A 144179-nucleotide genomic window follows, 5' to 3' on the forward strand; every position below is an offset into this window, starting at 1 on the left:
AGCAGAGCGCTCACGTATTTAGTAAATGAAATGCTAGGAGGCCTAATTAGTAAAATAGGAAAAATAGTTGGAGATTGATTGGAAATTCGTGTACAAAAAATCTAACGGGATGTTTTTTTTTTTACTGAGTACGACTATAGGAGGCATAAATTTATATTTAAGACACACTTTATAAGAGTTAAAATGACTTAAAAATATTTTTAGATTATTAGGACTTTGTTTGAAATATTTTACAATATTTTAGGCAATATGAAGATCCTATTTAAATTGCCCAAATGGTGTCATAATGGTTGAACTAGTATAAAGAAATTATCCAAAGGCTTTGGAATTACCACTTTTTATTTAATTGTTCGCTCAGCCATTTGAACAGACCTTTAGGGCGTTTGAACATTTTTGTCTGAAAGCAAGAAATTGCATGGTATTTGGATAGTCTTTTGGGCGTACCAATGCCCGATTCGGATTTGAACAAATCAGTCCGACTTACATTGGATTTTTAGTCTTTTTTCTATACATATATAAACCAAAGAATCCTAAGTTGAGGAAAAATACTGATTGAAGATATTTGAAGCTCCAGATGAGTTTTGACAAATCGTAACGATTAGAAAATATTAAAAATATGAGATTTATCGAAGATTTCTAATCGACTGTTGTTGCTTTCTTCCTTAGAGCAAGTTGCCATCTTGAGGGTCATAAAAATAGGTTTTCTAATCTCGAAGGTTAATAAAATTGGTGGATCAATCACTTAAAGCAATTCAGTATAGGTTCTAGCAAATAAGAGAACTTTAGATATAACTGTCAAATTTAGTAGAGGTCTGTAAATAGTTCTTATATTTGGATTTATTGATATAAAAGTTATTTGTGTTTGCCTTGATCTCTATGTCTAATTATTTGTCTACACTTTTGTTGCAGTCATAGGCTAGCCTAACTTTTTTAATTGGTATTAGTAGGTTTCTTTTACTTTAGAAAGAGATCATTTGAGAGATAAATTATTTATAGAAGATCAATCCATTACTATACCTCCGGTAGATAAATTTCAGGTATTCGTCATGGAAATCAGGGTTTGTGCTTTCCTAGAGTCAGATGATTATATTGATACTTAGTTATTAGGGTATTTATGAGAATAATTAATGAAATTGCTAAAAGTTCTAAAAAGTGGCTCAGGCACTAAGTCTAAGAGGAAAAAAATCCAACGGGGAATGATTCAACGCTATCAATGCCATGATTATGGTCATATAGTTAAAAAAAAAGTGTAAATGGTCATATATACGTAATCTCTCGTAATAATTTTTCAAAACTTAATGAAATTTTTTTTATTGCTTTTAGATTCCTTATTATATTCTAGTAGTTCTTGTGAGCTGTCAAATGCAATTGAAGAAAATCTAAATGATTTAGATGATGACGAATAGATGAATATTTATACTGTCTATGATAATTATTAAAAAAATCTTATAAAATAAAAACGGCTAATGTGAAGCTTCCGGAAAACTCAAAGCGGTGGTAGATAAAAAGACCAAAATGAAGAAGTAACATAAAGACATAATAAAGGACTTGAAGGAGTAGAAAGACAATCTTCAAGAAAAATCTAAATAATTCAATTTCTAGCTCTCAAAATTTAACTTTTGATAATTTTTTGTCATTAGATAAAAATAAAATTTTAGAAGTTAATGAAATTTTTTTTGAGAGAGTTTAGTTGAGAAAGTTAACTATCTTGATTCTGAATTGACAAAAGCTTTAAGAGGGCACTTGATAAATTAAATGTAGGTTTCTCTTCTAATGCAATAACTATTTCTGTTACTATAGTGATCGAGGACTTGAAATCAAGTATCATTCAAATGAACCTAGATGAGCGCGTCATGACAAGTCAAAAAAATTAATTTTATACATTATGTTCAGAAGGAACAGGTGCATGGATTAGAAAAAAAAAATCTTTTGTCACCCAGTTGGAGTGGTACTATTAAGTAATACCTAAGTTAGATATTTTAGTTAGGGGAGCTTTATGATTAATTTTGTTTTTACTAGTTGTATGCTTCTATGTAATTGTCCGGACTAAATGTCCATGCTCTTCCTTATATTTGCCTTCAAGATTTATTTTTTTTTCAGATTCAACTCCTTTCAACTTGGTCAAGAGTTTTGCATTTATCATTTTCAACTTATATGACTTTTGATACAACTCATAGTATGCTTGTTGTAATCCTGAATCATCTTCAGAATCTATCATATCTGAATCATGTTCATCTGTACTCAAAGAATTATTACAAAATTCATTAGATAATAAAATAGTGAAAGCAATATAATTTTTTTTTAAATTCAGCATTGTCATCATCAGTATTATTCCAAGTGGGAAGCAAAGTCTTACCCTTCTTCTTAAGGCGATTAGTGCATTTATGAGTAATATGCCCATAACCTTGGCACTCATAACATTGAATTACTCTCCTTTAATAATTGCTTCTAGGTCTTCTCCTTTCACATTTAAAATTTTTAAAAAAATCCTTAATTATTTTCATAAAAAGCCTATCAATTCAACGTCAATATTTTTATCCTCATTGGACTTTAGAAAAGTATACATCCTATTTTTCCAATATGAATTTGTAGATCTATCTAACAAAGGAGTTTTATCAACACCTTCTTTCAAAAAATCCATCTCCTAAAGGATCTCTATCTAAGCTAAAAGTGTTTGCTCTGATACTACTTGAAAAAACTAAAACTTACGTGAATACTTAGTTATGCTCTTATACCAATTGAAAAACGTAAGAAACGCCCTAGGAGATGAGATATATTACATACTATTGGTAATAAAATGTGAAAAATAAAGCGTGAATATAAAAGTTTTTACATGAAAAATTTAAAAATCGGGTGAAAAATCAGGGATTCAAACTCGGATCAAAACCAATCACTAAGACCTATAGTAGTTAACAAGAAGCTTACAGATCACTCGCTGATTCCTACGACTCAATCTATATTAACCTTACTCGCTAGACCCTCTGACATGCTGCTTTTGGTGATAGGTTTTCAAACCTTAATTGTAATAACCCAAGTAGGGTAAAAAAATAATTGTTGGGCACGATGCGACCGGCCACGCTGTGGCCAGTCTCGTGCCCAGCATGCACATCATGCTGTGGCAGCGGTGGGGGTGGCACGCACCTCCACCGAGCCATGCTACTACACGCCGCGGTGACGCGTGGAGGTGGGACCCAACCCACCGGCCACTCCGCCGCCGCCGCATGACCATCTCTCTCTCTCTCTAATATTCTTTTTGTCTCTCTCTTCCTCACATTCTCCCGACCTCTTTCTCTCTCTAGCTCTCTCTCTCTCTCTCTCCATCTAGCGCACCAGTAGGCATCGACTGCCGAAAAAAGCCATCGTTGGCCCTTTTGTCTACCGGTGAGCCTCTCTCTCTCTCTTTATCTCTCTCTCTCTCTCTCTTACTCTTTCTCTTTGTCAGTTTCCTCTCGGGATGCCGGAGGTTTGAGCCGCCGGCGAGAGGCCGGCCGCTGAGTGGCCACCAGCGGCCGTATCCCTCCCCTGCGGCCCAACCCCCTTTCCTTTCCTTCTCCTTCCTTTTCTTTTTCTTCTTCTTTCTTCTTCTTCTTCTTCTTCTCCTCCTCCTCCTCCTCCTCCTCCTCCTCCTCCTCCTCCTTTCCTTCTTTCCTCCTCTCGAATTGCACTCTACAAGAGGTGTTGGGCTTGTAGCGCAAGGTGCTGAGCTCGGCCTAACACCTGCTATGTCAAGGTGCTAGGCTAAGGCCAGCACTGCGTATAAAAAAAAAAAAAAAAAATATATATATATATATATATGCATATTATTGATTACTAATTATATTTGTTTATGTTATTAATTATTCAATTAGTTTAGTTAATTTAATGTATTTAATTTATGTGAATTAAATATAATTATATCATAGTTAGTAAATAAATCTAATTATCCTAGGTAGGTAATAATAATTATTAGGGTTATGTATGTATATTCTTGCGTAATTTTTGCAGTAACTTAATTCTTATTTTCTTAATTATTAAAGAGAATAATAGAGAGATAATTATGTTTTAAATACACTATTCAATAATATAATTATGGTTAATAAATAACAAAACAAATATAGAAATGAAGAGTATATGATTACAACAAAAAATTATCTTTTAGCCAAGTTAATTTTAAGGAATAAAAAGACTAACATTATTTATTATAAATAATTTCAGATCCCGACCCCCTTGTTCAAAACCCTGTGGACTTAGCTATCGAAGCTTGATCGTTGTCGTAGCAACGTAAATGAGTGGTTGTTTGGTATTTGTAGTGAAGGTGAGTAGTCTTATCCCCTAGACGCCTTTCTCAAATTAGATTATATTATATATTATGTATATACATGTTTTGGCCACTAGCATAATTATATGACTTTATCTAGAGATGATTACAGTCGAACATATTTTTATCATGCATATAATTAGGCTGATCTTGGATATGAGTATGATGACGATAAATAGAGATGATGAGAGATGATTATACTGTTGTAAGGTTATGTCCAGTTGATCTATAGCATGAGTATGCATGTAATTGGTTAGCATGAGTATGCATGTGTGGACTACATAGTTGGAGACTATATTGTATCATTTTTCTCTTGATTTCTATTACACCTAAATTCTTATTATGCAGTGACTTATTATCGTACTGGATATATGCATATGATCTGTCATTTAAAAGAAAAGCATAAAATGTGATTGATAGGATAGTTGATAGAAAGTGTGAGGATACTCGAGTGGGCGCGAGGGTTAGGGCGTGCTTGGAGATGATTGATCGCTTGACATAGTTGATCATGTTGGCCTTATGTCCGAGGTTGTTAGTCTATGTGCGCAGCAGACATTCAGACACATGTCATTCGCTAGGGCATATGTGGTGAGCTATCCTTATGAGGTTTCTATCAAGCTAGGAAGGGTGCTCGGTCTGGATAGATGTTGATACCCTAGCGGGTGGCAGAATATGGTTATATCTGAGATACTCTTGTGGGTGGTGGAATATGCTCTCAGCCTTTGGACATGATGATATTATACCGAGATGTCAGTGATGATTGTGATGTTGAGACCGGGTACCGAGTGTTGACTATGAACAGTGGTCTAATATGATGATATTATACCGAGATGTCGGTGATGATTATGATGTTGAGAAATGTATATGATTTTTATTATCATTTGATTATGATTACTTGATTATCGGGTAGTCAATATATATTATATATGGTTGCATTTGATATCATAGCATCATCATAGTCGACATGCATCATGTATCATATTTGAGAGAGAGTTATGATGATACTATGGCATTGAGATTTGTTTACTTATTGTTGATGATTATATACTTTTATTAGTTATGACATGTTATTTACAATTCAATTATATATTATTGAGATTACATTTATACTCTCATTCATAACATGATGCCCTTTCTGATTCATATTATCCAGCACATGATTTACTCTTTGTTTGGCTTCACTAATTCGGGGTAAGGTCTATTCACTGAGCTTTTAGCTCATGACTTTTTTTGTTTTCTCCTTTCCAAAAATCGAGGTGAACGAGTGGAGCAGGATACACTCCTAGAGATCTTGATAGTGGGTGAAGAGTTGTGTGTGGTTAGTGTTATGCGCTAGATGAGTTATCTTATTTGATGTATTAGTGGACATCCTCCAAAGTGTGTCTTTATCCTTGTCTAATATTCTAGTAGGTGATTTTGTACTTGTATAATTATGTATATACCACCGTTGTGTATATATGGTGGTAAAAAGCTCTTGATGATGTGTTGTGGCCTGTGTGGGGCCAAATTGAGATATCCGTGTACTGTTGTTGACAGTTAGACTTATGTTATTCTTAGTTTAGATGTTGTGGATAAACTTATGATGTTGATACAGGTTTATTTAATTGTTAGTAGCTAATCAAATAGTTAGGTGCCACGCACGTGTCATGTGGGCTCGTGCCATGCACGTGTTTAGGGTTGTGGATGTTACATTTTAGAGTGGTATCAAAGCCTAGGTTTGTTAAGTATCCGACATATCATCAAGAGCTTTTGTACATTATCACCTTGAGTCTAGGGAAATATTACGATCTTAGGGTTATGCAAGTAATCAGTTGATGAATTTGACTATTTTCACAGAAAAATGCCATCTCGTCGTAGAGGTTCATAGTCTAGGGTGACCTCCACACCTGAAGCCCCTACTGAGATCTTAGAAGTTCCTCCATCTGTAGAGGAGCGTGATCCTATCTTGTGCCTCCTGGACAGCCAAGAAAGACTTATTGAGGAGATCCTACGAAGCAGAGGAGTTGGCATATCAGTAGAGAATTTTGATCCACCTCCTATAGCGAGCATCACCTTAAATAAGTTTATGTAGTTGAACCCCGATTTTTACAGTGGAGGTGTTGATCCATTGGAGGCCAGTGGATGGTTATCGGACATAGTTGGATACTCTATGATGTAATAATCAGCAGAAGATAGCCTTTGCTGCCTTTATGCTCAGAGGTGAGGCAGAACAATGGTGGAAAGCCACACAAAGATTGATAAAATCAAGGATAGGGGACGCAGTCATCACTTGGGAGTTATTTCTTGATGCCTTTGATCAAAAACATTTTCTAGCCTAGAGGAAAGAAAAGATGGAAGAAGAATTTCTGCATTTACGTCAGGGTCCTATGACGGTGGCAAAATACGAGGTCAAATTCAATGCTTTAACCTGTTTTGTACCTCATCAAGTTCCAAATGAAGCAGCCAGAACTTGACGCTTCAAGCATGGACTGAATTATCCTATACGTCAGAGTTTGGAGACAGCAGGCCTCATCCCTTATGCTGATACAATTGAGAGGGCTATGGCACTTGAGGGAGTGATTTAGGAGAAGAGAGCTATGGAAGCTTGGCAATCTGGGACATAGTCTGGGCAAGGCAAAAGTTCTAGGGTTCCTTCTGCAAGCCAAAGCTTACCGCATTCGCAGTTACAGCGTCGCCTTCCCTACCATCTTTATCGGGGAAGTTCTAGTGCTAGTTCATCTACTAACCGATCTGATTCATGGGGATCTAGAGGACTTAGCAAAGCAGTGTCTCAGGTTAGTGTGACTAGACTGCCTTCCATTGGTAGAGGGGGTGGGTCTATTGGAGGTCAGACTACTTGGAGAAGTCACTACTTTGGGTGTGGGAAGTTTGGTCATCATCTTCGAGATTGCCCTAACCCACGTTTGTGCTTTGAGTGTGGATGGCCTGTCATATCCGTCGTGACTGTCCGCAAACCGCCACCGCCCTGATTTTTGCTGCTGCAGCATCTTCTAGAATTGCACCTCTTGGGGCTTCTGCTATGGCTGGCCGAGGCAGAGGAGTTGTTGGAGCAGGTTCCTCTCAACTTGGGCGAAAGTCTAGAGGTGGCCGGATCTTCGCGATGACGGAGCAAACGCTTTGGCATCCAATGATGTGGCCACAGGTACTCTGAATTTATTCTCATATAGCAAGAGTTTTATTTGATCCGGGCGCCACACATTCCTTTATTTCAAGTTCTTTTGCTTGCCACGCCGATATACTAATGGAACCTTTAGAGGATATTCTGTTGATTGCCACACTAGTTGTAACACCCCCGCCCGGCATGGGCACGTGCACGCCCACACGGCACGCGTGACGCACACGACAAGGCGGGTGGGGCCCATCACGCACAAATACTCTCGTGTGCACATATAATCATGACATCATCAAATAAAACTTGCTAACCTATCCATGATCACATAATCCATCACTAAATAAATCATACTATTAATCAAATAAACCTGTTATCATATGAATATCCAAGTCTATAATAATATACATTAGACCACTACATAATCTAGCAGAACCCACACAGGTCATAACAAACCATCAAGATACAACTAAAACAACTAATATAAGGGTACGCCATGATTCGACATGTATTATACAAATCATCGTCTAATACAAAAGAGTACAAATATCAAATACTAGTACAACTCAATTTCTATATAAACTATCATCTATACTGTCTCGCATCTATATCTCACCTCATCTTTGCTCTAAAATATCTCATCAGGATATCTCAAGTCGGTATCACGTACCATAATATCTATGGGGGTAAAAAAAATAAATATAGAGAGTCATGAGCAAAAGGCTCAATGAATAGACCTTACCCCGAATTAGTGATGCCAAATAGAGTAAATCATGTACTGGATAATATGAATCAGAAAGTAGCATGATGCCATGTATGAGCATGTATATATGTATCCTCAATGACATATATATGAATGAAATCAATTCTCATGAATGAGTATATTATATCCTCAACCAAAAAATATATCACATGATGAAATTACCATATAACATCACCAAATATAACAACATATCATGTATAACAATTATGATCCAATAATACTAGTCATATCAATGATGATGCATGATGCATGCCAACTACTAGATAATCGTATATGTCAGAGCCAGATATAATCTACATATCTCTCACTATCACAACCATCCGTCTTAACTCTGAATATCATCCACCATGCTGGACTACGGTACGCGGCCCTAAACTCGATACACATTATGTCACAAGCTCAGAGCATACCCTGTCATACGCTAAGAGTATCTCTGTAGATAAATCATACCCTGCCATACGCTAATAATATCTCTGTAGATAAATCATACCCTATCGTACGCTAAGGGTATCTTAGAAGAAAGTAATCATATCCTGCCATACGCTAAGGGTATATCAATGATAGTTGTACCCTATCATACGCTAAGAATACAACCATCAGCCATCACCATACTCTGCCATATGCTAAGAGTATGTCCAGTACCAGTCCGGACCAGATACCGTTCCAGCCATCACATCATACCACATCATATACACATGTATTTTTATGATTTCCTATACATGATAAATCATATGCATATATCCAGTACTATAACAGATCATGCAACTCAGGAATTTAGGTGGTAAAGAAGCCAAGAGAAAAATGATGCAATGCTGACTCTAACCATGTATCTAACATATGTATACTTTTGTTAGTCTATCACATGCATACTCATGATAGACATCATCCCGACATAAAACCATAACAGTATAATCATCTCTATATATCACTAATGGACTCATATCTCATATCAGCCTAATCAAATGTATGATAAAAATATGTTTGACTGAAATTATCTCTATATAAAGCCATATAATCATGCTGGAGGCCAAAATATGCGTGTACATAAGATATAATATATCATATTTTGAGAAAGGCGTCTAGGGGATAAGACTAATCACAGTCTCATCAGAAGACACAAACTATGTATCTCTCATGTCCGTCAGTCAAACATCAACTCACCGTTAGAGTCCACAAGGTCTCACATAAGGGGTTCGGGGTCTAAAAATATTTAAGTAGCATGAAGTTAGCCGTTCATCTAATTAAAATCCGTTCATGTAATATATGATGATTTAGAAGGTTTTAGAATTTTTACTTATCTTTATAACTAGCTAGATTTTTAATTATAGATGAAAACCTAACTATAATTATATCTTGATTAATTAGAGATTACTTTATAAAATAAAAAATAAATACATAAGCCTAGTGTTTTATTTGTTACAAAAATAACAATATATAATAAATTAATATAATTAATTAAAATATATCTCATAAGAATATTAGAATATAAATCTAATAATTATAATTTACAAATCTATCTATTAATTTAATAGACATATAAATAAATAACTAAATATAAGTATTACCTATATTTATACCTAATTAATTATTAATTATAAAAATTATCATTAATAAAATTATATTAAAGAATATATTAATATTATTAAAATAGTTTATGTCTAAATAATCTATTTGCATTAATTAAGAAGAAAAATACCTAAATAAATTATATAAATAAAATAATTAATTAATTAATTCGTCGGAGCCGAGCCCAGCACTGTGCAGAAAGAAGGAGAAGAAGCCGAGGAAGAAGGAGAAAAAGAAAGAAAGAACGAAAGAAGAAGAAGAAGAAGAAGAAGAAGAAGAAGAAGAAGAAGAAGAAGAAGAGGAAGAGAAGAGAAGAAAGAGAGGAGGGGAGGGAAGTGCGGACCTGGGTCGGCAGCTGCTGGCCAGCCAGCAGCTAGCCTCTCACCAGTGGCTCGGCTCCGACGAGCCCGAGCTCGGGTGTGAGCGAGAGAGAGAGAGAGAGAGAGAGAGAGAGAGAGAGAGAGAGAGAGAAAGGGGCCTACCGTCGCTTGCGGAGGTGGCGTCGGTAGTTTCCAAGGACGGCGGCGGTGACGATAACAGTGGGAGAGAGAGAGACGGTGGGGATGTTGGCACTGCGACGCCGGCGGCTGGGAGTGCGTGGCACCCCTAGCCCGCGCACATCGTGCCATGCAAAATTCTTTTTTATTTTAGGATTGGGTTATTTCACCGGTAGGAGAGACAATTGTTATTTGATTCTGTTTATAAATCTTGCATAGTTAGTTTTGGGGAAAGGGAGTTCAAAGTAGATCTTTTGCCACTAGAGTTGATAGATTTTGATGTTATCTTGGGGATGGATTGGTTAGCTAGATATCATGTCAATATAGATTGCTATAGAAAGGAAATTGTGATGAATTTAACTGATAGGGCAGAATATAGAATTAAGGGGAATAAATCCAATAACCCTATGGAGATAATCTCTGCATTTGAAGGTTGTAGGTTATTAAAGAAATAATGTGCATGTGTCTTAGCTAACCTATCATGAAATATTGATAAACAGATCAAATTAGAAGATGTCCACGTTGTTAGAGAGTTTCTAGATATTTTCCCAAGATGATTTTCCCGGATTACCCCAGATAGGGAAGTAAACTTTTTAATTGATTTAGCACCTGATACTTCACCTATTTCTAAAGCTCCCTACAGAATGACACCAATAGAATTAAAAGAACTTAAGGTACAGTTGGAAGAACTACTACAGAAAGGGTTTATAAGACCTAGTGTCTCTCCTTGGGGAGCGCTTGTTCTTTTTGTTAAAAAGAAGGATGGGATACTCAAGCTGTGTATAGACTATAGACAACTGAACCAAGTGACAATAAAAAATAAATATCCTCTACCTTGCATTGATGATTTGTTTGACCAATTAAGGAGAGCTAGAGTATTTTCAAAAATAGACTTGAGGATTGGTTACCATCAGTTAAAAGTCCGCGAGGATGATATTTCTAAAACTGCTTTTCGTACTAGATATGGACATTATGAGTTTTTGGTTATGCCATTTGGATTGACCAATGCTCCAGCTGTTTTTATGGATTTGATGAATAGAGTTTTCCACCCTTATTTGGATCAATTTGTAATAGTTTTCATTGATAATATACTAATATATTCAGCTAGTGAGGAAGAACATATCACTTGAGGTTAATTCTCTAGATCATGAGAGAGAAGAAGTTATTTGCCAAATTTTCAAAATGTGAGTTCTGGCTAGAGCAGGTGGTCTTTCTTGGACATGTAGTATCACAAGAAGGGATCAGTGTGGATCAGTCCAAAATAGATGCTGTATTAAAATGGAGTCAACCAACTAATGTCACGGAAGTGCGTAGTTTTCTTGGTCTAGCTGGGTATTATAGGAGGTTTGTAGAAGGATATGCAAAGATGGCTATGCCTCTTACCAGGTTGACTCGGAAGAATCAAATGTTTGAGTGGAATGAAGAGTGTGAAAATAGTTTTTAAGAATTAAAGAAAAGATTGACTTGTGCACCAATTCTGATTATTCCTTGCAGTGGAATAGGATTTCAAGTGTATTGCGATGCCTCACGCAAATGATTACGTTGTGTTTTAATGCAAAATGGTAATGTAGTGGCATATGCATCTAGGCAGTTAAAAGATTATGATCTAAATTATCCTAGTCATGATTTGGAATTGGCTGCTGTAGTGTTTGCTCTAAAAATTTGGCGACACTATCTATATTGGGAAAAATGTGAAATTTTTACGGATAATAAAAGTCTTAAATATTTATTTACTTAGAAAGAACCTAATTTGCGCAAAAGGAGATGGTTGGAATTAGTGAAGGATTATGATTCTACCATAAATTATCATCCAAGTAAAGTAAATGTTGTTGTAGATGCCTTTAGTAGAAAGTCAGCTGAGAGTCTAGCATTTTTAATTACCCAACAAACTATGAAACTTAAGGATTTGCAAAGTCTAGAAGTTCCAATTGTGACCAAGGGTAGTGGAGTTGGCTTACTAGCACAATTTACTATCAAACCTACATTGATAGATAGAATTAGCGCATCTCAAAAGACTGATATATGCAAATTGTGAAACAAGTACATAATTTCAGTAAACCAGATTTCTCTATAGACTCTTCTAGGATACTGTGTTTTATAATCAAATTGTATGTTCCTAACTGTGAAGAACTTAGAAATGAAATTTTAAATGAAGTTCATACATCTGCTTATGCTATGCACCCCGGGGGAACAAAAATGTATCATGAGTTGAAGAAGAAATTCTAGTGGGAAAGATTGAAAAGAAATATTGGGGAATTTGTGGCTAATTGTTTGACTTGTCAGCAAGTCAAGATTGAGCACCAAAGGCCTGCAGGCGCATTACAACCTTTGCAGATTCCTGAATGGAAATGAGAATATATTAATATGGATTTTGTGATAGGATTACCAAAGACACAAAGAGGAAAGAATGCAATTTGGGTGATTATTGATAGACTAACCAAATCAGCACACCTTTTACCAATTAGTACTACTGATTCAATGGAAAAGTTAGCTATCTTGTTTAGAGATAAAATTTTTGCTCACCATGGAATTCCTATTAGTATCACTTCAGATAGAGATCCTTGTTTTGTGTCTAGATTTTGGAAGCAGTTTCATCAGTCTTTTAGAACAAAATTGCAGTTTAGTACAACTTATCATCCTCAGATAGATGGTCAATCTGAGCATACTATTCAATCATTAGAGGATATGCTGCGAGCACGTGTAATTAATTTTGAATTAGGTTGGGACAAATATTTACCATTAATAGAGTTTACTTATAATAACAGCTATCATGCTAGCATTGGTATGCCTCCCTATGAAGCATTATATGGCAGAAAATGCAAATCATCAATTGATTGGAAAGAAGTTGGAGAAAAGAAGGTTGAAAACTCAATACTAGTGCAAGCTACAGTTGAGAAGATAAAGATAATTAGAGAACATATGAAGGTGGCACAAAGTAGACAGAAAAGTTATGCTGATAATAGGAGGCATGATTTGGAGTTTCAGGTTGGGGACAAAGTATTCTTAAGAGTTTCACCGTGGAAGGGTGTGTTTCGCTTTGGAAAGAAACGGAAGTTAAGTCCTAGGTATATAGGACTTTATGAGATTCTTGGACGGGTGGGGTCTGTAGCTTATAGAGTAGCTTTACCACCTGACTTAACTCAAATTCATAATGTGTTTCATGTGTCAGTTCTAAGGAATATACATCAGATCCTTCGCATGTGATTCATTATGAACCAGTTCAACTGCAGCAAAATTTATCATATGAAGGGCAGCCTATGAAAGTCCTTGCTAGAAGAGATAAAAGTACTACGAACAAAAGTTATACCTTTAGTAAAAATCTTGTGGAGGAACCATGCAGTAGAAGAGACTTCTTGGGAATGTGAAGATGAGATACGATCGAAATATCTAGCATTGTTTAGAGGTATGTAAATTTTGAGGTTGAAATTTTTATATGGGGGAAGGAAAATGTAATAACCCAAGTAGGGTAAAAGAAAAACTACTTGGCACGACGCAACTGGCCATGCTTTGGCCAGCCTCGTGCCCAGCATGCACAGTATGCTGTGGCAGCGGTGGGGGTGCCACGTACCTCCATCGAGCCATGCAACTACATACCACGGTGATGCGTGGAGGTGGGACCCGGCCCACCGGCCACTCCGCCGCCGTCGCGTGACTAGCTCTCTCTCTCTCTCTAATATTCTTTTTCTCTCTTTCTTTCTCACATTCTCCCGACCTCTTTCTCTCTCTAGCTCTCTCTCTCTCCATCTAGTGCACTGGCAAGTGAGCCTCTCTCTCTCTCTCCTTCTCTCTCTCCTTCTCTCTCTCTCTCTCTCTCTCTCTCTCTCTCTCTCTCTCTCTCTCTCTCTTGCTCTTTCTCCTTGTCAGTTTCCTCTCGGGACGTCGGAGGTTTGAGTTGCCGGCGAGAGGCCAGCCGCTGAGTGGTCACCAGCGGCCGTACCCCTCCCCTACGGCCCAATCCCCTTTCCTTTCCTTCTCCTTTCTTTTCTTTTTCTTCTTCTTCTTCTTCTTCTTCTTCTTCTTCTCCTCCTCCTCCTTTCCTTCTTTCCTCTTCTCGAATTGCACTCTACAAGAGGTGCCGGGCTGAGCCCAACACTATATATATATATATATATATATATATATATACTTTATGTGAATTAAATATAATTATATCATAGTTAGTAAATAAATCTAATTATATCATGTTTAGCAAAATACCTACAATATAAAATACTAATTTAATCCTAGGTAGGTAATAGTAATTATGAGAGTTATGTACGTATATTCTTGCGTAATTTTTGTAGTAACTTAATTCTTATTTTCTTAATTATTTCAGAGAATAATAGGCAGATAATTATGTTTTAAATACACTATTCAATAATATAATTATGGTTAATAAATAACAAAACAAATATAGAAATGAAGAGTATATGATTACAACAAGAAATTATCTTTTAGCCGGGTTAATTTTAAGGAATAGAAAGACTGACATTATTTGTTATAAATAATTTCAGATCCCGACCCCCTCATTCAAGACCCCGTGGACTTAGCTATCGAGGCTTAATCGTTGTCATAGCAACGTGAACGAGTGGTTGTTTGGTATTTGTAGTGATGGTGAGTAGTCTTATCCCCTAGACGCCTTTCTCAAATTAGGTTATATTATATATTATGTGCATGCATATTTTGGCCTCCAGCATGATTATATGACTTCATCTAGAGATGATTACAGTCAAACATATTTTTATCATGCATATAATTAGGCTGATCTTGGATATGAGTATGATGACGTTAAATAGAGATGATGAGAGACGATTATACTATTGTAAGGTTATGTCCAGTTGATCTATAGCATGAGTATGCATGTAATAGGTTAGCATGAGTATGCATGTGTGGACTACATAGTTGGAGACTAAATTGTATCATTTTTCTCTTGATTCCTATTCCACCTAAATTGCTGTTATGTAGTGACTTATTATCATACTGGATATATGCATATGATCTGTCATTTAGAAGAAAAATATGAAATATGATTGATATGATAGTTGATAGAAAGCGTGAGCATACCCGAGTGAGCGCGAGAGTTAGGGCGTGCTTAGAGATGATTGATCGCTTGACATAATCGTGATCCTATTGGCCTTACGTCCGAGGTCATTAGTCTGTGTGCGCAGTAGACATTCGGACACATGCCATTTGCTAGGGCATATGTGGTGAGCTATCCTCACGAGGTTTCTATTAGCTAGGAAGGGTGCCCGGTCTGGATGGATGTTGATACCCTAGCGGGTGGCGGGGTATGATTATATCTGAGATACTCTTACGGGTGGCGGAGTATGCTCTAAGCCTTTGGACATGATGATATTATACCAAGATGTCGGTGATGATTGTGATGTTGAGATCGAGTACCGGGTGTTGACTGTGCATAGTGGTCTAGTAAGATGATATTATTCCGAGATGTCGGCGATAATTGTGATGTTGAGAAATGTATATGATTTTCATTATCATTTTATTACTTGATTATCGAGTAGTCAATATACATCATATATGGTTGCATTTGATATCATAGCATCGTCATAGTCGGCATGCATCATGTGTCATATTTAAGAGAGTTATGATGATACTATGGCATGGAGATTTGTTTACTTATTGTCGAAGATTATATGCTTTTATTAGTTATGAGATATTATCTACAATTCAATTATATATTATTGAGGTTATATTCATACTCTCATTCATAACATGATGTTCTTTCTGATTCATATTATCCAGTACATGATTTACTCTTTGTTTGGCTTCACTGATTCGGGATAAGGTCTATTCACTAAGCCTTTAGCTCATGACTCTCTTTGTTTTCTCCTTTTCAAAAACCTAAGTGAACGAGTGGAGTAGGATACTCCCCTAGAGATCTTGCCAGTGGGTGAAGAGTAGTGTTTGGTTAGTGTTATGTGCTAGATGAGTTATCTTATTTGATATATTAGTGGATATCCTCCAAATTGTGTCTTTATGCTTGTCTTATATTTTAGCATGTGACTTTGTACTTGTATAATTATGTATATACCACCGTTGTGTATATATGGTGGTGAAAAGCTCTTGATGATGTGTTGTAGCCTATGTGGGGCCCAAGTAGGGTTATCCGTGTATTGTTGACAGTTAGACTTATGTTATTCTTAGTTTAGATGTTATGGATAAATTTATGATGTTGATACATGTTTATTTGATTGTAAGTAACTAACCAAATAGTCAGGTGCCACGCACATGCCATGTGGGCTTGTTGTATGCACGTGTTTAGGGTTGTGGGTATTACATTAATGATCCTCAAGGTTGATCATTCCGTATTAGTGAACCTCGAGACGTAGTTCTTCTAGATCAAATGTAGATGGAGATGAGAACGATTCAGCACATTTCATCTAAAGTAGAAAAGTGTTCTCCAAAGCCCTTTCTGGGATTAAATTAAACCCATTTATATTATTACAGATAAGATAAATGTATCTTAGAGATAAAATAAATATCCCTTATAAATAAAATAAATATACTTTAGAGATAAGATAAATAATCTCTTCAAAGATTCGCTAGGGATTCTCTTAGAGATAAGATAAATATCTCTTATAGATAAAATAAATCTATGTGAAATTTGGTCTCACATAACTCTAGAAATTGCAAATTATGTCGATGCATTCGAACGCTGCCTGAGGTGTGTTCAAACATGATGAGTTGAAGTGTGAATGTACTACGAACGACTAAATATGAACCTCTGTATGTGTGAACGCTTGCAAGGTGCATTCGAATGGCTAAAATAAGCTATTTGTGGGGTGCGCGAGCGATCCTAGAGTACGTTAGAACGCTCTATTCGGCAAACTAAACAGTTGAATGCAAAGTGCCTGTTCTTGTGCTAATTGGTAAAATTTTATATTCTTCAACCATCATGACACCATTTAAGCACATTAATAAGAATTCTAAAATTATTTCGAATACTTTGACGTTAAAATTAATCTTCCACTTCGATATTCTTCATCAAATATTTCATAATTTATACATATGCTCATACATAAAATCTAGACATATTACATGAATATAAATTATGTTTTCAAATACAATTTGTTAATTACATAAGTACCAATAAACCTAACATAATATAAAAATATTAGTCATATATCAAAATTTAAAATATAACCCGAAAGTATTAAACAACACTTGCTAGGCTTCCTCCCATAAAAGAATCATAATTTTCTAACGTCCGTGGTGGATGGCTATAAGGTAGGGTGGCTTGTGGAGGTGATGGTGGCTATTCGTTGAAGGTAGAATTAGATTTCTAAGTTAGATCTACTCCTAGAAAAATAAACGACTATGATTAATTTACTTTTATTGGATGCTTAGATGATTAAACAAAGCAGCCCAGCCCCTCCATATATAAAGGTCGGATACATTAAGTCATACTCGGACTACCCCTAAAAGATTATAGGACCAAAACTAGGATTTATCTTACTGATTTATATGACTTAATTAGACTTGTCTTAGTGGTTTACATAACTTAATTGGACTTGTCTTAAGGGCTTATATGATATAATTAAACTTACCTTAAGGTCTTATATAATAGATAAATATGAATTAATTAAAAAATAACTAAACTCGATCCATCAAGCCCAATGTTCTCATGATGCGATCCAATCTGAAGTGGTTCGTTTCACAAACTAAATAAATTTGTATGCAATAAATATAAAGGTCTTGAAGTATAAATAATATATTTAGCTTTGAAAATATTATTAATTGTTTTCATTTTTGGCATGTATCACAAAGCTTATGTTTTAAATTTGAATTTTAGAATACTAATAACTAGCTCTCATTTTGAAAGTTTCAAATCAAATTGATACTAGCATGCGCAAGTATTTTATGTTATAAGAAATCATTATTATTTATAGCTGAGAAACAATTAGCATTAAAAGAAGAAATATTTTAAGATCAACAATCTAAACATTTACGTGTCTATATGTATTAAATTAACTAGCAGTGATGTGAACCGGGTGAGGTTGAATCACATCATACAGACGTTGGGCTCGATAGATTGAGTTTATTTATCTTATCTACTTATATAGTTTAGTGAGAGTCCAAGTGAGTTAGAAATTAGTTGGTTAGCTAAAATTAATTCTGCATTGTTTCAAGAGAATAATTAGAAAATATTTATTTGATGTCAAAATATTAAGAAACTAATTGGATACATCCGACAATGTCATAATCTAGAACTTTCATATTTATAGTTTCTTTAATTTCAAACTCTTTCTCCAGCAGAATAAAGAATTAATTTGAGAATATTGTGCCCTCGAGTCCAGGCATTTGAATGCCCCAGCTTAAAAGTCAGAGACGGGTTAGGGCGTTTGAATGCCCTAGGAGGCCGTTCTGAATGCCTAACGATGAGGTTTACTCCTATTAGGCTTCTTGATGTGTTTATTTTTTATTAGGTCTCTTTAATGCTTTAGAGATATTATTGTATATTTGGATTAATCCTATCTCTCCAAACTCTCTCTATCTCCCTCCAACTCTCTCAAACCTTATAACTCTCTTTCTCCCTCAATTCTCTCAACCCTTCTTACATCCATTTTATTAAGTTGCCCTCCTCAATCATCAAGGCCAACCCACTTCTCCGCCTTCATCTTTTCACCCTCAATAACACCCACAAGTATTCAACAAACTCTATTAACTTGCTTCCGCAATCTACCTAAACTACCGCGTAACTTTTACTCATGATTATCATCTATCAAACCATTTCTTTTACCCAAACCACTACCATCAATGTGTTCCTCTCATTCTCCTCATAAATTTAGCTTACTTACACGGCCAATTTCGCTATCGAAATCAGATTCTACGTCTTGCCCTAGTTGATCAACCATAAAGGCCAAATTTGACGTTGAAATGATTCAGACCTTAAAACACTTTATACCAATTTGGTATTAGAGGCATAGATATTTGGCATGCTTTCGCACAAACCCAGAGGAGGGCAGAAGAGATCGTGATGGAGGAGACTCGTGGTTGCAACTAAGGGTGAGCGGTCACACCTCCACCCACGTACGATCAAAGCCAAAGGGAAGCTTCATCCACATCTCTGAGGGCATTTAATGATGTCAACACTGAACTTCTCAACCTCATGAGTCATGGCCCCAATTCTTATGAATTTATGTGAGATTGATGTGTTCCTTTGGATGTGATTGACCATTGTGATGGTGAGTTACAATATTATGAAATCAATTTACTTAGTCACTTGTGCAAGTAGTTTGCATATTATCTTTAGATGGTGTGCTCATCCTTAAGTATCATCCGGTCTGTTTTTTATCATTATAGCTAGCGAGTTTTAATCCTAGTGTGTGCACTTATTCAAGAGTATAAATTAAGTTATCTAAACAATTAATGAGACTCTCTCTATTTGACCATTAATTTACTGTCTCTCACATTTTACTTATGTCACTAGATCAATAAAAAGGCTATCACATGTTGTGTGAGAAAATCATAATGTTATTTAATACATGTATGAAAGTTATTATTGCACCTAAATATTTATTTCAATAAAATGAAAATAAATAAATAAAAAATTGAAATGATACTCGTTATAATTGTGAGTACAAGTGAATTAAGTTGGTTTAACTTCTGTGTGGAGTTTCCTAGTCCACTACTTAATATATATTTTCTTACACTTGTGCATTTATTCACTTTTGATTTCATAATTATGTGGGACTTGTCATATTGAGTATTCTTACATCCATAAAATTATTTTAAAAAAAACACATATGAATGCAACTCTTATACTAAATAAAATGAAATTGTTCTGATGTAACAGAGATTTTTAAGGATTTATGTGATTTGATGCGTATATTTTGAAGATTGTGCATTAAATTTTATGACTTGAGATTTTCTACTTATCTTTTACTTAGTTTTTGGTTCTTTGTCAATTTCTGAGAAGAAAAAGGGGGAAAATAGTTGGGATTTAGACTGTTATGTACTCGACTTGATTATTGCATTTGGCATTCACTTAACTTGCTTGATTTTAATATGCAATTTGTTATCATATGACTAGTTATGCTTATGTAAAAAATTGCAAGTGATGATTATATGAATAGTACTTGATATTATCATTTTGATGTCCTCTGAGCCAAATTAGGTCAATTCAAGCAATAAAGGCCTTAGCGATTGTATCAAAATTGGCCTTGACAGGAAGAGGGCAAATTATCTCTTAGTCATGTTTATCTCTAAGTCATGCTTATCTCTTAGTTATGTTTATCCCTATGTTATTCCATTAGGGCTAGTACTGTAATTTAGGAGTAGAAGTAAATTAATTCTTTTACACCATCACCGTCCATCTACTCTCCCCTCTTTCTCTCTCTCTCCACTGTACTCCATCTTCTTCCTCTACCATCACCATCGACATCATCTCCCCTTCAACTAAGATTCACCACCTTCTACCATCTCCACCAATCATCAGTCACCCTTCACCAAAGCATAGACCCTTGTTTCGAATCGACCCTAATCGATTCGTAATAATTTGAATCAGAGGCATCGTTATCCTTAGACCAGATGACAACCACATGAGGGATTGTTGCACAATAGGCTAAGGAGACTTCCACGACTATGGATCTAGCGATAGTTATTGGTGCACGATAGAGATAGACAAACCATAAGAATTGCTGACTATACATTTGTCGACTATTCAATGGAGAATGTGGACATGCAATCCATGACGATTGACCATTTAGTTGGGCTCAAGTCCAAACCATAAGGCTCAAGTTCCCCACGGTGCTTTATCTCTTCTGCAAGCGTCGAAGCCGACCCCAGAAAGGTGGCTAGCATGATGCATTGGCCATGACTGAGGATGCACAAGGAGCTTTGCGGCTTTCTCAATCTCACTGGCTACTATCGTTGTTTCATCCAAGGCTACAAGAAGATCATTGCTCCGTTAACTACCCTACTCTGTAAGAGCAAATTTAGGTAGAACAATGAGGCAGAATGGGCGTTCGAGGAACTCAAGTGAGCCATGACCGAAGCACCCATGTTTGCCTTACTAGACTTCACGAAGACCTTTGTCGCCGAGTGTGATGCACTTGGGTTAGGGATCGATGCAATCCTCATGCAAGAGGGTCAGCCCATAGCCTATATGAACAAGGTCCTTTCAAGTCGATCATGCCAACTATCAAAGTTACAAAGTGGCATCCATAGATTAGAAGGTGGTTCATCATATGGTTACCAAGTGGAATCCATAGAAGATCTGCAACTCGGCTTAGTGAAGGTGTTTTTCCAAGTTGCTAGGGTACGACTATGACTTGATCTACAAAAAGGGGTCAAAGAACAGTGCCACTAATGCACTCTCCTACTAACTTGATGCAACCGGGTTAGCCACCTTGTCGATTCCAACCCTTTCTTTGTTGGACAATGTTATGAACCAGATCTAGAAAGATTTGTAAGTAATAAAATTATGATATTTTTTAGGTTGTAACCTCTTGAGTTAGGGTTCTAATGACTTTAGTTTCACATGAATTGAAGGTCGAGATGAAAACTAGAGGAAGGTCAGAACTAGATAGATTGGTACTTATCTGATGTTGCGGCGGTCGTCGGAGGGTGCTGGATAGCCAAAGGTGGTGGTGAATGGCCGTAAGGTAGGGTGGCTTATGGAGGTGATGGTGGCTAGAGTTTGAAGGTAGAATTCAAGTTCTAGGTTAGATATACTTTTAGAAAAATAAATGACTACGATTAGTTTTACTTATACCCCTAGATTATCTTACTCTTCTTTATAAGATAAATTTAAGGCTGAAATAATTACTTAATTTTCGGATGCTTGGATGATTAAACAAAGAAGCCCAACCCTTCTATATATAGAAGTTGAGTATAATGAGTCCTACTCAGACTAGCCCTAAAGGCTTATACAACTAGAATTAAGACTTGCATTAGTGACTTACATAACTTAATTGGACTTGCTTTAGTGGCTTATATAACTTAATTGAACTTACTTTAGTGGCTTATTTGATTTAACTAGACTTGCCTTATAGGCTTACATGACATAATTAAACTTATCTTAAAAGTTTAAATAAGAGATAAACATGAATCAATTAAAAGATAAATAAACTCAATCTATCGAGTTCAATGTCCTCATGATGCGATCCAACTTAACCCGGTTTGCATCAATTTACCACGCTTCCGACTACCTTGTCCTCAAGGTGATCATGGTGGTTTACATACCTTCCATCGCTCTCTATCTCCAAGTGGATCTCGTCTACCACGTGGAGGGCCTCAAGGTGGGTTCTGCTATAAGGCGCCCTTTTGAGCCATGGTTTGCCCTAGCTATGGTTGGCTCAAACTAAATTCTACTCACGAGTGGTTTAAGCCTACGTCTTAGCACATGCAGTTTAGACCATAGCTCGAGTGCGGAAGGTCCAAGGAAGTGATCAATCATGATGGTTTGGGTTAGTGGACCTAGATAGCCACTAGTGGGAAGCTAGTGTTTTTGGCCCTAGCTTCCACCGCGGGTGGGGAAGACGGTGTCACAACTGTTGCTGGGGATTGTTCTAGTTTTGCTATGGTGGAGGGCTTAGTCTGCAGGGATGGAGGGTGCTCCACTATGGCTAGAGAAGGGGTGGTTGTCGCTGTTTGGAAGGTCTCCACGATTTCACCATTGTTACTGCTTGAAGGTGGAGATGGCTGCTGTTTCACGATAGCCAATAGCGGTGGCGGCCTAGAGGGTTTCTGACGAGCCATAGCTTGGATCGCCTTTTTGACCCTCTTGAAGCTCTCCGTGGCTTTCTTTGATGATTCTATCAATGCCTTTGCCCACATGTGTGGTTCATCGTCAACGATTGTCAATGGTGATGGTGCCACTAGGGAAACACAGACATAAAGGGAAATGAGTTTCAGGTCCTCCATAATTGCTCCTTCCTCGTACATCTTCTTCGATCTCATGCTAACCATTGGAGAAGGAACACTAGCTCTAATACCACTATTATGAACTAGATCTAGGAAGATTTAGACGTAATAAAATTATAATATTTTTATGATTTGTAGCCTCGTGAGTAAGGGTTCTAATGGTTGATTTCACGTGAATCAGAGGTCGGGATGAATAGTTAAAATTTAAATAGTATAGATAGAATAAAACTAGACATATTGGTAATTATTTAATGTTACAACAGTCGTCGGACAGTGCCCGAGTCCAAGAGTGGTGGTATGTAATGCTCCCGCCCGGCATAGGCACGTGCACACCCACGCGCCCACACGACGCACGCGACAGGTCGGGCAGGGTCCGTCACGCACAGAGACTCCTGTGCACATATAATCATGACATCATCAAATAAAATCTGCTAACCTATCCATGATCACATAATCCATCACTACATAAATCATACTAATAACCAAATAAACCTATTAACATAAGAATATTCGGATCCACAATAATATACACTAGACCACTAAATAATCCAGTAGGATCCACACAGGCCACAACAAACTATCAAAATATAACTAAAACAACTAATACAAGAGTACACTATGATTCGACCTATATTATATAAATCATCATCTAATACAAAAGAGTACAAATATCAAATACCGGTATAACTCAATTTCTATATAAAATGTCATCTATACCATTTCGCATCTATAGCTCACCTCATTATCGCTCTAAAATATTTTCTCAAGATATCTCAAGTCACTATCACATTCCACATATTTGAGGGGGTTAGAAAAGAAATAAAGAAAGAGTAATGAGCAAAAGGCTCAGTGAATAGACCTTACTCCGAATCAGTGATGCCAAACTAAAAGTAAATCATGTACTGGATAATATGAATCGAACAGAGAATCATGTCATGAATGAATATATGAATGTGTCCTCAATAATACATAAATAAAAAGTAGATAACATGTCTGATAAATTATATAATCCTCGACAATGAATAAACAAATATCCATGTCATACTATTATCATAACTCTCTCTCAAATATGACACACGATGCATGTCGACCATGACGATGCTATGATATCAAATGCAACCATATATGATGTATATTGACTACGCGATAATTAGGTAATCAGATAATAATAAAATCATATGCATTTCTCAACATCTCAGTCATCAATATCCGCTCTATATGTCATCATCATACTGTACCGGATGTTGATTTAAGTATGATATTGTCTATATTGTACCCGTACCGGGTGTTGACTGTATCTGAAGCACGTATCCCTCATATCCGTTAATCAAACGTCAACTCATCGATAGGGTCCATGGGTTTCAAATTCGGGATCTAAAAATATTTAAGTAGTATGAAAGTAGTCGTTTATCTAATTAGAATTAATTCAAGTATAATATAAAGGTTTAGAATCATTTCTTTTTATTTTTGATTACATAATTAGATCTACATTATAGATAGGATTCAAAAGCTATAACTATCTTATTATCATAAAATGCTAGTTATAACGTAAGGAGAAAGGTTTGTTTCTTTTTATTTAAAATATTCTAAATATGTAATTATAAAATAAAAGCTAAATAATTATAAGTAAGATATACCTATAGACAAGATCTATTTTATGATAAATTTTATAATTCTTACTCTATCTTAATTAATCAGAAGTTATATAGTAATTACTTAATTATGCAAAATAAATAATTAATTAATAAGACTAGTATCTTATTCTACACGCGATAATATATAATAAATTGTTAGGATTACTTAAAATGCATATATTATGAATATCGATACATAAATCTAATAATTATAATTTACAATAGTATTTATTAATCTAATATAAATATAAATACATAATTAAATAAATATAAGTATTACCTATATTTATGCATAATAGTTTATAACCTAGTTATTCATTAATTATACTAATTATAATTAATAATCATCATCTTGAAGAATATACATTATTATTAAAATAATTAATGTCTAAATAAGTTATCTACATTAATTAAGAAAGCAATACCTAACTAAATAAATAAACAAAATTAAAATAAAACAAATAAATAAATAATGCCACTATTGCTCTGCTACAGTGCTGGCCCAGCACTGTGCAGAAAGAGGAGGAGGAGAGCTGAGAGAGAAGAAAGGAGAAAGAAGAAATAAGAAGGAAGAAGAAAGAAGAAGAAGAGAAGAGGAAGAGAAGAAAGCGGGCCGGGCGGGGAGGGCACGGCCACTTGTGGCCATCCAGTGGCCGGCCTCTCGCCGACGGCTCAGCTCCGGCAAGCCCGAGCCCAAGGTCAAGAGAAAGAGAGCTAGATAGAGAGAGAGAGGGGGGGGGAAGAGAGAAACTTACCCCAGTGGTGGCAGGCCGGCGGTGGCACGAGGAAAAAGAGAGGGAAAGTTTGAGGGAGAGAGAGACCGAAAGAGAGAGTGGGGAGAAGAAAAAGATAGCGAGGGAGAGGCGGTGGGGAGGGAGGCTCCGGCGGCAGCGGCGGTAAGCCAGCCTCGACGAGAGGGAGAGAGATCAAGAGAGAAACCAAGAGAAAGAGAGATATATAGAGAGAAAGAGAGGCAGTGGTGGGCAATGACACTAGGGCCCGCCGTGGCCAGCTGGCCACATCCTCTTGCGAGTAATGATTAGACACTTTCATGACTCACCTCTTGCGAGCAATGATGGCATTTTTCAAACCCATAAGCAACTAGGTCTCAACTACTGGTGGACCGACATGAAGAAAGACGTGCGCAATTACATCAGCATGTGTGAAGTCTATGAATGAGCCAAGGCAAACTAGACTCTACTAGCGGGGCTTCTCTAACCACTTCCCATTCCCGAGTGGATCTAGGAAGACATCTCAATGACTTCATCGTGGGCCTACCGACCGTCCTAGGGGGATCAATCATTATGGTGGTGGTCGACCGCCTCTCCAAGTACATGCATTCATCTATGCTTGGCCACGCAACACTACATGGAAGGTCACAGAGGTCTTCAGTCTTGACATGGCTAGACTTCATAGGATTCTACGGTTTATCATGTCTTACTGAGATCTGTTGTTCATGAGTTAGTTATGGCAAGAGTTCCTTCTACTCCAAGGCACGATGTTTCGAATGACCTGTCGATATATCACCCATAGACAGACAGACAAATAGAGGTCTTAAACTAGTGTTTGGAGTAGTACATTCAGTGCTACATCAGAGAATAGCTAAGGCGGCGGTTTTAGTTCTTCCCATGAGCGGAGTGGTCCTACAACACTACCACTACTCGGTCACAGCCATCACGCTATTTGAAGCTGTTTATGGTAGGCTGTCACCTACCTTGATATCCTATGCACCGTCCTAATGGACATTGAGGAACCTTAGTGGATAGGGATTCCCATATTCGATGGCTAAGGGCCAAACTAGTGGCTTCATAGAATCGAAACGAAGCAAGTCTACAACCAACGACACCAAGATTGGACATTTTTGATAGGAGATTAGGTCTACATCAAACTTTAACCCTACAATTAGACCTCTATTCGGCCCATCATGATAAAAAAAGATGGCACATCAATACTGATACGATCTCCCCTAGATTAGGTTTGATCTATCTTATTATCAAATCTGTACAGGACCTTGCACTAAATTTTCAAAGGAGATACCTGAAGATATCATCGTCGGATCAATGTGAAACTTTGATAGGTCATTGATACGATCTCCCCTAGATTAAGGTTTGATCTATCCCATTTTCAGATCTAGATAGGATTTTGTACGAAACTTTAGAAGAGTATTCCTGAAAATACAACCATCAAATCAATGTATGTAGCGCTGGAAAAGAGCTTTCCAACGGATCAAATTTCAGGTGAATCGGACGGCGGGATATAGAGATATCTTTGGATAAGTTGGCGAACATTAGGGAGTCCGTTCTTTGGATCCGTGGATGGGGGCACAGAACCTTAGGTGGATTATGGAGATGGTAGGCCGGCGGTAATGGGGTGGCATCGATAATGAAGGTAGTGGTGGAAGGACTATGGATATAGAAAGGGTTAGAGCAAAGGTAGAGAGATTTGAAGAATGGGGAGGAGAGGGCAAAAACTAGTGTGAGTGGCCGGTCGAGGGAGACTAGAGGCGGCGGAGCCATGGGATGAGGGAATGAGAGAGAAGGAGAAGAAGATTAGGGGAAAAAACTCAATTCTTTGATAATCCCCTATCTGGTTGCCATCTACACCTTAAGAGGCTAACCAAATAATTCAAAATTGATAATTATTAACCCTAGAAATAGTGGATTTCTGCCGACCGCATTCAAATAGGGTCGAACGTGTTTGAATGCACAAACGTGTTCTCTGTATTTGTGAATGCTTGCAGGCGTTCACAAGTGTGTTCGAACACGCCTACCCGCATTCGAACGCAACCTATAGAAATTTTATTTTTCTCTAAATAAAACACTAAAATAATAAGAAAAGACACCCATAAGGTGTATCCATGCTCGAGACGACATCAGTGAAGTCCGAATCGTATCAATCCACCATGCTTCAACCACCTTGTCCTTAAGGTGTGAAATTGAGGAAGCGATCCATAATATTTGACTCGAGCTCCTCATGATTCTGATACGATCTCTCCTTAGGCTAAGGATTGATCTATCCCATTTTCATATTTGGACAAGATCTGACATGGAACTTTGGAAAAAGATTCCAAAAGTTATAACTATTGGATCAATGTGAAATTTTGATATGTCATACCTCTGGAGAAGAGCTTTTCAACTAATCTAATTGCAGAGAAATCGGATGGCGAAATCTCAAGATATCATCAAATAAGTAGATGAACATCGCAGAGTCCGTCTATGGATCCCTGGATGGTGGCACGAGATCCTAGATGATGATGGATGGTGGTAGGCTGTAGGCCGGCGGTGATAGGGTGGCACAGGTATGTAAGGTTGTGGTGGATGGATTATGGATGATGGAAATGGTTAGGGCAAGTGTAGATAGATTTAAAGAAAAGGGAGGAGTAGGCCTCTCCTAAGAGACTAGGGTGAGTAGCCGGTCGAGGGAGGGTAGAAGCGACGAAGCCGGGGAATGAGGGAATGAGAGAGAAGAAGAAGAAGAAGAAGAAGAAGAAGAAGATTAGGGCAAAACTCAATTCATTCAATAATGATTCCTTAGGATGACATTAGTGAAGTCCAAATCGATCAGACCAATCCTCTACACTGGCTCTCCGCAGATCTAAAAATAAAGGAAAGGTTGGTGCTGAAAAGCAAGCGAGCTTGCTTGCGTCCGGTTGACGTGAAAGGGCATCGACGGCTCGATTCTCGATCCCTTTTTTATAGACTAGTTGTAGTCATACCCAAGGAGTTTCATGACCCACCATTGTTGTGCCGGGGTGTGCACGCGTTGCTCTATGAAGTAGGGTAAGCTACGCTGGTTTGTGCGGATAGTAAACCATCGGCCAATCTAATACGGTCGCCATTTGGTGACGGTGTGCATAATTGCTAGCATTTCGCACTCGTAAGTGGATAATTGTTGCGACTGGTTTGATAATGCCTTACTCATATATGCCATGTGCCTGCCCTCCTTCATCAAAACAGCTCCAATACCTGCACCCGGGGTGTCGCATTCCACCACAAAGGGTTTGCTGAAATCCGGCAAAGCCAAAACCGGTGCGGTAGACATGGCTGTCTTCAATGCTTCAAAAGCCACCATCGCCTTGCTCATCTATTGTAACTCTCATTTTCTGAGTAAAGAGATCAGCAGGGCAGCAATCTTGCTGTAATTGGCAACGAATCGCCAATAGTACCCCGTCAACCCAAGGATCCCCTCAATTCCTGCGGAGTAGTGGGAATCAACCAGTCCACCATGTGTTTGATCCTGCTTCGATCGGCTTCCACCCCTCTTGATAAGATTATGTGATCCAAGTACTCCACTCGTGGCTCACCCCAAAGGCGCTTGCTCACCTTGACTTTCAACTGGTTCAGTCGCAAGACATTCAACACCTCACACACATGCCGTAAGTGTTCGCTCCAACTCCTGCTGTATACCAAGAATATCGTCAAAAAGACGAGCACATACCGATGCAAGAGCAGACGAAAAAAGTCATTCATCAGCCCTTAGAAGGTCGCCGGTGCGTTGGTGAGCCCAAACGGCATGACTCAGAACTCATAGTGGCCATCGTGAGTTTGAAACGCCGTTTTGTATACATCTTTTGGGTCGACGCGGATTTGATGGTACCCCGCTCTTAAGTCAAGCTTGCTGAAATAAGTTGACCCTGTGAGTTTGTCCAGTAGCTCCTCAATCACCGGTATTGGGTACCAGTCTTTGACGGTGATTGCATTCAAGACTTGATAGTCGATGCAGAATCACCAACTCCAGTTTTTCTTTCAAACCAGCGGGCACCGGTGATCAGTAGGCGCTCCTACTCGGCTAGATGTTCCCTTGCTCTAGCATCTCAACCACCAATTTGCTGATCTCCTCCTTCTAGACATATGGGTACCGATACGGCCGAACATTGGCTAGTTCAGCCCTTGGGATAATCTTGATTCGGTGGTCATGGTGGCAGGTCGACGACAGTGCTTGGGGCTCCTCGAAGAGGTCGCTGAATTCCTGCAGCAGCTCCTTCATGTCAGCGGGTATTCATTTCATTTGATGGTGGATGTTCTAGTTCAGCAATAGCCATTTGCAAGAGTAGAGCTCGGTCCCCTGCACATGGAAGTCCAAGCAGCGGTTGCAATGCTAGCCTTTATCGCGGCTGGTTTCCATCCAGCAGCACTCTCTGGCCATTCCTCCGAAATGTCAGGGTGAGGTTTGTAAAATCAAATATTACATGCCCCAAGCTTTGAAGTCATTGAGTCCCCAAGATGATGTCAGCACCCCGCAAAACCAATAGATAAAGATCTAATGTGAAAGTTTGGCCTTGCACCTTCAACTCCACACCTCCTCAAATAAAATCAGCTCGCAGTGTGGTGCCATCTCCGATCGTCGCATCGAACTCGTCCGTGGGTTCCGATTCGAACCCAATCTTCCTAGGAAGCCTCTTGTCAATGAAGTTATTAGTGGACCCGGTGTCGATCCGGATTCTCATTGTGGTCTTCTTGACTACACCGTTCACCCACAAGATCTTTGGTGCGGCTGTCCCGAAATAAGCGTAGAGGGAGATTTTGGCCATAATGTCTTCCATGGGCTGCTCCTCCACTACTCCTTGTTGTTTAGCCACATCCTCATCTTCAGCTGCAACCTCATCATCAGCTTTCTCCGATCCATCTGGTATGGTAGGCCAAACTTAGTTGTGGCTATCTTGGCTTGTAAAAGGCTACGAAACGATTCCTTCAAGATCTGGATTTATTGTTGGAAATATTTCACACAACTGAAAGAAAATATTCTCCAAATATTGTCCTATAGTCAAAAAATTACGAAACAAAATGGAATCGTTTTTCATATTTATGCCCTTCACAGATTCGAACTGCAACTGAGATGAAAATACGATATAATGCGGATGAAGGTAGTGGTGACGGGTGGAGTGGAAATTAGGGTTATGGATGATAATGAAGAAGAGGGTAGATGGGTGTTACTGTTTAAGGGATAAAGACGAAGGGGAAGAAGTGGTCGAGATCCCAAAAAAGAGGCAAGACTCGACAGACGAGGGAGATTAGAAGTTAGGAGAGACCATTCCAATGGTAGAGGTGATAGATTGGTGAAGAGAGAGAATGGAGATTAGGGTAGAGAGGAGATAGAGAGGCAAGAAATAATATTCTAATAGCATAATGATTTTAGCTGCCATCCACACCTTTATAGAGGCTAGCCAACAAGTCCTAATAACAATAACCAACCCTAATCCTAGAGGAATCTTGTCGATCGCGTTTGAACATGCCGAATCGCGTTCAAATGCACAAAAAGCATTCTCTGTCAACGTGAACGCAATGCAAGTGATCGAACGTGCCCGACCGCATTCGAACGTGCATTTCGCGTTCTCTATTTTTGCGAACCTGATGTAGGCGTTCGCAAGGGCGTTCGAACGTGACCTACAGGAATTTTTTTTAATAAAAATAAATAACTAATACAAAAGGAAAAGACTCTAACAAGGTGTATCAGCCCACCACGCTCCAAAATGTCCATCTCCAACTCCCATGTAGGCTCATCGGATGGCTTGCCAAGCCACTCAACTAAAATCTCCATCTCTAATCTGGTACAATGACGTTGCCGGTGCCTAGCAAGTACTTAAAATGGCTCTACGATCTCTATCTCCAATAATGGCTCCGGTAGAACTGATCCAACGACCACATGATCTCCAATCCGCTCTCCCTTAGCAATGAAACAAGAAAGACAGGATGCACTCTCGACCCCTCAAGCAGCTCCAAATGATATGCAACTGGACCGATACGCTCTAAAACCCAAAACGGACCAAAATAGCGATGTGCTAACTTCTGGTTATCCATCGGACGCAAGGTCACTTGTCGATATAGTTGTACCCTCACAAACACCCAACTGCCGATGTTGAACTCCTGCTCTCGATGGCTACGATCATAAACTTGCTTCATGCGGTTTTGAGCAAGTTTAAGATGGGCACGCAACCTCCTCAATGTGGCGTCTCTATCCATCAACGCTAAGTCCACCTCAGTCTGATCTGCAAATGCCACTAGGTTATAGGCGCGTAATGTCAGAGCCGTGAGCTCATACACCACCTCGAACGGAGTCATGCCAATACTGTTGTGGTGGGTAGTGTTATAAGACCACTCCGCCTATGGTAAGAACTCCAACCATTGTCTCAGCATCTCTCCCACAAAGTACCGCATATACTGCTCAATGTCTCGATTGACCACCTCGATTTGGCCGTCCGTCTATGGATGGTAGGCTAAATTGAAGTTCAATCGAGTCCCTTGCAATCTGAAAAACTCCATCCAAAAGTCTCTCACAAATACACGATCATGATCCGAAACAATCGTGCGTGGCATGCCATGCAACCAAGCAATATCTCTTACAAAAATTTCAGCCACTAACTTAGCTGAAAATAGATGTGACAATGTAGAAAAGTGCACATACTTGCTCAATCTATCAATCACTATAAAAAATAATGAAATAATCACGTACAACCGAAAGACTATCTATGAAATCTATAGAAATGTCTTCCCAAACACGATCCGATATTAGTAGAGGCTGAAGTAATCCGGCTGATATTAATGTGGTTACCTTAGCCCTTTGATAGATTTCGCAAGTACGGAGATAACTTCTCACATCTCGTCTCAAACCTGGCCTCGTGCAACTCTGAGATATCCTCCTATAAGTCCTCAAGACACCCTCATGACCAGCCTCTAGAGTTTGGTGGAAGTACTCTAATAATTTCTACTGCAATCCATCATTTGCGGGCACCCAAATACACTCGTGTCGCGGTCCAACAGCAAAGCGCCTCGATCCTTATCTCCCTAATCTATGTTTTTTGTATTTACGTCGTTTGTAGATTCGAACTACAATTGGGACCAAAACACGATATAGTGTGGATGATGGTGGTGGTGATGGGTGGAGTGGATGTTAGGGTTATGGATGATAATAAAGATGATGGTGGATAGTTGATGTTATTTAAGGGATAAAGACGAAGGGGAAGAAGTGGTCGAGATCCTAAAGAAGAAAGAGATTATAAGTTATGAGAGACCTTGCAAAAGAGGGAGGAGGGAGATTAGGGTAGAGAGACTAGAGAGAAGATAGAGAGGCAAGAAACTAATATTCCAATAGCATAATAATTTTAGCTGCCATCCACATCATTATAGAGGCTAGCCAACAAGCCAAAATAACAATTATTAACCCTAATTCTAGTAGACTCCCGCCGATTGCATTTGAACGTGCCCGATCGCATTCAAACGTGCTCGATCGCATTCAAACTCACAAAAGGCGTTCATTGTCGATGCAAACCTGATGCAGACATTCGAATACGGTGTTCGAACGTGCCCAACCGCATTCGAATGCACATTTCATATTTTCTACTTTTGCGAACCTGATGTAGGCATTTGTAAAGGTGTTCAAACGCGACCCCTTCCGCGTTCGAACGCGACCTACAAGAAATTTATTTTAATAAAAACAAATAACTAATGCAATAAGAAAAGACTCTAACTAAATGTATCAGTACAACCGTATCGACAGGAGACCTTGCGTCCAATGCATAACCAAAAGTTAGCACATCTCTACTTTGGTTTGTTTCAGGTGTTAGAGCGTATTGATCTGGTTGCATATCGTTTGGAGCTACCGGAGGAGTCGAGAGTACATCATGTCTTCCATGTTTCATTGCTGAGGGAGCGGATTGGAGATCGTTAAGTCATTTGATCAGTTCTACCGGAGCCATTAGAGGAGACAGAGATCGTAGAGTCAGTTCGTATACTTACTAAGCGTCATCGACGTCATGGTACTAGATTAGAGATAGAGGTTCTAGTTGAGTGGCTTAGCAAACCATCTGATAAGGCGACATGGGAGTTGGAGACGAATATCTTGGAGCGTTTCCCTGACTTTACGCCTTGAGGACAAGGTAGAGAAAGCGTGGTGAGCTGATACAACTTGTTAGAGTCTTTTCTTATTGCATTAATTATTTATTTTCATTAAAATAAATTTTCTGTAGGTCGCATTCGAATGCATTAGTTATTTATTTTTATTAAAGTAAATTTTCTATAGGTCACTTAGGAGTAAGCCTAATAATCAAACACCAACTTATCTCAATACTAGCTTACTAATACCTACGATCCTTTTTTATCTAATATCTTTATATTTACTAATTACCGTTTTACCTTTGAAAAATTCTCTTTTTCTCCTCTCTCCTCTTTCATTCATCATAAAAGATGTTTTAGTTGTTTATTAAAATATCTCTACTTTTATATCACATAAATTATAATAATTATACTATTATACTGATTTATAACCAAAAAATATAATAACTTCAATCGTTATAAGTTAGCTCTCTTATGCATGTTTACAAAATGAGCATAGAGCAGGTAGTATAGAAGTTAACTGAACTCCCTGGATAGGTGAGGAGCTAATGCTTCAAGTATAACTTGTTGCTCCAAGGAGATCCTTGAACTCATCAATCCTAGGTCAGGACGTATCTAACCTCCAAAATCATTTCAGACCATCAAAAATGGTTGCACCCGACAAGCGTGAGGTCAGTTATACATGAAGCACTAGTTTCATTTGTTTTCTTCAGTTCGAGTAGAGCAAATACTTTCTCAAGCAAAAATGATGTTTGCACAACTGCTGACATCTAATTGTAAAAAGTTCAGAGGCGAAGTACCTTTATAACTTACAAAATGTTGCTGGCACTGGCAACATGTCTTCAACCCTCATCCAGAAATCCTATGTAAGAATTGCTATAGTCTCTGAGGTATTAGCCACTTCACCAAAATTCAAGTCTCCATCAGATTGGGTTTTTATTCGACTCAGATTAACACCATAGAAACATCAGAATTCCACTTATTCACGGTTTTCCGATCAAAGTTCTGCTGTTGATTGCACTCCTCCACAAGCAGAACTTGCATGCGCTGAGAAGCCGATCAAATAGCAGGGTTAAGTGCTCGCTCAATTTCTTCTAGGGATCGGCCCTTCGTCTCCACCACGTTGCCAGCTATATACAGAACAGCAAGAAGGCAGACAGTTGCAAATCCTAGATAGACCGTGCTGATTCCATACTTATTCACAACGCTCAAAAAGTAGAGGCCAATGACAAAATTGGATACCTGTATAAAAGACCAAGGTTAAGCTCAAGCCTTCATTCTCCATTAGTAATTGAAAGACAAAAGAATTTTTTTTCTTGCGTGTATACCCTTAAAAACTCTCATGTCTGCTTGTATATCTCTCTAAAATTAATATTTACATATATACTCCTCAAAACATGTTATTTACATAGATATCATCCCGATTACTTTTCCAATTAACTTTCAATAATTTAATAGAAAAAAGATAAAAATACCCTTAACTACAATAAAAATATTTTTTATTTTTTATAATTAAATTATTTAAATTTAATGGTTAGTTAACTCCAAGGAGTATCTAAAAATAAGGATTTTAAAAGGTATAGAAGCAAAAAACTGTGTTTTGAGGGTACACATGTAAATATTAACTTTAGATGGGCATACAAGCAAATAATGAAATTTCAAAGGGTATATATGAAAAAAAAAACAAAAACAAAATGTTCTATAATATCCAAAACTCAACATTTATACTCCACCGCCTCCAGAAAATCAATCAGTTTGGGCCAGAAAACATTAAGAGATCATCAAGTTAGCACTAAGACATTTTGAAAGCTGGGGAACATGAAATATAGGAAAACTGAGAAAAAGTCTCAAATTTGCGCATCAATTTGATAACACCATTCTTTTGGTTTGTCAATATTCTACATAGTGAAATAGAATCACAAAATTTCTCAAGATAAACAATGCTATGCCTCACTAGTGTGAGGAATAAACCTTCTCCCCAGCCTACTCAAGTATTAAGGTGCTTTTACGAGATGCAGATTTTTTTCCTCTGAGTACCAAGGTGATGTATTTCCGTCAAATATTCACAAAAGATTGTAAGAAAAAGATGCCAATTGTAATAATATATTAAAAACCAAGTATTTCAGAAAACTTAACGGAAAATGGTGGAAAAGGATAGTTTAAATAATAATTGCTTATCTTCAGATAAGCTTGACAACTTCAAAACTATGAACTTACCCAGTGCATGCCTAGAGACAAAGCGACAGCCTTTGCTCTGATTCTGGAGGCAAATATTTCAGGAAGCAGAAGAGCTGGTACAGGGCCAGCTCCCAGTGAAAAAGACAGAACATACCTGTAAAAGGTTATAAAATAGCAAGTGAGTTCAAAGACCTTGAGAAACAAACCACAAGAGAGAGAGACTAATAAGCTGTACTAAGAACCACTACTTACAGTACAGTGCCAACTACTGCAAGAGTTCCTGAATAAGGGGCCAGAGCCTTCCAAGTGAAGGACAAGGAAAGGAGCAACATGGAAGAAGCCTTCAAGAATTATGTTAGGAAATTATAGGATGAAATATAGCAAAGATTTATTAAGAAAGAAAAATAGAAATAAAGATGGAAACTGGAAAGCATATAATTTAACACAAGCAAAACTACAGGTGGCTCTATATGGCTTCTAGCAAGTTACCATGGTGTATACCTCACTACTTTTCTTATATATGGCAAAGAAAATGTTGTGACATAACAATTCATGGAATCAAATGTAAACAGTAAAAGTAGTCTGTGAGAACCAGAAAAAAAAATAAAAAATAAAACAAAAGAAGAAAAAAAAAGAAAGGGCTCACACGCAATGCGTGTGATCCCTTCTCCTTCTCTCACCCATGTTGCGACGAGGAAGAGGAGGCTGCGAAATCATCGGCTGAATCCTAATTGAAATCGGGATTTACCCTATAAATCAAACCTTAACCTAAATTGGGGGAGGACTCACGCCGAACCCCCCCCCCCCCCTCCCTCCCTTTTCTCCCATCTTCATCTTCTATTTCTCGTCGGAGCCGTGTCCTCAGATCAGCACGTCAAATCAATCAGACATCGCAACTCGACTCGTCGGTGTGTGCTCTCCCACCTCTCAAAATTAATTAAAAATTAAATAGGCTAGAAGAGATTTACCTAATTATTTGGGCATTTGTGGGTCGAGGAAGCTCGCCAACCAGTGGCTTTGGGCTGCTACCGCTCCTACTCCGGAAGCTTCATATCGTCAGCCTTATGCCATGGGTACTTCCTTTGGAGCCCTCATGGCTCGAATCGCCGTCAGCCATGAAGTTGACTTCCGATCGTCGACGATCTATCCGACCTCTCTTTTCGAGCATGAGGTTGTGGTGGTGAGGAACCGCCGGGTACCATCGATGGACCTCCGACAACAGTGATCACCGGTCTCTCTCCCCCTCTTTTTCCTCTGGTTGTCGATCCCTTCAAGGAAGCAGGATGGGCTAGGGCTCGACCAGAGCCAAACCATTTTTGTTAAGGTTCGGATTTGGATTTCAGATCCAAAAGACCCAACCTGACCTATTTAAATTAGTGGGATTGGGCCTTAAGCCCAATCCATTTAAATGGATTTTTGGGTGGGCTATAGGCCAACTGTAGCCCAGCCCACGAATAATAGTGAGTTTGAGCCCTAAGCCCAAACTATTTACTGGGTTTTGGTGGGCTGCCACAGCCCAGCCCAACCATTTGGGCCTAAACAAGCTCATTTAAATAATTTAATTAGTTTTAAATTTTAGAAATCATGATATTAGTTAAATTGAAATATATTATTTATTTATTATTAAATGTGGTGATTTTTTTTAACCCATGTACTAGAGATTTCAGTCGCTTCACCTAGACACGAGTGGGTTCACTTACATATTTGTCTTGCATTTTGTGCTTTTTATCAGATCACGTATAATTCAGTGTGCAAATACATTATTATATTTTTTTATGCATTATTATGTTATGTGTGCAAAATATAAGGCCCACTATATTGTTATACTTAGTACATATAATCATTTATATGATCGAAAATATTAGTGAAAAAACATAATTAATACATGTTAGGACTTTGAGAACAAACACAAACTAGATATTTTTCGTGTATCTCCCTATGATGACTCAAGACTACCTTGAAATCCAAAGGACAAACTTATTCCTAATCAGCATATAATCCATTTAGGTGACCCTGATACGATTAGAAACTAGCACAGAGAACAGATTTATACAACAGATTTATACCTGATCAACATATTATCCATTTAGGTGATTCTGGCGCGCTTAGAGAACAGTCTCAGGCTAGATTAGCAATCTCCCTGAGGTGACTCTAATCCTTCTCTATAGTTAGTAAAAAAGATAGGATGAGTTTATCACATAGTGACACCTTCTGGTGACCCTAACTGAATTAACTATAAGAAAAAGACTCAAGTGCATCTAGAGGTGACTTGCAGTTGATATGGATCCTCAAGCACGGTCTCAAGTTGAGACATGACATTATTATTGTTATCATAAGCAAGCTTAGTAAGATTCTCGTTTATATTATTCGACTTGTATTTATTTAAAGTTATGAATTCGGAATTATTTGGCTTTTGAGTAGATTCCACTCTCTAAGCTATAGTTGTTGACTCATGGGTTTTCTCTTCTAATATTTCAAGTGCTAATCCATGTAACGACTGAGCGAGATGCACCGAGACCCCACCTCCACTAAGGATTTTACTATTTTGTCTGTTAGTTGTACTAGACATTTTATTCTAAACCATCTGTTATTTTAGTTTGATTGGTGACACATTATCAATGACATTAGTGTTTCTTTATTATTGGATTATATTTATTGGAGTTAGCTGTTCATAATTGAATTCTTGTTATTTTGGGACTCAAAGAAAAAAAATTTAGTTAAGGCTTCATGTATCTCAAGTGTATTGAGGTACATAGCCGGTCATGATTCCAATTTTAGGTCGTGACATAGTTTATATAATATATATAGTGATAATTACATTTAGACCCCCCAGACTATCACACTTTTCTACATAACGTCCCTGAACTATTGAAAATATCTCAAATGCCCTTTCCATTAGGTTTCCATTATATTTTTCAGTCAAAATGTCACATGCAAGTAGCATAAGCAGTAGTAATATGACATGTTTACTCTTATATAACTTTATTCAATGTTGATCCTAAATGCGACTTTATTTTCCCCATTCTTCGTTTATTTTTCTTCTTCTATAGCTCTCCCAAGCTGATACATATCTATTGAAACATGTATCAAAAGGAAAGAGATAAACCCATTACAGCTCTAACACGTTTCCTCCATAGATTTTATTAGCACCTAATCTACAACGTATTTGCTCCTGGCTTGTTAGCTTGGATTCTATGTGTTTGATATTTCATTGATTAATAATTATTGTGTTTTAAGTTGTAGAGGAGACGAGTTTCATGATGCGAAAGTGAATTTAGGTTGGATAAGGGTACCTTGGTAGTGTTCTTATTTTAGTTACCTTAAACTAGGAGTTTATTAAGTTTAGTTAATGGCTTTAACGACAAGATGTATTCTGTAAATATTTGGTAAAACAGTGTGATTTACAAATGTTGAAAATGCAGGATGTAAACTGCAAATACGTGAAAAGATAGGATGCTAAATGCAAATTATCCTGCAATTATTTCTTTTTAGTCGTGTCATCGTGTGCACCTGTATCAAAAGACTCAAGTGTCACAAAAGCACATATCCTTCCAGCAGGATACAAGAAAGTAGCACTGTTAGGCCATACAACATATGCATGTCAGCATGGCACTATGCATGAACAGCATTACCATGCCTATAGGCCACTAGCAAACCCCATCCTGATGGCATTTAAGAGCTTGCTTTTATCCCTTTTTATTTAGGCTATTATCTAGTTGTAGATATCTTGTTTGATTGATAACTGCACACTTCCAAACTCTTATCAGGTTTTAATGATTTTCATTAGTTCTATATTGTAAACGATACATTGCATTGCACTGCTAAGGATCTCCTTTTCTATTGAACAACCTAATAATAGGGTTTTGTTGTCCTAATGTCCATGTCCATACTTTCAGTCCCAATTGCATTGGATCATTGTGCTTAGATCTTAAAAGTATGATATGGATTGTTGATTTGTTACCTTAACAACTAAAACTTTTGAGTCAATTTTCTAGAGGTTTAGAATTCAAATCTTGTTTAGCCATATTTAATCCCTATTTTTTATTATCTATCCTTGTGCAGTGTGAGGGCCTCACATCTTAATGTCTTTCACTTGTCCACGTGCGGTGTATAAGGGCCACATATTTGGGGGCATCCTAAAGGTACAATATGTATTAACAGGTTGAGTTTTTAGATCAATTGGTTATCCAACATTAGAGATGCCTAGGTCCTAAGGAAATAACAAGCACAATCTCACCTACTTGACCATTGCTAAGATTATTGGATAGATGTATCAAAATATTCAATGTCACAATGACTAAGGAAATTAAGGAAAATAGATCAATCTACCAACTGGCCATCAGGTTTTCTGGTGTTCTCTTTATTATCTAATTTTTCTGGCTGCATATTTGGCAGAAAGTTTCTTATCAGGTTGACAGCTCGATATAAAAAGTTGTCAATTCTTTTGTAGCCATCTCATATTTTAGTAGTTCTGTGGCCGAGCCATAATTCTGGGGAAAAGTTACTTTTTCAGAGCATCCACACAGAACAATCATGATGGCTAACACATTATAGATAAAGAAAAAGTCCTACCATTCCAGTAAAACTTGTGATGAGAAGGCTTTTCCTTCCTCTCTTGTCCATCAGAGATGATGCAATTGCGGTGCCTGTAACAGTACAAGATTCAGTGCAAAATAAAGAATGCGTGGAGAACTAAATTGTTGAAAAGTAAAAACTCGAACTACTAGAAGTAGAATAAGATACAAAAGTATACTCACCAAGAACATTTGCTGCCCCAACAAGAGCACTTGCTGCAACATCAGAGGCTATTCCTGCACTGCGAAATACAGATGTAGAATAGTATACAACAGCATTTATACCAGCCAGTTGTTGAAACAAGAACAGTGCTGCTCCTACGCTCACAACTGCAGTTGTCATATATGTCAGGACAAACAAAGGTTTATACTGATTATTGCCATGTTCATTAACTACAACCTTTATTGTACAGAAATTCCATCCTATGAAAAGAAGTACAGTTATGGGAAAAACAATGAAACAATAAGAATTTAGATAACACCGTGTATAAAATATCTGGAAATCATGTTTTGACTTTTTATGAAGTTAGGAAGGTGTCAATTATAAATTAGCAAACTCTAGAACAGAATGTAATATCAACAGAGAAGGACAAGATTTAGTTGGATCTTGAATGACACAGAATACTAGTTATAATTAATTATAGGATGAAGACTGTGGATAAATGGCTACAATAAATTTAAATTTTAAAATTTGGTAATCCTCAAAATTTAAAATTGCATTTGAACCTTTACTTTGTGTGAATAACCTCTTAAAGCTATAACTACACATATGACCTTGTGATTGGCAGCCTACAAAGAAGGGGATATATGCAATTTTAAGTATGACTTGTAAATTGAAGAATAACCACTTTTAACGAGTAAATAGCTTACTTCGGATGACCTTTAGTTATGATAAGTTAATAACAATATGTATTATATGAGTTGAAAATCTTGATTTTCGCATATCACTAAGCTCAAAAAAGCTACTAATGTAAAAGAAATAATACTTTCACTCACAACCCTCATGTAGAAAATGATGAAACTTAAAAAGCTCTACTATTCCTTAGATTGGTTGCATATTGATGCAAAACGTGATGGAGAGAGATGGGAGAGGAAAATAAGAAAGAAAGGAATAGGGTTTCATACCTCCACTCTAAGAAACAGTTTCATACCAAAATTCTCTAGAGAGCAAAATCACACATAAACCTTCATTAACCTCCAAAGAAAATATAACGGGTCTATATATAGACCTACAATGGAATTAAGCAAAAAACACCCTACATAGGAAATAAACAAAAAGCACCCTAAATAAATCAAAATCATAACCAAATTCCTATAGGAGGGATCATCAACCTGTCGGCGCCTCCGTGCTAGTAGACACGCCATCGAGTCCTATCAGTGATGTCTGCATCATTCTCCCCGAATGGAAGAGAATTCGACTCCGTCGAGTGTGCTGCTCTGCTGCTCTCATACTGCTCTAAGGTATCAGGGTGATGCACCCCTAAATCGTGGCAATCAAGCCATGTGTCATCAGATGTAGGTCATCATTTCCAATGTACTAGATACCGTTGGTTCCACCTTCTCTAGTTGAAATAATCTCATCATCTAAAATTTTATCAATTTCGTCTGCTGTGTTAGGTAAAATTATTGGGAAGTTGAGGTAAAGAGGATCTCTTATAAACAGGCTCATTGATAGGCTCAGTATCTATTGGGTTATCTGGGGTAAAATATGGACTTTTATAAACTACTAGATCCTCAATATTAAAAGTAGAATTGATGCGAAATTATTGGGGAGATCTAGAACATAAGCATTATTATTAATTTTCTTGAGAATTTTAAAGGGTCCAGCACTTCGTGCATGCAACTTTTTGACAGTTCCAGGTGGGAACCGTTCCGAACGTATCCGGACCATCACAAAGTCTCCAACATTAAATTTTTTGAATCTCCTTAGATCAGCTCGAATTTTATAATTAGTATTATTTTGAGCAATTTTGTTACTGATTTCTTTATGCAAGTCATAAATATGTGATGCGAATGCAGATGCAAACTCAGACAACCTATGATAATGGGACATAGGAATGAGATCTATAGGTTGTCTAGGTTTGTAACATATACTACCTCAGTTGGATTTAGACCTATTGATCTATTAATAGAATTATTATATGCAAATTCAGCAGTTGGCAGTTTTTTATCCCAGTCTCTTACATTCTCGCTGACAAGAGTTCTCAGTAGGTTACCTAAACTCCTATTGACTACTTCAGTTTGCCCGTCAATTTGTGGGTGGAAAGCAGTTGAATATTGAAGCTTGGTTCCCATCTTATGCCATAGGGTTTTCTAAAAATAGCTAGTGAATTTCACATCCCTTTCTGATACAATAGTTTTTGGTAGCCCATGCAGCTTAACGATTTCATCAAAATAGATTTTAATAACTCGAGAGGCGTCAAAAGTTTGAGAACATGGTATAAAGTGGGCCATCTTTGAAAATCGATCCACCACCACAAGAATGGAATCGTGCTTTCGGATGGTCTTTGAAAGTCCAAGTACGAAGTCCATACTAACATCTTGCCAAGAACAATTAGGAACATGTAGAGGCATGTACAATCCCGTATTTTGCTTTCGCTGCTTAGCGAGTTGACATACATGACATCGACTAACAAGTCTCGTAACATTTCTCTTTAAGCTTGGCCAGAAAAATCAATGTTCCATAGCTTCAATAGTTTTCGCATGCCCAAAATGTCCAGCTAAACCCCCAGCATCCAATTCTCAAATTAAAAATTCCCTTCACGAGGTGCTGGGAATGCATAACTTTCGAGACTTAAATAGATAGCCATCCTGCAAGATAAAACCATCTATTTTTTGAGTCGCTCCATCGCTTAATAAATTATAAACTTCATGAAAATTCGGACATGATTCATAATCAGTTTTGATTTTATCAAACCCTATTACTTATGCATTCATCCTTAAAAGAAGAATCATGTGACGACTCAGTGCATTAGCCGCTTTGTTGTCTGCTCCAGACTTGTGTCGCAAGGTGTACGTATAGTCCTGGAGAAATTCAACTCACCTGTAGTGTTTAGCGTTAAGCTTCTTTTCGGAGTTAAGGTAACAAAGAGCTTCATGGTTAGAGAATATTATGAATTCTTGAGGGAGCAAATAATGTCTCTAGTGGCGAAGAGATTAAACACAGCATAAAATTTCTTATCATAAGTGGTATACCATTGTCTAGTTTCATTCGGCTTTTCACTAAAGTAGGCAATCGGATGACCTTCTTGGCTCAGGATTCCTCCTATACCAACTCCAGAAGTATCACAAGTAACCTCAAAAACTTTAGTAAAATCGAGGAGTCGCATGATAGGAGCTTCCACCATTTTCTTCTTAGGTTTCATTATTTCGAAGGAGTGTCTACTGACCAAAAAATGATGCAAAACGTAGTGGAGAGAGATGGGAGAGGAAAATAAGAAAGAAAGGAATGGGGTTTCACACCTCTACCCTAAGAAAAGGTTTCACACCAAAATTCTCTAGAGAGCAAAATCACATAAATTTTTATTAACCTCTAAAGAAAATATAACGAGTCTATATATAGACCTACAATGGAATTAAGCAAAAAATAACCTAGATAGGAAATAAACAAAAGACACTCTAAATAAATCAAAATCATAACCAATCCTTATAGGAGGGGTCATCAACTGTCGGCGCCTCCTGCACTGGTACACATGCCATCGAGTCCTATCAGTGATGTCCGCATCACATATGCTCTAGGTTGCAGCAAGCTAGCAGCTGAAGGGATTCTTCTAATTTTGAGAAGTTAATGGTGACTATAAGCTCTTTTATAAAACAAAAAAGACAGAAGCCTGTCTTTTCATCATAGAGAGTTGATTATGTAATAATCAAAGATATTAAGTTATTGACAGTTCAATCTCTAAACTCAATGATAACAAGATTTTATGCACTCACATAATAATTCTAATGTCACATACTCCAAATCCCTTTCAGCTACTAATATTTTTCTCTTTTTAATGATCTCCTACTATAATAAAGATTGGTTGCATATGCTCTAGGTTGCAGCAGGCTAGCAGCTGAAGGAATTCTTCTAATTTCCAGAAGTTAATGGTGACTATAATCTCTTTTATAAAAATAAAATAAAAAAGACAGAAGCTTTTCTCCTCATCATACAGAGTTGATTATGTAATAATCAAATATATCTAGTTATTGAGAGTCAATCACTAAACTCAATGGTAGCAAGATTTTATGCACTCACATAATAATTCTAATGTCACATACTCCAAATCCATTTCAGCTACTAATATTTTTTCTCTTTTAAATGATCCCCTACCATAATATAGATTGGTTGCATATGCTCTAGGTTGCAGCAGGCTAGCAGCTGAAGGGATTCTTCTAATTTTGAGAAGTTAATGGTGACTATAAGCTCCTTTATAAAACAAAAAAGACAGAAGCCTTTCTCCTCATCATACAGAGTTGATTATGTAATAATCAAAGATATTGAGTTATTGACAGTCCAATCTCTAAACTCAATGATAGCAAGATTTTATGCACTCACATAATAATTCTAAAGTCACATACTCCAAATCCCTTTCAGCTACTAATAGTTTTCTCTTTCTAATGATCCCCTACTATAATATATAAAACCATCTTCAGTTAAAGATCCCAATATGTACCGGATGCAGTACAATGATTTCAAATCTTGCTTTTGGTTTTGACTTTTGACCCTAGAGAAAAAGGAAAATTTGTATTGAAACAATTTGGTTTCAAATAATAGTGATCCAAAATCAAGGTCAAAAGACTCAAAACCAGCAATCTTGCCGGTTTCAGCCTTAACTAATGAATTTTGGTAGTTTTAATAAGTTTTGCCCGATGTTGTTCCATCTCAAACAAAACTTCAACCCATGTGCAATACATAGCTTAACATGTACATAGCATAAATATTTGCCTGATAAAAAATTATGAAGCAAAACCATAAGGCTGATTATTGCAAACAACAGTCATGATTCTTGAAAAGAGAGTTAAAAGTTGTAATACCAAGAGTAAAACATGTACATAGCATAAATATTTGCCTGATACAAAATTATGAAGCAAAACCATAAGGCTGAAATCCCAACCAGACTTGGGTTTGACTTGATCCAACCCTTTTGGATTTCAGGTTTGGGTTCGGGTCTGGACGGCCCAACTCAATTAATTGAAGGCTAGTTGGGTTGCAACTAGCAGCCTAACTCATTTTCTTGTTCAGTTTGAGCTTACGCCCAGCCAATTATTGAGTACGTGTGGGCTGCTACTAGCCCATAGCCCAACCCAACCTTCTAAGCTTGACACTTTAATTATTTAATTAGTTTTAAATTCAGCAACTTTGGTTATTATTAAATTAAAATAAGAGTTTATTTATGGATGAAGGTGAAGAATTGCACTCGCATCTAGATTGTTGACAACAGGTGAGGGAATTTACTTACATGTTTACCCTCTCATATTTTGTATTATAACTTTATTATATTGTCTTCGTACTTTGTGTATAATTATTGTTTTTATGATGTATTATACTTCATGCCATACATTAATTTATTAAATATTATTCTCCATGCAAGTAGCCAATATATTGGTCATGAGTAACTTCCTTGACATGAGTTGTAGTAGGTGAGACTTGAAAACAGACTCAGGTTAAATATTCTTCGTGCATCTTCTTGGGGTGACTCAAGTCTACCTTGAAGTCCAAGGAACAAACCTATACTTGATAAGTATATAATCCATTTAGATGGCTCTGACACGATTAAGGAACAGTCTCAAGTGAGAGTCTCCCTAAGGTGACCTTAATATCTCTCTACGGTTAGTGGAAAAGACAGGTTTTGTTTATCACATAGTGATGACCCTAACCGAATTAGTTATAAGAAAAAAAACTCGAGCGTATCTCAAGGTGACTTCTAGTTGATGTGAATCCATGAGCGTAGTCCTAAATTGAAACAGTTAGCAGTTCACTGAATCATGGAACATAAACCTTATTAAAGATGATGCTCTGATGCTAAAGGAAGACAAGGTAAACTAGTACATAAGAACAGCAGCGGAAGTACTGTTTGTACAAAATCCAAGTCTATCAGCTGGAATCAAATTACCTCTCCAGTAGCGTTTACTGAAAAGATCAAGCCAACTAGCATCTGGTTCTGTAGAACCTTGGCTTCCTGCTTTCAGATCATTCATAACGTCAGCAAGCCTTTCTTTTCCATACAGCTTCTTAATCGCTGTTTCTGCTTGAGAATATCTCCCTTGCTATAAATATAAGACATGAGCATTAATAAATCCCAACAATAATCAAAATCTTTAAATAGTTTCAAACAAAAACCTGGACAAGCCAGCGTGGACTTTCAGGAGAGAAACCCATTCCTAGTGCCATCAGGATCGATGGAATTATTGCAATACCAAACATTGTCCTCCACCTAATTAACAAAAATTCAATGATAACAAGATAACCTCTATAACCAAATGCTGCAAATATTATTTTGAGATAATTGCACTAAGTCACTAACACCCTCTGAGTTATTGCTCATTTTCACATAAACTTCCTCATCTTTTTTTTGGGTACACATTGACCCCAGTAAATTATATAAAATCTCTCACCCCTTTCACAGTATTAATAAAAAATATCAAAGGACAATTTTCTCCTCAACTTTTCACTCTTTCTTTCCTTTAAAAAAAGGATTAATTGGTTCCTAAAGAGCCTAAAATCCATGTTCGTCGGATCGGCCAGTCCCGATCCAAATCGGGATCGACCAGATCCGATCTTGATCAAGGCTTAATCCCAGTCAATGACTAGGATCGACCAGGATCGGGACCGGTCGGTTTTGATTAAACCGAGACAAATCCATTATAGATCTAACTCGGATCTGACTCGGGACATCAATTATTGATGTCCCTAAGCCATTACACTCTCTTTCTCTCTTTACTCTTTTTTTTCTCTCTCTATATCTCTCTATCTCTCTCCTTTTTCCTTTTCTTCTCACTCTCACGCTTTCTAAAGGAGAGATCTAACTTCAATGAACTCCGACGAACTCCAGCGATGTAGATCTAACTCTGATGAACTCCTATGAACTCTGGTATATAATTTTTTAATTTTATTAAATTTTTTGCTCTCAATTTTTTAATTTCTTTTACTCTCTTTTTCTTCTCTCCTTCTTCTTCACTGCACCATAATTTTTCACGTTTTATTTTGTTTTCTTTCTCTGTCTCTCTCTAATCTCATCTTTTTGGTGAAAGTCAAGAAGAAATATTTTTTTCTTTTGATTTTCTTCTCTCTAATCTCTTCTTCTTTTTCTTCTCTTTACTATTTTTTTCCACATAATAACTCTCCAAAATCCAGATTGTTCTTTGCTGAAATTATGATTAATATTTGCTGAATTATTTAATTTGTTGAAATTGAACTTAAATGTTTGCTAAATTATTTAATTTGCTGAAGTTGTGATTAAATATTTGCTGAATTATTTAATTTGCTAAAATTGAGATTAAATATTTGCTGAATCATTTAATTTGCTGAAATTAAGATTATATATTTGCTGAATTATTTAATTTGCTAAATTGAGATTAACTATTTGCTAAATTATTTAATTTGCTGAAATTATATTTTTAATTTTTTTTAATTATTTAATTTGCTGAAAATTGAGATTAAATATTTGTTGAAATTGTATTTTAATTTTTTTCTGAATTATTTAATTTGCTGAAATTGAGATGAAATATTAGATGCAATTGTATTTTAATTTTTTCTAAATTATTTAATTTTCTGAAATCGTATTTTTAATTTTATGAATTATATTTATTTTTAATTTGATTTTCTGAATTATAATTAAGTTAGTTTTGGAAGTCAAAAGAAAAATGTTAGCTTATCTAATAGGCAAAAATAAGGATAAACAAACTGCACAAAGAAGATAGTCAATAATTCGTCAAGAATTGATGTATGACCATGAAAATATTGATGATCATAACAGTGAACAGAGTGGCAAAGATGATGAGGAGAAAAAGATGAGGAGAGCAATAAAAAAAAACAGAAATACACAAAGGGTGGAGGGGATGAGAAAAAACAATGGTAGGCCTGAAAGTAGCTTTCAAAGATCTAGATTAGTTCATATCCAAGGAGAAAGAGAATATGAAAGCAGTAGTCCTAGGACTCCTGGTGTTACAGGCTTTACAACAAAGTCTAAAAATATTGGACCGATTAATACATATCTTTAGAGAAAAATGGGTCGTACACGGACTACTATCAAGACAGCTCTCAAAGGGATAAAAAATACAAAAAAACATATTGGTAGGGCTACCTCTAAATTTTTCTTCTATAATAATATTTTTTCAATATAGTTGATAGCCCTTATTATCACACCATGGTGAATACTATACAATCAGTAAGGTCTGGTGTTCCACCTCCTAGTTTAAAAAATATTACTACTAAATATCTTAACTTATAGGTAAATGAGCTTCACACTTATATTGAGATATTTAAAAATTATTAAATAAATTTGGTTATATACTAATGTGTGATAGGTAAACTGATGTGTGATGGGTAGACTACACAGAACAAAAGAAACATAATTAATTTCCTAGTGTACTCAAGCATTTTCAAATCTGTGGATGTTGCTACTTATTTTAAAAGCGCAAATTATATTTTTCAGTTGATGGATGAGATAGTAGAAGAAATTGATGAAAAAATAATAGATCAAGGGCAAATTATAAGACTGTTGGACAATTACTTATAATAAAAGAATAACATTTATATTGGACGTCACGTGCTGCACATTGTGTTGATCTCATGTTGTAAGATATTGTCAAAGATCCTAAAATTAATATAATCATACATAAAGATTAAAGGTTGACAAACTTCATAAATAATTATAGTTGGGTTATTAATTTGCTTAGACAGATAAATAGTAGTAGAGAGATTATCAGACCCGACCTCACTAAATTTACTACTCATTTTTTAGCATTGGAGAGCATAATGCGATATAAAGATGAAATTTTATGAGTATTTACATTATCAGAGTGGTAAATCATGGTTGAGTTCTTAATTTACTTAGACAAATAATTAGTGGTAGAGAGATTGTCGGATCCGACCTCACTAGATTTGCCACGTATTTTCTAACATTGGTGAACATAATGCGATATAAAGATGAGATTATACAAGTATTTACATTATCAGAGTGGTCTAAAAAATTAAGAATATGAAACCTAAAGATCAAAACTTTTATGAAGCTTGAAAAAGCATGGCTCTTAAAAATATTTTTTGACATAATATTGCAATTTCCACTACAATAGCCTTTTGTCAAGGTATTACGACTTGTATATAGTGACAACAAGTCTGAGATGGGTTTCTTATACAAGACTATCAACATAGCAAAAGAGTCAATAAAAACAAATATGGGCAAAAGTTATAAGAAGTGCTGGAAGTTGATTGACTCCAGATAGAACAAACTACATAAAGATATACATGATGTTGGTAAGCATTAATTTATTAATTTATTTTTATTTAAATATTTTGAAATTTGAATGCTTACAAATTTTAAATTATAAATTTCTACATGATATTTTCTGAATCCAAGATTTTAATTCTCTACAAATATCAATAATCATTAATACTTAAAATTTTGTTAGAAATTAGAAAAGCAATCAGCAGACTAGAGCCTGATATTCATAAGCAAATCATTTGCGATAAAGAAGTTATTATTCAATTGAATAATTTTATAATTATTTGTTTCAAGTTTTAATATATTTAATTTTTTATAAAATATATTTAATAATATATTTCAGATAAAGAAATATATAGATTGAGAGCTGGCCAATTCGGTTCCGCTAAGGTTGCTACAGCTATATCTCATAACAGTCTAGCTGAATAGTAGTCTATTTATGGATACGAGGCACCAAATTTGACACCAATAACAAAAAATATCTAAAATCAAATTGTGTCTTTATCACAATATGAAATAAATTAAACTACATTTTTCTTGATCCACATCAAAACACGTAATTGATTAACAATAAAGATATTAGATAAATTGGTGTTCTGCCATTATAATATGAGATTGAGGGAGAAATTTAAAAAGAAAGACAAAAAATAATCAGTTAATTAATTATAAATCATATTTTTTATGAAGAAGACCCCCGACTCCATGGGTCAGAGAAGTGGATGATAGATTATTAGATGATAGAAATAATTTCTGATTAGATAAGACATTAGAGGAGCCCACGACTAGAACAAAGGTTGGTACAAGTCGTTTGGTAGCAAGAGATAGTATAACTACTAGTGCCAGTAATAATCCTAATGATTCTAATGATACACCTAGTGGTGAGTTCGTCCCTTCCACATTTGCTGAGAGAACTCAAGAAGGTATAAGGATTGAAGACAGAAAAACTAAGGATGTACATATATATCAGCAACGTCTTTATTAGGATGTTGCTTCCTATGACTATGGATCATTAAGTATTCATTGTTTGAAACCATCACATGATCCATATACTGGTTATTATCCTTCTTAGTGTCCTCGGTATCCTTAGTATCCTCAAACACAAGATTCACATATTGATTATTATCCTCCTCAGAGACAACAAGATCCATTCGATATGAATGATATGATGTAATCATTATTTAGAGCACCATGCCCTAAACATCATTATTTATAAACTTATGGTGATTACGATAAAGACCACAAAGCTTTACGAGAGTCAGCTCGGTATTCATCGAAATTTTAACTTTTTATTTAATTTTTAATACTCATATGTGAATAATTATTATTTTCTTATTTTTTGTCATGTTTTCTAAATTTTTAGAAATTTTACTACATGTTTAAATAATATTTAGAATTTTATGCAATTAAAAAAAAATCCGATCTGATTCGAGTAACCGATACGTATCATTTTTTCAGAACGTCGATCCCGATCCCAATTTTTCGAACCTTGCCTAAAATTGATCACGTAACACTTTATAATATATTTTAACAAGAAAATCTAACAAATACTAACGGAAGGGCATTTTGGAGGCGTTCCATAGCTAAGGGGATCACATCACACTCTTATGTCATATACTCATGGAAAAATCTAATAAATAACTAATGGAATGGACATTTCGAAGCTTTTTAATAAGGGATTATGCGTCACAAAAAATAAATTAGGGATCTATATGAAAATTAATAACAGTTATGTGATATTCCTTAAAAAAAATATTAACATTGTCTCTAATGATATTCACTTAGTTTCGAGCACAGAACTTAGTTTTTTATGTTAGTAGAAATGTAGTGATTGATAACTCAAATAGATCTCTATTTTGTTTCTAATGAGAATTACTCTGATTCGAGGACGAAACATATTTTAATGGTGATAGAATGTGGAGACCATTAATCATTGATAAATCGTATCTTTATGTCTAGTGGTATACACTATGCTCATCTCATTTAGCTTTTAACAAAGAGAATGTATAATTCTACTAGTTCTAATCTCATTATTAAGCTCTAAGGAAGCTAGATTTGAAAAGAGTCTAAGGAATTTGTAATGCTCCTAATAGTTTCAACTTATTCACTTGGTATTTCTTCTTTCACAAAGAGAAGACAGTAATTTTTTTAAATTTGAAATCACATTATTTAATCTAAAAGAACTAGTTAAGCATGACAACAATCAAAGGAATTGTTTATTTTCTAAAGGAGATCATACTATGGCAAACTAGATTTCTTGAGTTAATGACTAGACTAGCACTAATAATTTGATTAGTGAGTTAACTGAGTTTATGTTCCATGGTTAAGATTAATTATCAAAGTGAGTGTTTCATTAATTGAGGACTATATTCTTATTAGGTTTTAGTGTAATTCAACAAAATTAAGTTGCTTAATTGCTTATCATTTTAGGTGACACGATATGTGAAAGAATGAACACCTCATGCTTGTTTGCTTGGGAGAGGATAAGAACATAGGCAGCCATCCAATTTCGAAATTTGCCAATAATTAGAGAAAGAAAAGGAGAAAACAGAAAGGAGAAGAGAAAGAAAAGAAACAAACTCTCTTTAGGAAAAATTTAGTAGCTAAGACTACTCACTAGTAAAGATATGAATTTTCATGTTCTCTTAATTTCTATATGTTGTTTTTAGTGATTAGGTATAGAGAAAGAGAACTTGAACTAGAATTTGGAGCTTTTATGGTAAAGCTTTCTATGTGGATTTAGAACACTAAATTTAATGGTAGTGTTTCATAGATAAAATATATAGAGAATATTCCAACTAGAATTATTTTTAAAGCTATCTTAAAGGAGATCATTGTTAGAACACTAAATTTTATGCAGATTTTAAGGTCTTATATCATTGTTAGGGGACTATTTTAGATATAAGATGCTCTCTAGTGTTAGTTATTGAAGATATTATTACTAATTGTACTCCAGCAAGTTAGTATTAGGAATTACCTTATTTCTAATTCAGCTAGATAAAGCTGAAAATGTTCTTTTATTTTGTTCCCTTCTACTATCAATTATGGTTTCTCTAAAACAAGACAAGTGAAAGAAAAAGCTTAGAATTAAGAACTATTATGTTAGAGGTTATTTTCAGATTTTCAAATCCTTGTTTATAATTAGAGGATGTATTTTTCATATATGGCAGTGTTGTCTAGAGGGATTAATTTCATTATTGTGAGTTTCCATTTTTAAGTGGACTGTTTAAGTGAATTATTAGATAGCATAAGTGAGTAGTACCTTAATTGAATTTCAATTAGACCTAGTTGATTATATCACTTGGGGAAAGTTAGATGTGAGAGGACCTTAATAAGAATATAGTGAATTAGTTAATGTTGAAGGTGTTGATGGCCTGTAAGTGGGCGATATAGACCATGGTTTCCTAAATTGATGTTATCTGAGTTGATATATATATATATGAGATATTAACTATATCCTAGTTATATAATATGTGACGTGGTTTTGATTATGCTACATATATTTGTATTTGTGCATTAAAGCTTTATTTGCTACTATAGTTATCTGTGTACTATAATATAGTTTTTATTATATATTCGGTTTTAAAAATGGTTTACTCATTGAGCTAAGCTGTGAGCTCATTATGTTATTCCTTCCATTCCAGATGTCCCTTAGGCCTTGTTCACATTAGTAATGGAGATGAAATAGGAATAACAAATAGGAATTGTTATTATCAAAATGAAGGATTTATTCTACGAATAACAATTCTTATATTTATATTCTGGAATAAAGGTGTGATAATTATGTTTGATGTGATATAAAGTGGAAGGTAAAAAAGAAAGAAAAATTACTAAAATACCCTTCAATTTGATTTAAAGTAGATTGATGGAATAGATTGTAAAATAAATTAATATATTTTATGTATGTGATATTTTAAAGTTACATATGCAATACTAGGCTAAGACATTAAATATGCAATGCTAGGCCAGGGCATTACATATGCATATCCAGAGAGATAGATATGCAATGAAATGCAAGAAAAATATGCAATTGAATGTTTGAAAGGTAGGTATGCTATGCTTATACAAATTTATTATTATAATTTAAATATATTTAAATTTAAATATTAGTTTATTAATATTTTTTTATTTTTACATTTAATCCTACATATTTTATAGTCAAAAATAATATTTTATTATTTTAAATATTTTAAATATTATGATATTTTTAATATTTTAAATGTTATTATATTTATAGTCAAAAATAATAAAATTTTATTCATGAAAGATATATTTTTTAACGTATCTTTGCAAAATGAGATTATTGAAAATATAAAAGAATTTACAATTTCATATGTTTTATTTTAGCTTAAAACATGAGATTATTAATAATATTATATTAATTTTTCCCAAATTTATTATTTTATTATTTAAAAAAGAAAGATTTAATTTAAGTTAATACATAGCTTAGTAAATATATTATTTTATCTGAGTAAATATTCATTTTGATAAAATATTAGTTTATTAATAGGATATTTTTGATGTTATTAGTACATATAAAAATTATTTTAATAATAAGATAATTTATAAAAATTATTATATCAATTAAATACTATATTATTGAGAAGTTTATAATATTTATATTTATATTTAAGTACATAAAATTAAAATAATATTTAATAAGAATAGTTTTTTAAATGTGCTTATTTTTATGAAAACATTAAATTATTGATATTTATGTTGTTTAAATTGAATTTTATTTATTCAGTGTAAAATATAAAAAATATGATAAGATAGAAAGAGAGAGTAGAGAGGAGTGATAAATTATGATAAAATATTGATAAGATGTTTGAGAGAGAAGAGAGATAAGTAATGAATTATGATAAAAAAAATTTAAAGAGATAAGAGATGAGTTATAAATTATAATAAAATATTTAAGAGAAGTTATAGTCAAATTGAGTAAATTGGTAATTGGATTAGTATGGTATAAGATGTAATTTTGATAAATAGTGTTTATATTTTAGAATATGACTATTTTGATGTTTAGCTGTTATTCTGAAATAAGAGGTTATTCTAAAATAAGAATTATTGTTATTCCTAAGGTGAACGAGATCTTAAGATGTGTGAGGACGTAGCAAGACTCTCAGCAATATTATTTTGGATAGCACATTAATAATTATCTCATTTTGACAATTTTTGTATTGTACCCTATTAAGGATAGTTATTAGCCCCATGTGGCTTGTATTTCTACATTAAAACCAGTAGATATGACATTGATAAAAGTTGACTTGACTGGTTGTTTTAAATGAGACATTAGAGTTTTATTTAATATAGAGAAGTTCAAATGTTTATCTATGTTAGTATGGTATTTGGGTTATTGAGTTCATCTCTCCTGATTAAAGAAAAAGAAAATTATTATCTCATTTTCTAGTGAAAGAATATCATAGCAGGTGTTTTGTAGGCTTTGATTAAAGAAAAAGAAAATTATTATCTCATTTTCTAGTGAAAAAAAAAAATCATAGCAGGTGTTTTATAGGCTTTTCACTCTACTAGGCATAGTCCACTGGTAGGTTGTGACCGGTCCCATCTCCTTGTACTATAGTGTTACTAGTGGTCTAGTAGTGTTACTAGTAGTCTAGTAGTATTAGTAGCAGTGGGGGTGTGACAGTTCAGAAAGTTTGGGTATAACTATCCCTATTATTTCATGTGAACGTTGAAACACTCCGTTCCATACACTTCACTTAATTAAAAAAAAATTCCACAATAACAAGATAACCTCTATAACCAAATGCTGCAGATAATATTTAATGTGAACTTTGAAAATATTCAGTTTCACAAATTGATTAACATTGAGGAAAACATACCAAAAAGGATTTCTTGCCAAAGGCAATCCAGCTACCAAAGCTGCAAGAATACCGATGCAAATGAAAAGTTGATTAACAGATCCAAGTGCTCCACGAATTTCAGTTGGTGATATCTGAATATAACAGATACTTTAGCATCAAATATATAGGGAGGCAATAGACTGGCAATAAATAAAAATTCCATCAACATCTAATATTTGTAAACCTCAGATATGTAAAGTGGTACGATGGCAGAAGATATGCCAATTCCAACTCCAGCAAGTAATCGGCCAATTATCATTGTGCGCACATCCTGAGCTGTAGCACTGGAATATTTCTTTATTAGCTTAACATAACTGCATGAACTAAACTGGAGTCTATAGATGACTTGAAAATGTACCTGAGAAATGCACCGATTGCAAGTGGAATAGCATCTAACTGGAAAGTTCTTGTTCTCCCAAATTTATCTGCCAATGCTCCTCCAGTAAAAGCACCTACTGTAGCACCAGCAAGTAATGTGCTAACCACCCAACCTGGGGCAAAAGAGAAGTACTCATTTTTGCACCTCAGAATGGTTCAATGAAATAAAAACCTCGCATTCTATATTTATGACTACTAAGGACATGGAGAGAAAAAGAATTCTATACCAGAAGGCATGTTATTGTTCACTAACACCAGGTTGCCACTAGAGGAGAGTACACAATTTTTAGGTGTAAAACAACCATCAATTTCACTTTAGTGTGTGTTTGGTTGATAAGAAGTGGGGAAAGAAAGTGGTGGGAGTTTCTAGTGAGTAGAAGTGAGTAATTATGACTTGTTGAAAGTTGAAAACAATTAGCAAAAGTGAGTTATTGCAATTAAAGATGGCATGCAGAATATAAATTGTCGAAAGTGTAATTCTCTCTTTCTAGAATAGAAAGTAAAGTGAAAAAAAGTTCGGTGGTTTTAGGGAAGTGGAAAACTCATTTCTCACTCTATTTTCTTCATTCAAACACCATAAAATGGTAGATTTTTATAAAGTTATCACTTTCTCTCTCCACTTTCAATCAACCAAACACACCCTTAGTAGCAAGAGATGACTATCCCTTTTTCTAATTAGTGGCAAGTGAATAACTACTTCAATACCTTGCAATACAGCATTTTCTGCAATTCCAACATCCTTTGAAAGATATTCAAGTGCCCCATTAACCACACTGCAGCATAAAACACATTCAAGAATAAGTTGTGCTACAGAGTCAATTTATTTGAAAAACAAGCTTATTATTTGATTGCTGTCGAATTTCAGAATAGCATACCCTAGATGATATCCAAACAGAATGGCTCCCAAGCAAGCCACACCAACATATCGCAAGACAGCACCAGAAGATCTTGTTTGAAGCTTCTCTGATGGTACATCCTCGAGGTCACCTTAAATAGAGTCAAAAGAGATATATCATTTTCAGCCAAAAAATCAAGGAGCCTTCAGTGATGCACTACAAGATAGCCAAATCATTGTAAAACGCAAGACACTTAAATTATTATAAAAAGCAAGACAAAACACTCATGAATTATTCAGGTGTAGTGCCTCTTGACAGAATTTGAACAAAGAAACTGCATGAAACAGTAGCAAGGATGAAAACAACATTGTTAAATACCACTTGAGAGAACAATTCTCTCAAGAAACAAACGTCCTAGTCACCCAAGAAGTGAGTAATGATTTATGTGATATACAAAAACAAGTTCCTGACAGGGAAGAAGCATGAAATTGAGTTGGCCTGGCCGTCCGGATGGTGTTACCTTGTTGCCGAACACAATTTAAACTTGAGATAAATAATATCTCCTAATAATAATAAGGGAAATTTTCAAATAGACCATATATTTTAATAATTGTGTTCAACATCATACTTTTGATGTTTTCAATCAACCCTATTTTTGCACATGACACCCGGCATAAATAAACCAACCAATCTGTACCAAAATGGTATCAAAACAAGAACATTCTGTTAGGGATACTAAGATTAATTTCTAGACTAAGATACCCTGTTTGCCCTTCTCTCTTCCCCTTGTCTTTCTAAATTTCCCTTGCCTAAAATATCATTATAAAAGCTTTCTTCAAGAACATCTAAGTTTAAGGATAGTCAATATATCGATAGGGTGGGTGTCATATAAAAATTATTGGGAAAAAGTAGGGGTTAGGCTACAAATAGCTTTAAAAAGGGGTGTTAGTTGAAAATTTCCGTAATAATAAGAGACCAGCCCTCCTAACATTAATAGAATACTGAATAATGAAAAGGTGAAAAAAAAATGCATTATCTGACAAATCTGTTTCCAGAATTATGGGGATGCTGAGGGTGAAGTACATCAAATGAAGGAAAATGTGAGTATGTAAAAACAAAAGTGGGAGAATCTAAAATCTTAGGAACCAAACATAAGGATTAAATGAGGAGCAAACCCTCATGCAAGCTGAGTGATTGAAGAAAAGAGAAGATCAAATAAATCAATTAGCAATGTAATAATCATTTTATATAAATTGGGCTTAGGAAAGGAATGGTGGTGTCTGAACAGACATTGGACAGTGCTAAATAGCAGGGACTGCTGACTGGCAGAGTTGGTACCAAGGAATATTATAAACTTGCAATATGCAAACAGTACTTTGATATCTTGAGAGCAGGAGGTTAACATTCTGAAGTTTTTATTACATTGCTTTGAGAGTATGTCAGGTTTGAGGTTAACTGAAATGAGAATTCTTTAAAATATATAGAAAGTGACGATGGGAGGCAAGAGAAGTCTGCTGAGTTGCTAAACCACAAGCATGAAAAGTTGCCTCAAATATCTGGGTTTGCAGCTACATAATGGGAAGCATGGGTAGGATCGGGATCGACCAATACAAGATAGACCACACCTGATCCCGATCTAGAGTTGACTGGGATCGGGTGGGATCAGCCAATAGTGATCCGGATTGGGATCGGCCAATTAGGGTTAATCAAGCCAGATCCTAATGGGTTCTTATACCAAAAGGTCGGCTACGGAACAATTCCTTTAAGATCTGAATTTATTGTAGAAAGTAGTCCACGCAACCGTGGGAAAATATTCGTCAAATAATCTCCTGTAGTCAGAAAATTGTAAAACCAAGTGAATTAGATTCGTAACTTCCTGATCTACAATTTTCGTATTTACATCCTTCGCAGATTCGAACTGCAACTGAGACGAAAACACGTGGTTGATGGTGGTGGTGACGGATAGAGTAGATGTTAGGATTATGGATGGGTATGAAGACAGAGGTGGATGGTGGATGTGATTTAAGGGATATAGATGAAGGGAACGAAGTGGTCGAGATCCCAAAAAAGAGGGGTGGCTCGATAGTCGAGGGAGATTAGAAGTTAGGAAAAACCTTGCCAACAGTAGAGGTGAAAGGATAATGAAGAGAGAGGAAGGAGATTAGGATAGATAGATGATAGAGAGGCAAGAAATCAATATTCCAATAGCATAATGAATTTAGCTGCCATCCACATATATATAGAAGCTAGCCAACAAGTCCTAAAACAATAAGTAACCCTAATTCTAGAGGATTCCCGCCGATCGCGTTCGCCCAATTGCATTCGAAAACGCCCAATTCCGTTCGAACGCACAAAATGCGTTCTCTATATGTGCGAACGCGATACAGGCGTTCGAACGCATAATATGCGTTCTCTGTATTTGCGAACCTGATGTAGACGTTCGCAAGGACATTCGAACGCGACCCCTCCTCATTCGAACGCGACCTACAGGAATTTTATTTTAATAAAAATAAACACTAATGCAATAATAAAAGATCATAACTAAATGTATCAGATCCATAACAAATCTGACTCGAATTTGACCCGAGGACATCAATATGATTTATGTCCCCAATCCACCATAGTCTTCCTCCTCTCTCACTCTAACCCTCTTTTTCTTTCTCTCTCTTTCACTCTTTCTCTCTTTCTCTCTTTCTCTTTCCCTACCATAGCAACTATTTCTCTAATTGAGGGATCCAACTCTGGTAACATCAGCGATGCAAATCTAACTCTGGAAACCTTAAGTATGTGATTTTTTATTTTATGTTTTTCAATCTCTAAATTTTTTTGTTTCTTTCACACACGCTCTCTCTCTCTTTCTTCTCCTTCATTAACTGTGGCAACTTTTTTTTAGTTTTCTTTTTTCTTTTTTTTTCTTTTCGTTTTCTTCCTCTCTCTCTCTCTCTCTCTCTCTCTCTCCTTCTTCACTACAGAACTACTTTTTTTTTCTTTTTTTTCGTTTTCTTCCACACTCTCTCCTTCACTGCACAGAAGTAGTTTTCCATTTTTTTTCTGTTTCGTTTTCTTCTGCTCTCTCTTCTTTTTCTTCATCGCACAACTTTTCATTTCTTTTTTTCCATTTTCTTCAAAGCTCTCTCTCTTCTTCTTCATTGCACAGCAACATTTTTTCTTCTCATTTTCTTCCACACACTCTCTCTCCTACTTCATTGTGATAGCAACCTTTTTTTCGTTTTATTCAACACACCTCTCATTTCTTTAAAAAAATAAATTCATGTCTTTCTACTATAATCATCAATAAAAGTAAGAAAATAACTATTACCTCCAATAGATATTGTGTGCATAAGACCACATAAATTGGTACGAACAAGCTCAAAAGATTTGGATGCCCTCTAAGCTTTTCCACTTGGAAAGAATCTCAGTGATGTTTTCTAAGTGCACATCCTTCACATTCTCGATCATGTTAATGAATATTTGGCATGCTTCACAATGATGACTGTGCCGACCAACACGGGTCATGCCGATCGACACTTTTTGTGCCAGCGGCGTACCGGCATGTGGCACGAGGGGTGCCGCACAGCACCCATCCTAGCGACGATACGCTCGTCGTAGAGCTTCCGTCGCCGCCGTCGTTGCCCGTCATCCAGCAAAAATCCGTCAATGAAGGCGTTGTCAGGGGATCCAGATCCGCAACTTAACTCTTTATTCACCCGTCCCAACCCGCCCGAGGTCTTCTTCCTCCTTAGGCTAGGGCTGGGGCTGGGGCTAGGATATCTTCATGTGGGACGCGACGATGCCTTCATCTCTAGCAGTGAACGACGGTAGCGAGCAGCAACGACGAGGTCGAAGACTAAAGTGCCGCTAGTCCCCCTCCTCTTTATCTCTCTCTCTCTCTCTCTCTCTTGCAACACAGCTGACAAGTGTTGCAGCACGTGCCGTATCGTGTCAGCCAGTGGTCAGCATGAGCTGTGCCATGGCACGATCATCCATGATGCCTCGTACCAAATGTTTTTTGCATATATGAAAAGAGAGCTAAAACTCAAATGACCATACCAAAGATGCCAAAGTCATGACTCATCCTTTATGATGGTATTGAAGAATGAAAGAACTTCACTTTGCATCTCACATGTGTCTTCCTTAAAGAGAACATCATAACCTTTGAAAAGAAGCTGCCCAACACTCAAAAGATTTTGCTTAAAGCCTAAAATATAGAAAACATTAGTAATGCACTTTGACTTCTTTCTTTGTTTTAACAAGAATGCTGCCACTTTCCTTGACTAATAGCTTGTTGTCATCACCAACATGAATAAATTCATCCAAAGTGATGAAAGCGTATTTATTCCTTGTCATGTGGTTACTACAACCATTATCAACATATCAAATATCATTTTTTATCACTTTCTTGAACATAGTTTGCATCTTCATTTTCCTCCTTCGTAATACTTTTTCTGCACATTTTTTTAAGTGAAAATATTTTCAACAATGATGAGATTAGGTGTCTACATACTGCACCCATCCTCTACCTTACCTCTAGTTGAAGTAGATAAGGATGCCTTATCATTTTCATTTTCTTTGCTTTTTTCGCCATTGCTTCTAGCTCTCCCACGGCCAAAATGTTGTCATCCTCTCCATTTAAACCTTTTCTTAATGAAACTTGGGATTAAAAGGCTTGCTCTAAGGGAGGAGAATCAGGTTGATTCAAGCGGTTTTCATTGGATTGGAGTGATCCTAATAAACAATAATATGCTCATACTTTCAAATTATACTTCTAAGAATTTTTTCAACAACTCTTTGGTCTTAAATTTTCTCACCATTAATCCTCAAATGATTGATGATAGAGATTACCCGATTAAAGTAGCCTTCAACTATTTTGGAGTCTTCTCTGCGAAGAGTACCAAATTCACTTTGAAGAGTTTGACATCACACCATCTTTATCTTCTCCTCTCCTTTATAGGACACTTTGAGTATATCCCACGCTTCTTTTGGCATCGACACGGTCGAGATTTATTCAAAGATTGCCTCATCCACCACTTGATAAATGAAGAGCAGAGCCTTCTTGTCCTTCTTGTGGGTCTCCTTCAACTCATTGAGTTATGGTGTGAGTGCCATCACATTCTTCTCCTCAATATAGTTATTCTCTATGATATCTCATAAATCTTGGGATTCATAGAAAACCTTCATTTGGATACTCTATTGGTTGTAATTTTTCTTAGTGAAGTGAGGAAGTTGAGATTGCAACAAGCTATTGGAAATCATTATACTTCAAGGAAAGCTAGCTCTAATATTACTATGTTAGGAGAAGTTAGTAGAAAACTCAAAAGAAAAAGATTTTTCTCTTATACTTAGCACAACATGAAGTGCATAAAAACTTCAAAGTTTTCTTACTTCACTTTCTTGCTATTTCATAATATAAGACCACATATATATAATGATTTGCATGACTCTTAATTATATTATATGTCTCATAGTTATACTAAACTCTTTGTTTTTTTAACTTCTAGAGAACTCAAAAGGTTGCCATAATTCAAAGGCAAAGAGAAGACTGACAATCACCTCAAAACCAAACACCAATGTTAAATTGATTTTGCCTTCTACACTAGCCAACTAATCTAATTGACTAGTCAAATAGGCTAACTTAATATTTAGATGGGACGGGAAGAACTGGAACATTAAGTATAGAAAGACTTTGATAAATTCCTAAGGCAAGAGGAGAATAGGCTTTAGGAATATTTTAACAAAGATAGGATCAATATAAAAGGTGGTGTTGACAAGAAAAAAAATGGCGTTTTGAGAGTAATGGGGTATTCGGTGGTAGATCAATGTACAACATTTAACAATGGAGAAGAATTATGAATGTGATCCCTAATTTGTGGAAGATGAAAATACCAGTAGAGGTGAGAGCTTTCTATTGTTAGTGGGGAATAATAAAATTCGGACTAGAGATAATCTCTTTAGAAACACGGTGATGGAATGACAAATGTGTTTTCTCTGACAAATACAAATTGGATACAATGAGACATTTGTTTTTGACATGTAAGTTTGTAAAGGAATCATAGGAAGAATGAAATCTGTGTGGTTAAAGTGGGGAGAAGATGATGGAAATGTTGGCAGACAACTAAGATAGGGTCTATTTGGTTGGAGTGCAATAGTCATATATTCTCAAATGCTAAAAGTAAAACTTCAGAATGTTTATTTTATGGCATAAATACTTTGTTCTTTTATTGGGCAATTATAAGTAAGGTTCCAAAAATTGGTATTATGATCGAAATTGATTGTTCATAAAAACAATACGTATCAGCTGTATTGGTCACCCATATAAGATCAGACTTTTTTTTAATTACATTCATTTTTTAATATTATTAAAAAAATGCAGAAAAAGTTCTATAAATTTAGAAAAAAAAAAAATAAGAAAATAATAATTACTCATATATGAAGTCTAAAAACTAAAAAATACATTAACTTATTCAAAATTTATTAACTTGCTAATAATTAGCATTTTTTCTAATTTTTTCATTTCTTCCCTCCCTTCTCTTTCCCTCTCTTTCTTTCTTTCTCTCTCTCTCTTACTATCAAGGCAATTTTTTTCTAATTTTTTTTCGATTTCTTCTCTCTCCCTTCTCTTTCCTCTCTTTCTTTCCCTCTATTATTCTCTCTCTTCGTCCCTTTCTCTCTTTCTCTCTCTCACTCTCCACTCCCTCTCTCATCTCTCTATCTCACTCTCTGTTACTCCAGCAAACTTTCTGCTGTAGTTACAGAGATGATGGAGAGAGAAAGAAAGAAAGCAAAGGAGGAAAGGAGTAGAGGAAAGAAAGAGAGGAAGAAAGAGGGAAAAGCCATAGAGAGAGAGTAGAGAAAGAGAGAGAGATGGAGCGTCGGAGGGAGAGAGAAGAAAGGAAATCATACAAAAATACTAACCCAAGGTTAAGCTCATTAGATCTTGGTCATAAGATGTTGTCGGACGTCAAGGTCGCCAGGATCTGTATCAGGTGCCGTTGGCTAGGAAGGAGAGAAGTAAAGAACGAGAGAGAAAGAGAGAGAAACAAGAGAGAGAAGTGGAGGACCCGTATCAATTAATTATTGATACAGGTCGGATCCTTCTCGAATATGACCCATATCAATAGAAGAAAACCCACATCGACTAGGGTCGGCTGATATGGCCAATCCCAACCCGATACGGATTTCAACGAATCCGACTTGGGATTGGCCAAAACTTGGATCCATGGAGGAACACTAAGATTTTCATGGAGGGAACATAAAGATGATCCAATTGAAGTGGACAAACAGCGAAAAGAATTGCATTAGAGACAGTAGTGCAGATTTTGTGTTGATTTAGTAGCTTGATGTAATTTTGAAATGTGAGGTGGGGGATTGTAAGTATCTATGCTTTGAAAGCAGATACTCTTATATTTAGGCTACCCTATGGGTAGTGACCATTTTAAAGTTTCCTAATAAAAATGATCCTTAAGGCTAATGTTCAGAAGAAGAAAAACAAGAAACAGAAAAGGAAGAAAAGATGGTGGTGAACTCATTAATAATTATAAATGAAGAAGAATTTTTTGTTTAAAAGGCTGACTTAACAAGTAGAATCAAAAGCAATATATGAGATACTAGAAGTTTGGAACTGCTGGTTGCTCTTAATACTTATCTAGGTCTTAATAATGAACATTGTGGTATGAGTTTCTGCATTAATTCGACTTGAGAATTTAGTTATGCTTTTTTGACTTATGACCTACAAACCAGCTATATAAACACATACAGGTAGGAAATTGTGGCCACCAACACAATTGCTAAGTTAATTTAGAGAAGAATGCATTTAAAAGGTGGAGTAGGTGCTTATGCTTATTTCTACAACGTTACTGCAATTTTATGTAATAATAAGTCCGTGGACACAAAATACTTAGAAAATTGATGTAAAATATAGAAATAATATACAATCAGGTTAGACTACTTGTGGAAGAAGTCTATGTGCAAAGAGAATCGAAAACAGAATCAACTCAAGTCAAAAACACTCCTTTTCAGCCTTTACTACAGTAAAAACAGCACTTGTTATAGTGTCGATTCAAACCAATTTGAAACAGTTGAATTGCAGCACAATTTTTTTTCACCCAGAATGCCTAAGGAATATAAGTTCAGTGAAAACTGAGCTCAAATTGGTTCAACTGATCATACAGAACTGACAAGAAAATTTCAAAAACTGATTCAAACTTGGATTCTCCTTTTGAGAATCACTTAGTCCAAATTAGAGAAGTTCATCATAATCTATAAAAGAGATCTAGAGGCTTAACAAAGTGATCCATCCAATCCAAGGATTCCTCATGGAAAGATTTTATTAGTCTATGTGGTAATCAAACACCGAATACATCTTGTTACACTTCAGAGGGGCTGAACCAAAGGTTAAGAGAAAGAAGATTTACTCATGGAGCTTCAAGTTCATCATCTATGAGTTCGAGATTCCCTCATGAGCATACTTTCTACTAAAGTACGAGGAGAATCTTTTATGTATGTCCATGTGTTAGGCTACATCAAAAATTAATTGTTGAGCACCTTAGGGCTTAGGAGCTAAATCGAGTTATTTACCCATCTATACCAACAGGAGGAATTCGAGAGTTTGATTCATGTCTAATTAAGGACAATCAAATGAGGATTCAATCTACTTTCACTGGGTAGCTCATCTAAGCGAGAGTTCGCGCAAAAGAAAAACATCAATCAGCGATCATATGGAGTACGGTAGAAGTGATTATTAAAAATCTTGTATCTACGTTGGATAGTGAAAAAAAATTGATCCAAGAGGTTGATTGGATCCGTAATTTTTTCTTTCTTTGGTGCGAGAGATTTTCCATATTAAAAAATCGTGTTATTATGTTTGTTGTGATCTTACTTTTTTCCTATTTGTTATCTGCTTTATGCTTTCTACTCTTAAGTGGTTTTCAATTCTGACTTGAATTCAGTTTTCAACATTCCAGTAATACTTGTTTTTCTGATCTGAATTTGGTTTTGATTTAAGTTTTCTACTCGGTTTTGGTTTTGTAAGTTCTATTTGCAATCGATCTTCTAAACCTAGTAGAATTCAGCTTTCCTAGTTTAATTCAGATTTGAACTTTGACTTTGCCTTAGACTTTGACACACTTTCCAAATCTATCTTTACCTAGTTGGTCTAGGTTTTTTATGTTTTCCCTGACATTTCATACAACTTTATTATTTCAATCCTTCTTTACATTTCTCATCTTTCTATCACCATATATTATGTAGTTTCTGAATTTTCCAACATGTAGGCTTTCATTTGATATACGAGTTAGCAAACACTGCTGCAATAAACATGGGCAACAATTTCTTCAACTGATAATTACTAGTAAAGAAACTTCAAAAATGATCACGTCAGGTGACTCAGTCCCAACCAAGTGAGTGTTTTTTTTCTGATTATTGGTGAATTTTAAAATTCCTTGTATAGTTTTTAGCGGTTCCAGTTTGTTTTCTGTAATTTATGCTTCTTTCATCATCTTAGGCAGGCCACCTTGAGTCTACTGACTACCAGTCATCCTATGATAGCTTTCTAATGTTCGAAATCATTATCAATGAGTGCACATAATACCGAATTTAGCATAGCAGCAGCCTACTAATATAGTGGGATGGAGCTAATATCAGAATTCAGAAATGTCACCTATTGTAGATATAAGAGTAAAGATGCAACCGTCATAGGATTGTTTCTTGACTTGATCATGGTAAATTGGAGATCTACTATATATGTTCAACTTAAACAAGATTTAGTCGTCACTGACCAACATGTTGATTTCTAAGAGGATTCAACTATCAAAGAATGGTAGCTTGTTTCTTAAAGGACATGACTAACTAAAAAATTAATATGATGAACCATTCAGAATTACTTTAGATTTGATCACATGTGATATCACATGATAATGAAAATGAAAAACAATTTCGGATTATGATCAGCTTAATAAGTTCACTTTTTTTATCCATGACTGCCAACAGTTGATATGATGCTACAACAGAGGATGCATCTGGTTCATGGTCCATAGAGTTGGTTTAATTTCAAATCTGGTTTACTTTGAGAAAACCAAATTATGTTCCCAGGAATCCGGAGCAACTTATAGAAGAGGAAATAGTTCTATAAAAACAATACTTATTAGTGGTTGTGATGTAGTAGTCGTGGAGGCATTAGTGGCACAACAATGGTGGCAGCAGTTGTGGTGGAGGCGGAGGTAGTCATGATGGTGGTGGCAGCAGCCAGACTAACCAAAAACCCAACCGAACACTGGATCACCTCATTCAGCACCACTGGTTCAGCCTAACCAAATATCAGACCAAATCATTCCTAGATGCATCAGCCCATCCATACAATTCAGTCCTACTCAGCCAACCAGACAACACCTAGGTGAAAAGAAGGATAAATAATAAGAGAAAAAATTATACAGGATTAGATCTGATCACCTGAAGGCTTCTTCTAAAGATGGTTGGCCTAGAAAAAGTCTCTTTCTTGCACTTGCACATTTGAGAAGAGATTATGCTCAGTTATTATTGACACAGTATCACCAAAAAAATTTTATTCAGAGGTATGGTTTTCAAGCCTATCTTGAAAACCAACAAACTCGAGCCAGATAAAATAGGTAGAGGTGAGTATTCAATGATATTCTCTAAAGACAAACTATATCAGGAAAAATCTGGTGTGCCCTACCCTTAGCACTTGGATATAAACTTATAAAGACACAACATGATAGGGAAAAGAATACCTACAAGTTCTTCAAGGAAAATGTGCTTATCATATTGTACTCCCACAAATGCACATTGTAGCCAGAAAAAGGAAGAAAATCTTTTATAAAAAAATCCATGAGAGCAAAGCCTTCTACGCATTACATTGACAATTAGATCATGCACACTATTATGCTGCGTTCCAAGTAACTAACCACCTTGATATGATGTGTATCAACATGGAAAACGCTAATAAATAAGCATATTTCATCAGCAGTCTTATTTTTTATTTACTCTGCAGAGGGAGACTACAATAAAATGTAGCCACTAACCAGTCAATTTATAAAAGAATTTCATTTTAAGTGCTTTCAATTACCCAAATGGGTAAGTTTCCCAAGCAACCACTATGATTACTATTATTCTCCATCCTACAGTTTGTCTGGAACATAATCAAGCCAATATTCAATGGGACTTTATTTTGGTAATCAATTGAATACTAGTCAATTTCAAATAAAGTGGGGAGTTTGAACTTTGAAGCACAAAAAATGATAATAAGATTTTTAAACTTTTTATGTTGATAGATAATTTAGGAATTAGTCTTTGGCATTCTATAAAACGAAATCTAGGGAAGAGAGAGAAGGTTTCAAACAAAAGAGAAGCATTTACGCACTACCATGATCGTCCAGATACAACTAAACAAAATGGAGATCAAGAAGACAAACCAGAAGAAGCTTGCGATCTAACGTATCGGCCTTTCTCTCGCGATCGAAAGATCCCCTCCATCCCATTCCTCACCCGCGACATCTCCACGCCCAAGCCGCTCGAAGACACTCCAAGCTGCAATCCACCGCAGCAAAACCCGCCTTCCGGCATCCGCGCTCTCTCCGGTTTCAATCTTCTCTGCGGTGAAAGAACGCCCAAACCAACCGATGATATGCCTCCTTTGACAGCAACCACAGTGGTTTGCGTCATTTTTAACCCCTAAATCGAGGACATAATTGTTAATCTCCTTTTATTTTTTTCTTCTTCTTCTATCTATAAGCGATAGTGCCATCTCAAATCTCAAGAAGGAAAAATAAATAAAAATTGCGAAAATTTTAATTGTCAAAGAATACTTCAAGGAGCTGACTTTTTATAAAAGAAATTGAGACGGAACTTTGCCTGCGTTTCTTCTTAATCTCTCCTTAACTGTCAGTTGCCTAGGTGGAGAGAAATTTCAATGTGATGGAGAGAGTAACAGCGGAGGGCTGAAGTGGCTTCGTAGTCTCCGCAATGCTAGCTCCTTTCTAGAGAGAATAATTAAAAGAAAATAAAAAGATTTTGGGGAATTTTTCTAACTAAAGTGCTAAAAGAGCGGATACTGCGGAAAGACCCAAGCCGGCCTTTCTCCGTCATCTAGTAAAACGGTGAAACGTTTGACAGACGGGGACACGTGTAGCGGCAACGAGGGCACTTTTTATGTTTAGATACAGTTTGAGCGCCTCTGGGATATTGGGTTATTATGAACAATTGTTTAAGTGCAAATCTTTATACAGAATAAATCTTCTAACTTATATACCCCTCTAAAGTTATATATATATATATATAACACTCTGTTTTTTTATATAAATTAGTTTAAAACTCTTTTTTTCTTATACGAATATCCCTTGGAGTTAATTACCGGTTAAAATTTTAAAATTTTATTTTTTTATACGATAATCCCTTGGAGTTAATTACCGGTTAAAATTTTAAATTTTAGATATAAAATATAAAAATGTCATTATTCATATAAAGGGGTATCTATGTTAAAATATACGAATATCCCTTAGAGGGTATCTATGTTAAAAAAAAACATAAATTTTAAAGAGTATTCGTATAAATATCAATTTTAGAAGAGTATACAAGGGATTGTTTAAAGGTATAGATGAAAAAAAAAAAACAGAAACAATTATAAGCAGTTGTGTTTGTATTTATATTATAGCATTTTTTTAAGGATATCCCTCTTATCACACAATGGAAAATAGAAAAAGATCTCATCCATAGATTAGTTTATAATAATAAGGGAATAATAGGGTTTTCCTTATTTGTAGTTCTAATGGATCTTTTTTTTTAAAAAGTGCATAGCAAATCCCCTATATTAGTTCTATACTTGCTTGCGTGCATCTCAAACTATATTGGTTACTGTTGAATCTGATTCACTCGCTCTAATCAATTGGCTCAAATGCAATACCATTTTTTCTTGGCTAATCCATCTCCTCTTATTAGACTGCTAGGTTATCCTTCGTCAATTCTCTGATCATAAGTAATAATTTTCGCAAATGTAAGCAAGCAGCTAATAGACTTGTCTCTTTTGTTCTCTTATCTTTCACTAATTATGTTTGCATAGATCTTCCCTCCCTAATCTCTCTTTTGAGTGAGAGCATCTCTTCCCCAATCTTTCCCCACCTATAAATGGGGTTTTATCTTTTTGTAGGGTCTTTTGACCCTTCCTTTTTAATGCATTTATTTTAAAAAAAATCAAGGGGATAATATAAGATAGTCAAATTTCATCCTCAAGTACTTCTATCATAGTTTCACTATTGCGTTTATTCACGCACAAACAGCAATAAGAGCTCTGTTATTGTCGGAGTCAATCTTGTGTGAGTTGGTCCAATGATTGTTAAATCATGCATATCCCACAATTTAGATTGCATCCAAAAGGAGGGTCACTAAATATAAAAGATGTGACAGAGGTCATTAGATATTCATGTATTAACAGGTTTATTTGGTTAATAGTAAGTTTTATTTAGTGTTAGATTATGTGAGCATGGATATGTTAACATGTAGTATTTGATGATTTCATAATTGTATGTGTATAGGAGAGTATCTGTGCGTGACGGGCCCCGCCCGTCCTGTCGCGTGCGCCGTGCATGCCATGTGGACGCGTGGGCGTGCACGTGTCCGTGCCGGGCAAGGGCGTTACAATTCAGGTGGTATCAGAGCTTAGGTTTAAGGATAATCTGGCAAACCATCAAGTATAGTAGTTGTCAGTTTATTTTAGGGTTACTCTAATAGTCAATCTCGATGAGTTTGATATTAATTGGTTGAAATAGAGATCTAGGTGGTGATGTTGAGATTATTAAGTTCGATACTTGATGATATTGATAGAAATAATTTGTGATATTGGTATATTGAGAATTTATCTAAGCGACTAATGAATATGAAGAGATAGTACTAAATCATGCATTAATATTATTGAGGTCGAGGTGTTATAGTCAGTGGAGCATAATATTGGAGATGTCGACATGTTCATATGTTGCGATAAAGTGTAGAAATTTGTAAATATGTGGAGATAGGTATTTTGTGCAGAAGGATTATTAGTAATAGATTTGAGATTATTTTGAGCAGATATAGCATATTTTTGAATTTTTGATCTATTATGGATACATTTGAGATTAGGAGATTGATATAAAAGATATATGTGCAGAGAGACTATTCTAATTTTTATGAAAGTTATAATTATGGATTGTGGATAGATGAGTAAGACATATGATGAATTTGTATAGTGGAAAATAAATTATGTGTTGTGATATAAATGATTGTAGATTGTATAGGGAAAAGAATTTTTGGATGACTAGTATGATAAACTATGTTTGCAAGGTACTTGTGTTAGTAGGTATGAAATTTTGATTGTATCGATAAGATGGGTGATTTAGTGGGGATACGTGTGTTTAACAATATTGTTAGAGGATTAACATCTCGTTTAAATCTTTAAGTTGACTACTAAATAGGGTAATGGGTATAGGAAATATGACATTGATACATCCTAACCCACTAACCCATCCCAACCCACTAACCAACTAAACCCAACCAAACCATTCTCCATCGTCTGATCTAAACCCAATCCTCCTTTCTCCCTCCTCCCTCCTCATCATCCCCACCTAACACTCCTCCCTCCTCCCGCCTCATTCTCTCCTCATTCCCTCCTCCCTCCTACCTTCTCATTCCCTTCTCCCTCCTCCCTCCTCATCATCCCACCTCTCTCACTGAGATCCGGCGTTCGCGATGTGATAGTAGGGAGCGACGTGGTGGTTAGGGTGTTGGATACTGGGGTTTGGCCCGATCGCAAGATCCCCCATCGAGCGCAAGATCTCCTCGGCTATGCAGCCGAGAACGGGGGCTCTGCCAACTACTCTCCTTTGGCAGTAGTTGTGCCGACTACTTTTGCGATGATAAAGGGCGTCTCCATGCTCTCCCGGGGACGGTGCTCGCGAACACCGCAGTGAATGGTGAAGAGCTCATTGTCGATGCCCACCTCCCCACCACCGGAGTAGGATAAAAGACCGGGGTGGCAGGTCAACATGTGGCCCTTGCCCGTCGTGGGTGTGCCCTCGAGGTCAATTCTCGAGGACTCTAGATCCCCCCTCGAGGATGTTGAATCCCCCATCGAGGACACGGGTGAGGGTCGTGGCAGCGTTCTCGTTCCACGGGTCAACCTCGGGTTGACCTAAGGGCATTTTAGGCATTTAAGGTATTTTAGAAACAAAATATCTTTAATTAATGAAATATTCTCATAGTGTTTGTTAAAATCTACATCAGGGTGATTTCTGCACATATTCCCTAACATAGGGCTCGAAGTGCAAATAATAAAAATGTATGATGTAAATATAAATTTAGCTAAAAGGCATGGTGTTATATTCAAATTTTTCTATATTATAATATTATATATACACATTCTATTTTGACCTTTAGCATGATTATATGACCCTATATAAAGATGATTACAGTTGAGTATACTTTTATCATACATTTGTTAGATGATATATAGAGATGATTAGAAATTAATAGATTATCTATATTTTATATTGAGTCAATCTTTAATATGAGTATGCATGTGATAGATATATGATTTAAGATTGTATTGCATTATTTTTCTATTAACTTTCTTATTACCTAAATTTCTGAGTTGCATAATATATGACAATACTAAATAAAATACATATGATTTATTATTTAAAAAAATGCATAAGTTCTCATGGATATGATAGTTGGTAAAAAGTATGAAGATACCCAAGTGCGCATGACGGTTAGGGCTTGCCTAGAGTTGATTGATCATTAGATATTCATAATTTTGTGGTGTAGTAGACATTCTAGAACATGTCATTCACTTGGGCAAATATGGTGAGTTATCCTCACGACGCACGCGACAGGTCCGGCGGGGCCCATTATAGTTCAGGTGGTATTAGAGCCTAGGTTTAAGGATGATTTGGCAAACCATCAAGTATAGTAGTTGTCGATTTGGTTTAGGGTTACGCGAGTAGTCGGTCTCGATGAGTTTGATAATTAATTGGTTGAGATAGAAAGCTAGATTGTGATATTGAGATTTTTAAGTTTTGATACTCTGACGATATTTATAGAAATAATTTGTGATATTAGTATATTGATAATTTATTTGAACGACTAATGGATAAGAAAAGATATTACTAAATCATGCATTGATATTATTGATATTGAGGTGTTATAGTTTGTGGAGCCTAATATTGGATATATAGACTTGTTCTTATGTGATGATAAAGTGTAGAAATTTATAAATATGTGGAGATATGTATTTTGTATAGAAGGATTATTATCAGTAGATTCGAGGTTATTCTGAGTAGACATAACATATTTTTGGATTTTTGATCTTTTATGGATATATGTGAGATTAGGAGGTTGATATAAAATGTATATGTGCAGAGAGACTATTCTAATTTTTATGAAAATTATAATTATGGATTGTGGATGGATGAGTAAGACATATGATGATCTTGTATAGTGGAAAAGAAATTATGTGTTGTGATATAGATGATTGTAGATTGTATATAGAAAATAATTTTCGGATGACCAGTATGATAAATTATGTTTGCAAGATATTTGTGTTAGTAGGTATGAAATTTTGATTATATCGATAAGATGGGTGATTTAGTAGGGATATGTGTAGCTAACAATATTGTTAGAGGATTAACGTCTCGTTTAAACATTTGAGTTGATTACCAAATAGGGTAATGGGTATAGGAAATATGATATGGATATAGTTATTGGTTTGTAAGTGATGTCAATAATTGAGAAGTAATGTATATCTTTCTGGATGACATGATAGTAAATTTAGTTTAGAAGTTGCTCATTGTGTGAATTTGATTGGATAGAAAGAATGACAATGAAAGAAATTATATAGGGTGATGATAGTTGCTAAAGTTGATAGTCGCAGGATATATCTTGTATGACAGTGAAAATATATTATGGTTATTAGTTTAATTTTGAAAATTGATTTAGAGGATAAGAATATTATAGCCTGAAGATCGTGTATGTTGGGTGATGAATTTTAATTACAAGTATACAGACTTATTTTATTATGATTATTAGGTGATATTAATGATGTTGTAGAAGGATGTTGATGATACTATACGATTAAATTGTGCAGTATATATAGTGGACTTTGTACAGAGGATGTGATAGAATATTAAATTGAGACTCTTGAAGAAATATGAGGTTTAAGTGATTTAATTAGGGATAAGATATATTGGTATATATGTTAAATTGAGATATTATGTGCTTTGACATGTTAGTTGTTTTGATGATATCAATTGGAGAGATTATTTGATAGAGTTATTCATAGAGCCTATAGACTTGATTATTTGTTATGACTGAGAGATGATTTGAAAGTTGAACTAATTGCTTCATAGGACGGCAATGAAAAGAATATAAAGGACTATGATATTTCATATATAGTGTATCGATGGATGTTTATTATACTGCTAGATGATGAACAATTAATGATGTATAGAGAAGTGATTATATTAGCATTTGTTTAACCGTTGGCTTACCTATTCGATTATTACTGGAGATTATTGAGCGAGCCTTTTAGAATGATGAGGTTGATCTTAATGATTGTAAAGACTTATAGGTTTACATTTGAATCTTAAAATAAAGATACTTGGTTGGGAGATAATGATTTCATGATTGGTTCCATTATAGTTATGTAAATTTGATCTTCTAATGAATTGCAATTGCGAGAATGTTGTTATCTATATTTTTGGATGTCTTCTGATATATATGAATCAGTAGGGGTCAGTTAGTTATTAGCATATCATAATAGCATTATCAATTCGGGAGATTAATCTTAGTAGCTTTAGTTCATATACAATGATTTTGTGGATTTGTTTAAGATGTGTTTATGTATTCTTAAAGATCAAGTATGATGGATTAGTAAATATTTGTTTGGCAATGGATTAATATTATGAATTGAATATTATATTTGTCGAGATATTGAAGAGATTATTGGATTACTTCGTAGAACTCAGTAGATAGTCTCTAGATCTGAATATCGTTATCATTAAGTAATATTTTGGTGGATATATTAGTAGTGATAGTAATTAAATAGATAATGATCAAACTGAAATTATGTGAATCGAGGAATGAATAGTTTGGGTACATAAAATGATTGATAGAAAGATCATTATAAAGTTTATCATGTATGTTTCTTGAGATAGTTTGGATTTAATCTTTTTAGATATTGCAGATTAAGAAGGAAGATAATGTGGAGAATTAGGAGAGGATATAAATTTCGGTTGAGATTGCATTAAGATTTACATTGATAGGTTGGATTTGATGCACTGTATGTTATTCTGAAGAATGTATTATGAATACACGTTGATATTGCAGTCTTAATATGGATAGGTATGATCTCTTATATTGATTTATCTAGTAATTTGTATAATAGTTTAATCATATGAGCAGTGCACTTTAAATAAGAGAGTTTGTGCTATCGCCTAAATTTTATGAGGATATCGGATGATGCTGAGTATGTTTAGATTAGTGAGATTATTTGTTTAGGAAGAGAAGCATGAGTTAAGTATTTCAGATATTTTTGAAATAACTTGTATTTACCGTTCTACTTGGTATTTAGTGATAGTATTGAGGGATAATCCATATAGTATGTTTGGAATCGGAGTATTAATTCAGTAGATTGGAGGTAATTTACTTAAATAGGTTGTATAGTATTATCATAGGTGATTATGGCATTACGATGTGTATTGTGGTAGTTAGCAGGAAAAGTGATAAAATTGGGATAGCTTGAGATATTTTGGAGTAGCATATGATTTACTTCATAGATGACAACACTTTTTATATTGTAGAATGAATGTACGCTTCTTTGTAGACCAATGGTATTATTGATGTTTATAGATATGGCATAATTACCTGACTCACTTAGATCTAGAAATTTTAGTTTTGTATGGGAGTTACTTGGGGTTGTGTAATGTTAAGAGTTAGTGAGTAAGTTAGTAAACGAAGTATGAGTTATTAATCTGAAAAAGTGAGATTAGACAGTTGCCGATTTAATTAGAAAGTAGTGGAACTAGATATGTGGATTTTCTTACAATACCTGTGTGATTTAAATTTTGGGGTCGAAATTTTTTTAAGGGGGGAAGGAAAATGTAACAACCCAATCCCAAAAAAAAAAAACACTAGTTACATGGCACGACGTGGCCGGCCACAGTGTAGCCGGCCTCGTGCCATGCAGTGGCAGGAGGGGAGCGTGCCACGCCCCCCTCACGTCGCCGCAGCCAATCGGCTGCGGCCAGCTGGCCGCGGCGGGCCCCAGCGCCGCCGTAGCCACCGCTAAGACCCCCCCCACCGCCTCTCTTTCTCCCTTTACATATCTCTTTCTCGCTCTCTCTCTTGGTCTCTCTCTCTCTCTCTCTCTCATCGAGGCCGGCCTATCGCCGCTGCCACCTCCGCGAGCTTCGGTGAGCTCCGATCTCTCCCTCTCTCTTTTTGTCTCTTCCTTTCTTCTTCTTCCTCAGCTGCTTCTTCTTTTCTTGTCTTTCTGCAACAGTGCTGGGCTCGGCCCAGCACTGTAGCAGGCTAGTGCTGGACCAAGCCCAGCACTAGTACTAGTAATCCTTATTTTGTTATTTTATTTATTTATTTATTTGTTTAGGTATTTCTGTTTTAATTAATACAAATAAATTTAGACATTATTTATTTTAATAATAATATATATTCATCAATATGATTATTGTTAATTATAATTAATTAATGATTAATTAGGTTATAAACTATTACACATGAATATAAGTAATATTTATACTTATTTATTTATTTATTTACTTATATGTATATTAGATTAATAGATAGATTTGTAAATTATAATTATTAGATTTATATTCTAATATTCTTATGATATACATTTTAAGTAATTCTATTAATGTCTTATACATTATTATTTTTGTAACAAATAAAATACTAGGCTTATGTATTTATTTATTATTTTATAAAGTAATCTCTAATTAATCAAGATATAATTATAGTTAGGTTTTCATCTATATTTTTATTTTTATTTTTATCTGTAATTAAAAATCTAACTAGTTATAAAGATGAGTAGAAATTCTAAAACCTTCTAAATCATCATATATTATATGAACAGATTTTAATCAGATAAATGGCTAATATCATACTACTTAAATAGTTTTAGATTCCGACCCCCCCTTTCAAGATCCCGTGGACTTAGCTATCGATGTTTGATCATTGTTGTAGCAACGTGAACAAGTGGTTGTTTGGTATTTGCAGTGGTGGTGAATAGTCTTACTCTTAGACGCCTTTCTCAAATTATGATATATTATATCTTATGTACACGCATGTTTTGGCCTCCAGCATGATTATATGATTTTATCTAGAGATGATTTCAGTCAAGCATATTTTATCATACATTTGATTAGGCTGATATGAGATATGAGTACATTGGTGATATATAAAGATGATTATACTGTTATGATTTTTATGTCGGGATGATCTCTATCATGAGTATGCATGTGATAAACTAGCAAAAGTATACATGGTTAGAGTCGACATTGCATCATTTTTCTCTCGGCTTTTTTACCACCTAAATTCCTAAGTTGCATGATCTGTTGTCGTACTGGATATATGCATATAATTTATCATGTATAGGAAATCATAAAAGTACATGTTTATATGATGTGATGTGATATGATGTGATGGCTGGAACGGTATCTAGTCCAGACTGGTATTTGACATACTCTTAGCGTATGGCAGAGTATGGTGATATGATGTGTGACATGATGTGTATCGAGTTTGGGGCCGGGTACCGTAGTCCAGCATGGTGGATGATATTCAGAGTTGAGACAGATGATTGTGATAGTGAGAGATATGTGGATTATATCTCGCTCTAACATATACGATTATCTAGTGGTTGGCATGCATCATGCATCATCATTGATGTGACTAGTATCATTGGATCATAATTGCTATACATAATATGGTGTTATATTCGGTGATGCTATATGGTAATTTCATCATGTGTTATATATTTTCGGTTGAGGATATAATATGCTCATTCATGAGAATTGATTTCATTCATATATATGTCATTGATGATACATATATACATATTCATACATGGCATCATGTTGCTTTCTGATTCATATTATATAGTACATGATTTACTCTCTGTTTGACATCATTAATTTGTGGTAAGATCTATTCACTAAGCATTTTGCTCATGACTCTCTTTATTTATTTTCTAACCCCCCAAGATATTATGATACGTGATAGCGACTTGAGATATCATGATGAGATATTTTAAAGCAAGGATGAGGTGAGCTATAGACGTGAAGCGGTATAGAAGATAATTTAACCAGACTTTGAGTTGTATCGTTGTTTGTTATATTTGTACCTTATTGTATCAGTTGTTTAGTTGTATCTTGATGGTTTGTTGTGGCTGTGTGGGGCCCTGCCAGATTATGTAGTGGTCTAGTGTATATTATTATGGACTTGGATATTAATATGTTAACAAGTTTATTTGGTTGATAGTATGATGCATTTGGTGATGGATTAGTGATCATAGATAGGTTAACAGGTTTTATTTGATGATGTCATGATTATATGTGCACGGAGAGTATCCTGTGCGTGACGGGCCCCGCCCGACCTATCGTGTGCGCCGTGCGTGCCGTGTGGGTGCGTGGGCGTGCACGTGTCCGTGCTGGGTGGGGGCGTTACAATGAGGAAGAGATAGGAATGGAGATAAAGAGAAAGAAGATTCATTCATGACATAAGCCAACTAGGGTGCAATCCACAGTATTTAGCGACTACCCTTTTTACCAAAACAACAAAAATAAATCCCTAAAAACCAAGCGTTCTTACCGCGACACGTTTGAATGCGCCCAATCCCATTCAAATGCACAAATTCTGTTCTTTGTCTTTGCCAACGTGTGTAGGCATTCGAACTGGCTTTTGGAATGGGCCCAAGGCTGTTCCAACGTGCAAATCCCGTTCTCTATCTATGTGAACGCATGCAGGCATTCGAATGGTGCATTCGAACGCGAGTCCCTAGCGTTCGAATGCCCCGCCGGCAAAAAGCCTTATTTCTCAAGCAAATTTATTTTTTTCGATACAACTTAATCCAACTGTAGTTGTATCAATCCACCACGTGTCTGTCATCTTGGCCTCAAGATGAGAAGTCCGGAAAGCATTCCATGATGTCCTCCTCAGACTCCCACGTCGCCTTGTCAGAATGTCGTTCGAGACACTCCACTAATATCTCTATCTCTAGTCGCCAACACACGTACTGGCTCAAATACCTGTATCTCCTCAATTGGATTGGGTATATGTGCTCCGGTGTCATGTGCTCCCATAACCTCCGTAGCACTACATCCCAATATGCCAGCTCTGTCTCTATCTACGTCCTCACTAATAATGCCTCGGGGTCGTATGTCCTTAGGGTAGGTGGTGGTCTACCATACACTACCTCGAGTGGTGTTATCTCGATGGTGCTGTGAAATGCAGTATTGTAGGACTACTCTGCCCACGTTAAGTAGTCGAGCCATATCCTCAGTCTTTCGCCCACAAAGCATCGCAGGTACTGCTCTATGCCTTGGTTCACCACCTTAGTTTGACTATCTGTCTCTAGATGATAGGCTGAACTGAGGTCCAATCGGGTACCCTGGAGTGCAAAGTACTTTGTCCAAAAGCCACTAATGAAGACTCGGTCTTGGTTGGATACAATCGTACATGGTATATCGTGAAGCTTGGCAATGTCGTGCACGAACACCTCTGCCACCGTCCTCGCTGAATATGGGTGTGTTTGGGCTAGGAAGTGAGCATACTTACTCAACCTGTCTACCACAACGAATATGACTGAGTACCCTCTCATAGAAGGTAAACACTCAATAAAATCCATGAAGATGTCCTCCCAAATCCTCTTCGGCACGGACAAGGACTTTAGTAGTCATGCTGGCCTCAATGAGTCGGTCTTTGCCTATTGGCATACCTCGCAAGCACGCACGAATGCCCTTAGCTCCTATAGTACTCCAGGCCACGTACAACTCTATAGTAGTCTCTTGTGAATTCGTAGGAGTCCCTTGTGACCTGCCTCAAGAGTGAAATGAAAATGCTCCATTACTCTTCGTCGCAGGCCCATGTTCGCGGGTATCCGAATGTGCCCATGGTCGAATTGCAATTCGCCTCTGCTCACAAGCCTAGGATGACTCGTAAGGTCGTCCTCCATCTCCTGCAAGATCCTCAAGATATCCAGATTAGTAGCACCTGCTGCTCGTATGTTATCTAAGAAGGGAAACACACGCATGGTCAGGGCCGCTAGTTCGGCCGGTTCGGGCTGTCGGGATAGTGCATCCGCTGCCTTGTTCTCTGCTCCTTTCTTGTACTGTAGCTCGTAGTCATATCCCAATAGCTTGGTGACCCACCTCTACTGCGCGGGCATGTGAATCCGCTGCCCTACAAAATAAGGTAAGTTCCGCTAATCTGTTTGGATCACAAATTGCCTCCCAATCAAATATGACATTATAACAACCCAACCTTAAAAAAACTAAAAAAATAAAAAATAAAAATAATAAAAATAATAATTTATGGGCATAACATGGCCGGCCACACTATGGCTGGCCTCATGCCCATGTGAAATAGCCTGCGTGGAGGGGCGCCACGCGCCCCCACCGTCGCTGCCACATCCAACTAGCTACGGCTAGCTGGCCGCAATGGGCCCTGACGCCACCACAGTCGCCGCCTTCATCCCCTAGCATCGCCTCTCTCTCTTCTTTTCTTCTCTTCCCTCTCTCTTTCCTTCGGTCTCTCTCTCACTCTCCTCTCTCTCTCTACTATCGCCGTCGCCGCCTACATTGACGTCGGTGAGCCTCTTTCCTCCTCCTCTCTCTCTCTCTCTCTCTCTCTCTCTCTCCCTTTCTTTATTTTTAGGGATTGGGTTGTTACAATAGCATAATTCATCTTGAGATAGATTATGTGAGTACAAGTGTATCTTTGTGTTATGGCCCCGTCCGTCTTACCACGTGCAACGCGCGTGCCATGTGGGTGCGTTAGCATGCACATGCCCCCAGGCGAGGGCATTGCACCTATCTTGCCCACTCCTACACTAAGCTAATCAGGATCACCCCCTTTGCATCTAAGCCTAAACCTCCACCACACTTGAGCTGAGCACTGACCTAAACTAGCCCAAGGTCTTTGCCATCTTTGATTAGCCACTTGCCTATCTCGGATGCACCACCAAATTTTGACATTATGTTGGTCAAGCCAACCTTGCTCAAACCACATGCGCACCTATGAACAGAGCCAGTGTTCCTCGGCATGCCGACTAAATCAGACCTTGATATCATGTCGCTAATGGCTACGATGTGCTCATTCGTTATCAAGTTGAAGACGATGCAATTAGAAAATAATTGTCTTCTCTGCGAGATAAATGTGAAAGTAGCTCAACCTCGTTCTCTTGTGGGTGTGTTCCACTTGGCATAGGTGATGAAGGCAAAGCTTCATGAGCCTTAGACATTCTAACTTCCACTATGGACACCTTGAGGATAAGATGATCAGAAGCATGGTGGAATGATGTGATCTGGGCCTGATTGGGTTACCTCATGGGGGACATTTAGTTTGCTCAATCGAACCCACTTATCTAGGTTTAGTCATTTACTACTATTTTTAAAGGACTTCTAGTTTCAAACTAGAATGTTCGAATGCTTAATAAGCATTTGAATAGCCTCAGAGTACTCCTTAATGACGTGTTTGAATGTCGGACAAGCTATTCGAACATATCATAGTAGATTTGTTTGTTTAGTTTAGGGTTTTATTATTTCCAAGTTAGTTTAGGATTAGCTTCCATATACATATAGAGAGCAATCTAATATAAGGTATCAAGAAAGAATTTTTGATTTGCCTCAATCTCTATCTCCTCCGCTTTATGTCTTCCTCTTAATCTCTCTCTCTCTCTCTCTCTTAAGCCAGTCAACGCCCACCCTAAGCCAACTCTTCCTCCTTCCTCCTTGAGTGTCAATACTCCCTAGTCTTATAGGGCTGGCTTACTTCTCCTTTATCTTCCCCTCTAAATCATATATCTACCCATGCCATCATCATTACTATTATATCTTCTATTTATATCTTCTAAATTTTATCATTTCCACTGATTCTACCGTCAAACCGCTAATCACCATCACCAAAAGTACTCCTCAAAGGTCCAATCATATTATGAATTACAATAAAAAAATAAAAATTAAAAAGGAGTAGGAGGAGGAGGGAGATACTACTCTATTCAAATCTTTGAAGATTTATTTCTTCATTACTAATACTTAAGGAATTTACTTCAAACAATTAGGATTTAAAGTCCTATTTATTTACAAGTATAGAGTGGTAGCGATGAAATGAAAAATAAAAATGTAAGAGATTATAAGAGTCATATAAAATGTCGAAAAGATGTATTGAACATAATGAATGCGATAACATTTCTCTTGTATAAGAGGCTTCTATATAATTGTTTTGAGAGGAAAAAAAATAAGATAAAGAAGATAGAAGAATGAGAGATGGAAAAAGAAACAGAAGAATAATAGAATAACATTTTTCAGCATATATGAAGCTTATATAGAAAAAAAGGAAAAATAAATGAGAGATAAAAGAAGAAAGTACAGTAACACTTTTATCTATTCTTAAAATGTTCTATCAAATATTTAATGAGGTACCAAGTTAATAGAAGGGTAAATTTGGAAGAAAGAAAAAAACTTGTAAGGAAAAATGAAAACAGGTTCAAATGAAAAAAATAAAATAAAAACCAAGTATATTATTGGTGCAAATTCCTCAGTATATATATACACTAATTATATCAAAATCTAATGGTTAAAGCTTGATTCAGTTCAACTCAAGATGGATTCAAACTTGATTTAGGCCCAAAGTAGGCTTGAGTTCGAAATAGACTCTAATTGAAATTAATTAATCCAAGCTCGAACAGAGCCAACCCCGATTACAACCCCGGTCCGAGTTTAGAAACCGTGAGAAGCGTGGCTTTCCAAACTCGGTCCGCATTTTTCTATCTTCTCCGCATCAATCGAAGCAGAGAATCTTGTGCAGATTATCCTCTTTCCAACCCAACATTCTCCCGCCTCATCCAATCCAACGCAATGCTGAGCTTCGCCTCCTACCCCTTCACTCTCACCCCACTCCCCAACTCCGCTTCCTCACTTTCCCAGCGCCGCCTCCTCCTCCTCCGTCGCTCCAACCGCCACCACTCTCGCCGTCGCGTCCTCGCCTCGCTACCCGACCCCGCCGAAGGCGTCAAGGTGGAGTACACGCCGTGGCTCATCGCGGGCCTCGGCAACCCAGGAAACAAGTACCACGGCACTAGACACAACGTAAAGTTACTCACCTCAACCCTTTCTCTACTACTCCTTTTAGTCCGTTCTGACAAATCGTCGAGCAGGTGGGGTTCGAGATGATCGATCGCATCTCGCGGGATGAGGGGATTTCTATGAACACTATCCAGTCAAAGGCGTTGGTTGGGATCGGTAGTTCGAACTCTCTGTTGGCTTGCTTATCTTGTTGGTGATTCAATTTTTTCCTCCTTTTATCTATTTGGGGTAATTTGGTTATGGGTGGACTCAGTTCAGGTTCGATTGGGGAAGTGCCGATTTTGTTGGTGAAGCCGCAGGCTTACATGAACTACAGCGGCGAATCGGTGAGTATGTTATGGGAGTTTATGAGGGCAATCTTTTCTATTATTAGGTTGCTTTTTATTGTGAAAATATCCTGAAAACTTTAGAATCTCGTTGTGTATTTCTTGATATTGTTAATTGAAAGCAATATTACTTTTGGTGAGCAGGTGTAACTCCATTTTTTGGGAAATTGGTGTATTTTTCACAAATCATTAGATTCTTCGTGCAACTATTTGTAGTGTCCTTGTTTATTAATCATTTGTTTGGTCTCTAGTCCATTAAGTTTTCTTCATTTCTTCTTGATATGCATAGTATTCACTATCCTATTATCTTTTGTAGATCGGACCGCTTGCTGCATATTACCAAGTCCCATTGCGACATATCCTTTTGGTAGGTCCCAAGATGATATTCTCATGTGAAGAATATTCATTTTGTGGAATAGTATATACACTTTGATTATTTTTTCGTTACCATTTTGGGTTTACTTGTGAATGCAGATTTATGATGAGATGAGTCTACCAAATGGCGTCATGAGGCTTCAACCAAAGGGTGGTCATGGGCATCATAATGGGTAAATTCATATGTAGTTCATACATATGTAATATATTGATGGTTATATATATTTTTATGTTTAACAACGATAATGAAAGATTTCAGTGAGAAATGCTACCCAAGTTTATGTTGGAAGGGTCTATAATGGATTAATGATGAATGACCCAAGGCTACTATATGGAGGGAAATTGTAAGGAAAGTTAGGAAAGTAGTAGATTTTAACAGGGGAAGTTTGGTGACTTTAAGATTGGTAAGCTGTCCCCTACTGCATGATCAGTCATAATGATGTTATGTGGATACTGGATCAACTGGAAAGCACCATAGTTTCGATTCTATAGTGGCATTGTAGTTGCGTGTGTTAATAATAGTTGCTACTCAAGACTAATTAAAGAACTGGGATAACTTCTGGATTTAATTCCCCACTATTTTACATAGACTATATCCAAATACAAATATGAATTCAGATATTAAGATGGATAGAAAAATCTCAACCCATATCTAGTAGAATTCGGATGCAGAATTAGATCGGGTCGGATTTAATTTGACCCATTGTCACCCCTAGTTCGAAGAAAGAAGATAAAAGAGGATGGGGCTCACATATGCAATAGAGTTAGCTTGGCTTTGAGCCAATGACATTAGCATGGACGCAGTAATTGCAATAGTGACATCAACCCTAATCATTTTCAATTGTAGACTCTATGATAAGGTAATAGTTGGGATTTAAGATTTGGGCTTTGAAGGAAGACATGACCAAGGATCCTAGTTTCAGCCAATCATGAAACGTATTTGGACACGAAACTAGTCTAATGATCGGTTTCAGTGTGGTATCGATTGGATCGACTGATATCCAATCTGTATTTGGTCAATTTCGATAATTTCGGCCGAAACTGTTCGATATGGGTCTTTCAAAGTTAATCACGTTGGAACCATGAGAGATCTGACTCGTATCCGACCTGGGGATATCAAATAATTGATGTCCCTAAGCCCAACACTTCAAAGAGAAAAGCATATCTTCTCTCTCTTTCTCCTAAGAGTGCAAATTTGGCCTTTATTGACATTCCACGAACTCCTTCGACAAAGATCTAGCTCCCTCAACTCCGACAACTTCGAGTATGCAACTTTCTTTTTTCTATTTTTTATCTTTTCCCCTTCTCTCTCCTTATTTGACCCCTATGTGCCACTTACACGCATTTATAATATTTTTAATAAAAATTTTAGGATATTTGGAGATTTTTTAGGTATTCGGTATGTTAATTTTTAGTTTTTAGTTTAAATATATGTATTAAAACCTACATTATAGTGATTTATCTTTAGATTATTTTTGTAAATGACCTATTTTATTAAAGATAAAGCAATAATTAAATATAAATATTATTCAACACATAATATAATTAAATACATTCATTAAAATTAATATTAATGATTGAACACTCCATAATATAATTGAATACTCCATAATAAAATTGAACACATAATATTAATTGATAATAGTTCAATAATTAAAAGTAATATCTAGTTGAATGTAGACTGACGAGGAGGATCAAAGACTTCATTTGTCAGTACAAGAATAATACGGGGATGTTGCATTAAATACAGTCGATATTTTTTAAAATTCATCCACTGATAGTGTTACTCGTTGTAATGTCTCACATAGTCTTCATACAAATAGTAATTTTGTAATTCTTCTATGATATGATATGGATATTAAATATAAATGAGATTGATCAGCGATAGGCACTGACACATCATAAGCATATATAATAAAAGTATTTTTGCTCTGGTGGGTGTGATTGATATGATGAAAATGATGATGAACTCATCATTCTGTGGGTGCATCTTTTCTAATGTCCTACTACCTACAAACTCAAGTCTTTTGTATAAATAATATCTCTCTGAGAAGGTTATGTGACAGGAACGCATGTCTCATCTCCATCATTACCGCCACTAGACTGAGTCTCGTCATTATTATCATCACCATCACCATCATCATTATTATCTTAATCTCATTATCATTAATTTTATCTAAATCTTCTAAATGATCAATTGATTAGTTGATTTGATAATGATTGATGAAAATATAAATTTTTTTAAAAAATGCTCCACATGGTACAATGACCGGCATGACCATCCATAGTAATGAGTCTATCTAGATCAAGTAGTGATGTGCCAATCAGCACGTGTTAAGATTACTCATGATATGGTTCTAATCAACATGTTCTCACTTTATTGACATGTGGAATGCTGCCTATCAGCATAGTAAATTCATGCTATGAAGTGAAAAAATTTGTTTTTTCCTATAGTTTTGCTGTTTTGCTTCATTGTCATATTTCTAACACGTGTTGTGGAGGTATCATTTTTAAGGAGCCATAAAGAATGTCTCTTGATTAAGGTTAGTTGTCTATTTCAGAGTAAAGAGCGTCATTGAGCATTTGGATGGTTCCCGTGACTTTCCTCGCCTATGCATAGGTGGTTTATCATTATCTCTTATTCTATTACTTCTCAATGTCATTTCATAGTTCTTCAATTTTGTTGACTGTTCAAATCTATTAGGCATTGGCAATCCGCCTGGAACAATGGACATGAGAGCTTTTCTTCTGCAGAAATTCAGTTCAGAGGAACATGGGCAGGTATTGATTTGTTTTTTGTTTTTGTTTTTGACTACAAGTTATTTCCCTCTAGAGATCCGTTAAGACTGAAAAGTGGAGTTTGTAAGTATGACGGTAAGAAAGGATGTTACATTTTCTAATTATGTGGCAATTAATTATTTTGCAAGAAACATGATATGAAAATCTGTAGCTTACCTGATCTAAACTATAGGTGGGCAAAAACGACAGTTTGGTTTTACTTTAATGTTCATAAGTTGATTGCTCTCAGTGCTCTAAGTGAATCTTAAATATAATAAATAGGTTTTTTTTTTAATTCTTACTATTGTTCAAAATCCTATGCATGCTAGTTAGAATTATAAATCTCATAATCGAATAAATCAATGCAAGAGAGATGTCAAAAGTAATATGTTGAAAACTTGTCACATATGCATATTGTTTTCAGGGTTCTGAAACTCGATATTAGGATAGGGATTGGCCGTTAGAAAAAATAATATGTATCAGCTGTATTTGCTGCCAGTATTTGATCGGGCTATTTTTGATTATGTAAAATTCTAAATATTATTTAAAATGCAAGAAATTTCAAAAAATTAAAAATAAAGAAAAATAAGAAAATAAATATTAGTCACATATGAAGTCCAAAAACTAAATAAAAAACTCAATCAAAATTATAATAAATTTTGACTTGAATTTGATAAATTTTTATACTTGTAAATTATTGTAGCAGAATAACAATGAATAAATCTCTCTTTACTGTTGTTCCATAGTAGTAAAAGAAATAGAAGTTAAAAAGTGAGTGAGAAGGAGAGAAGAGAAATGAAAAGAAAAAACTCATCCGAGTTTACCAAAGTATAGACTAGTCGGAGGGAGGGACATCGGATCAATCGCTGAATGAGTGAAACACCCAAACCTCCAAATACATGTGTAAACCGCGTGGGTAAATCCCCCCACGCGGAGTATCACATGATCTGTCAGTACAAGGATTTCACAAGGCACACAACAACACAATTTCACCATAAATAAACTCAATTATAAGAGTCCGGAGACAAGTCCACAGGCCACAACAAGCCTTCCAAATATACATCCAAAATACAATGCTAAAGTCCAAGAAAATACAACGTCATCATCACACCCTCGCAGGGGCTTAATACACTAATATACGTCTTTGGAAAGAAAAGCGGCTACTCCTCGCAACCCGCACTGCGTCCCCAGCTCGAAATAATACCGCCACGAGGGTGAGCTTACAGCCCAGCGAGTAGGATTCATACAATCTAAATTAATGACATCGCATGTATATATCCAATGTATGCCCATATTTGCTAACGATAACGATAACGATATGCTTATTGAAATGACTTACCACAATTTACTAAGTCAATGCAATTGATAAAGATTACCAATCACTATCCTGGAACATGCTAGTTCCTAAACGTATTATGATAAGTTCACACAGATATAAAGCTTGAGACAATCTCTTTTCATACACATCTCAATCATAGGTTTTACATGTTATGCATAGCAATAAAATAGCAGTTTAGTCATCTCATGTCTACCAAGGCAATAATCATACTTATCATCGCTCACCGAGCTATTCACCACATAGGGTAAATACTCTTAAGAAACAATCATCCATCATCTCATACATCGAGGGGGATATATACACATCTAGCGGTAATGTCACCTACACGTGTATGGCGACACTACATGTGACCAGGTTGTACGTGGCCATCGGACTCGGGACCCCGGTCGTAAGCCCATATCTCACTCTCTCTAAATCATCACCGCCCTCGGCGAGAATCGGGAGCCCTCGGCTCATCAACGAACGCCCTAACCCTGCGTCGTCGGGTACCGCTAGAGATATATCCCCGCCTCACAATCATGTTCTTCTATCATCATAATCTAGTCCTAACTATGCAGTATAACTACCTGAATGCCACACAGGCTTCCCGACCTCAGGTGTAGGCCGCTAATAGTATAGTCATATAAGATACACTCTACCTTTAACCCTGGGCTGAGTGAGTAGGGGTACTGCCTAGTCAGAAATCGACTACTAATGATAGGTGGAAGTGGTGCAGTGTTTATGAGTGCATAAAACATGTTATAGTCATCATGATCATTACATTCTACGTTCACAGCAATCATACATCTATGCAATGGTATACCATACCGGACACATGTAAAGCATTATCATACTAATGTTGATGTCACATTAACATTCTCATAATACTATGATGAACATGTTATAAATAACTACGTATGCAAAAAATATAGTAGGGAGTACCAACTGCATGCATTAATACCGACATTTCCTACACAGGTATAATGACTGTAATTATGTTATGCTAGATTTGTATAACTCTACTCGCCTGGGGGGTCTCCAAGGTATGGTAAAACTCGTCAGCTAGTCCGGGATCCCAAAATCTTCTTCATGCGGTGTCAATCCTATTAATTCACGCAAGTAGAGTCATTAGCGAACTAATAGAATTACTTATCTTATTAGCACATTTATGTTTGGTACGAGACAAGGGTATCCTAGGAATCTTATGTTATCCCAAAATTAAGGATCAGGCTAATCAAAACATGTGAAAAATGATAAACAGGGTTATAGGGTCCAAATGGCCCCAAAATGGCTAGGCTAGAGGCAAAGGGTAGGCCCAAACCCAACCCACAAGCAAAAGGGCCTTGGTGGGCTAGGGGCCCAGCCACAGCCCACCAAGGTTGGAATAGTGGGGTGCGGCTGCGGCCCACTCCACAATGGGCTAATGGGCTACGGCTGCCGGCCCCACCCGGATCTAAGGCTAGGTGGGCTGCGGCTGCGGCCCACCCAGAGTCTTGGTGGGCTGCGGTGCGGCCCCACCCCCACAGCAATTAGTGGGCTGCGGTGGTGCGGCCCAAAGGGAAATGGGTGGGGGTTTAACCCCCACCCATCCACCTCATCTCCTTCCACTACCGATGGAAGGAGGGTGAGGCGGAGGGAAGCGCCCACGAGGCTGTGGGGCCGCGGGGCTGCGGCGGCGCAGCGCAGGGACGGCGGCGGCATGGGTCCGGCACAGCACGAGGCCGAGGAGGGGAAGGAGAAAGGGGAGAAAGGAAGGAGGGGGAGGAGCTTCTGGAGGAGGGGGTCGGCGAGCTCGGCGGCTGGCGGCAACCACGAGGGAGAGAGAGGAGAACGGAGAGGCTGTGGTGAGGGAAAGAAGAGATGAGGGAGATGGGTGGCGTGCACGGCAAAGGAAGGGAAGAAGAAGAAGAAAGGGAAGGGAAGGGGTGGCGGGCGACGGTGGCCGACGCACGTGCTCGGCATGTGCGTCAGTCAGGTTTTTTTTTATTTTTTATTTTTTATTTTTTATTTTTAAATGGGGTGTTACAACTATCCCCAACAACAAGGAATTTCGCCCTCGAAATTACGCACCTGAGTCGATAAATAAATGAGGGTAGGTAGACTGAATCTCTTCCTCAGGCTCCCAAGTAGCTTCCTCTACTCCATGATGCCGCCAAAGGATCTTGACCAGTGGTACGACTCTTCTTCGGAGCGTCTTCACGTATCTATCAATGATCCGTACTGGTTGCTCCTCATAGGACAAGTCCCTTTTTAGCTGGATAGGTTATTCCCTCAAAACATGTGACGGGTCATATAGGTACTTCCTCAATACTGACACATGAAATACATTATGAATGCGTGATAGCTCGATGGCAAATCCACCGTAAGCAACCCGGTCCGATCCGTGCCAAGATCTCGTAAGGGCCTATATAACGAGGGCTCGGCTTGCCCTTCTTCCCAAACCGAAATACCCCTTTCCACGGCGAGACCTTGAGGAAAACTTTGTCCCCAACTAGGAACTCTAGGTCTCGACGTCGACGGTCGGCATAACTCTTCCGTCGACTCGGGCAACTTTGTAAGTGTTCCCGTACCTTCCGCACTTTGTCCACGGTCTCCTGTATCAGCTCTGAGCTCTCTATCTTCCGTTCTCCCACTTCATCCCAACTGACAGGTGTCCGACATTTCCGTCCATATAACGCTTCATGGGGGCATCCCAATCTTTGGAGTGATGACTATTATTATAGGCGAATTCAATTAGGGAAGGTGTCGGTCCCAGGCGAGTCCGAAGTGTCCGCAGGCGAGGCACGTAGCATGTCCTCCAAGGTCTCGATCGTCCGCCCGACCGACCGTCGGCCCGAGGATGATAGGCGGTGCTAAATTGCAATTTGGTACCCGGTGACTTAGCAAAATGATGCCACGGCCTAGAGGTAAACCCGGGGTCACGGTCGAAGTAATAGAAACGGGTGCCCCATGGCGAGCAAAGATCTCATCCGGAATAAAGTGGCTAGATGATCCATAGAATCGGCACCGGCGGGAGGAAGTGAGGTGACTTGGTCAATCGATCCACAATAACCCATATAGAGTCCTTTTTCTTCAAGGTCTTGACGGACCCACCACAAAGTCCATAGTGATATGCTCCCACTTCCACTCGGGAATAGGTAATGGTCCGAGTGTCCCGGCCCGGCCCTCGATGTTCAATTTTGACTTGCCGACAAATCAAGCATCGAGCTACAAACTCGCAATGCTCTTCTTCAATCCCGGCCACCAAAAGTATCTACGAACATCATGGTACATCTTCGTCTCCCCAGGGTGCACACTGTAAGAAGTCTGGTGGGCTTCCTCTAAAATCTCCCGACGGAGTCCGCCCACGTCAGGTACACAGAATCTAACTCCAAACTTCAGGGTTCCCACTCCATCAAGGCAAAAACCCTTTTTACCTGAGTCTCGAACTTGATGGAGGACTTGTAGTAAATAGGGGTCTCCTGCCTGTGCAACTCTGATCCTCTCCGCTAGGGTCGGCCTCACAGTTAACTGGGCCAGTAGTCCAATACCCACATCTTTGGTTATGATGTGCACATCCATCTTCTGCAGATCTCGCAGGATGTCCCGCTCGGCGAGAAATCAAACTAGCCAAGTTCCCATCGACTTCCCGCTCAAGGCATCCGCCACTACATTTGCCTTCCCGGGGTGGTAGTTAATAGTGCGGTCATAATCATTCACCGGCTCAAGCCACTGCGCTGTCTCATGTTCAGCTCCTGCGGGTGAATAGGTACTTCAAACTCTTGTGGTCGGTGAAGATCTCGCACTTCTCCCCGTAAAGATAATGCCTCCAAATCTTCGGGCGAACACTACCGCTTCGCTAGCTCCAAGTCGTGGGTAGGGTAGTTCCGCTCATGGTTCTTGAGCCGCCCGGATGCATAAGCAACAACTCCGCCCTCTCCGCATGAGTACACGGCCCAAGCCCGAGTATGAAGCATCACAGTAGACACAGTAGCCTCCTCCACTGCGAGGAACTACAAGGACGGGTGCGAATATAAGTCTCTTTTTCAGCTCTTGGAAACTCTCCTCACAATCATTTGTCCATTCAAAACACCGATCCTTAGGGTTAGCTTAGTGAGGGGCGGCAATTTTTGAAAATCCTCCCACGAAACGCCGATAATACCCGGCCAAACCCAAGAAACTACGGACCTCCGAGACGGTACTCGGTTGCCTCCAATTGAGAACAGCAGTGACCTTGGATTGATCGACCCGGATGCCCTCTCCTGAGACCACATGCCCAAGGAACACCACCTCCTCCAGCCAAAAATCACACTTGGAGAACTTAGCAAATAACTTTTCTCTCCTTAGCATCTGCAGTACCAAACGAAGGTGCTCTTCATGCTCCCGCTCTGAGGCAGAGTAAATCAAGATGTCATCAATGAACACCACCACGAACCGATCCAAGAAAGGGCGGAAGACTCGGTTCATCAAGTCCATAAAGATAGGCGGTGCATTGGTCAAGCCGAAAGGCATAACCAAAAACTCATACGGCCGTGCACGGCACGGAAGCGGTTTTGGGACATCCGCTTCCCTAATCCTCGGTGATGATACCCGGATCTCGGATCGATCTTCGAGAAGACGCGCGCTCCACGCAATTGATCAAACAAGTCCTCAATGCGAGGCAATGGGTACTTGTTCTTCACGTCATTTGGTTCGATTCTTGCCGATAATCAATGCAAAGGCGGAGGGTACCATCCTTCTTCTTTACAAACAAGACTGGAGCGCCCCAAGGAGATGAGCTAGGCCGGATAAGTCCCCTACTTAGTAGGTCATCAATCTGCTCTCTCGATTCTTCCATCTCGCCCGGAGCCATACGGTAGGGTGTCTTGGAGGCGGTCCCGCCCGGGATCGGGTCAATGATGAACTCAACTCCTCTCGTCAGGGGAAGCCCTGAATGTCCTCGGGAAAAACATCCGGGAACTCCGCACCACCGGTAAGTCGGTCGGGGTTTGGGTCCCAACCGATTCGATAGACATGATTGCCACCAAGCGTGATCGGTCCACCGTAGGTCCTTACACAATCGACACTCAATGCCATCATTAGGCTGTAAGATGACCTCCTTGTCAGAAAGCGGTTGATACCGGCATGGTAGGCGGCTAACCAATCCATCCCCAGGATTAGGTCAAAGTCCTGCATCTCGAGGGGTAGGAGGTCCGCCTTAAAGTCCCACTCGCCAAAAGTCAAGGTGCAAGAGCGATAAACATGGCGGACTTCCAGGAAATCTCCAAGTGGGGTGGCTATGACTAAGGGCTCCACAAGAGGTCCCGGCGCCACATCCGCATTTTCCAGGAAGGACGTAGAAATAAAGGAATGGGTGGCCCCGGGGTCAAATAAAATCCTAGCGGTGAGGGCAAATAAAGTCATAGTACCTGCCATTATGTATATAAGCCTTAACTAAAAAAAAATAGGAAACACATTTTTCACAATATGTAAATTTGCATATGGTTAGGAAGGAGGATCTAATATTATGTATGAATAGGACATACGTAAAACTTAAACCATGCTTAATTTACTCGGTTACCTGTGGCCACGTCATTGGATGCTTCGGCATCCGCAGGTCATAGCAAAAACCCTAGGCACGTCCGCCCCGCCTCTGCTAGGAGGTCCGCTCGCGCGCCCCACGACCCCTACTCGCGGCGCATGCGGCTCCCCGTGCTCCCGGATATAGCAGGCGTGGTAGGAGTGGCTGGCGCTCTGCCTAACAGGGGACATTGCGTGCGGATATGCCCGGGCTCTCCACACTGGAAGCAGGTAATGCGAGCCCCGAGGCAGTCACGAGATATGTGACCCCTCTTGCCGCAAGCAAAACAAATTCGACCCTCAGGGGCCGACGGCCGTGCGAAACCACCACTGCCCGCACTGCTCAAGACTGCTGCTGACCTCCCGCCGCCAATAGAAGGTCGAGCCCTACTCGGCCCGCCTGAACTCTGAGGGCTGGGTCTACCCGGGCTGGGTAGCACTAGATGCCGCGCCACCCGCATAAGGGTGACACCTCGGTCGTAGGAAGGTCCCACCAGAATGGCCTCCACGCGGACGCCCATCAAAGCGGCCGGTACGACCCGCCGCCCGCTCCTGATGCTGTGAGCGCTCCTCAAGTAAGTCCTTCTCCGCTATCCCCGCATTCTCTACCAGTTCTGCATATGTCAAGTTCTTCACCATGTTCACTTGCTTGCGGATCTCGATTCGGAGGCCCATCTTGAACTGGTCAGCCCTAGCAGTATCATCCGGTATAACTCTAGGGCAGAAGCGGGACAAGGCATTGAATCTGTCCTCGTACTGAGCCACGGTCATATCCCCCTGCCTCAACTGGGTAAACTCCCTCGTCAGCTCAAAACGCAGAGATGCAGGGAAATATTTCTGGTCGAAGGAGTCCGAAAATGCCCTCCAAGTGATGTACTCCCGGCCCGGGCGATCCGCATCGGGCGCTCGGTGGCTCTCCACCACTCTTTCGCCTCCCCACCCGGAGAAGGAAGGTGGCAAAGGTCACCCGACGACTCTCCGGCACTCAAAAGCGGTCGGGATCTTCCGTATATCCACCATCCACCTATTAGCCTCCATGGGGTCCGTCGTGCCGCCGAACAAAGGGGTTGAGCCGCATGAACCGGTTCGGCCGATCGGGCGGACCCGCCTCCCGCCGCTCGGGCTGGAGTAAAATGCCCCGACGGCTCCCTCGGTATGTGCATCCCGGACATGGCCGCCGTGCGCTCCGCACTAACTCCTCGATGAGCCTCTCTTTGCCGTCTCGACAAGCCGTCCCAAGGCCTCAATGCTAGCCGAAGCACTTGGCCGTCTTGGTTCATCGACGGGGCCGGGCCGTCCCACGACCGATCGCACGAACGGGCCGAGCACGTCTAGGCGGCATTCCTGCTAAGTTCAAAGCAGTTTAGCGCTTAATTCACACGTATAGCACAATTCGCGAGTGACTCTATTATTCATTACTCCTAGTTGTTCATTATTATTATTCAAATCCTATGTATTTGAATGATATCTAGGAAGACTTGCCGGATTTATGGTGAACCTAGGCTCTGATACCAAGTTGAAACACCCAAACCTCCAAATACATGTGTAAACCGCGTGGGTAAATCCCCCCATGCGGAGTATCACATGATCTGTCAGTACAAGGATTTCACAAGGCACACAACAGCACAATTTCACCATAAATAAACTCAATTATAAGAGTCCGGAGACAAGTCCACAGGCCACAACAAGCCTTCCAAATATACATCCAAAATACAATGCTAAAGTCCAAGAAAATACAACGTCATCATCACACCCTCGCAGGGGCTTAATACACTAATATACGTACTGGAAAGAAAAGCGGCTACTCCTCGCAACCCGCACCTGCGTCCCCTAGCTCTGAAATAATACCGCCACGAGGGTGAGCTTACGGCCCGGCGAGTAGGATTCATACAATCTAAATTAATGACATCGCATGTATATATCCAATGTATGCCCATATTTGCTAACGATAACGATATGCTTATTTAAATGACTTACCACAATTTACTAAGTCAATGCAATTGATAAAGATTACCAGTCACTATCCTGGAACATGCTAGATCCTAAACGTATTATGATAAGTTCACACAGATATAAAGCTTGAGACAATCTCTTTTTATACACATCTCAATCATAGGTTTTACATATTATGTATAGCAATAAAATAGCAGTTTAGTCATCTCATGTCTACCAAGGCAATAATCATACTTATCATCGCTCATCGAGCTATTCACCACACAGGGTAAATACTCTTAAGAAACAATCATCCATCATCTCATACATCGAGGGGGGATATATACACATCTAGCGGTAATGTCACCTACACGTGTATGGCGACACTACATGTGACCGGTTGTACGTGGCCATCGGACTCGGGACCCCGGTCGTAAGCCCATATCTCACTCTCTCTAAATCATCACCGCCCTCGGCGGAGAATCGGGAGCCCTCGGCTCATCAACGAGACGCCCTAACCCCTGCGTCGTCGGGTACCGCTAGAGATATATCCCCGCCTCACAATCATGTTCTTCTATCATCATAATCTAGTCCTAACTATGCGGTATAACTACCGAATGCCACACGGGCTTCCCGACCTCGAGGTGTAGGCCGCTAATAGTATAGTCATATAAGATACACTCTACCTTTAACCCTGGGCTGAGTGAGTAGGGGTACTGCCTAGTCAGAATTCGACTACTAATGATAGGTGGAAGTGGTGCAGTGTTTATGAGTGCATAAAGCATGTTATAGTCATCATGATTATTACATTCTACGTTCACAGCAATCATATGTTTATGAGTGCATAAAGCATGTTATAGTCATCATGATCATTACATTCTACGTTCACAGCAATCATACATCTATGCAATGGTATACTATACCGGACACATGTAAAGCATTATCATACTAATGTTGATGTCACATTAACATTCTCATAATACTATGATGAACATGTTATAAATAACTACGTATGCAAAAGATATAGTAGGGAGTACCAATCGCATGCATTAATACCGACATTTCCTACGGGTATAATGACCGTAATTATGTTATGCTAGATTTGTATAACTCTACTCGCCTGGGGGGTCTCCACGGTATGGTAAAACTCGTCAGCTAGTCCGGGATCCCAAAATCTTCTTCATGCGGTGTCAATCCTATTAATTCACGCAAGTAGAGTCATTAGCGAACTAATAGAATTACTTATCTTATTAGCACATTTATGTTTGGTACGAGACAAGGGTATCCTAGGAATCTTATGTTATCCCAAAATTAAGGATCAGGCTAATCAAAACATGTGAAAAATGATAAACAGGGTTATAGGGTCCAAATGACCCCAAAATGGCTAGGCTAGAGGCAAAGGGTAGGCCCAAACCCAACCCACAAGCAAAAGGGCCTTGGTGGGTGGGGCCCAGCCCACGACCCACCAAGGTTGGAATAGTGGGGCAGATCGCAGCCCCACTCCACAATGGGCTAACGGGTGCGGCTGCAGCCCACCCGGATCTAAGGCTAGGTGGGCTGCGGCCCGCAGCCCACCCAGACCGGGCTGGTGGGCTGCGGTCTGCAGCCCACCCCAACAGATTAGTGGGCTCGGCACGTGCGTCAGTCAGGTTTTTTTTTTTAATTTTTTTAATTTTTTATTTTTAAATGGGGTGTTACAATGAGCTTGGTGAAGTGTGAGATTGAGAGGAGAGTGTGTGTGAAAGATAGAAGGTAAAAACTGTAAATATGAAAAGAAGACAGTTAGTGACATTGATTACTAATGTCTCATAGGTTAGATATATTTAGATTAGACCTACATCTTAAAAAAATTAGTTTCTGCCAATATTGTTGATTTCGACCGATACGGTCGAGTTTCGGCTGATTCGGTTGATACGACCAATCCTAGACCAAAATCAATTCTAATCTCAACCCGAATCGGCCGATTTTGGGATCCATGATTGTTTTTATAATGGATACATTGACTTGCGACCACATTGTTCTACTAGTCAAAATTCAATGCATTTCTCCAAGTAGCTGATCTAAGTAAGATTACATTAGTTCCAAATCTTACTTTCACTAGTATTGTTATTATTCCATAGAGAAACATATTGAAATTTCATGTACAATAAACCCTCTAACATCAAAATTCTAAATCTCACAGAAGATTCACCGATCGCATTTTACTGAGTAAAACACTTAACAGTTAAGCATTTCATTTAGGGCCACTATGAAATAGAGAAGTTTAGGGTGTAAACTATTTGGATAAAAAAAATTTTAAATAGGTCTAGTTTGATCAAAAACTCTATTGCCCTTGGTGTCTATGTTTGGAGGCTCAAGCTCCCCTCATATTTAATACTAGCCCGGCTTGATCACCAAAGTAAAGCTCAAATTTAATTACGAATAGATTCGGCTAAATAAACTCAATTTATACTTTATATATATATATATATTAATGTATTGAAGTACGATCATGGATAGGGGACGATCACCTCACCACTTAGTAAAAAAAAAAAAAAATATATATATATATATATAATATACTAATATAATAATTACATGTATATAAAAATTTGAATAATATAATTTATAACTATAACAATATATATATATATATATATATATAGCCTATGGGCCAACCCTTTCTCAGACTTGATAATTAGTATATATTACATATACGTATATTTTTAAATGCAAATAATATAATATTAATGCTTCTAAACTAATACGCATGACAGCTATGAGGGTATGTATTAATAGGGAGACGAGAATATATATATATGTATAAAATATCCCAATCTCTTGTGTAGGTTCGATTAAGCTCGAAATCAATTCGGAACCGAGCTTGTACGTAACTCCAGTTCTATTAAGGGCAAGTCGATGACCCCATCTTTGAATAGCTTTTCATAGGGATTACCTAGCGGTTTGGTATGACCTGTTATCTTACGAGTCAATTGTTGTTTTACTTATGATGCTCATATTCCTTTTAATTTTCTGAACCATTTTAATGTTTGGGAAATTTGCATCGAATTCAGCTCAATGAACTTAATTTATCGCTAATATATATAGTGTATTGAGAGGCAATTTCACGGGCGGTGGGAATAAGGTCACCGTACCGCCGACCTCTAACTCGACAAGCGAGTGCTTAGGCGGAATGACATTTTAATAATATTAAAAATAATTATATATAATATATAATACTAATATAGTTTATTATATGTATATAAAAATTTTAATTGTATAACCATAACAATATATATATATATAAGTTGATGTGATTCGGGCTTGATCGGGTGTAACACCTACCATCAAATACATGTGCCCTTCATGTCATGTGCAACCTATGTAATGTCCACATGATATATTCATCAATATTTTAACACAATAAACAAGAGGAAAGCCCATATTTTTATAAATAATATAAAACATAAGGAAGTCCAAAACACCATAGACCACAACAAGCCTCAAAATACAAACCATAAATAGATTATAATTCCTACACAAGGGTTGCAAGCTTTCTAGCTTACTTTACAAGAATAAAATAAATAAAAACTAAAACTAGTCTTCGTTAGATCTTCCACGGGCTCGGGTCAATTAACCGATCAAAAAATATTTCCACCAAAATCTAGTGAGCATAAAGCCCAGCAAGTATCTCTTGTTATAGTCTAAAAATAGTGCAATTAATGATGCAACAATAAGTAAATATGAATATGCACATCAAGATCAAATCAATACATCAATATCCCATAACATATTTATCTAATGCGCACATACATTAACAATCAATAATCTACAATGCATCAATCCAGACTATCGAGTCCTCAAACTTAGGCCTATGTAGAGCTACGCTCGTAGGCCACATCAACACTCACACCCGGTCGCACAATACCCACAAGGGATGATCGATCCTAGTGGTAACTCGCTAAGCGATCACTGCGAACAATATGACCGAATTATTTGCCACTTTGTAGATTAAGAACCTCAGTCGTAAATCCATCACATAGGTTAGCATCAATACTATCTTCCGAGCCCTCAACTCCACATCATTACACCACCGTGTAAAAATCTTACATGGGGTCACCTCGTAGGATGGGTGTTGAGGTTGGGTTAATTGGGTCAAACCCATTTATCTTAGCTTAGTCATTTTTCTCTTCACAACACTTGTCATATTTTAGGACATCTCGCCAGTTCGAGCTCAAAGAGTGAAATGCTTGGACAACGACATTCCAACGCCCAAGCTTCACGACATAGTTGAGGCATTTGAACGCCCGACCAACATAGTTCAAATTCCCGAACTTGGAAGTAGCAATTATTGAGGTGTTCGAATGCCTAGCCAATGGCATTCAATGCCAAACGTTGATTTCAGTCCCATTAAATTATTTGTTTGGAGCTAAAGTTTAATTAATTTTAATTCATTAGGATTAGTCTCCAAATATATATGCAGGGAGCAGCCATTTCTAGGGATTAATGAAGAATATTGCAATTGCCTCTTTTTCTACCTCTCCTCTCTCTTGATCTTCCTCCCTTTCGTTCCTTCAACCTAGCCGTTGCGACCACCAAAGCCAACACCCTCCTTCCTCCTCCAATTGTTGTACCACCCTAGCCCCAAAAGGGCCAACATCCTCCTCTTTAATTTTTTCCTTCTAAATAATAAATTATCAATTCCATCATCACCATTAGCCTCTTTATCTCCATTATACGTGCTCCGATCTTTCGGATGGAGAAACGACTTAATCCGATCAGAAATGGTCTTAGAATAGATTCTAGGGTGGATTTTGTGAGAACAATTCTAGAGAGCTGGGTGGGAGGGCTTTGTTTTAGATGGGTCGAGTCATTTTCACTTTCGAACACTTGCCATTTATTTAAGACATCTAGCTATTTTCGGCTCTGGGAGTCAAATGCACGGCAAACAACATTTAAACGCCCAAGATTCAAGACATTGTTGAGGTATTTGAATGCCTAGCCAATGGAGTTCAAACACCCAAACTAGAAAGCAGCCATTATTGAGGCATTTGAATGCCAGACCAACGATGTTCAATACCACACATTGATTTCAATCTGGTTCGATTATTTCTTTCGGGTTAGGGTTTAATTAATTTCATGTCATTAAGGTTACTCTCTAATATATATATGGAGAGCAGCCTATTATAGGGATTAATGAAGAATATTGCAATGGACTCATTTTCTACCTCTCGTCTCTCTTGATCTTCCTCCCTTTCGTTCCTCCTTTCTCCTTCAATTGTCATACAACCCTAGTCCCATAGGGCCATCCTCCTTTTCATTTTTCCTTCTAAATAACAAATCTACCATGTAACAATCCAAAATAATAATAATAATAATAATAATAATATATTTTGGGCATGATGCAACCGACCACGTTGTGGTCGACCTCGTGCCCAAGCCAAAGCTCTGTAGGTGAGAAAAATTTCTCACATGCTGTGGCAGGCTATGGGGGCGCCACATAGCGTGGGCCTGGCTAGCTAGCCACGGTGGGCCCCGTCGCCATAGCCACAGCCTCCCTCCCCACTGCCTCTCTCTCTCTCTCTCTCGGTTTCTCTCTTCTCTCTTGAGCACTCCCTTTCTCTTCCCCTCTTGCCGCCACCAAGGTGAGCCCTCACCTCCTCTCTCTCCCCCTCTCTCCCCCTCTCTCCCTCTCTCTCACTCACTCCATCTTTAACTCTTGGGTTTGCCGAAACCGAGTCGTCGGTGAGTGGGCCGCTGGGCGGCCGCCAGCCGGCCTCGAGCCCCTCCCCGCTAGCTCGGTTCCACCCCTCCCTTCCCTTCCCTTCTCCTTCTCCTTCTCTTCTTCTTCTTCTTCTTCTTCTTCTTCTTCTTCTTCTTCTTCTTCTTCTTTCCTTTTCCTCCTCCTATTCTTTTGCTCGATTTGTGGAGTTGGCTGAAGTGGTGCTAGGCTCGGCCTAGACTTGTGGCGCATTAGTCTTTGGGTTGAGCCCAGGCGCTTGTATGGTCTTTGGTCTTGAACTAAGCCAAACACTTTGGCACTTTGGATTTTATTTATTTATATATTTATAATCTATGTATTTATTTTTAGTTAATATAACTAGATTATTTAGACATTAATTATCTTAATTAACATATACATATATTCTTTAACATGATTATTCTTAATAAACTAGTAAAATTAATGATTAATTATGTTATGAATTGTTACGCATAAATATTGGTGTTATTTAATATATATATATATATGTTTTGTTAGATTAATAAATAGTTTCCTTAATTATAATCATGAGATTTATATATATATATATATATATATACTAATATTCATAATATATATTTTAAGTAATTTTTAACAATATTATATACTCTTGTGTGTAGAATAAGATACTAGCCTTATTAATTAATTAATTAATTAATTTATTATTTTGTATAATTAAGTAAAGAGTATATAGTTTCCGATTAATCAAGATAGAGTAAGAATTATTTAAATTAATTATAAATAGATCTTGTCTATACTTATATCTTATTTATAGTTGTTTAGCCTTTTATTTTATGTTATAATTATATATTTAGAATATTTCTATATAAAAAGAAACATACCTCTTCTCCTTATATTATAACTAGTATCTTATGATAATAGTATAATTATAGTATTTGAATCATATCTATAATGTAGATCTAGTTATGTAATAAAAAATAAAAAGAGCGATTCTAAACCTAATATATCTTTATATTTTACTTGAATTAATTCTTATTGGATAAACGGCTAACATCATAGTACTTATATATTTTCAGATCCCGAGCCCTTTATGTGAGACCCTGTGGAACTTATTAGAGATGAGTGACGGTTGATTGATTGAGGTGAGAGATACGTGTGTTGAGTCTTTTGCTCTAAGGTGAGTAGTTTTATCCCCTAGACGCCTTTCTCAATTAGGATATATTATTTAATTATATATATGTATATTTTGGCCTCCAGCATAATTATATGATCTTATCTAGAGATAATTTTAGTCGAGCATATTTTATCATTCATTTGATTAGATCGATCTTGGATATTAGTATGTTGATGATATATACGAGATGATTAGAGATGACTATTGTTATGACTTTATGTCGGGATGATATGTAGCATGAGTATGCATGTAATAGACTAGCATGAGTATGCATGTGATAGACTAGCATGAGTATGCATGTGATACATGTACCATTGGAGATTTCATCGCATCATATATTTCTTTTGACTCCTCTTCCACCTAAATTCCTGATATGCATGGCTTATTATAGTCTTGGAAAGCATGATAATCGATTGACAGGATAGTTGATAGCAAGTGTGAGGATACCCAAGTGAGTGCAAGAGTTAGGACGCACTCGTTAGTACGTGTGCGCAGTAGACATTCTAACACATGTCGTTCACTAGGGCATATGTGACGAGTTATCATTGATACGATTCAGACTTCACCGATGTCGTCTCGAGCATGGATACACTTTAGGGATGTCTTTGTCTCTTGTTTAATATTTAATTCTAAAAAAAATAAGGTTTTTATATGTCGCATTCGAACATGGGTGGAGTGCATTCGAACGCACTTGTGAACGGATACATCAAGTTCGCACATCCGAGAGAGTGCGAAATGTGCGTCGAACGTACTTGCGAATGCGTACATCGCATACATCGCATTCGCAAATCTAGAGAAGTGCAAAATATGTGCGTTCGAACGTGGTCGGCGAAAATGTACTATTTAGGGTTAATAATTGCCATTTTTAAATTGTTTGGTTAGCCTCTAAAGGTGTGGATGGCAACCATGGAATCATTTTTGATGAATTGAGTTTTTGCCCTGCTCCCTTAGGGGCGGTCCTCTCCTCCCCCTTCTTTCAATCTATCCATCACTTGACCTAATCCTTCCATCACCCATAACCCTTCCACGACCACTTACTCACTAGTGCCGCCCATTAACGCTGGTCCACCACCATCCACCATCATCTAGGATCTCGTGCCTCTATCCACGGATCCTAAGACGGACTAATCGATGTTCGTCCACTAATTGGATAATATCTCCGATTTGCCTGAAATTAAGTTTTTGGAAATCTCTTTTCCGGGGCTACAACATATCAAAATCTCATGTCAATCGACGGCGGCATCTTTCGGGATCTATTTCCAAATTTCTTTGTCGGATCTGTCTAGATCCGCAAATCGAAAGGATCGAACCTTGGCCTAAGGGGAGATCGTATCAAGCTGGTATCAGAGCCATCGTTCCTCACACACACGCTTCCTATGATGACAATCAAAGCCATGGCTGCATGGCAAGATGAGAAAGAAGAGATTCTCCCAATAGAAGAGGGGAAAATGATTGCGGGGACTTCCACCCGCGGAACCACCCAATCAAATCAGAATATAGAAGAACCTAGTGTTCAAGCCGTGTTGGGGTCTCTTTCCGAACAAATGGTCATCAACAATCAGATGATTATGGAGATGATGCGGGAATTACGGGCGACAAGGAAATACATGGCAAACGGGAATGCACTATCGACTCCACAACGCGAGTCCACTCCTATGAAACCGCCGCTATCGGTTCAAAATTTGCAACCACAAGAGCCGCACGCCACCACCCTATGGGCGAGAGACAAGCAAGGATGGTTCCACTAGGCCCAATTGCGGGTGAGCCCATCCGACGAGCGAACCACTATGGAGATCACCTTGGAGATCAAGATCCATGAGTAGGGCAATACAAACTGGAATCACGGCGAGTTAATCAAAATCGAAGGAGGAATTATCAACCATTCATGGTGCATTCTCCTCTGGTTAGACAAGGACTTGAACATGATCTGGATCGAGACAACAACATCCATGGGCAAATTGTGCATCGCGCATTCCCCAAGTTCAAAGGTGGCGATCCAATCGATTGGTTGTATAGGGCGAGCAATTCTTCGCATACCGGGTACGGCGGAAGAATATAAGGAGACGCTTGCGAGCTTCCACCTTGAAGATGCGGCGCTTCACTAGTTTCGAATAACCAATACTAATGAGGCTATCAAAACTTGGGCTGACTTTTGTGCCGATATCACGTTGCGATTTGGAGCGTCGGGGTATGAAGACTTCGATGTTCTCCTCTCAAAGACGGTGCAAAAGACCACGGTTGGGGCATACTATGAAGAATTTGAGAGGATAAGTAGCCGATGCCAACCCTCATGGACGGATCAGCAACTTCGCAGCACCTTCATCTCCAGGCTACGGGGAGACATACAAGCCGACGTGAGGGCTTTAAGGCCTAGAACCTTAAATAAGGCCTTTGAAGATGCCGTGCTCATGGAAGACAAGCATCGAACCAAGAAGTTACATCTAAAACAGAACTGAATGAGCCAGGGAAGCAGCAATCAAGCTTAACCAACCATAGCGGCAGGAAATGTTACTAGAGTACGAAGAATCGCTACTGCAATGGTGACTCCTCGAGCAACCCTGAAGCCATCCCAAGATGTGAAGTACGCACCTAGAGGTCCGGGACGAGCACTCACACCTGCGCAAGTGGAGGAACGAAGAGCCAAAGGCCTATGCTTTCGTTGTGATGAGAAGTTTGTACTCGGACATCGTTGCGCTAAATCGATGAGATTGATGATGCTAATAGATGGATTGGAGGATGTGGAGGAAGAGATTGTAGATGAAGATAAGGGTGTGGCTTGACAGTGAGGAGTAGCTAAGGAGTGACTTGTGGAGGACATGATGCCGAGATCTCCTCCACGCCTATTCCGGGACAGCAACGCTAAAGACTTTGCGGGTGAACGGTGTAGTCAAGAAAACCGCAATGAGAATCTTGATCGACACCGAGTCCACCCATAACTTCATTGGCAAGAGACTCCTTAGGAAGATTGGGCTCAAGTCGGAACCAATAGAAGGGTTCGATGTGATGATTGGATATAGCACTACATTGAGGGCAGATTTTATTTGTGGAGGTGTGGAATTGAAAGTGCAAGGCAAAACTTTCACATTGGATCTTTATCCGTTAGCCTTGCGAGGTGTCAAAATTGTCTTGGGAACCCAATGGCTTTGAGCTTAGGGCCCATAATATTTGATTTCTCAAACCTCACACCGACATTTTGGAAGAATGGTCGAAAGGGTCTTTGTTGGATGGAAACCAACCGCAGCAAGGGCCAATGTTGTAACCACCTTTAGGCCTTCCTTGTGCGGGGACCGAGCTCTATTATTGCAAATGGCTATTGCTGAACCAAAACATCCACCACCAAGGAAATAGCTGCCGACATGCAAGAGCCGCTGCGGGGAATTCAAGGATCTCTTCGAGGAACCCCGAGGACTGCCGCCGACCCGTCGGCACGACCATTGCATCCAAATATTTCCGGGGTTGAACCAGCAAATGTTCGGCCCTATCGGTACCCGCATGTCTAGACAGAAGAGATCAGCAAATTGGTGGTAGAAATGCTTGAGCAAGGGATTATTCAGGCGAGTAGAAGTGCCTACTCATCGCTGGTGCTTCTTTGGTTCGGAAGAAAGACGGGAGTTAGTGATTTTGCGTCGACTACCGAGCCTTGAATGCGATCACCATCAAAGACCGGTATCCAATACCGGTGATCGAGGAGTTCTTGGATGAACTCACGGGGTTGGCTTACTTCAGCAAACTTGACTTAAGAGCGGGGTATCATCAAATCTGCGTCGACCCGGAAGATGTGCATAAAACGACGTTCCGAACTCACGATGGCCACTATGAGTTCCGAGTCATGCCGTTTGGGCTCACCAATGCACCGACCACCTTCCAAGGGCTAATGAATGACCTTTTCTGCCCACTCTTGTGTTGGTACATGCTTGTCTTCTTTGACGATATTCTAGTGTATAGTAGGAATTGGAGAGAGCAGTTGCGGCAAGTGCGTGAGGTGTTGAATATCTTGTGACAAAACTAGTTAAAAGTCAAGATGAGCAAGTGCCTTTCGTGAGAGCCACGAGTGGAGTACTTGGGACATATAATCGAGAGAAGTGGAAGTCGATCCAAGTAAGATCAAGAATATGGTGGACTAGCCGATTCCCACTAATCGACGAGAATTGAGGGGATTTCTTGGGTTGACGGGGTACTACCGACGATTCGTTGCCAACTACGGCAAGATTGCTGCCCCACTGACCTCCTTACTCAGAAAAGGAGGGTTTCAATGGACGGGCAAGGCGACGGAGGCCTTTTACTCGTTGCTCTTCTGCTATATGATAGATTCACATCTCACACTTTTAGGATTGTGAAAACATTGCAGGCTTGCAGACTTACAATTCATGGACTTTGTTATCATTCAGTAGGATTTATGAGACCATCCTATTAAATATCTCATTCACAGCTTTGACCTTTGTTTTGCTTGAGATAGTTGAGTGAGATGTTAAAAGCCACTACTATTGGATCAAAAGGTTCAATCATAGATTCCTCAGTCCCTCTACCAGCATTTGTCGTCATTGTGAAATTCTGGAAATGGGTGGAAATTATTGGAAAGCGGATGCTTTTGTTAGTCTGCATTTTCATGATAATCATCAATCAGCAATCTTGACATTTAGCCCTTTGTCTTCTTTGGCTTAAGTAGTTGACAAAATGTTCTAGTACGAATTTTGCCATTTAATCTTAACCTTTGGAATATCTGGCAGTGGGGATTGCATACTGATAACCAAAATAATATATGGCTTTATTTTGAAATACATTTACTGTTGAAACCAAAACCACGACAATATTTATCTTGACAAACGTGTTTAGAACCACATTTAAAACTAACATTTGTGGCATATCAGAGAATAGTGTATGCTGATCTGCATTAAAAATTGTTCTAGAAAGAAGCCTGGCAACTTCCTTTGTTACCTGGCTAAAGTTTTGTATTTGTTTTGCCTATAATGGAAGGCATTTGCCAGTTGGTAATTGAAGATGACTTTTCCATAGATATTGAGTATCACTATTTAGTCACTGACTCTTAGACCTTAGGTTCTCATGCCCTGGATTGCTCCTTGATCTCCCATCCACTACAGCTTTTCAAGTTGGAAATACTATGATTTGGTGATGCTGTGTACTTAACATACTTTTTTCTTTTGGTTGCCACCAGATAGACACTGCTCTAGAGCAAGGGGTGGAAGCTGTAAGGACTCTTGTGCTCAAGGGCTTCAATAAAAGTGTTGATAGGTTTAACTTGGTGCAGAAGTACAAGTATCACAAAGTGTGAGATTGTTGAATCACTTGGAATTTTTCTTGGCAGTAAAAGCCAGATATGTACTATCTGTGTGGCCTGTTGAGTGCTGCAGATCTAGTAATTTGCAGATCTCAGTATGCCAACTTTCCATCAAGTCGGTATTATCTTTGTAGTAAGATAAGAGGTATGCTCATACATCTTGATACTGATGGAAACTAACATGATTGACAAGTGACAAATAAAAGGTTTTGCCGTGCTCAACCAAAGTGGAACATGGGGAATTATTTACGTGAATGGAACAGATGGAGGTCTTGAAGAAGTTATTATGTAAAAGGATTTCTTCAACTAATTATGAGGACTAAGACTGGAAGCCAAAGTTCAAGAAAAGAAAGGTATTCTGGTTATCTTGATGGTGTATGACATCCTATGAGTGAAATAAATGCTTGTGGTCTTTGTTCATGTCTAATATTCTCAACAGAGAGGAAGAACATGTGCCAAAATATCAAAGGCTGCAAGATATGTTTCCTCTACATGATAGCTTCAATCTATTCTTGATCGAAAATCGTCATATTTTGTAACTTTGGTAATTTAAATGCTTCTATATTCTAAGATTTGATTAATTTTGTCATTGAAGTTTCTTCTCAAAAAATTGTCATTGAAGTTACTTTTAATCGTTAATGGTTTACTTGTAGGACATCTAGCTAAATTTTTTTCTTTTTTTTTTCTTGTTGAGAAATTTGGAATTATACCATTAGTATTTCACACGTTAAAATTTACAAAACTAAGAAAATGATGAATATCTGCCTTGTGAGAACAAAATACAACCCAAGATTCCCATACGGATGTTATTAAATGATGTTGAAATGATAGTAGGTTTACCCTAGATTGGGTTGAGGTGAAGAGAAGAGTATAGTTTGGTGAAAAATGTTTGTATTCGATTGATGATGAAAGAGGGGGCTGACTCCTATTTATACAAAGTCAATTTGAAATAGGATAATAAATAGTCTAATAATTTTAATACACCTTCTCAAATTTAAGGTGGATCATAAACTGAGAGTTTGTTAACTAAATGCTCAAAGCAAGGAAGGAGAAGTGACTTTACGAAGAACTCAACAATCTACTCCTCGGTGTTGAGGCGATGGAACAAAATGATGCCAGCTCGGTATATAAAATCTAGGGTTTAGTCATCTTAGTGACAACAGAGGCAGAAGTAGAGGCACTAGTGAAGTTGAGAGCTCCATGAATGAGTTGCTGAATCTATTGGAGCTGCGCACATTGCTGTAGTGATTAGATGGACTAGTGCTTGGTGCAGCGGCCGAGGAAGCCAAGTGACGACTCTTATCCTTGCTTGATCTCCTTTGCTAGAACGGGAAACAAGCTCAGGATAAAGTAACAAGCAGCAAGATGACCAAGACGACCGCAATGAGTGCACATAGGATTTGATGAGTAATGATCTCATTTAGGCACATGAGTAACGTGAGCAGCAGTTGGAATATCAGGCGTGATTGGTATAGGAGCAGGAGCAACACCAAACACACTCTCTATGACAATAGAAAGCGGTATAGATGTGAATTGTTGAGAGGCCAAGAGACGCTGCCTAAGCTCCTCAGTTTGTAGCTCAGCTATGACACTGTCTAGGCTTGGGAGAGTGGAGCGATGCAATAGATGACGAGTTAGATCTTCAAATTCTAAACGAATGGTATTTAAGAAATCCATTAGGTGATCCTCATCACGATGGCATTGAGTATACATTGAGTTAGAGGGGCAAAAAATAGGCTCCATTGACATAAGCTCACGCCATATGCTAGTCATGTAGGTGTAATAGTCCTGGATGGAGAGCTGACCTTGTTTGATCTCCTAAGCATCAAGGTGGAGCCGAAAGTGACGCATTAGACTTGATTGAAAGAATCGACGAAAAGACAAGGTTTAGAGCTAAGGTCGAAACGATCGATTAAACCTACAAGATGAGGTAAATGCAAATCTCCATATCATGCAGGGCCCACTCATCAAAATCTAGACACGGAACCTCTGAGTGAACAGTCTTGGGTATGTCAGACTCAGTGGAGGCCACAATGATGGTTTGGATGATAGTACGAGGGGAGAGGACACCTTGTAAAGAGGTTGTTGATGCGCCCGAGGAATCGTACCCCATGGAGGACTGTCTCAATGGAAGAGACCCATGTGATCCAATCCCGCATAGTGACTAGTAGAAAACTGACTAATGGTATACTCTCTTGACAAATCAAAATATAAGATGTATTGGAAGGGACGACAATCTATCAAATATCTTGAGAGCAATTCAAGATTTTCCACTTAAACCCACTCAAGCCTTTTGTCGAACACCTGGTGAGCAAAACTTTGAACAGTACAGCAGAAAAAAGAGCTGTGAATACAATGAACTTTAGTTAAACATTTAGTGGGCAGTAGTAAAAATCGATGCTGTAGGTGCAGAATCGAAGAACTGCAGAAAAAGAGGGCTATGGAGATAAGGAACTTTCATCGAACATTGGTGGGCACTAGCTGAAAACAGTGCTACTACTATCGAGATTGAAGAGACGAGACTAAGGCGGCATGATTAAGAACAACAGCCTGCAAAGGACTATTGCATTACTGTTGCTGAACGAAGAAGAATGTGGAGATCAGTGGCTGTGTTGTTGCTGCTGCTACGGTGGTTGCAGTTGCAGCTATTGCTGCTACACATGTAAGGAACTCACATTGAGAAAGATGAAGAAGATTGGGATGACCAAGCTCGAGGAGGCCAGGCCGAAATGCACACAGCTGTTGCAACTGCTGTGGCTGGCTGCTGTTGCTGCTGCATCTACAATGGCAGGAAGCTACGGTTGCTGTAGTGGTTGTGAGCTCAAGGAGTGAGGGGGCAGCTCTTGAGCTCGACTATGGTGAAAGAAAAAAAAACAATTGAAGACGGAGATGGAGAGAGAGACTATTGGAGAATGAGAGATCCAACTTAAAATGTCCCTAGAGATTGGGAAGCTCTGGTACTATGACACGATAGTAGATTTTCCCTAGATTGGGTTGAGGGTGAAGAGAGTAGAGTAGAGTTGGGTGAAAAATATTATGTATTTGATTGATGATGAAAGAGGGGGGTGACCCCTATTTATACAAAGTCACCATGAAATAAGATAAATAAACAATATATAAACCTAATAACTTTGATAAATGTGATTAAAAGATATCCCATATGTATTAGCTCAAGGTACTATAATTCTCTTCCAATATATGCTAAGAAATTATATATGGTAATCTTTTGTGGAAATAATGTTGTTTTACTAGTGATTCTTAACCCTAAAAATTCAAGCTGTTTTAGCCTTAGTGCGAAGATTTGTTGGTCAAATTGTTTGCTAGTTGCTCTGTGTTAATATCTAGAGTGTGGGATTATAATTTTCTTCTCATTAAGAAACTTGTCGGTTATATATTTCATGTGACCTTTATGCTGTTGTCATGATTTATTGAACATGAGAATTGTGTTGCAATGTTGAAAAATCTAACAGGGTACAAAGGAGTGGCTAGGTGATTGACTCGATATAGTTGTCATCTTGTTCTATGTGTTAAATGTCTCCTTGAATAATATGTGAGAATTAATTAGCAGTTCGCAATTACAATATAGTCAGACAATTTATTTATCCAAAGAAGGTTGTTGCATTGTACTAATTTTACTGTATAGAATGTTTTTTAAGAGAAGTAATAACTTAATTGTGTCCTTATTAAATTGATGCTGCTGGGACATGAGCTCAGAAATATTCATACAATATGAGCAATTCAACCATTTCATCACTATTCCATTTGCCATTTACTATATAAAATGTTGGTGTATTAAGCCCCCATTTATTTCAGGAATTACTTTTTTTTTATCCTGGAATATAACTCCTTATTCCAAAATAACAGCTAAACATCACAACAACTCTATTATAGAATACAAATGCTATTCATCAAAATTACATCTTATACCATACACTAACCAAATTACTAATTTAAGCATAATATCTATCCCATCAACTTATTTTATATCAAATCAACCGGTATTCATAGTAATTTTATAAAAAACAAACCCCCCTTTCCTTTTCTCACTTTATATTATATCAAAAGTAATTATTACATTCTTATTTTAGAACACAAGTGAATATAATAATAGTTATTTCTGAAATAAAGACCTCATTTTAAAAATAACAAAGAGAAATATATATTCTAAAATTAACCTTATTCCTAAAGTAAACGAGGATTGTGTCTAGCACTATATTTTTTCAGCCCTAAAAACTAAGAAAATTATGATGAATGACAAACATCAATTTACCATAGCAATTTGGATAAGAAAACTCGATGCATATAATTAAAAACCTAATACCTAAATCAATATGGTGTTAGGTTACAACAAATGAATGTAGATATGAGATTATGGACAACTCTCCTCCACCTCATTGTAGTACTCTTCATCAATGTCCTCGGAGTAATAACTCCAAGGATGATGATAGTTTCTAAATCTCAATGCGGGTGGAGGACATAAAAGCCAAAACCAATGAAATGGCCGTGATGAGGAATAATGAGGAGATGACAAGAATGACTAGAAGAATGGCGACCTAGAAGGGTTAGAAAATGAATACGTTTAAGCTCTCATTGAGGAAGGAAAAGATCATTAATTACTTCATTGAGAAGATAGGAGGAAGACCACCTAGACTACTCTGTAAGAGGCCTAAGAAGAAAGGGTTAGTGGACTCATCCCTGGATCTAACTTACACAATGCTTCATGTCCTACTCTTTATGAGATAGAAAATAAATGGTTTTGATTAGTTTAGAGGAAAGACTTCATGTCCTCTGCATTCATTTGTTCTATATATGTATTATATTTGCTTTCTCTTTTAAGTTTCTCCTTAAGTACTCAAAGAAATGGAATGTAGTTCATTATGAGTGAGTTTATTATGATAGGCTAAGTCAGAATCCAACATTTGAGTTAGCTTGAGCTAGCAGACAGATTGAATTGGTTGAGTAGATTGAGTTGAGTTCTTTGCTTATTATATTTGATTAAGTTATTTACTTATTTAATAAAATTGAGTCCATGTATGATTCAACTGATTTATGGTTTGTTTTAGTTGGGTCTTAGTTGAGTCAGCTACTTTGGTCTAGTCTAGTTAGGTTAGTCTCTATAAATAGTTATCAAGTGCAATCAAGTAGGGTATGAAACGATGAATTGAGTTAGACTAGTCTTCTCCCTATCTCTCATATCTTTGGCTCTTCCCTCATTTTCCTCTAAGCCCTAGTCATCCTTTCCCCTTGCACGATTTTTTTCTTTGGTCTAATTGTGTCGGCCCATCAAAGCTACCACTGGCCATCTACCCACCTATCCACCCTCCAACCATTAGCCACTATCCCTAACATCACCCCCCACATTGGTGTGCATTGCTCCTAATCCATCTATGACAAACCCTAGTCTCAAGTTGTCTCGGTGTGCACTCGTCGAACCTTGGTGCACCTTGCTTCTAGTCAAACCCTAACCACTATCGCGCTCGCCAAGCCTAGGTGCATACCCTCTGTAGTACAGATCTAAGGTAGCTTTGCCTTTGGCCCGTATTAGAGCTAGAAAGTATTACTTGATAAATAAGTCAAAAGGGGAATTAATAAAATAATTTATGTGCTCAACCTGTCTCTCCCACATGAGGTTGCCCTCCTATTCTGTTCACATGGAAACCAGGAGGGCTATCAATATACGATCAACACTATATTATGATCCGATCTTGGCTACCCAATCAAGCTCAAGTGTAGGAAGGCAGTCCATGTAGTTGGAGGCAAATATTTGCCAGATATTCTCCTACAGCCAAAAAATTATGAAAAGATGAATTAGATCTAGAACTTCTCGATTTACATTTTTGATATTTATGCCCTTCGCAGATTTGGACTGTAGCTAAGGAAAACTACGATGGAGTTATAATGGTGATGACAATGGGGGGGGGGGGAGGGGATGGGGTGGACATAGATTTTGAGTAAGGTTTCCACAAGGTGTAGCAGGGTGAAGGAAAAAGGGGAGAAGATGGTTGGTGTCCCAAGGAGGGAGGGTTCGATAGTCGGAGGCTAGGGGTGGCTTGGTACCACTGAATGGCAGTGTCTTCAAGGTGGAAAGATGCTAACAACACCTTTTGTGCATTAGGTATTCACTGGTACTCGAAGAATTGCTCCGCTTAATAGATCCAATTGAGCGAATTGCCTCCATTGAATGGTGGAAAGTTGAGGTGAACGGTCCCCACACATATGCCTTCTTCTTCTTCGTATCGGTTGAGCTTCCTTTCTCTTGGATCCAGTCCAGCAACCCTAGGACGGTATTGAGGGGTCACTGGTTCCTCATAGTCTGCCCATATGGCATCCTCCTCGTGGCAAGGAAGTATCGGTGCTCAATTGCGGGGAACCGTCGGCGGCGGTTCGGTTCGCCTTTCATGGGGCGTGGCCAACAAAGGGCTTCCATTAGGCTCTGATACCAATTGTTAGATACCAATTTGATAAGATTGGAACCAAAGATAGGCTACGCTAAGATTCCTTCAAGATATGAATTTATTATAGAAATCAGTTCGCGCAATCGAGGAAAAATATTTGTGAGATATTCTCCGGTAATCATAAAATTACAAAACTAATTGGGTTGGATCTGTAACTTCCTAATCTACAACTTTCATATTTACTCCCTTCACAGATTCAAACTGTAGTAGGAAAGAAAACACGGAATAATCTGGCTGATGGTGGTGGTGACGGGTGGAGTGGATGTTAGGATTATGAATGATTATGGAGATGAGGGTGGGTTGTGAAAGTGATTAAGGAAAGTAGACAAAGGGAACGAAGTGGTCGAGATCCCAAAGAAGAGGGGTGACTCGATAGTTGAGGGAGATTAGAAGCGAGGAGAAACCATGCCAACGGTAGATGTGGAAGGATAGTGAAGATGGAGGAGGGAGACGTCTAGGGAGACCTTCACAAGGCGTTCACAAGGGTTCACAAGCGTTCAAACGCAACTCCACCAGCGTTTGAACACGACCTACGGGAATTTTATTTTAATGAAAATAAACACCTAATACAATAAGAAAAGATCCTAACTAAGTGTATCAGCCCACCACGCTTCCCCCACCTTGCCCTCAAGGTGAAAAGTCAGGGAAACGCTCCAAGATATCAGTCTCCAACTCCCATGTCGCCTCATCTGATGGCTTGCCAAGCCACTCAACTAGAATCTCGATCTCCAATTTGGTACCATGTCGTCGTCGGCGTCTAGCAAGTACTCGAACTGGCTCTACGATCTCTATCTCCTCCAATGGCTCCGGTAGAACCAATCCAACAATCTCATGATCTCCAATGCGTTATATCAATAATGAAACATGAAAGACAGGGTGCACTCTCCCCTCCGACAGCTCCAAACGATATGCAACTAGACCGATACGCTCCAACATCTGAATGCATCTGCGGTCCAGCAGCAAACTGCCTCGATTCTCCAACTCGGGATGGCGCTCTGGATCATCCATCACCTCTTGCAGAAATCTCAAGATATCTGGGTCAGATGTACATGGATATCTCAGCTCATCAAGGAAGGGAAAGGTAGGAGATGAATAGGCTGCAAGCTCGACGGTATCGGATTGGTGCGATAATGCATCCGCCACTCTATTTTTCGTTTCCTTCTTGTATTGAATTTCATAATCAAACCCCAGCAATTTTGTGACCCATCGCTGCTATGCCGGAGTGTGTATGCGCTGTCCCATAAAGTATGGAAAGCTCCTTTGATCGGTTCAGATAATGAATCGTCTACCAATCAAATAAGGCCTCCACTTTGACACCGCATGCAGAATTGCCAACATCCCTATCTCATAAGTCGATAATTGCTAATATTTTTGCGATAAAGCCTTGCTAAGATAGGCAATAGGATGCCCTTCTTGCATTAGTACTGCTCCTATGCCAACACCCGATGCATCAAACTCAACAATGAATTTTTTGGTGAAGTCCGGTAGCACTAGAACGGGTGCCGTCGTCATTGCTGTTTTCAATTTTTCAAAAGCTAAAGTGGCTTCATCCGTCCATCTAAAAGAGTCATTCTTCAACAAAGAAGTGAGAGGAGCAGCGATCTTGCCATATCCGGCGATGAATCAACAATAATAACCAGTCAGCCCCAAAAATCCTCTAAATCCGGTGGTAGTAAAAGGAATAGGCCAGGCAGTTATACATGCAACCTTTTGAGGATCCGCCGCTACACCATCCGCTGAAATGATGTGGCCTAAATACTCCACCTTCGGTATTCCCCATAGGCACTTGGACTTCTTGATCTTCAATTGGTTTTGTTCTAACAAATTCAATACATTCTCCAAATGCCGCCAATGCTCCAATTCAGTCCTGCTATACACCAAAATATCATCAAAAATACCAAGACATACCTTCATAAGAGAGGCTGAAATATATCATTCATGAGGCCTTGAAAGGTAGCTGGAGCATTGGTGAGACCAAAAGGCATTACTCGGAACTCATAATGCCCATCTGGAGTCCAAAATACAGTTTTGTGCATATCCGCCGAGTGAACTCTAATTTGATGATACCCGACTCTCAAGTCAAGCTTACTAAATATAGTCGCTCCGGCAAGTTCGTCCAGCAACTTCTCAATAGCTGGAATAGGATACCAGTCCTTTACGGTAATAGCGTTTAGTGCTCAATAATCGACACAAAAACTCCATGTCCCATCTTTTTTTCGCACCAAAAGCACGAGCGATGAGTATGAGCTATGACTTGGTTGTATAAGGCCTTGCTCCAACATCTCGGCTACCATCTTTGAGATAACTTTTTTTTGCACATGTGGATACCGATATGGCCTCACGTTCGCCGGTGTAGCCTCGGGTACAATCTCTATGTGATGGTCCACTGCTCTCCTCGGTGGCAACTCCTGCGGCTCCTCAAACAGTCCAAAAAAGTTATCTAATAGATAGTGAGTTATTTGTGGTTGTCTAATGTTAGGAGTTAATGAGTAAACTAAAAAGTGAAGTATAAGTTATAAATCTGAAAAGGTGAGATTGCATAGTAATCAATTTGATTAGAAAGTAGTAGAACTAGATATGTGGATTTTCTTATAATACCAGTGTGATTTAAATTTCGGGGTCAAAATTTTTATAAGGGGGGAAGGAAAATGTAACAACTCAATCTAAAATTTTTTTTTTTTTGCATGGGCACGACGTGGCCGGCCTCGTGCCCATGCAATGGGGCAGCGTGGGGGAGGTGCCACGCACCCCCCTCGTGTCGCCGCAGCCACCGCCAACCCCTCCCACCGCCTCTCTTTCTCCCTCTATATCTCTCTCTCTCTCGCTCTCTCTCTCTCTCTCGATCCTCTTTCGATCCTCTCTCTCTCTCTCTCTCTCGCCGAGGCCAGCCTATCGCCGTCGTCGCCACCTCTACGAGCGTCGGTGAGCTCTTTCTCCTTCTCTCTCTTCTTCTCTATTCTTCTCTCTTCTTCTCTCTCTCTCACTATCTCTCTCTCTGTCTCTCTCTCTCTCTTTTTCTCTCTCTCTCTGTCTCTCTCTCTTTTTCTTACTTTGGGCTCGGGCCCGTCGAAGCCGAGCCGCCAGCGAGAGGCCGGCAGCTGGCTGGCCACCAGCTGGCTGGCCACCAGCTGCCGGTGCCCTCCCTGCCGGCCCGGGTTTGCACCTCCCTCCTCTTCCTTTCCTTCTTCTCTTCTCTTCTTCTTCTTCCTTCTTCTTTTCTTCTTCTTCTTCTTCCTCAGCAGCTTCTTCTCTTCTTATTTTTCTGCACTAGTGCTGGGCTCGGCCCAGCACTAGTACTAGTGATCCATTATTTTTTTAAATTTTATTATTTATTTATTTAGGTATTTCTATCTTAATTAATACAAATAGATTTAGACATTATTTATTTTAATAATAAAACATATTCATCATTATGATTATTGTTAATTAAAGTTTATTAATGATTAATTAGGTTATAAACTATTACACATAAATATAGGTAATACTAATATTTATTTATTTACTTATCTATATATTAGATTAATAGATAGATTTGTAAATTATAATGATTAGATTTATATTCTAATATTCTTATGATATACATTTTAAGAAATTCTATTAATTTATTATATATTGTTATTTTTGTAACAAATAAAATACTAGGCTTATGTATTTATTTATTATTTTATAAAGTAATCTCTAATTAATCAAGATATAATTATAGTTAGGTTTTCGTCTATATTTTTATTTTCATTTTTATTTGTAATTAAAAATCTAGCTAGTTATAAAGATAAGTAGAAATTCTAAAACCTTATAAATCATCATATATTACATGAACGGATTTTAATCAGATAAACGGCTAATATCATACTACTTAAATAATTTCAGATTCTGACCCCCCTGTTCAAGATCTCGTGGACTTAGCTATCGAGGCTTGATTATTGTCGTAGCAATGCGAATGAGTGGTTGTTTAGTATTTGCAGTGGTGGTGAGTAGTCTTATCCCCTAAACGCCTTTCTCATGTTAGGATATATTATATATTATGTACATGTATGTTTTGGCCTCCAGCAGAATTATATGATTTTATTTAGAGATGATTACAATCGAGCATATTTTATCATGCATTTGATTATGTTGATTTGGAATATGAGTACATTGGTGATATATATAGAGATGATTGGAGATGATTCTACTGTTATGATTGTATACCAAGTTGATCTGTAGCATGAGTATGCATGTAATAGATTAGCATGAGTATGCATATGTTGACGATAAAGTTGGAGACTACATTGCATTATTTTCTCTTGATTCTTATTCCACTTAAATTCCTGTTATGCATTGACTTATTATCGTACTTGATATATGCATATGATCTATCATTTAGAAGGAAAATATGAAATATGATTGATAGGATAGTTGATAGAAAGCATGAGGGTACCCGAGTGGGAGCGGGTGTTAGGGCGTGCCTGGAGATGATTGATCGCTCGACATAGTCGCAATCCTATTGGCCTTACGTCTGAGGTTGTTAGTCTGTGTGTACAGCAGATATTCGAACACATGCCGTTCGCGAGGGCATATGTGGCGAGTTATCCTCACGACGTTTCTATCGACTATGTGGGTGTTCGGTTTGGATGGATGTTGATACCCTAGCGGGTGGCGGGGTATGATTATATTTGAGATACTCTTGTAGGTGGCGGAGTATGCTCTGAGTCTTTGGATATGATATTGAGACCGAGTACCGGGTGTTGACTATGAACAGTGGTCTAGTATGATGATATTATACCGAGATGTCGATGATAATTGTGATGTTGAGAAATGCATATGATTTCATTATCATTTGGTTACCTGATTATCGAGTGATCAATATGCATCATATATGATTGAATTTGATATCATAGCATGGTCATGGTCAACATGCATCATGTGTCATATTTGAAAGAGAGTTATGATGAAGGTATGACATAGAGATTTATTTATACATTGTCGAATATTATATATTTTATCAGTTATGACATAACATGTTATTTATTTTTTATTTATGTATTATTGAGGAACATTCATATACTCATTCATGACATGATGCTTTTTCTGATTCATATTATCCAATACATGACTTACTCTTTGTTTGGCCTCACTGATTCGGGGTAAGGTCTATTCACTGAGCCTTTTGTTCATGACTCTCTTTATTTTTCTTTCTTTTTAACCCCCATAGATATTATAGTATGTGATACTGCCTTGAGATACCCTATTGAGATATTTTAGAGCAAAGATTAAGTAAGCTATAGATGCGAGTCACTATAGATAATAGTTTATATAGAAATTGAGTTGTACCACTGTTTGATATTTGTACTCTTTTGTATCAAACGATGATCTGTATGATATAGGTCGAATCATGGCGTACTCTTGTATTAGTTATTTTAGTTGTATTTTGATGGTTTGTTGTGGCCTGTGTTGGTCCTGCCAGATTATGTAGTGGTTTAATGTATATTATTGTGGACTGGGATATTCATATGTTAATAGGTTTAAAAACTATATCTTGGGCAATGGTGGTTGGTGATGGGTGGTGGTGATAATGGTGGGGATGGGTGAACGTGGATTTTGGGTAAGGTTTGCACACGGTGTAGTAGGGTGAAGGAAAAGAGAGGAGAAGATGGTCGCTATCCTAAGAAGGAGGGAGGGTCCGATAGTCGAAGGAGGCTAGGGATAACTGGCGTCGTGGTGGTATGCAACTGTTTGGGAGAGGAGGGAGAAGTTTCGAATTACATCACACTAGATAAGACCAAAATAACAGAAATTAAAAGGGGCTCATAGGCCATAACAAGTCCATATATATTATAAAAGTGGATAGAGTCCCAAAATATACAAGTAAATACTAAAAGTAAAATATAAAAAGGGAAAAGAACATAACTTCTTACAAAATATTTCACCATAAAAAAGTAAAAGTAGGTGTAACGCCCTACTAGATGAACTACTACAAAGATCCTATCACGACGGTAATCAATCTGCAACATATGCCAAATATGAATGAGTCTAACGCCGAACGAACATATGCCAAAAACTGAACATCATAATAGGAATAAGTCATGCACCCAAAAGTATTACCATGAACGACCCAATTAGACACATATTAACTCTTTTTGCCCACTATCACGGTTGCTCATCATGCTTGACACCAGGTCCACCATCATCACCCGTGCTTGTCCAGCATAAACACCCTTAAGGGAAGGTGGAATCGTCTGCCCCTTACTTGATGAATGGCTAATTGATCATCCACCTTGGCAAACTAGGGACCTCTATCGTTGACCCATATCTCTAACTTCGCCATAATCGCCATCTCAAGATCATTTTATAATGCGTAAAGTTATGAGCAATTGCTTAAGGATGCTCTCACCATATGTCATCGGGTACCGCTAGGTCTACAAACACCCTACCTTTCGATCTCTGACTTTAATATCCTAAAGGGTTTGACTCTCGTGAAACAACAGTATAATGATCCGTCTAAGCCTAGCGAATAACATGCTTCATTTTCTAGGATCCGTAGGCTAGGACCTCAAGTGTGGGTACTATCGAGACGAAGATCTCACACCCTTTATGGTAGTGCACATGTGCTAGCGATATGATATTATATATCACAATAAACATAAATCATGAGCATATAGATACATAAAAATCATGATAAAAATAATGAAATCAACCATCATGTTAAATCATCGTGTGCAACTACAAATGCTAAAACTATCATGTCATATGTGAACTACTCTAGTGTACCAACCTCCCAATATTTAAAATAAAAAACTATGAGTGGCTCGAATCTAACCAAAAGTAGGCTCAATCTTGGCCAAGCTAGCGTAGTCTAGTACACATGGGCTCAGACTTTGCTAGCCAAACCCACCCATCCCAGTCCAGTCGGGTTCTGGCTCAACTAGCCTAGCCCAATATGGAAGAGCTCAACCAACCCAAATAGGCTTGGCTCAACTAACTTCATCCCCTTTCTCTCTCATGTGCACCATAGCTGTAATAACCCAAGTACAAAAAAAATTTAGTTGGGCACGATGTGACCGGCCACGATGTGGCCGTCCTCATGCCCAACATGCTTTGCATGTTGTGGCAGTGGTGGAGGAGCCACACATCTCCACCGAGCCACTCTTCTCCATGTCGCGACGATGCATGGAGGTGGGGCTGATCCCACCGGCCACTCCGCTGCCGCCACGTGACCACCCCAATCTCTCCATCTCTTTTCCTCTATCTCTTTCTAATTTTCTCCCTCTCCTCTCATTCTCTTGATTGCTCTCTCTCTCTCTCCCTCTAATTCCCCAGCAGCCACCGACCGCCGGGAAGAGCCACCATCAGCCCTTCTACCTGTCGGTGAGTCTCTCTCTCCTTCCTTCTCTCTTTCTCTCTCTAGTTCTCTACCTCTAACTATTTCTTCTCGGGGCCGCCGAAGGACCGAACCGTCGGCGAGAGGCCGGCTGCTGAGTGACCACCAGCGATTGTTTCCCCCCTTTGTAGCCCAATCCGCCTCCTCCCCCTTTCTTCTTCTCCTTCATCCTATTCTTCTCCTCCTCTTCTTCTTCTCTCGGGTGGTGGTTGCAGTGGTGTCGGGCTCAGGCCAGCCCCCTACAGCAAGTGCGCTTGGGTGCTGGGCTCGGCCCAGTGGCTACGCCTGGGGTGTTAGGCTTGGCCTAGCGCTCGTAGGATTATGGTGTAAGCTTGGCCCAGCACCTGCTGGTGGGTGGTGTTGGGCTAAGCCCAGCACCATGTAATTTATTTTTATTTGTAATTTATTTAATTACTATTTAAATTATGATAGATTATGTTATTAGTTATTAAATTATTGTAGTTAATCTAATGTATTTAATTTATATGAATTAAATCTAATTATACCAGGATTTGCAAAATACATATAATATAAATTGCTATATTAATCAAAGCTATATATGGTAATTATTAGAGTTATGTACATATTTTCATATGTAATTACTTACATTAATTTAATTCTTTTTTCTTAATTATCAAAGAGAATAAGAAGTAGATAATTATGTCTTAAATAAATTATTGGGATAGTATAATTATGGTTAATGAATAACAGAACAAATATAGCTATCTAGAATGACGAATTATCTTTTAGTTGGGATAATTTTAATTAGTGGAAAGACTGACATTATATGTTATATATAATTTCAGATTTCGATCCCCCTATTCAAAATCCCGTGGACCTAGCTATCAATGACTCATCGTTGTTGTAGCAACGTGAACGAGTGGTTGTTTGGTAATTACAGTTGTGGTGAGTAGTCTTATCCCCTAGACACATTTCTCAAATTAGGATCTATTTTATAATTATATATATGCATGTTTTAACCTTCAGCATGATTACATGACCTTATTTAGAGATGATTTTAGTCGAGCATATTTTATTATGCATTTGATTAGACTGATCTGGGATGTGAGTATACTAGTGATATATAGAGATAATTGGAGATAACTATACTGTTGGGACTTTATGGCGAGATGATCTTTAGCATGAGTATGCATGTGATAGACTAGCAGGAGTATGCATGTGTTAGATATATGGTTAGAAATTGCATTGCATCATTTTCCTCTTGTCTTCTTTACCACCAAAATTTCTAAGTTGCATGATCTGTTGTAGTACTGGATATATGCATATGATCTATCTTGTATAGAAAATTATGAAAATATATGTATATGTGATGTGATGGCTGGAACGATATCTGGTCCAGACTGGTACTGGATATACTCTTAGCATATGGCATAGTATGGTGATGTTTGATGGTTGTACTCTTAGCGTATGACATGGTACAACTATTATTGATATACCCTTACCGTATGGCAGGGTATAATTATTTACTAAGATACTCTAAGCGTATAGTAGAGTATGATTTACTTCTAAGATGTTGATGGGTTCTACAATACTAAATTGATAGGCTCTCATATAAATTGATGGATTCTTGTACCAAAAGATCGGCTATGGAACGATTCCTTCAAAATCTAGATGTAGTATAGGAATCAGTCCACGCACTTATGAAAAAATATTCGTCAAATATTCTCTAGTAGTCAGAAAATTACGAACCAAGTGGATTTGATTTGTAACTTCTTGATCTACAACTTTCATATTTATGCCCTTCACTAATTTGAACTCTAACTGGGCCAAAAATATGGAATAACGTTGGTGATGGTGATGGTGACGGGTGGAGTGGATGTTAGGGTTATGGATGGGTATGGAGATGGAGGTGGATGGTGGATGTGATTAAGGGATATAGACGAAGGGAACAAAGTGGTCGAGATCCCAAAGAAGAGGGGTGACTCGATAGTCGAGGGAGATTAGAAGTTAGGAGAAACCTTGCCAACAGTAGAATTGGAGGGATGGTGAAGAGGGAGGAGGGAGATTAGGGTAGATAGATGATAGAGAGGTAATAAATCAATATTCCAAAAGTATAATAAATTTGGCAACAATCCATATATATAAAGAGGCTAGCCAACAAGTCCTAAAATAATAAGTAACCCTAATTCTTCATGATTCTCGCCGGTCGCATTTGAACGCGCCCGATCGCATCCGAACGCACAAAAGACATTCTCTGTATCTGCGAACGTGATGTAGGCATTCGAGCGTGGACGTTCGAACACGCCGGACTGCGTTTGAACGTGCATTATGTGTTCTCTGGATTTGCGAACCTAATGCAGGCATTTACAATGGCATTCGAACGTGACCCCTCCTGCGTTCGAATGCAACCTATTAAAATTTTATTTTAATGAAAATAAATAACTAATGCATTAAGAAAAGATCCTAACTAAATGTATCAGCTCACCATGCTTCCCCCACCTTGCCCTCAAGGTGCGAAGTCGGGGAAACGCTTCAAGATATCAGTCTCCAACTCCCATGTTGCCTCATCAGATGGATTGCCAAGCCACTCAACTAGAATCTCCATCTCCAATCTCGTACCATGTCGTCGTCGGCGCCGAGCAAGTACACAAACTGGTTATGCGTCAGACGTAAGGTCACCTGTCAATACGACTGCACCCTCACAATCACCCAACTGCCGATGTCGAACTCCTGCTCCCTATGGCTACGATCATAAAGTTGCTTCATGCGGTTTTGAGCAAGTTTAAGATGAGCATGCAATCTCTTCAATGTGGCGTCTCTATCCATTAAGGCTAAGTCCACCTCCGTCCGATCTACAAATGCCATTAGATCATAAACGCGTAATGTCGGAGCCGTGCATCCATACACCACCTCAAATGGAGTCATGCCAATGCTGCTTTGGTAGGCGGTGTTATAAGACCACTTTGCCTACGGTAAGAACTCCAACCATCATCTCGGCATCTCTCCAATAAAGCACCTCAAGTACTACTCAATGCCTCGATTGACCACCTCGATTTGGCCATCCGTCTGTGGATGGTAGGCTGAACTGAAGTTCAATCGAGTCCCCTGCAATCTAAAAAGCTCTGTCCAAAAGTCGCTCATAAATACACGATCACGATCTGAGACAATCGTGTGTGGCATGCCATGTAATCGAGCAATATCTCTAACAAAAATTTCAGCCACCGACTTGGCTGAAAACGGATGTGATAATGTCGAAAAGTGCGCATACTTGCTCAATCTATCAACCACTACAAAGATAACGGAATGACCATGTACCAACGGAAGACCCTCTATGAAATCCATAGAAATATTTTTCCAAACATGGTCTGGTATAGGTAAGGGCTGAAGTAATCCGGCTGGTTTCAATGTTGTTGCCTTAGCCCTTTGACAGACTTCGTAGGCACGGATAAAACTTCTCACATCTCGCCTCAATCTTGGCCACGTGCAACTCTAAGATATCCTCCTATAAGTCCTCAAGACACCCTCATGACCTGCCTCTAGAGTTTGGTGGAAGTGCTCTAACAATTTTTGCCGCAATCCATCATTTGCGGGCACCCGAATGCATTCGTGGACCAACAGCAAACCACCTCGATTCTTCAACTCTAGATGGCATTCCGGATCATCCAACACGTCCTGCAACAATCTCAAAACATCTAGGTCATATGTACATGCATACCTCAGCTAATCAAGGAAGGAAAAGGTAGGAGAAGAATAGGCTGCAAGCTCAGTGGTATCGGGTTGGCGCGATAGTGCATCCGTCACTATATTTTTCGTTCCCTTCTTGTATTGTATTTCATAATCATACCCTAATAATTTTGTGACCCATCTCTATTGTGCCGGAGTGTGTATACGCTGTCCTATAAAGTGTGGAAGACTCCTTTGATCAGTTCATATAATGAATCGTCTACCAATCAAATAAGGCCTCTACTTTGTCACCACATGCATAATTGCCAACATCTCTCTCATAAGTTGATAATTTTTGAGATTTTTGTGATAAAACCTTGCTAAGATAGGCTATTGGGCGTCCTCCTTGCATTAGTACAGCTCCTATGCTAACTCCCTATGCATTACATTCCACAACGAAATCTTTAGTGAAGTCCGGTAGAGCTAGAACGGGCGCCGTCGTTATTGCAATTTTTAGTTTTTCAAAGGCTGTAGTGGCTTTATCTATCCATCTAAAAGAGTCTTTCTTCAACAAAGAAGTGAGAGGAGCAACGATCTTGCCATATTCGGCGATGCAATGATGATAGTATCTGGTCAGCCCCAAAAATCCTCTCAATCCAATAGTAGTAATAGGAATAGGCCAAGTGGTCATGCATGCAACCTTTTGAGGATCCGCCGATACACCTTCCACTGAAATGATGTGGCCTTAATACTCCACTTGTGGTACTCCCTATAGGCACTTGTACTTCTTGATCTTCAATTGGTTTTGGTTCAACAAATTCTGTCCTGCTATATACCAAAATGTCGACAAAAAATACCAAGACATACCTTCGCAAGACAGGCCGGAATATATCATTCGTGAGAGCTTGAAAGATAGCTGGAGCATTGGTGAGACCAAAAGGCATCACCCGGAACTCGTAATGCCCGTCTAGAGTCTGAAATACAGTTTTGTGCGTATCCGCCAAGTGAACTCTAATTTGATGATACCCAGCCCACAAGTCAAACTTGCTGAATAGTCACCCTTGCAAGCTCATCCAGAAGCTCCTCTATGGTTGGAATGGGATACCGGTCCTTGACGATAATAGCATTTAGTGCCCGATAGTCAACACAAAAAAGCCATATCCTGTCCTTTTTTCGCACCAATAGCACAGGGGATTGCTCCAACATCTCGGCTATCATCTTGGAGATAACTTTTTTTTGCACATGTGGATACCGATATGTCCTCACACTCGTCGGTGCAACCTTGGGTACAATCTCTATGCGATAGTCCACCGTTCGCCTCGGTGGCAACTCTTGTGGCTCCTCAAACAGTTCATAAAAGTTATCTAATAAATTAGACAATTTAATGGTAGTACATGAACTCATTTGAGGCTCATCTCTAGCTGGTCCTAACTGAAGAAGATAGGCTAAATCATACGCACAAGGCAGCCTCACCATAGGCTGCATCGTAGGAATCGACGAAGACCGAACGCCATCAAGCCACACTGATGCGAACCGAGTCAGATCAGATCACATCAAGGGGAGATTAGACTCAATGGATTGAGTCTAGTTATCTTATTTTCTTATTTGGTTTAGTTAGAAGGTTAGGCTTCTATTTAATTAGCTAAATCCAACTCTGCGCAGTTTTGGAAAAATATTCGCAGAATATTCTACAGATGTTTGAATAATATCAAACTAGTGGGATAAGATCGCCAACCTCCAGATCTACAACTTTCGTATTCACAACTTCTCCAGCTTTAGAATCTATCTACTTAGAAACGAAAGATTAATCCGTGAAAGATAAAGAAAGGCTGATTTAGTTAATTAGCTAGCTATCTTGTTGTTTAAATTTCAAATAAATCAGATAATCCGCATGTGGATCCGATCCGCTATGGAATTTTACTTCTATAAATAGGAGTGAACATGTATTGATAATTTTATGAATGGAATCATCATTGAGAGAATTTTGAGTTTAGCCAGCTATTATTCTCGTCCTTATCTTTTTACATTAACCGTTGGATTGCCTTTATCTTCATAGGAGTAGATCATAACCGTAGATCCCCTTCAACCTTTCAAACCCTAGCCACCTCCGTAGATCACAAAAATCCCCTTCAAGCTTTCAAATAGTAGATCATAACTTTTGTGCCCTCCGCTGTCCCTTGATAATCAAAGTATTGTTCAACTTGAAACTCTCAATCCGTTGGATCACCGCTTTAGAATTTTGGAAAGTCCAAGCATGTGGTTCTCCCCCGAATAGCATTGTCGGGTTCACGAAAGATCCTTAGTTCAGGTCTAAACCTTTGTGCATGTTGATCACCTTCTCTAAATCCTCGAGCACGTCCATCACCATCTCCAAAGAGATCAACCTAATCTTCAAGTGCCAATCCTCCTCATCGATGAAGCGCATCGATGCTGCATGCCTCTCGAGTTCCACCACCGCCGGTCTTGGGTTTTGTAACGGAGGTGGGGGATGATGTGTAGGCATAGGTAAGAGGGGATCATTGACACTCATATGACACACCTGGACCTATGGGCTATTGGTTCGATGAGGCCCCACCGCTGGTCCTTCTTGAAGCTTCGATCATCGTCGAGGAGATGATGAATCCAATCGGTTCATGACATATTCTTTTAAATCATTGTGATCCTTTTAAATTGTGTCAACTCTATGCAGCAATGTTTGGAACATGCCCCTAAGTTCATCCGCCAAGCCCATATTCACACCCATGGACGTTGGTTGACTCAGTCCTACTGTGGTCGTTCCAAAGGAATCGACCTCACGATTAGGGTCATCATGGATTGAGTCTTCTATTGTCGGTGTGTTCTCCATAGGTCTCCTTGTTGATGTCATCTTTCTTGTTTCAATCATTAATAGATGTCTGAGGTTCGCTTGGCTTTGATACTAGATATCCTTAGCGTATAGCAGGGTATGATTTATCTCCAGAGATACTCTTAGCATATAAAAGGGTATGCTCTAATCTTGTAGCATGATGTGTATCGAGTTTGTAGCCGGGTACCATAGTCTAGCATAATGGATGATATTCAAAGTTAAGACGGATGACTGTGATAGTGTAAAATATGTGGATCGTATCTGACTCTGACATATATGATATCGAGTAGTTGGCATGCATCATGCATCGATACTAATATGATTATTATCACTAGATCATGATTGTTATACTTCATATGTTGTTATATTGGGTATTGTTATATTATAATTTCATCATGAGATATATTTTGGTTGAGAATATAATAGCCTATTCATGAGATAATGTTGATTTATTTATATATATGTTATCGAGAATACATATATACATGCTCATGCATGGCATCATGCTTCTTTCTGATTCATATTATCCAGTATATGATTTACTCTCTGTTTGGCTTTACTGATTCGGGGTAAGGTCTATTCACTGAGCCTTTAGCTCATGACTCTCTTTGGTTTCTCCTTTCCAAAAACCCAAGTGAGTGAGTGGAAGCTGGATATACTCTTTGAGGTCTTGCTAGCGAGTGAAGAGTAGAGTGTGGTTAATATATATGCTAGATGCATTATGTTATATGGTGTATCGGTTGACATTTTAATGTGTCTTTATCTTTGTCTTCTATTTTAGCAGGTGACTTGTACTTGTTAAATTATGTATATACCACCACTGTGTATATGTAATAGTGAAATGCTTTTGATGATGTGTTATGGCCTGTGTGGAGCCCTATTAGGGTTAACTGTATATTGTTGGCAGTCTTGAGTTATTTTTAATTTAGATGTTGTGGATAAAATTATGGTGTTAATACAAGTTTATTTGATTGTCGGCAACTAACCAAGCTGACAAGTGCCTTGCACATGCCATGTGGGCTCGTACCATGTACATGTTTAGGGTTTGAGTGTTAAATTTTAGAGTGGTATCAGAGCCTAGGTTTGATAAGTCAGTTGGTATCACCTTAAATGAGTTTATGCAGTTAAACCCCCGAATTTATAGTGGAGGGGTTGATCCACTGGAGACTAGTAGATGGTTATTGGACATAGAGAAAATGTTGGATACTTTAGGATGTAATGATCAGTAGAAGGTAGCCTTTGCTGCCTTTATGCTCAGGGTTGAGGCAGAACAATGGTGGAAAGCCATAGAAAAACTGATAAAATCAAGGTTAGGAGACACCATCATCACTTGGGACTTATTTCTTGATGCCTTTGATCAAAAACATTTTCTAACTTAGAGGAAAGAAAAGATGGAAGAAGAATTTTTGCATTTACGTCAGGGTCCTATGACAGTGGTAGAGTATGAGGTCAAATTTAATGCATTAGCCCATTTTTGTGCCCCATCAAGTTCCAAATGAAGTAGCCAGATCGACAATTCAAACATGGGTTGAATTATGCTATACGTCAGATCTTGGAGGCAGCAGGCCTCATTCCTTATGCTGAGACAGTGGAGAGGGCTATGGCACTTGAGGGAGTGATTATGGAGAAGAAGGCTATGGGGGCTCGGCAATCTAGGATAGTCTTGGCGAGGCGGGTGTTCTAGAACTCCTTCTGCTAGCCAGAGTCTACCGTCTTTATAGTCACAGTGTCACCCTTCCTACCATGCTTATCAGGGAAGTTTCAGTGCTAGTTCATCTGCTAACAGATCTGATTCACGGGGATCTGAAGGACTTAGCCAAGTAGTGTCTTAGGTTAGTGTGAGTGGGCCATCCTCAGATGGTAGAGGAATTGGATTTCCTAGGGGACTACCGAGTCAAGGCCGTCCTTGCTTCGGATGTGGCAAATATAGTCATCATCTTCGAGATTGCCCTAACCCATGTTTGTGCTATGAGTATGGGCAGCCTGGTCATATCTGTCGTGACTGTCCACGCGTTGCCACCCCTCCCACCCTCCGATTTCTGCTGCGGCAACATCTTTAAGAACTGCACCTATTGGGGTTTCTGCTACAGTTGGCCGAGGTAGAGGAATTAGAGTGGCAGGTTCCTCTCAGTTTGGGCGAAAGTCTAGAGGTGGTTGGATCTTCGTGATGACGGAGCATGATGCTTTGGCATTCAATGATGTGGCCATAGGTACTCTGAATTTATTTTCACATATAGTGAGAGTTTTATTGGATCCGGATGCTACACATTCTTTTATTTCAAGTTCTTTTGCTTGCCATGCTGATATACTAATAGAACTTTTAGAGGATATTCTTTTGATTGCCACATTAGTAGGAGAGACAGTTATTATTGATTCTGCTTATAAATCTTGTACAGTTAATTTTGGAGATAGGGAGTTCAGAGTAGATCTTTTGCCACTAGAGCTGACAAATTTTGATGTTATTTTAGGGATGGACTGGTTAGCTACATATCATGCCAATATAGATTGCTATAGAAAGGAAATTGTGATGAACTTAGCTGATGGGGTAGAATATAGAATTAAGGGCAATAAATCTAGTAGCTCTATGAAGATAATCTCTACATTTGAAGCTTGTAGATTATTAAAGAAAAGATGTACATGTGTCTTAGCTAGCCTGTTAGGAGATACTGATAAAAAGATCAAATTAGAAGATGCTTGAGTTGTTAGAGAGTTTCCGGATGTTTTCCTAGATGATCTCCCCAGATTACCCTCGGATAGGGAAATAAACTTTTCTACTGATTTAGCTCTTGATACTTCACCTATTTCTAAAGCCCCCTATGGAATGGCACCAATAGAATTGAAGGAACTTAAGATACAGTTAGAAGAACTACTACAGAAAGGCTTTATAAGACTTAGTGTCTCACCTTGGGGTGCGCCTGTTCTTTTCGTTAAGAAGAAGGATGTGACACTCAGGCTGTGTATAGATTATAGATAGCTAAACCAAGTGACTATAAAGAATAAATATCCTCTACCTCACATTGATGATTTGTTTGACCAGTTAAGGAGAGCTAGAGTATTCTCAAAAATAGACTTGACGACTGGTTACCATCAGTTAAAAGTCTGCGAGGAGGATATTTCTAAAACTGCTTTTCACACTAGATATGGATATTATGAGTTTTTGGTCATGCCATTTGGATTCACCAATGCTCCAACTGTTTTTATGGATCTGATGAATAGAGTTTTCCAACCTTATTTAGATCAGTTTGTAATAGTTTTCATTGATGATATACTAATATATTCAGCTAGTGAGGAAGAACATGAGAATCATTTGAGGTTAATTCTTCAGATTTTGAGAGAGAAGCAATTGTTTGCCAAAATTTTAAAATGTGAGTTTTGGCTAGATCAGGTGGTCTTTTTAGGACATGTGATATCACAGGAAGGGATCAGCGTGGATCATTCCAAAATAGAGGTTGTACTGAAATGGAGTCAACCGACTAATAACACAGAAGTGCAAAGATTTGTAGAAGGATATGCAAAGATAGCTCGCCTTTTACCAAGGTTGACTCGAAAGAATAAGAGATTTGGGTGGAATGAAGAGTGTGAAAATAGTTTTTAGGAATTAAAAAGAAGATTGACTTGTGCACCAATTCTAATTATTCCTTGTAATGGAACAGGATTACAAGTGTATTGTGATGCCTCACACAAAGGATTGTGTTGTGTTTTAATGCAGAATGGTAAAGTAGTGGCATATACATCTAGGCTGTTGAAAGATTATGAACATAATTATCCTACTCATGATTTGGAGTTGGCTGCTATAGTGTTTGCTCTAAAAATTTGGTGACACTATCTTTATGGGGAAAAGTATGAAATTTTTATAAATCATAAAAGTTTCAAATATTTGTTTACTTAGAAAGAACTTAATTTGAGGCAAAGGAGATGGTTGGAATTAGTGATGGATTATGATTGTACAATAAATTATCATCCAGGTAAAGCAAATATTGTTGCAGATGCCTTAACTAGAAAGTTAGCTGGGAGTCTAGCAATTTTGATTACCCAACAAACTATGATATTTAAGGATCTGTAAAAGCTAGAAGTTCCAATTGTGGCCAAGGGTAGTGGAGTTGGTTTATTAGCATAATTTACTATCAAACCTACATTGATAGATAGAACTAGTACATCTGAGAAGATTGATACTGAGACTATACAAATTGTGAAACAAGTACAGAATTTCAGTAAACCAGATTTTAGTAAACTAGATGCCTTAACTAGAAAGTTAGCTAGGAGTCTAGCAATTTTGATTACCCAACAAACTATGATATTTAAGGATCTGTAAAAGCTAGAAGTTCCAATTGTGGCCAAGGGTAGGGGAGTTGGTTTATTAGCATAATTTACTATCAAACCTACATTGATAGATAGAACTAGTACATCTGAGAAGATTGATACTAAGACTATGCAAATTGTGAAACAAGTACAGAATTTCAGTAAACCAGATTTCTCTATAAACTCTACCGAGATACTGCGATTTAGAGGTAGATTGTATGTTCCTAATTGTGAAGAACTTAGAAATGAAATTTTAAATGAAGCTCATACTTCTACTTATGTTGTGCACCCCGGGGGAACAAAAATGTATCATGAATTGAAAAAATTCTAGTGGGAAGGAACGAAAAGAAATATTAGAGATTTGTGGATAAGTGTTTGATTTGTCAGCAAGTCAAGATTGAGCATCAGAGGCCTGCATGCACATTGCAACCTTTGCAGATTCTTGAATGGAAATGGAAACATATTAATATGAATTTTGTAACAGGATTACCAAAGACACAAAAATGGAAGAATGCAATTTGGTTGACTATTGATAGACTAACCAAATCAGCACACTTTTTACTAGTTAGTACTACTTATTCAATGGAGAAGTTAGCTATCTTGTTTAGAGATTAAAATTTTTGCTCACCCTAGAATTTCTATTAGTATCACTTTAGATATAGATCCTTGTTTTGTGTCCAAGTTTTGAAAGCAATTTTATTAGTCTTTCGGAACAAAATTATGGTTTAGTACAGCTTATCATCCATAAATAGATGGTCAATCTATTCATACTATTCAATCATTAGAGGATATGTTGAGAGCATGTGTAATTGATTTTGGATTAGGTTGGGACAAATATTTACCATTGATAGAATTTCCTTATAAACAACTATCATGCTAGCATTGGTATGGCTCCCTATGAAGCATTATATCGCAGGAAATGCAGATCACCAATTGATTGGGAAGAAGTTGGAGAAAAGAAGGTTGAAAACTCCATACTAGTGCAAGCAACATTTGAGAAGATAAAGATAATTAGATAACATATTAAGGTGGCACAAAGTAGATAGAAGAGTTATGCTGATAATAGAAGACGGGATTTAGAGTTTTAGGTTGGGGACAGAGTATTCTTAAAGTTTTACCATGGAAGGGTGTGTTCCGCTTTGGAAAGAAAATAATCCTAGATATGTAGGACCTTATGAGATTCTTGGACGGGTGAGACCTATAGCATATAGAGTAGCTTTACCGCCTGACTTAGCACAAATTCATAATGTTTTCCATGTGTCAGTATTAAAGAAATATATATCAGTGATAAGCTCTCATACCACTTTGATAAGCTCTGATACCAAATTGTTAAGATCTGGAACAAAAGATAGGCTACGCAACTATTTCTTCAAGATCTAAATATATTACAAGAATCAGTCCGCACAACTGTGAGAAAATATTCGTCAAATATTCTCCAGGAGTCAGAAAATTATGAAACCAATTGAGTTAGATCTGTAACTTCCTCATCTACTATAACACCTCCGCTCGGCACGGGCACGTGCACGCCCACGCGCCCACACGGCATGCACGGCGCACGCGACAAGTCGGGCGGGGCCCATCACACACCGATACTCTCCTGTATACATACAATCATGACATCATCAAATACTACCTGCTAACATATCCATGATCACATAACCCATCACTAATTAAATCATATTATTAACCAAATAAACCTATTAACATATGAATATCTCAGTCCACAATAATATACATTAAACCACTACATAAACTGGTAGGACCCACACAGGCCACAACAAACCATCAAGATACAACTAAAATGACTAATATAAGAGTACACTATGATTCGACCTGTATTATACAATTCATCGTCTAATACAACAGAGTACAAATATCAAATACTAGTACAACTCAATTCCTATCTAAACTATCATCTATACCGTCTCGCATCTATAGCTCACCTCATCATCGCTCTAAAATATCTTCTCAAGTTATCTCAAGTTGTTATCACATACCACATATCTGAGAGGGTTAGAAAAGAAATAAAGAGAGTCATGAGCAAAAGGCTCAGTGAATAGACCTTACCCCGAATCAGTGATGTCAAACAGAGAGTAAATCATGTAATGGATAATATGAATCAGAAAGAGCATCATGTCATGAATGAGTATATGAATGTTCCACAATAATAGATAAATGAAAAATAGATAGCATGTCATATCATAACTGATAGAATATATAATCCTCGACAATGTACAAATAAATCTCCATGTCATACCATTATCATAACTCTCTCTCAAATATGACACATGATGCATGCCGACCATGACCATGCTATGATATCAAATGCAACAATATATAATGCATATTGATCACTCGATAATTAGGTAACCAAATGATAATGAAATCATATATATTTCTCAACATCACAATCATCAATCATCACTGACATTTCGGTATAATATCATCATACTAGACCACTCTGCACAGTCAACACCCGGTACCCGGTCTCAACATCATGCCCGAAGGGTCAGAGCATACTCTGCCATCCGCAAGGAGTATCTCAAATATAATCATACCTTGCCATCTGCTAAGGGTATCAACATCCATTCAGACCGAGCACCCTCATAGTTGAAAGAAACCTCATGAGGATAACTCACCACATATGCCCTGGCGAACGACATGTGTCCGAATGTCTGCTGCGCACACAGACTAACGACCTCGGACGTAAGGCCAATAGGATCGCGACTATGTCGAGCGATCAATCATCCACCAAGCGCGTCCTAACCCTCGCGCCCACTCAGGTATCCTCACGCTTTCTATCAACTATCCTATCAATCACATTTCATGCTTTCATTCTAAATGACAGATCAAATGCATATATCCAGTACGATAACAAGTCAATGCATGACAGGAATTTATGTGGAATAGGAATCAAGAGAAAATGATGCAATGTAGTCTCCAACTCTATCGTCAATGCATGCATACTCATGCTAATCTACTACATGCATACTCATGCTACAGATCAACTCGATAAACAATCATAACAGTAGAATCATCTCTCATGATCTCTATATATCACTAATGTGCTCATATCCCAGATCAACCTAATCAGATGCATGATAAAATATGCTCGACTGTAATCATCTCTAGATAAAGTCATATAATCATGCTGGAGGCCAAAACATGCATGTACATAATATATAATATAACCTAATTTCAGAAAGGCATCTAAGGGATAAGACTACTCACCGTCTAATCAGAAGACAAACCACGCATCTCTCACGTCCGTCAAGTAACCGAGTGATACTCATCGCTAGCAAGATCCACGGCATCTCAAATAAGGGGGTTCTAGATCTGAAATATTTAAGTAGTATGATGTTAGCCGTTTATCTAATTAGAATTAATTCAGTTAAAATATAAAGGTTTATTAGGTTTAGAATGCATAGTCTCCAACTGTATCGTCAACACATGCATACTCATGCTAATATATTACAGGCATACTCATGCTACGTACTCATATCCCAGATCAGCATAATCAAATGCATGATAAAATATGCTCGATTGTAATCATCAATAGGTAAAGTCATATAATCATGCTGGAGGTCAAAACATGCATGTACATAATATATAATATAACCTAATTTGAGAAAGGCGTTTAGGGTATAAGACTACTCACTACCACTGCAAATACCAAACAACCACTCGTTCACGTTGCTACGACAATGATCAAGCCTTGATAGCTAAGTCCACGGAATCCTGAACGGGGGGGGGGGGGTCGGAATCTGAAATTATTTAAGTAGTATGATATTAGCCGTTTATCTGATTAAAATCCGTTCATATAATATATGATGATTTAGAAGGTTTTAGAATTTCTACTTATCTTTATATCGCCATTAGATCATGGAAGAAGAGAGGTGGGGAGGGATTGGAGCGCAGACTAGAGAGGGAGGAAGGTGACGCTTATATAACAAAAGAAAGGAATTTTTACAAAATTACCACCGAAAACTTTAAAAATATCATAGTTAGCTCCGAAAATCGTGAGTGTTTGACTAAATTAGCCTCCCAAACATTTTTAGTTTTTTTTACATATCTAACGTATTTTAAAACTAAAATATGAGATTAGAAGAGTTGAAAATTGCGATTTTTAAGGACTTATAAAAATTTAAAAGTTACTAAAAAAATTACAAAGTGTGAGGTAAAGAATTTTCATATAAAAAAACTTTCGGATTTAGCGACTTCTAATTTATATTACAATTTATTTTTTCATCTTCGAAACGTTCTTAATGGTTTTAAATTTTAACATAATCGGTGACTTAGTTTATAACTTATATGTAGAAATCACAGTCCCAGTTAGTAACTTTCTAACTCACTCAATTTTCTATTTAAGTTTAAAGTGAATTAGTCACGTGATAAAAGAAACATTTGCCAAACATAAAATAGTCAAAAAAATCCAGATATCATTATACTATTCTAAAAATGCAACTCCTAAATATAATTAAATATAGTTCAAATGGCATGTAAACTTAAAAACTCATTTTATCCTTCTATAAATTATTTTAAATGGTTTAAAAAATATCTAATATTGATATGATTTGACCACGTGGATTAAGTTAGTTGAGTCAGTTAAATCAAATCGACTCGAATTGAGGTAGTTAGTTAGATTTGTTTATTGCTTTAAATTTTAAATAAGTAGATGTAAGCCTAATACAGTGAATTGAATCTCATCCACTATAAATAGGAGTGATCATGGAATAATTATCATGAGTGTAATGATATTAAGTTTATGATGGATTCTTGTACCAAAAGGTTGGCTAGGGAACAATTTCCTTAAAATCTGAATTTATTGTATAAAACAGTCCGCGCAATCATGAAAAAATATTCATCAAATATTTTTTTATAGTCAGAAAATTACGAAACTAAATGGATTAGATTTGTAACTTCCTGATCTACAACTTTTGTATTTACGCCGTTCACAGATTCGAACTGCAACTGGGACGAAAATAGGGAATAACGTGGGTGATAGTGGTGGTGATGGGTGAAGTTGATGTTAGGGTTATGGATGGGTATGGAGATGGAGGTGGATAGTGGATGTGGTTAAAAGATATAGATGAAGGGAACGAAGTGGTCGAGATCCCAAAAAAGAGAGGTGACTCGACAGTCGAGGGAGTCAATAGCATAATTAATGTGGCTGCCATTTACATATATATAGAGAGGCTAGCCAACAAGTCATAAAATAATAAGTAACCCTAATTCTAAAGGATTCTCGCCGATCGCGTTCGAACGCGCCCGATCGAGTTCGAACATGCCCGATTGCGTTCGAACACACAAAAAACATTCTCTGTATGTGGAACGTGATGTAGGTGTTCGAATGCGCCCGACCGCGTTCGAACGCGCATTACGCGTTCTCTTTATTTGCGAACCTAATGCAGGCATTCGCAAGAGTGTTTGAATGCGACCCCTTCTGTGTTCGAATGCGATCTACAAGAATTTTATTTTAATAAAAATAAAAAACTAATGCAGTAAAAAAAGATCCTAACTAAATGTATCAGTTTAGTTATTTTTATTTATCTTATTTTTATCTTTTTACCATAGCCATTAAGTCGTCATTATCTTCCTCCATGAGCCACCCTACTTTACGATCATCCACCGCCACCCTTGGCTATCCGCCATTCTCCGACGACCGCCGCAATGCTAGAAATTTACCATTCTATTTAAATTTGACTTTCCCTTACTATTTTATTTTTAACTTTTCACTTTACCTTGGATTAACATGAAATGAAAGCCATTAGATTTGTAACTTGTAAAACCACCATTATAAAAATCTCATAATTTTCTTACATCCAAATCAGTCCAATTTGGTTCGTAATAGTGGTATCGGAGCTAACATTCTTCGATCGATGGTTAGCACAAAATTGAAGAAGATGAACGAGGAAGGAGAATTGGAGGGCCATGAACTCATCTCTATCCCTATGAAAGTATCTGACACCACCACTATCAGCAGTCACCACCGACGATGAGCCATCGATTTGGGTGAAGATGATATTTAGAGAATTCTAGACCAAATTGAAGGAGATGCAACCACCCTCAAAGACTCGATTCAGGCCTTGGCAAAGGCCCTACTAGCCACCCACCACCCACTTGAGTCGTGTTGGCCACTACAGAATAGTTGCCGGTAACTGTAGAATAGTCGCCGGCCACCGCGGAACAATCGCCACCACCACCTTCAAGCACCAACAATGGTGAAACTGTGGAGACCATCCAAACTACAACAATCGCCTCTCATCCGACCGTAGTGGAGCACCCTCCATCCATATAGACGAAGCCCCCCACCACAACAATGCCAACAGCGGCCTCGAAGCCTTCTTCCCTACCTATGGTGGGAGGTAGGGCCTAAAACCTTAGTCTTCCACTGGCGGTGATCCAGGGCCTCTCAATCCTAAACTACCATTGCCAGCCCCTCGGAAATTTCATGGTTGCCAGTGACCAAGGAAGGGTTGGCCATGAGCCACAAGTTCGTTGCAGTCAAGAGGGTTGTTGACGGTGGTCCACGGCTGGCCTCCCTAGCCTGACTATCATCTAGTGGTAGCCACCGTAGCCGTCGGCTACCGTCACGTGGCCAAATATGACGGCCATGCTAGTGACCATATTGCCCGAGCCAAGCCATATAGAAGTGGCTTCTACCAACCTCTGCCATCGTAGCCCTACTATAGTGGGGCCATTGCCACCAACCATAGCCACCAAGGGCCAGTGGACATGCTGGTGATGTGCCATTGCCACCACTATAACAAATCGAGCTCAAGCTCGATTTTTAGCTTCCATCGTTGCTCGCCACCACTCTACTGCCTTGAGGACCAACCAAAAGCCGACTATCGACAACCCATGACCAAACCTAGCCACTGCCACCCCTTATATATGCAACCTGTTGGGGCACCTCTAGGCCGAAATTCAATTTCAACCCTAAGGTTATGGTTAGGTTATTTGCATGGAGGACACAAAGTGCACAAATCCCAAGACAGACTAGATTTTCAAATCCAAGTTCGATCACTTTGTATGAACTAGTTGGAAAGAGCCTAAGTATGAGCCCGAGGATGACTAGTGGAATGAACTAGTGAGCCCGCATCACTGACCGAATCTGGACCTACATGCAGTCCAAGCATGATACGAGCCAACATGATGGATGGATTGTTACTAGTTACTTTGAAAACAAGGTGTCGAAAGCATGGTGGATTGATACAATCCAACCGCAAATATTGAGTCAAGTTGAATTGAGTTAGTCCGTTAGATTTTTTATTGCTTTAAATTTTAAAGAAAGTGAATATAAGCCCAATATAGTGAATTGGACCCAATCCACTACTCCTATATATAGGAGTGATCATGGAATAATTATCATGGGTGGAATGATAATGAGTTTGGTTATTTTTATTTATCTCAACTTTATCTTTTATGTAGCCGTTAAATCATCCTTATTTTCATAAGAGTAGATTATAATCCTATAATCATTCAAAGCTTCCAAACTCAATATCATTCCTACTTTATGCCCATTCACCACCACCCTTCAACTGCCGCAATGTCAGATTAACTTTTCACTGAAATCTCAAATTAACGTGAAACTAAAGTCATTAAATCCACAACATGGGGCTACTACTAAAAATATCTCATAATTTTCTTACGTCCAGATCTGATTAGTAATAAAAGTTTTACCCAATTTTTATACGTGACAAAGTATATCTTCTTTTACACAAGATAAGAATTATTGATAAATAATTTACAGTATAAAAAGGGTATTTTAACTATATATATATATGTTAACTTTAATAATATATTAGGCATATTCTATTAATAACTAATCACAATAGTAACTCTAAAAGAGCCCAAAATTTTAGTGGAAATTATAATATTTTAATAATGTAATGATAATTGTGATATTTTGAAAGTTTTTAATGGTCATTATCTAAGAAACCCAGAAGAAATGAATAAATCAAGAATGAACTGCAATTAAATGTTATCCACTCGCGATGAGATGGAAATTTAAAGAGGAAAAGTAACAAGTTTTAAAATACAATAGATGTGATGATGTAGGTGGTAGGAGTAAATATGTAAATACGAGGAGATGATAGCAATTCATTAAGCTATATTATTAGGAGAATTAAATCTAGATTCCTAAATTGTTGCCCATTTCCATATAAACCCTTTCAATTTTTTCTATGACATTAAACCCTTAGCTATAGAAAATCTCTAACATATCCCTTCCATTTGTTATCAATTAAATTTTTTATTAAAACATAAAATGTGTGTCATGCAGTTAATGCTATACCAAAATCATTAGGTGTCTGAGCTACTACAATTGCTTCAGCGTCAGCTGCTGTCGGTATTAGAAACGTTCTCAGTTCCTCGATTCATTTTGTGGAGTGAATCTACCATCGGCTAAACAATCATTTGTGTAACATTCTATCCTTTAAAAAAAATTAAATTCAAAATATGTTACTATGACCGGCCTCGTGCCCATGCAAAGAGGTGTGATACGATTCGGACTTCACCGACGTCGTCTCGAGCATGGATTCACTTTAGGAGTGTTTTTGCTTCATGTTTTAGTGTTTAATTTCCATTAAAATAAGTTTTTTGTAAGTCGCGTTCGAACGCGGGTGGAGTGAGTTCGAACGCGGTTTGTGAACGGGGTTGTGAACGTGGTGAAGAGAATGTACTGTGGGTTCGAACGCGGTGCGTTCGAACGCACTGTGAATGCCTGCATCGCGTTCACAAATACCAACAGGCGCGTTCGATCATGCGTTCGAACGCCTGCATCGCGTTCGCAAATCCAGAAGAGCTAATTCGGTGCGTTCGATCGCGGTCGGGCGAGTTCGAACGCGGTCGACGAAAATTGTGTTTTTAGGGTTAATTTGAATTGTTGGTTAGCCTATAAAAGGATGTGTAGGGCAACCAAAATTATTATTGATTATTGAGATTGAGTTTTGCCTTGCCTCCTTCGTCTTCTTCGCTTCCGTTCTCTCAATCCCCTGCGACGTCGTTTCTAACCTCCCTCGTCCGGCTAATCACCCTAGTCCCTTAGGGGTGGCCCTCTTCTCCCCCTTCGTCCAATCTATCCCACACTTGCCCTAATCCTTCCATCAACCACAACCCTTCCACCATCACTTTTCACCGGTGCCACCACATTAACGCCGGTCCTCCACCATCCACCATTATCTAGGATCTCGTGCCTCCATCCATGGATCCAAAACAGAGCATCCTGATGTTCGTCCACTAAACGAACGATATCTCGAGATCCCCAACTCCGATTCACCTCAAACTTGATTTGTTGGAAAGCTCTTTTCCGGACCTAAAACATATCAAAATTTCACGTCAATCTGACGGCGTAATATTTTGGGATCTTATTTCAAAGTTCCGTGCAAGATATAGTCCAGATCTGAGAATTAGAAATGATCGATCTTTAGCCCTAAAGGAGAGATCGTATCAAGCTGGTATCAGAGCTCCATAGCGAGAGGTGTGATCGCAACAGGGTGCAGCATGGGGGTGCCACGCACCCCCTAGCATCTCCGCAGCCAACCGACTATGGCCAGCTGGCCGCGGTGGGCCCTAGCGCCGCCGCAGCCGCCACCAACCACCCACTGCCTCTATCTCTCTATCTTTTTCTTCTCCCCACTCTCTTTCTTTCGGTCTTTCTCTCTCTCCTCCTTCCCTCAAACTCTCTCTCTCTCTCTCTCTCCCGCTATCGACCCACCGCCGCTGTCGCTGTGGTACCACAGTTGAGCCTCCTCCTTCTTCCTCTTCCTTCTTTTCTCTCTCTCTATCTCTATCTCTCTCTCTTTCTCTATTTCTTGCCTCGGGCTCGGGCTCGCCGGAGCCGAGCCATCGTCAAGAGGCTGGCCGCTGGATGGCCACCAGCGGCCAATGCACTCCCCGCCGGCCCGGGTCCGCAACCCCCTCCCTCTCCTTCTCTCTTTCTTCTCTTCCTTTTCTCTTCTTATTTCTTCTTTCTTCTTATTTTTTCTTTCTTCTTCCTTTATCCTTTCTTCTCCCTATGCTTCTCCTCCTCCTCTTCTTTCTTCTTCCTTTCTCCTTTCTTCTCCCTCAGCTTCTCCTCCTCCTCTTCTTTTTTTCTTATTTCTTATTTCTTATTTCTTCTTCCTTTCTCCGTTCTCTTCACCTCCTCCTCTTCTTTCTTCTTCCTTTCTTCTCCCTCAGCTTCTCCTCCTCTTTCTGCCCAGCACTATAGCAGAGCATTGCTGGCATTGTTTATTTATTTATTTATTTTAGTTTTGTTTATTTATTTAGTTAGGTATTGCTTTCTTAATTAATGTAGATAACTTATTTAGACATTAATTATTTTAATAATAATGTATATTTTACAATGATATGATTTTTCCTTAGGCTAAGGTTCGATCTCTTCCAATTTTCTGATCTAGATTGGATCTGGACTAGATCTGGCACGGAACTTTGAAAAAAGATCCCGAAAGATTCCTCTATTGGATCGATGTGAAATTTGGGAAGGTTATAGCCCCAGAAAAGAGCTTTCCAACAAATCAAGTTTCATGCGAATTGGATGTAGGGATCTCGAGATATCATCCGATTAGTGGACGAACATCAGGATGGTCTGTTTAGGATTCGTGGATGGAGACACGAGATCCTAGGATGATGGTGGTTGGAGGTGGACCGGCGTTTGTGGGGTGGCACCGGTGAAAAGTGGTGATGAAAATGTTATGTTTGATGGAAGGGTTAAGGCAAGTGTTGGATAGATTGGAAGAAGGGGAAGGAGATGACCACCCCTAAGGGACTAGGGTGATTGGCCGGTTGAGAGAGGTTAGAAGCAGCGTCGCCGGGGATTGAGAGAACGAGAGCGAAGAAGACGAAGGAGGCAAGGCAAAACTCAATTCTTCAATAATCAATAATGACCTCTAGTTGCCATCCACATCCTTTTAGAGGCTAACCAACAATTCAAAATTAACCCTAAACAATACAATTTCGCCGATCGCGTTCGAACACGCCTGATCGCGTTCAAACGCATCGAGTTTGCTCTTCTTTGGATTTGCGAACGCAATGCAGGCATTCGAACGTGCGTGTTTCCCACTTCTCGGGATTTGCGAATGCGATGCAGGCGTTCACAGTGCGTTCAAATGGGGCGTTCGAACGCACAATGCACACTCTCAACTGCGTTCAAACTCACTCCACTCGCGTTCGAACGCGACTTACAGAAAACTTATTTTCTTAGAAATTAAATATTAAAACAAGAAACAAAGACACTCCTAACGTGAATCCATGCTCGAGACGACATCGGTGAAGTCCGAATCGTATCATACAACATGATTATTATTAATTATAATTAATTAATGATTAATTAGGTTATAAACTATTACACATAAATATAGGTAATACTTATATTTATTTATTTACTTATATGTCTATTAGATTAATAGATAGATTTGTAAATTATAATTATTAGATTTATATTCTAATATTCCTAAGATATACATTTTAAGTAATTCTATTAATTTATTATATATTATTATTATTCTGCAACAAATAAAATACTAGGCTTATTTAGCTATTTATTTATTATTTTATCGAGTAAAGACTGCATAGTCCCTAATTAATCAAGATAGAGTATGAATTATAAAATTAATTATAATTAGACCTTGTCTATACTTATAGTTAATTAGCCTTTTATTTTATAATTATATATTTAGAAATATTCTTATATAAAGGGAAATGAATCTCTTCTCCATATACTATATTAGCATTTTATGATAATAGTATAATTATAGTTTTTGAATCGTATCTATAATATAGATATAGTTAGGATGTGCTTGGTGGATGATTGATCGCTCGACATAATCGCGATCCTGTTGGCCATACGTCCAAGATCGTTAGTCTGTGTGCGCAGCAGACATTTAGACACGTGCCATTCACTAGGGCATATGTGGCGAGTTATCCTCACGGAATTTCTATCAGCTAGAAGGGTGTCTGGTCTGGATTGATGTTGATACCCTTAGCAGATGACAG

At 38.0% G+C, this 144179-nt stretch overlaps 2 protein-coding genes across 5 annotated transcripts; one reads left to right on the forward strand and one right to left on the reverse strand.

Moving 5' to 3' along the window:
* Positions 1 to 34237: 34237 nt before the first annotated feature.
* Positions 34238 to 68914, reverse strand: LOC140781721 (plastidic glucose transporter 4). Of its 3 annotated transcripts, none has more exons than XM_073127859.1 (14): positions 68644 to 68914; positions 68237 to 68495; positions 56853 to 56964; positions 56683 to 56750; positions 55958 to 56090; positions 55784 to 55883; positions 55579 to 55691; positions 46636 to 46729; positions 46409 to 46562; positions 40497 to 40643; positions 40312 to 40385; positions 35992 to 36080; positions 35779 to 35893; positions 34238 to 34803 (listed from the first exon to the last, which is right to left on the reverse strand). In XM_073127859.1, exons 2-14 carry the CDS (start codon positions 68484 to 68486, stop codon positions 34621 to 34623), a joined length of 1632 nt encoding a protein of 543 aa, XP_072983960.1. In that variant the 5' UTR covers positions 68487 to 68495; positions 68644 to 68914; the 3' UTR covers positions 34238 to 34620. The 3 variants fall into 3 exon arrangements, with proteins under 3 accessions (XP_072983960.1, XP_072983961.1, XP_072983962.1); XM_073127860.1 differs by having other exon boundaries at positions 68676 to 68860; XM_073127861.1 differs by having other exon boundaries at positions 68671 to 68811.
* Positions 68915 to 82774: 13860 nt separating this feature from the next.
* Positions 82775 to 108196, forward strand: LOC140781862 (chloroplastic group IIB intron splicing facilitator CRS2, chloroplastic). 2 transcript variants are annotated; one of them, XM_073128134.1, is made up of 8 exons: positions 82775 to 83167; positions 83236 to 83320; positions 83423 to 83490; positions 83807 to 83857; positions 83965 to 84038; positions 86427 to 86485; positions 86570 to 86646; positions 107480 to 108196. In XM_073128134.1, the coding sequence occupies exons 1-8, from the start codon at positions 82937 to 82939 to the stop codon at positions 107594 to 107596; spliced, it is 762 nt and encodes a 253-aa protein (XP_072984235.1). In that variant the 5' UTR covers positions 82775 to 82936; the 3' UTR covers positions 107597 to 108196. The 2 variants fall into 2 exon arrangements, with proteins under 2 accessions (XP_072984235.1, XP_072984237.1); XM_073128136.1 differs by having other exon boundaries at positions 82803 to 83167; positions 83236 to 83336; positions 83418 to 83490.
* Positions 108197 to 144179: the final 35983 nt, after the last annotated feature.

Source organism: Typha latifolia, chromosome 2, assembly GCF_019914945.1.
Source record: "Typha latifolia isolate L0001 chromosome 2, TyphaL0001v2, whole genome shotgun sequence".
NCBI classification, from domain to species: Eukaryota; Viridiplantae; Streptophyta; class Magnoliopsida; order Poales; family Typhaceae; genus Typha; species Typha latifolia.

Coding starts and splice junctions, on each gene's coding strand:
- LOC140781721 (XM_073127859.1), bottom strand. CDS start 68,486: ATGACGCAAACCACTGTGGTTGCTGTCAAAGGAGGCATATCATCGGTT. Junction 56,965..68,236: donor TAGATCGCAAGCTTCTTCTG/GTTTGTCTTCTT, acceptor ACTCTATTTAAG/GTGACCTCGAGGATGTACCA. Junction 55,884..55,957: donor GCAATCGGTGCATTTCTCAG/GTACATTTTCAA, acceptor GAAATATTCCAG/TGCTACAGCTCAGGATGTGC.
- LOC140781862 (XM_073128136.1), top strand. CDS start 82,937: ATGCTGAGCTTCGCCTCCTACCCCTTCACTCTCACCCCACTCCCCAAC. Junction 83,168..83,235: donor ACCACGGCACTAGACACAAC/GTAAAGTTACTC, acceptor ATCGTCGAGCAG/GTGGGGTTCGAGATGATCGA. Junction 83,337..83,417: donor ATCGGTAGTTCGAACTCTCT/GTTGGCTTGCTT, acceptor GGGTGGACTCAG/TTCAGGTTCGATTGGGGAAG.